At 40.1% G+C, this 144,179-nt stretch overlaps 1 protein-coding gene across 1 annotated transcript; it reads right to left on the minus strand.

Moving 5' to 3' along the window:
- Nucleotides 1–2,399: 2,399 nt before the first annotated feature.
- On the minus strand, nucleotides 2,400–96,871 carry LOC126100494 (retinoblastoma-binding protein 5 homolog). The gene is made up of 11 exons (XM_049911103.1): nucleotides 96,758–96,871; nucleotides 96,648–96,673; nucleotides 96,285–96,457; nucleotides 63,982–64,099; nucleotides 51,430–51,540; nucleotides 47,487–47,668; nucleotides 35,792–35,911; nucleotides 26,439–26,592; nucleotides 16,629–16,841; nucleotides 7,127–7,421; nucleotides 2,400–3,086 (listed from the first exon to the last, which is right to left on the minus strand). The coding sequence occupies exons 1-11, from the start codon at nucleotides 96,774–96,776 to the stop codon at nucleotides 2,983–2,985; spliced, it is 1,515 nt and encodes a 504-aa protein (XP_049767060.1). The 5' UTR covers nucleotides 96,777–96,871; the 3' UTR covers nucleotides 2,400–2,982.
- Between the last annotated feature and the right edge of the window lie 47,308 nt (nucleotides 96,872–144,179).

Here is a 144,179-nt window from a genome sequence, read left to right on the forward strand (position 1 = left end):
TATTTCCATTGCATGTGAGAGCTGTCAAGACAGTTTTAGAAAACGAGGTCAAAACTGCTTCACATGTCTGCTTGTCTGTACCACCTGCAATGAATCTGTAGGCACACCAGTCTATGCTCGATAGGTTAAAGTAACTAATTTGCATGTTATGGGTATTTCTATGCTACTGAGTCTCAACTTTCTTTGAATGATTCTAAAACTGACACAGTGGAATCAGGTGCCTGGTAAAAACATCTGATAATTAATTTGAGTTCACCTAGACCTGGTTCAAGTGTATGCTAGTGTAATTAGCAAACATTACACTTTTTGAACAATTTTAAAGTCATTGGGGGGGGGGTCATGTCAGTAGGGTAAAACTTGTAGGAATTCATGTTTTATGTTTCCCTATTTTGAGTTTAGTTCAATTAGTCTATAGTGGTTTATCAGTTTCACCTTCTGTTTCCCGTAATGAAGACATGACTTCATCAATGTAAGAGGTGTGCTATATAACATTTTAGTTTTCGAAGTAAAATTTTATGGTCCTCAAAACTTGCAAAGTGGGAGAAGACAGGCACAAACAATATAAACATCAAAAGCTATTTTAGGACCCCAGAGATACTTTCGAAAAACGAGACAGGAAATTATGCACACAAATGAGACTATCCAGAGATCTAGTCAAAAGGAAGTCTAACATTGTAGTCTGAGAAAGGTACAAAAGAACATGGAATCAATAAATCAGTAAGACCAATTGTGATGATAAAACTTTTTACAAAATAAAAACTGACAACTGAATTTTAGAACATTAATTTTCATCCTACATACATTACTTTTTTTCAGTCCTAAGGTACTGTCACAGAAACATATCACAATATTAATTTGTGCTGTAAAGGTGACATGACAGGCCTATTAGTCATCTGACAGAAAAACTGCAACTGATAAATGACATGTGCTTCATTCTTCAACTACTTTAGAACTATTCTTCTTTGAGGCACATATAATAAATGATCACATGAAACAAATTAATACTTACTTACACTATGTGATCAAAAGTATCCAGACACCCCCAAAAACATACTTTTTCATATTAGATGCATTGTGCTGCCACCTACTGCCAGGTACGCCATATCAGCGACCTCAGTAGTCATTACACATCGTGAGAGAGCAGAATGGGGCACTCCACAGGGCTCACAGACTTTGAATGTGGTCAGGTGATTGAGTGTCACTTGTGTCATATGTCTGTATGCACGATTTCCACACTCCTAAATATCCCTAGGTCAACTGTTTCCAATGTCATAGTGAAGTGGAAACATGAAGGGACACGTAGCACAAAAGTGTACAGGTCGACCTCATTTGCTGACTGACAGTGAGCACTGACAGTTGAAGAGGGTCGTAATGTGTAATAGGCAGACATTGACCCACAACATCACACAGGAATTCCAAACTGCATCAGGATCCACTGCAAGTACTGTGTCAGTTAGGCGGGAGGTGAGAAAACTTGGATTTCATGATCAAGGCTCATAAGCCACACATCACGCTGGTAAATGCCAAATGATGCCTTGCTTGGTGTAAGGAGCTTAAACAGTGGGCGATTGAACAGTGGAGAAATGTTGTGTGGAGTGACGAATCGTGGTACACAATGGGGTGATCCGATGGCAGGGTGTGGGTACGGCGAACCCGGTGAACATCGTCTGCCAGCGTGTGTAGTGCCAACATAAAATTCAGCGGTGGTGATGTTATGGTCGGGTCGTGTTTTTCGTGGAGGAGGCTTGCACCCCTTGTTATTTTGTGTGGCACTATCACAGCTCAGGCCTTCCTTGATATTTTAAACACCTTCTTGCTTCCCACTGTTGAAGAGCAATTCGGGGATGGTGACTTCATCTTTCAACAGGATCGAGCACCTATTCATAATGCACAGCCTGTGGCAGAGTGGTTACATGACAATAACATCCCTGTAATGGACTGGCCTTTACACCTTTGGGTTGTTTTGGAACGCCGACTTCATGCCAGGCCTCACTGACCAACATCGATACCTCTCTACAGTGCAGCATTCCATGAAGAATGTGCTGCCATTCTCCATGAAATCTTCCAGCACCTGATTGAACGTATGCCTGTGAGAGTAAAGGCTGTCATCTAGGCTAAGGGTGGACCAACACCATACTGAATTCTAGCATTACCAATGGAGGGGTGCCACGAACTTGTAAGTCATTTTTAGCCAGGTGTCCAGATATTTTTGATCACATTGTGTATTACAACTAACAAAGGAATTATGGTAAAAAGGTGTTTACTTACCAACAAGCAGGCATCATGTGCACTACTATTGACAGACGATACAAATATTAGCTTTTGGAACTCTTAATTCCAAAAACTTTAGGTCTTGTAACTTTCATTTATAATCTATCTATTTCTGTCTAGTAAGCAGATACTTTTCTATCTTCACTTTATTGTAGTTTACGATGGAGACATCTTTTTTATATATACAGCAATAAAGTTAATGGAATATACATTATATATACATCAAGATTGTTGCTGTTGAAGTTTTCATATGCTGATACCTTTCTCTTTGTTACCTGTTACACAAAGCAACAAAACCTACAACTGTAAAAACACAGTAGATGCACTGATAGTCCTGACAGAAGGGTCTAGTATGATCGAGCAGGTTTTAGTAACTGAAATGCACCTGTAACTACAAACACATATTTATACATTGAGTGTGATGAAAAGTGACATATAAAAATTTGAATATTTAATATAATAAACATATACAAATGATAATACTATGATGTTAACTTATGTGGGGCACAATTCAACACACTGATCTCACTTGGCATCTATCTTCTCCAGATTCTAAGACTGCCCTTTTCACTGAATGTTTCCCTGGAAGACCACAATGCAACTGTTACAGACATCTGTTCTTGACAGACAGCTTGGCCACAGGGCAAAAATTTGGTTGACAATGGCTTGGAAGTTCATGGTAACAATGTTCACTCTCCTTACACCACAATTTCATTTCGCTCTTTTCCTGTCTTCAAGTCTCGCTCGACCAATTCCTTTCTTCCCAACAGATTGCTGCTTGTCCTTGACACGATTACTAAGAAGTGGATGAATTTCTGTAACAGAGCATCAACATTGTGCAAGTGTAATTCTCAAGATTTAAATTCAGACAGGGTAAAATGCTTGCATGCACTTGCACGTGCCCACGAAACACACACACACACACACACACACACACACACACACACACCTACTAAAATTTGTGTCTTTTATGTACAAAGCCAAGGCAAAGAACTGATTGTGGAGTGGATCAGCAACTTCTAGTGTACAGTGAAGATCAAGATGAGAAAGCATGTATCACATGACAAATCAGCATATCATATGAACACAGACTTCCAACTTAAAATGGTGTAGCTACACTACATAGTGTATTCTACATGAGATGGAATAGGGAAGTGATAAGAACACAGCCTGACAGTGACACTGATATGCCTATTTTAGATAAAATTGCTGTTATTATTTTTTGATTTAGTTTCCTCTTAGTTCAATGATGTTCATTTAATGTTTATCCAGTAAGTAGATTTCATCCCTGAATTGCCATTCTGGAAGGCTTACAAAATATCCTTGGTTGCTATAACCCCTTCACTGAACTCTAACCATTCTTCAGCACAAATTTCTTTAAATGTGGGAACTGGTGGAAGCCACTGGATGCCAAATCTAGTGGATACAGTATACTTCTTAGAATTTAGGTTTAAAATCCTTCAATTTTCCCACTGGCCTGATAGAAGGTAATCAGTAAAAAGAACACCTTGTGTAATCCAGCAATTTCTTGCCCAATGAGTGCTAAGAAATTCATTTCACATTTGTTTCTGGCTAGCATTCAACAAATGCTGTGCCCAATCTTGCACAAATTTGCTCATAATAGTTCCTCATGTAAAATGTATCATAACTTTTTTTGTTATACCTATGGTATAAATTTTAATATACGAATCTCCTAATATCATATTGTACACTATATTTATGTTTTCATATGTAGTCAATTTTCTGGGGTGTTCATGAGATGGATCATCTAAATGAGAAGCAGAGCTTGGTTGTTATTCAGCTACCCTTTCTTAATCATTGAAAATGAAGGATCATACTTCTTACAAACCATCAATAACATTCCGTAAGTGATGAATGGTTCGAAAAGATAATTTGATGATGGTACAGCATCCAAGTTTTTTCATTTCAATGACACGAGACACAAATTTTATTTTAAAAAGCTATATAATGAAAAATCCACAGATCAAGTGAGCATGTTGAATTTTGTTGTTATGCAACCTTACTCCAATAAAAATAAACAAATATCATTGATATCAATGATGTCTTTGTAGTTGGCTGGCTAAGGACATTTAATCTTGCCATAGTGTGGGATAAAGTGGAGATTGTAGTGTTGGTGGGAAGATATATACGGATTACACCATACTTTGCAATCTGACTAACTTTAAAAGTGAATGTCAATAATTAAGTGACTGGTTGGAGATATTTCTGTATGTCAACTGCAGATGACTCAGTTCAGACATGTAACATATGGAGTATAGGGTAGTGGCTAACATAGTGGTGGTTTACAGAATACAGACTGTCCCTGACCTGCAACAAGACAATATGAATACAATTTTTCATATAGTATTCTGACAAAAGTGAAATATTATTGTTACATGGTAATTAATAATCAAGGAAGTCAAACATTTTAAACATGAAGGACTTAAGACAGATAAAGAGTTTCCTTGGAAGTAATATATGCAATCTCTTATGCAGAAACTGAATGCTGCTACCTATGCTGTAAGATTAATCACCACTGACACAGATATTGAACTATGAAAGCTTGTTTACCTTGCTTACTTTCAATCTATTATATCTGGTTGTTGTTGTTGTTGTTGTTGTTGTTGTTGTTGTCTTCAGTCCTGAGACTGGTTTGATGCAGCTCTCCATGCTACTCTATCCTGTGCAAGCTTCTTCATCTCCCAGTACCTACTGCAGCCTACATCCTTTTGAATCTGCTTAGTGTATTCATCTCTTGGTCTCCCTCTACGATTTTTACCCTCCACACTGCCCTCCAGAACTAAATTGGTGATCTCATGATGCCTCAGAACATGTCCTACCAACCGATCCCTTCTTCTGGTCAAGTTGTGCCACAAACTCATCTTCTCCCCAATTCTATTCAATACCTCCTCATTAGTTATGTGATCTACCCACCTAATCTTCAGCATTCTTCTGTAGCCCTACATTTCCAAAGCTTCTATTCTCTTCTTGTCCAAACTATTTATCGTCCATGTTTCACTTCCATACATGGCTACAGTCCATACAAATACTTTCAGAAACGACTTCCTGACACTTAAATCTATACTCGATGTTAACAAATTTCTCTTCTTCAGAAACGCTTTCCATGCCATTGCCAGTCTACATTTTATATCCTCTCTACTTTGACCATCATCAGTTATTTTGCTCCCCAAATAGCAAAACTCATCTAAGTGTCTCATTTCCTAATCTAATTCCATCAGCATCACCTGATGTAATTCAACTACATTCCATTATCCTCGTTTTGCTTTTGTTGACGTTCATGTTATACCCTCCTTTCAAGACACTGTCCATGCCGTTGAACTGCTCTTCCAAGTCCTTTGCCGTCTCTGATAGAATTACAATGTCATTGGCGAACCTCAAAGTTTTTATTTCTTCTCCATGGATTTTAATACCTACTCCGAACTTTTCTTTTGTTTCCTTTATTGCTTGCTCAATATACAGATTAAATAGCATCGGGGAGAGGCTACAACCCTGTCTCACTCCCTTCCCAACCACTGCTTCTCTTTCATGTCCCTCGACTCTTATAACTTCCATCTGGTTTCTGTACAAATTGTAAATGGCCTTTCGCTCCCTGTATTTAACCCCTCTCACCTTCAGAATTTGAAAGAGAGTATTCCAGTCAACATTGCCAAAAGCTTTCTCTAAGTCTACAAATGCTAGAAAAGTAGGTTTGCCTTTCCTTAATATTTCTTCTAAGATAAGTCGTAGGGTCAGTACTGCCTCACGTGTTCCAACATTTCTACGGAATCCAAACTGATCTTCCCTGAGGTCTGATTTTACCAGTTTTTCCATTCGTCTGTAAAGAATTCGCATTAGTATTTCTGTGACTTATTAAACTGATAGTTCGGTAATTTTCACATCTGTCAAAACCTGCTTTCTTTGGGATTGTAATTATTATATTCTTCTTGAAGTTTGAGAGAATTTCGCCTGTCTCATACATCTTATGCTATCAAAATATGGGCAACTCCACATATTCACAATGAAGATATTTAGCCCAAAAAGGGTGGCCAGAAGGAGCTCTAGCTTCAGTCTGTGAACACAGTGTAAGCTGTGGTTCTAGCTCCTCCGCCATGGCTGAAATATTCTCCCTCAAAGGATCTATAGTTATTAACATGGACCTATTCACTTGGTGAATAGTTAGCACAAAAATAATTTGAACCTGGGTAACATTTCCTACAAAATTGTATAGAAGCGTGTGCACAATTTTGTATGTTTTTGTTTTAATAGGCTTACAGCAGAAATGAGTAAGAAACCTTACATGTCAAATCTTAAGCTGAAAGGCTTCCTGAAAGTACACAATTTTTTTTCCTGTAAAAGACTTCTTGCAGTAGTTTAGAGCCTTTTGCTTTACTTAGTTTCAAAGTATTAATATTTTTATCTTTATTTGGTGAATTACATAGTGACTTGTTCCGTGACCAAATAACTGACTCATGATTTTGTGAGGAGGGCCAAAGGTGGGTGGAAAATTGAGCAATCTTTCTTATACGATGAAACCATGCTCTGGCATCAAGAACAGAATAAGATCTTTAGTGAAACAACAAATTCAGTGAACTGTACTTTGATGACTATTGCGCCACTTATTGATTTTAATAATAGTGAATGTTACGTAATTTCTGATACTGGGATACTTCAGATACAAATTAATGGCTGTGTATCACCGTGATTGTGCAATAGTGTGCCTTTCACAACAGGTAACCATGGTGCTTTTTCTCAAGCACACAAAGTCTGTTATAATTAAATTGCCTCTGTGGTTAGGTGGCAACTTTCCACAGAATTCTCTTCGTTAACATCAAAATTGTGTCTAAGACATACATACCTTCACATGGCGCACCTTCCAACTGTATGTCAAACGATCTATATTTTCGTCGTTTTGGTTGTGGTGATGTATTCTCTTTGCTTCCATCTGTAGCACCATTTCCATCTCCTAATGGTGTGTTAGTATTAGCAGGTGGCTGATTAGGAGCTCCAGAAGGTGGAGGGGGTGCTCCCCAGCCATCCTCAGGTTCCTCAACTTCAGGTGCAATGGGAAGGAACTGCAAGGCTTCAGTGTCTTCAGTTTCCTCATCTGAGCTGCAAAATGCAGCTACAGGCTCTATGGTAGAAACATCTACCTGTGTAAGAAACATAGTTTCAGGTGACATAGCAGTTTTGGGATAAATAATTACAGAAAGATGGGCTTCCCCAAGCATGAGTGGTGACTAAAATAATACCCAAACAGATACCTATGTAAAATTTTACCTACTTACTATTGTACTATTCTTACATTGATGAGCCAAAATATTATGATCACCTACTTAATAGTGTGTTGGTCCACCTTTGGCATGTAATACAGCAACAATTCTGGGTGGTATGGATTCCAGAAGTTTTTGGACATAAGTGTACCCGATGTTTATGCATAGGTCATGCAGTTTCAGTAAATTACAGGCTGACAGTTTGTGAGTGCGGAGTTGCCAGCCAATAGCATCCCGGATATGTTCCATCAGATTCAGATCATGTCAGTTTGGTGGCAAAAATATCAATGTGAGTTCACTGTTGTGCTCCATAAACTACTGTAGAACAATCCTAGTCCTGTGATGCTGTATTCTTGGCTGTTGTCTATGGCTCAACCGCCATCTACTCAGCGGGATGGCTCTGCCATCTCCCTTGAAGGGAAGAAGAATGTAGCTGTAGCCTTAGGAACCAGCCAAATACCTAACACCAGAGTGTTGCAGATTGCCGCCCAATCAAGATGCCTGCACCTCAACCGCAGCTCATGTAGCTTGTGACAGCTGCTGCTGCTGTATGCGAGTGTGCCACTTCTGCCAGATGCAGCCAACACTAGCTCACTTCCATGAGCTGTGTAATACTAGACAACTCCATGGTATTCCTCAGCCGGGCGGTCTCTGTAAAACACTGCCCAGCAACTTACCATTCAGTGCGAGTTCCAACCTCAATGCTCAAGTCTGGAAGTCTGTGAGTATATTCGCCAGAGGACAGCACTGCCAGTCAGGGGCTAAAACATCACTCATGCAGCCTCTAGAGACTTTGTATACAGCAATGTTTATTTATGGCAATCAACAGGCTGTCTACTCAGCTTGTACCTTCAAGAAATGTATGTGTGAGTTAGTAACAAACTCTCATCAGACCAGGATGATCTTTCAGTTGCTTTAATTCAAAATTGTTTCAATTGCTATTCAAAACCAAATGTTATTGGATACTCTCTGTGTTAGTAATAAAGATCTATGATTCTTGGTTACCAGGGCACATTCTCTCTTATTGTAGCACGCATCACTCACAACTGGATACTAAAGTCACAACAAGGTAAATGCTTCTTTTTTTCTGTACAGCTCTCATCTTAATGGTGGTTATTTTACTTGTTGGACATCATCTCCAGTGTCTTGAGCACAAGTATGTAGTTTTGCTCTCTCATGATCTGTGATGTTCTGTCTGTCTATCTGTCTGTCTCTGTCTTCTTCTTCCTGTTTTGCCTTGTTTGTGTCTTACAGCAGCAAAGCTTCCTTCCTTGTTCCGGTTCACTGCATCCGTCTGCTGCTCTTGCTTCCTGTTGACACTGGACCCTCTTTCATGTTTTCACCTCTGGTCTTGCTTGCCGTTTTGCCTTTACTTCTACCAAGCCAGAACTATCACTCCTGCTGCTTGGCCACTTACAAGGTCAGCATTTGCACTGTTTGACCAAGGACATTGCTCGCTTCACCATGCACTGTTTGGTGGTGATGGCCCTACGGGCTATGGATGAGACAGCACAGCTTCTGCATTGCACATGGCATTTCCTGCACACCACCAAACTCCTAAGACGGCACCTCACCTACCCCGACACTACCTCCTGCCCAGGACTCCACTCTGCTACATCCTTTACAATGCTTTGGAACATGACCCACTTTCCTTACTGTACTAACCAGCCTCCTTCAGTTTTCTGCTGTTTCTCTCCTGCCCAGGCTCTGCTAGCTCTAGTGCCACCCACTCCAGCACTACCTGCTGCTCCAGTGTTGCCTCTTTGGATTTCAGTGTTCTCCTTGCTGCCAACCTACTCAATGCTCTTCTCCACTGGCTCCCATTGTGCTTTCTTGTCCTTTGATTTCTGTCCTCAAGGTAACCTCTCCTTCTCAGTACAATACTGACAACACTTGATCCTCCTCTTCTGTCTATTGTTGTGCTGAAATTAGGCCCCCAACCATGGAGCACAGTACCCTCTCCAGAGCCTCCTTCCTTCCTTGTGTGCAAGTCTTGCCTGTCTGATGTTCTCGCCTTCTTCTAGTGTACATTCCACTTTCTGTGGGAATTTGCCTGGCGCCAGGCCAATCTGTCCCCAGACAATCCTTCATCGCGATCATCTCCTGTGGCCTCAGTGCACCTGCTGTTTTCCAGCTGTGGAAGTTTAGCTGCAATGCCCGGCCATGTCGGGTCTTGCCGCCTTTTTGACCAGGTTGTCCTCTGTTGACGACAGCCCTGCACGTCTCTGGTCTTCCATGTCTACTCCTCACACCTTGTTCACTCCCTGTCTGCCTGGCAGCTGCTCCCCAACAGCTGTGCCCAATAGTGCTTGCAACTTCTGCCAGTAGCCTGCCATGGTTGGCCTTCCTTCTAAGAGTTCCTCAACGCCCTGGCCTGGTCCTATGGCTGGCAACGAGACGACCAGTGACCTGCTGTAACACTCAACTAGCACTGCAATGTATGGGTCTGGCTGCAGCCATGTCCTTTCCAGCCATTGAAATCTGGGCAGCCCCATTAGCACCCTCATATCCCAGCAGCCACTGTTGGTTCAAGCATCTGTGTCCCTTTGGCCACTGGTGCTTTGCAGATCCACCACACGGCACGCCTTGAGGCCCCTGTATTGGTTGCCAGCTGCGCCCCTGCCTGGTATTTTTCCGGATGCTAGTTACACCCTTGCTGGGCTTTCAGTTGGACTTCACCAGTGCTCCTATTCTTTGGTCCTGCAAGGTTCGCCGCAAGCCTTGCTATGCCCGGTCACACCACCTTCAGTGGCCCGGTAATTTCTTTCAATGATGAATTCAGCAGATTCCTGTGTTTTTTCACGCCCACATCCCCCAAATGGCTGCTCCATCTCCTCCACGGGGAAGAGCGTCGTGCTGTATCTTCAACTGTTATCTCTGCCATAGCCACTGCCTACACAGAAAAGTTGCTCCACCATCCTCTGTGGGGAAGAGGCCTGCAATATTCTTCAGCTGTCATCTACAGCACAGCAGTTGTCTACACCGGGTTCCACCATCTCCCAGAAGTGAAGAAGAATGTGCTTGTTTAAAACTGCACTGGAACATGTGTGGTGCACACAACTGTCACTGTGCATGCATTGCTAGAGTGCACGTGTGTCTGGTGCAACTCTGTGCTCTGCTGAGTGCCCTCCATGGTGAAAGCTCACGTCATCGATATCACATTAACCGTATTCACATAGTAAAATTGCAGAACAGCACTGGCCACACAGAGCATAAAGTTTTTCTATAACAGGATTACATGTGTTACCTAACTGGAAACCAAATGTGTAAACTGATAAGGACCTCAGACAGTTAAGTTTCACAGATTCAGAGACAACAGTGTTCCAACAAAATTTTTAAATCACTGAATGATCCGTAAAACCACAGTGTTCTGCAACAGCAGCTTTCAGGGATAGGCACGATGAGGTCACTGCGATCTACTATTCCATATCAAAATGTATTTCTTTTAAAGATTCAATAATTGCTACATTTTTAATCTCTCAATACAGTAAAACAACTATTTAAAAGTTTTACCTCTACCATTTGTTCAAAACATAAATATTTTATTTCATAATATTGTACTTGTGTAATCTTGTACTCATAACACAAGAATCATCTTATTTTTAATACGTATAAAACTTTAGACCAAGACCAATGTCTTTGATATCTGGTGTGCAACTTGTTGTACTTAGTCAAATACAAGAATCCAGCTGTTCACCTGTAAGCCTTGTTCTGTGCTTATTTTTAATTAAATTCAGATTTGAAAGTATTAATTCACATTGGTAAATTACAAGCAAACAAGGCTTTTGTCCTAAGAGCTACATTAACTAATATAGAGTATTTTCCCTGAGCGATTAACCCTTTGACTGCTGGGGATGTGTTAACTTGTCATGCCTTGCCATTCCCCTGGCACGCCTGACATGTTTAAGCATGGTCCTTGGACATGTTGATACGTACCGTGCCACCGGCCTTTTCACTGCTAGGGACAAGTTTAGGCATGCTGAGTCATAGCTACCTGCGCGTGACAGATGTGTAAATACACAGAGCTGTCTTTCCGCCTGCTCTTCCAGTAGCTGTTCAGTGGCCTGACTGTATAGTTCAAGAGCGCGTTATGTTTGTTGCTATGTTCCCTCGTTGCAGAAACCATTACTTTGATGACTCGCGTTTAGGACCCATATGTGAACTAGATACTGACCCAAGCATTCTTTCATTTTTTGTGATATTAAGTCTGAAGAACTGTTGATATTTATTACAGACGAAACAAATCATTTTTACTTTTACACCAGAGAAAATACTACAGAATCTGTGAATTCTCAACTGTCAAAGTGGAAAGACACTGGATTTGAGGATATGTTTTGTTACTATTTGCCTTCTAATGGTGCAAGTTAAGAAGTTGAAATTAAGTGATTGTTGGTTCAGAGATACACTTTTGAACACACCAGTTTTAAGCAAAATTATGTCCCAAGACTGTTTTTGTATACTTCTGAGAATGCTGCACTTCAGTGACAACTCTGCGAGTACTTGAGGCGGCAGTCTGTTTAAAATTAGGATGATTGCTGACAAAGTTCGTAAGATGTTTCGTTATTCATTTCATTCACATCACAAGCTTTGTACAGATGAAAGTCTCTTACTGTTCAAAGGCCAATTATCTTTTAAGTAATTTATTCCAAACAAGTGTAGTAGATTCGGAATAAAGACATTTCTATTGTGTGTCTGTCAGATGGGCATATTATGGATTTTATTGTATACCGTATTTACCCGAATCTAAGCTGCACCTGAAAAATGAGACTCGAAACAAAGGAAAAAAAGATTTCCCGAATCTAAGCCGCACCTGAAATTTGAGACTCGAAATTCAAGGGGAGAGAAAAGTTTTAGGCCGCACCTCCAAATCGAAACAAAATTGGTCCATTGTAATATGAGACACAATTTAGGTCGAATGAATGACGATACAGCTACAGTAGTTTGGTTCGAATCTTAAGCTTTACCAGGTAGCCATTGCTATGCGTAAGGCGCTCCGTCCGTATTTATACGGGTACCCTTCCTTTTTCACGTGCTTCGTCTGGTTTGAATCGATTGCTTATTTTGTTTGATCTGATAAGTGCAGTTTTCTCTGTTATAGGTGTTTACGTCACTCTAAGCTGAAAATGCATCACTGTACTGTGTCATGCATTGTTTGACGCATTCTGATAGTGCGTGTTTACGACCTGTCGCCGTTCGCGGCATGGCTTGCTTTTGTGCGCGCTACCGCCGCTTACAACTAAAAAGAGGCGAATCATCTCATTAGCGAAGCAATGTCAAGAGACTGCTATTTGTTGTTACTTACACTGCTGCTTTCTTTGAGAATGATCAACAAGAACCAAATAATAGGCTGCGTATGATAGAACATGTTCTGAACGAGAGTTAGGCGAAAATTTTTCTCCGTTTGAAAATCTTTGCGGCCGCTTCTTTAATACATCAAATTCTGCACAGAAATTAGAGTCATCTTAGATTTAAAATCTAGTCAGTTGCCGTGGTTCGTTTCTGACTGTATCACTATTAGGCTAAGAATAATATGAATATAAACATGACACGATAAGTGTATTCTTCCGCGTTTGCTGTTGTCTCACTCTAGTTTTGTAGTTTATTAGGCAGACAGGATTTAAATGAGATAGCAACAAACACGGAAGAACACATGGCAAAATGTTTATATTCATATTATTCTTATTGTGAATGGTGAAGAGAATACTGCTTGTGATTCACATTTCATCAGGTTACTATTAGCAACCATCTCTTCTCACAGGTATGAAAAAATTCAGAACGTAGAGTTGGCCATATTGAAAAACATCCCAAATAGTCTTGCCAGTCGGATTTTCGTAGTACACTGAAATTCTAATACATTCGAAGATGAACAATATGGAATTTGTATTTACTTCGTTGGATAATGTATGAAAATGCAGTGGTTGAAACTCGGGGCGGAGAAAAAAAAGCTCGTCTTCCACCTTTTTTTAAATTTATTTACTGACGCAGAGGTTTTGGCGCCAGAGTTTGTGCCTACAAAGCATGTCTGTGTAGCGCTACATATATTCGACGGTAGAAGTTAGTTGTGGCGGCACCTACCAACATTTTTAAGAACTTCCGCTTGCTTTGCACTCGATTCTAAGCCGCAGGCGGTTTTTTGGATTACAAAAACAGGAAAAAAAGTGCGGCTTAGATTCGAGTAAATACAGTATACACGTGCAACAACAGAAACTGGGTTCCACAATTTGGGGCAACATAGTGGCAACTCTTTTGGGACCGTATTTGGAAAAAGTCACATTCTATTTGTCGATAATTGTTACTCTGGCTCGGACTTGTTCCTTTGGCTTCACAACCACGGAATAGCCGCCTGTGGCACTGTTTGTAAGAATAGGTGCAACATGCCAGACTGCAGAAGAAATTAAAACAAGGAGAAACTGAGTTTAAGTGCACTGACTAGATCCTTACTATCAGCTGGTGTGATAAGAGACAGGTGTGCACGTTGACCACAAGTCACACAACACAAATGATTGCAACAGAGAAGACCGACAGAAATACTTGCAAAAAAATAAAGAAACTGCAATGTACTGTATATTACAATTCGAGTATGGGTGCAGTTGACTGTTGTGACATGTTACTGAGCTCAGTCGGATCAGTGAAATGGTACAAGAAATATTTTTTTCACATTTTGGATTTGTGCATTCTAAATGCTCATGCTCTCTACAGGGCGAAAAATGGCACTCACAGAGTTTCACCTTTCTCTCATAAGGGAGATTTTAGAAAAATATGCTACAGAACAGAAGAAAGCTGGTAAGGGAAGGTGCTAAGATGATGAGAATCCTCTGCAATTCAGAGGGGGGGGGGGGGGGGGGGGCATTTTCCGGCTCTGTTATTGTGAGTGAACATTTGCAGAAAAGTATGCTAATGTGCAGATGTGTGGTTTGCACGAAACAGAAAGTGTGATAGGAAACTAGACACCAATACAAAACTTGCAACGTTCCACTGTGTGTTGTACCCTGCTTTGAGACTTACCACCAAAAAAATCTATTTTTAACTTCGCCAGTGCCAGTCCAAACCCTAGATCGAAAAGAAAGATGGAAAATAGATGCAAAAGGTGTAAAATTATTCAAACAACGCCTGACTTCCTCATATGTAGCACTTTGCTGGCAAATGAATGGACTTGGTGACTGAGATGGTGAAATATCTGTACTTTGGCAAATGTAATTACGTCAAGTACATTGCGCCAGTATAACAAAACCCATATATTAATCTATTTATGATACATTTAAATTATTAACGCATAACAGGCAGTTATATTATTTTATCCCTAGTAGTACAAATACAGATCACATTCGGTCTACTTGTACAAAACCTGTTTTCCATAACTGAGTTCAAACGTCTTTGATCAACGAGAAATAACATGCAAAAGTTAAAACCCTGTTCTGAGTGTTTTTGTTACTTTACCTCTGTTGTTAGCCAATACTGGTAATTAAACTCACTGTTCTGGGGAGGATGGGGGGCTTAAAATTGGTTGTTCGAATGAGGTTGGCTTTGAAGCATTAATAGAAAACAGTATTTATAAAAAGAAGGTATATACTCATGTTACAGGCTGTTTAAATGATGGGTTTGCCACACGCAATGGTCCAACCTAAGAGGCTACATAAATAGGCAGTGAAGAAGAAGAGAGGAAAGATACATTAGAACTCAAGAGATAAATTAAGAAGCCAGTGGGCCACAGCAGTTGGATAAGTGAGCTGCCAGTTACGGAATTCCAGAGGTGTGCAGTGTGATACTGCTAATTCAGCATCCTGCACTCTACCGGCTGCCTTCAGATGAGCTGGGTAGCCCCACACCAATGCCTGTGGCACTTCTGGGCATATGTGACAGCAAGAAGGTCTTTCTGACCCAACACTGTCTGGAAACGTATACCTGCGCTTCCAGCCCAGTCAAAGATCACTTACGCTGAGGATTTGTCTCTCATCACCCAATGTTAAATCTGTCCCACCCTAACACCAGACTGGGCTTCTGACAGTCTACTGTCAGTGTGCCATGAAGTCACAGGCATGTTAGTGTCAGCTAACCCAGTGAGGATGTTTAGTTTGTGCCAGTGCCAACAAGCACTCCATCAATTCCAGGGATACTGGATTCGACACAGACCATGCCGAGCCCTGCTAGCAGAGTCGTGGACTACCGGCAACACTCGCCGTGTGTGCCCCTCGCTGCAGGGTTGTGTTGTCATCGTCTAACTCAGGAAGGCCACCCCACCAGTTGCTGCCAGCAATGGATTCGACATTCCACTGCCTCAATGGTTCTCTGCCAAGCGCACTGACCGACTCTACTGTATAGAATCTACACCAATAAAAGCTATTTACCTTATCAGAGCATTGTCTAGCTTTGCTGTCACCATGGACCCGTCATCACCCATCTCTGATATCACCTATACTCAACACTCAAGAATCTGATGACCAGGCAGTATTGCTACTCTTGGGTGAATACGCAGAGGTCAGCACCCAGGGACTGCGACGGTACAGACATTCGAACTAGTGTTATCACTTCTCATAATTAAAACTGAAATTCGATTAAGATATTTCAGCAGAAATAAAGAGGACAAAGACTTTCATAAACTGTGCAGAAAACAAGTGTGTAACTTCTGCTCCAGTTGGCATTGCCGTGACAGATTATTTTTGAAACTAAGAAACCAAAGAAAAGATGCCTAAAAGCAGTTTGATGTTTATTGCACCTCTATTGTCTTTAATTTAGCAAAATCAACTGTTGATACAAGCCTGCTGAAATGAAGTATGTAATAGGTTTTGGAACTCACTTGGTTACCAAAGATGATGCAACTGGCTGCCAACACACCTATATACACAATCGTCGCACAGCAGTAAGTAAAATATTTCTTGTATATTTGCTTGGATTATTGTATGTGTTGGACATTACGTAAATTGGAAAAAAAACCATGGAAGGTTCATAGGATTATATCATACATAATCTGTTCAATAAATTATCTGTATTATCAGAAACTCAATAATCATTTAAGATGATGTTCCACAGTTACTAACAAATGTGCACTTCACATTTCTGTAAGAATAGCAAAATATATATTTTACTAACCTCAAGATCGTCTTCTTGTTTCTCTGGACCAAGTTCAACAGATTTATCTTCATCACTGAGATCAAATTCGGATTCACGTTCTTCATATTCAACATTTTCATCTAGTTCCTTGAAATCTGGAGCAAATGCTGACCAGTTTTCTACTTGGTTCTGAGCCCAAACAGAGACAACACCACTTGATATCGAAGCAATGATTGGACGCACTGGATGCCACTACAGAAAAGGATCAATAAGTTAATACTAATAAAATAAGAAATCTAGAAAGACTAAAGTGTCCACTCTTAAAACAATATCAAAACTACAGAAGAGGAGGAGGAGGAGGATGATTTGAATTTAACATCTCCTCCTGTATCCTGGTTGTTAGAAAAGAAATGCAACTATGAAATAGAACAACAATATTATCAAAATATACTGGCATTTGACTGAAATGACCTACGAAAACCACAGAAAACTAAAATTATTATGGCTGGATGAGGGCCTGAACACCACTCTCTGCAAATTCACTGACCTAACGAGTGCACTGCCTTGTTCACTTAAAGAGCTATAAGTTTTATGCTATTCAAACAGAAACTGACACAACAATGTGACCTGGCTGTATAGTAAATACAAGCAGTTTCTTAATTGGGGGTAGGGGATAGGTGGGAACCACTAACAACCAAGCAACCTTTCCTTATGCTTCTCCCTCCTCTATTAAATTTATCAGGGAAATACCATAACTAGTTTTCAGATCAGGGAGTGCACTTTCAGCCTGTTTGCAAAACATACTCTATCAAATGTGCCCACAAGCATGGAGGGGGCACTTGCTCTCCCTGAAATTAAGAAAATAGACTTTTCATTCGTTGTAGAATTCTCATGCATCTCCAAAACTGGTTGCCTGTGTGAGTCCACTAAGCACTGCCAACAGACAAAAACAGGGAAAAAAAATTATGACATTAATCCAGTTATCAGAAATGCAAGTTCCTTCCTCAGGGAGGAGATAGAGTGGCAAAGATTAAAAAATAAACACAGGTCACTCAGATCCCAGGATGAAAGGGACCTATCTATATAGTGAGATTGACAGTTGTCCTCACTACAGGTGGGTACACTCATCTGGCGTATGGGTGACCACTTTTCGTAATTAACCTTCTCGACTACCAATGTCTCCTCACTACGGGAGGGACCAATAGTTCGGAAAGCTAGAATAATGTTGTAACTTTTACTTTTACATGTTATCTGTCAAAAGTACTACAGTAAGTACTGGTCAGCAATACTGTCTCATACTGAGTCCACTAAATTGTAGGTTTAACTTATTCTGGTATTAAGTTGCAGAGAGTCATCCTAAACACTTCAGTTTCAACAATCGCTACATAATTTCTGTTTATCTGTGGCACCCTTCGTGGTAAATATGCCATTTCCTATGGCTTGGTAGCATTTTGGTGACATCCTACACTGAAGGTGGATGATCATTACAGAACAATGCCAAATTCTAATCTCCAAAATTTTCTGTTATACTGTGCACAATGATTGGTCAATCTGCACAAAAGTACTGGTATAACACCCTGACAAGGACATTCCAACAGTGTCCCATGGAGCATGGGCACTGCAAGTGCCCTTCAACTCACCTTCTTTCAGGCATAGGTAGTACAGGCTACCCCTCTACGTAATCCTATTGCTCCATAATCCAGGACATACAAGCTAATTGGCCGCTCCTGCCTGTGGGAACTCACCAAGGGCAATTCAGTTGCACTGTCTATCGCTTGGCTCCCAGAGGCTGCTTGCCTACCCGTGCCCCCCCCCCCCCCCCCCCCTTCTGTGCTCAAAGGCTGCCAGGTGCCCACACATACCCAACTGCCTGAAATCAACACTAAAGTTGGAACAGCCTGCTCTAAGGCCAACCCCTGGACACACTGTTCCCTATTCATCACAACAACATAAATATGGCTGCAGTACACCTAGCTGACACCCATCACGAAACCCCAGAAGAACTTCACCCCCTTGCACAGTCTAGATCTGTTCCAGCTTTCTGAGTCTACATTCTCTTATATGGTAGAGGAACTGTAGTACAGCCTGCAGAACCCAGACGTGTTATAGGTATGTCATTCTATGCTTCACGTATGAAAGCATCAGCCACGAAGAACATCTTTTATTATGTGAGAAGAGAAAACAGAAAAACACAATATTAAAATTTTGTCAAATCTAAAATGTTTCATCTCCTTCTCGATTTTAACGTGTGGCTACACTGCTTATAACTCTTCCATTACCATTCACATGAAATGAATATTGTGTCATGGTTAAATGGGATGCTTATCAACATCAGTACAACTACTAACTGAAAATCTCACAATAGACTAATCTCAAATGTACACAAATTTCAAATACAAAAGAGTTTTCATAGCAGCAGTGTCATCAAGTATACAATGAGTGCACCAGTGTATTCACCTGTATCTATTTTATCTGATTATCTCATGAGTATTAATGATTGGTTAAAAGCTATTAATATTATCTGCAAATCAATTTTTATACTTTATTACAACAAGAATGCATAACTTTTATTGATCAAACAATGGAAAGTCCACAATGGAATATCAACAGTTATGAAAATGATAGACTGCTACTCACCATAAAGATGACATGTTGAGTTGCAGACAGGCTAGAGCGGCCAGAGAGCAGTCACATGTTTGTGAGGTGTGCCTGCTTGAGCGAATGTGTGTGTTTTCCTTTCTTTTCTAAAGAAGGCTTTGGCTGAAAGCTTAGTGTGTACCAGGACTTTTCACTGTGCTTGTCTGCTGCTCAGTGTGTCATCTTTATAGCCGCATTGCCTGAGGCCCCTTGCCATGGTTCACGCAGCTGCCCCCATCGGAGGTTCGAGTCTTTCCTTGTGTGTGTGTGTGTGTGTGTGTGTGTGTGTGTGTGTGTGTGTGTGTGTGTGTGTGTTGTTCCTAGTGTAAGTTAGTTTAAGTTACTTCCTGGCAGACTAAAATGTGTGCTGGACTGAAACTCGAACTCGGGACCTTTGCCTTTCGCAGGCAAGTGCTCTGCCATCAGAGCTACCCAAGCACAGCTCACGCCCCGTCCTCACAACTTTACTTCCGCCAGTACCTCTTCTCCTACCTCCCAAACTTCACATAAGCTCTCCTGCGATGCACTTGCCCGCAAAAGACAAAGGTCCTGAGTTCGAGTCTCGGACTGGCACACAGTTTTAATGCCAGGAAGTTTCATATCAGCGCACACTCTGCTGCAGAGTGAAAATTTCGTTCTAGTTTAAGTTAGATTAAGTAGCGTGTAAGTCTAGCTACTGATGACCTCAGCTGTTTGGTCCCATAGGGACTTACCTCCACCTCCACCTCCACCTCTATAGTGAGTAACAATCTGTCATTTCCATAATTATTAATTTTTATTTCATATCTTTTTTCAACATAATCACCCTGTTTTGTAATGCACTTGGTTCACCATTGCACAAGCTTTCTGATTCCTCCTGGGAAAAAGATTTTTTGTTGCACAGCAGGCCATGTATGCACCACTCCCTTTACTCGTTGATCGGAGCTGAATCGATGGCTTTTACAGCATCTTTAAGTGGACCAAACAGATGGCAACACCAAAGGGCGAGAATGCAACTACGCAGGATGCTCTAAAACCTCAGAATGCACTGGCTGAAGACATTGAGCACTGTGAGCGCCAATATATGGATGCGCATTGTCATGAGACAAAAGAAAGCCTTCGGACAATCGACCTCTGCATTTATTGTGAACTGCTGGCTCCAACTTGTTTACCGCCATATCACTGTAACGTTTACTGTTCACTGTTGACCCCTTTTCGACATTAAGGTTGACTCTTGAATTTCTTTTAAACTGGAGATTTGGGGCAATTCCATTCTATGCACTAGTGTTTATTCTCTGGCTCAAAAAGATGAATCTATGGTCATCTACAGTGATGATTCATTCCAGAAACATTCTGCCTTTGTTAGTATGACGGTCCAGTGGGTGCTCATAAATTTTCACACAGTTACGCTTGTTCTCTTCATCGGCTTGTTTTGGAACCCATTTCACACAGACTTTGCAAAATTGAGCCTGTTATACATGACTTCATATACAGAACCATGGCTAGTCCGCAAATGGTTTGTCGCATCAACAGTCACTTGCCTGCTATTCAGAATTAAGGCATGGATTTGTTCAATTCTGGCATCAGTTGTGGCTGTACTTGAACACCCTGTTCTTTCCTCATCCTTCACGCTCATTGGACCACTTTTGAACTTTCAGTCCGTAGGTAAAAACTTCACTGTGGCAAAATGTTGTCCCCGTATTGTGCTGAAAGTTTTCTACGAGTTGTTGCTCTTGGTATGCATTCAGATCACCAAGGAGGATTATGGAATCCCATTGTTCTATGGTGCAGCTAGAGAATCACATGGCCATTTTTAGGTCATAACAGTGCAATGTTGTATGATGTTATAATGCTGTAACCTACCACAGGTGAAGAGAACGGTGCCATCTAGCAGGTGGTGAGCCTTACGCAGCTAACCTAAAGAAAATTAGACAAAATTGCAAATACTTATTTGACTTATTCTTGTGCTCAGGTGGAATTGGAACTTAAAATATCCCCACTCTGTAAGCAACATGTAGTGATCTTATTATTTACCTGATCTACTGAACGTGATGGAAATGGTTAATTGTCACAGCTTCAGTTATAGTGTGAAAGTGCAGAGAGTGTTCTCTGAGTTATTCTTTGAATGAAAGGGTGTGTATAGTTGTAGCTTATATTCATACCGGTTAATTTAAGAAGTGCTCTTAACAAAGTTCCCGAATTTACTGTCCTCCATTAATCTTCTCATGCTCAGATTATTCTTGGGACTGAGAGCTGGCTGAAACCCAAAGTGAGAGCTCCAAGACATTAGTGAGTCATGGAACGAATGTCAGAAAGACAGATTAGAGGCTGCGGGAGGTGTGTGTGTGTGTGTGTGTGTGTGTGTGTGTGTGTGTGTGTGTTCATTGCAGCAGACAAAAATATTGTCTCTATTGAGGAAGAAGTTGAGTGTGACAGTGACGTTATCTGGTCGCTTATAAGAGGTCTATGTGAAACCAAGTTAATTGCTGGATGTTTTTACCACCCACCTAATTCTGCTGCGACCATTCTAGAGTCATTCAAAGAAAGTCTGCAGTGAGTAGAGCATAAATACCCTGATCGTGCAATACTAACCAGAGGTGACTTTAACCTTGCAGGGGGTACAGACAGACAGTCATGTGAAGTACTTCTGAATGTGCTTTCTGGAAACTGTCTTAAGCAGCTAGTTTGGCAACCCACATGCATTGGAAATATCCTGGACTTTGCAGCTACAAACAGACCAGACTTTATTGACAATGTTAGTATAGAAACCGGGATTACTGATCATGTCATTATAGCAACTATGGTTACAAAAGTTAATAAATCAGATAAGAAGGCTGTGTGAGTGTTTCTGCTGGAAAGAGCAAATAAGCAGTTGTTAGCCTCTCACTTAGACAATGAACTGACATAACTTAGTTCCAATAAGATGGACAAGAGGAATTATGGGCAAAGTTTAAGCAGATTGTAAATTGTAGTCTGAGAATTATGTGCCTAGTAAGTAGTAGTAAGGATGGAAAAGACCCACCGTGGTTTAATAACAAGATTCAGAAAATGCTGAGGAAGCAGAGGCTGTCTGACAAGCTAAGGTTAATAGAGATTCATGCATATGTGAAAACATCTTTGTGTGAAACATATGACGACTACCACCATCATAGCTTAGCAAAATATCTGGCAGACAGCCCGAGAAAATTCCAGTTTTATGTAAAATCGCTAAGTGGGTCTAAGCCTTCTATCCAGTCACTTGTTGATCAGACTGGTGTGGCAATTGAAGACAGCAAAATAAAAGCCAAAGTTCTAAGTTTCAATTTAGTTATTGTTCATGAAAGAGAACCATATAAACATACAGACCCCTGTATAGACGACCTAGTAATAAGCATCCCTGGCATAGAGAAACAAATGAAAGAGCTGAAAACATGTAAGTCACCAGGTCCAACCCAATTTGGTTTTTCAACGAGTACTCTACAGTATTGGCCCCTTACCTAGCTTGCATTTATCACAAATCTTTAGCCCAGCGCAAAAAGTCCCAATTGACTGGAAAAGAAGTGCACCTGACTTCCGTATATATAAGAAGGGCAAAATAATACACTCCCAAAATTACACACCAGTATCCCTAATGTCAGTCTACTGCAGAATTCTTGAACAGATTCTCAGTTTGAATTTAATACATTTTCTTGTGAATGAGAATATGATGACCATGAATCAGCATGGTTTTAGAAAGCATCGCTCTTGCAAAACTCAGCTTGCCATTTTCTCGCATGACATACTGTGAACTATGGATGAAGGGCAATAGACAGATTCCATATTTTTAGATTTGCAGAAAGTGTTTGACACGGTACCCACTGCAGGCTGTTAAAGAAGGTACAGGCATATGGAATAGGTTCACAGATGTGCGAGTTGCTCAAAGATTTATTCAGTTATAGAACCTAGTATGTTGTCCTCAACAGCAAGAAAAGGGTATCATCAGGAGTGCCTCAGTGTGGTAGGATTGTTGTTATTTTCTATGTACATAAATGATTTGGTGGAAAGGATGGGGAACAATTTGCAGTTGTTTGCTGGTGATGCTGTGGTGTACAATATAAGGTGTCAAAGTTGAGTGACAGCAGGAGAGTACAAAGTCACTTGGACAAAATTTCTATTTAATGTGATGAATGGCAGCTAACTCTGAATGTAAAATAATGTAAGTTAATGTGGATAGGTCCAAAAACAAACCTGTAGTGTTCAGATACAGCATTAGCTGTGTCCTGCTAAACACAGTCACGTCGTTTAAACATCTGTGCATAACGTTGCAAAGCGATATGAAATGTAATGAGCAATTGAGTACTGTGGTAAGGATGGCAAATGGTTGACTTCGGTTTATTGGGAGAATTCTAGGAAAGTGTGGTTCATCTGTAATGGAGACCGCATGTAGGATGCTAGTATGACCTATTCTTGAATGCTGATCGAGTCTTTAGGATCCATACCAGGTCGGATTGAAGGAAGATATTGAAGCAATTCAGAGGCGGGCTGCTAGATTTATTTCTGGTAGATTTGAACAACAGGCAAGTGTTATACAGCCGAGCTCCAGGAGATCAAATGGGAGTTTCTGAAGGGAAGGCGACTTCTTTTCGAGGAACACTACTGAGAAAATTTTGAGAACTGGCATTTGAAGCTAGCTGCAGAATGATTCTACTGCCTCAAACATACATTGCGCGTAAGGACCACAAAGATAAGATATGAGAAATCAGGGCTCATAGTTGTTTTTCCCTTGCTCTATTTGTGAGGGGGAACAGGAAAGGAAATGACTAGTAGTGGTACAGGGTACCCTCCACAACATGTCTGATGGTGGATTGCAGAGTATCTATGTAGATGTAGATATTTCCATGAACAATTCTCAAATTTTAGTGTTGCTGCATGTTCAGATTTTGATGATAACGTAGCAGTCCAGTGGTGATATCTTTAATTCTAAGTGTGGTTTCTACATGCAAAAAATCTGAGGTTACTATTAATAATGTTTATAAAGTCATTAATGTACATCATCCATGTTAACCCTAAGAAATCCTACATCCAATTACAAATTAGGTTTCATATGCCATATGGTAATACTTTCGTTAATAAGCACTGATGTAGAACTGAGTCACAAGCTTTCCAAAAGACAAATACAATATCCACTTGATTCCCTTGATCCATCAATTTATGGATGGCATGAGAGAAATGTACGAGATGTTTTTTGCACAATTGTTGCTTTTGGAATTCATGCTGTATGACACAGAGGTCATTCTGATTGAGGCACCACATCACGCTTGAGATCAGAATATGTTCTAAAATTCTGCAACAGATGGATGTCAATGAAACTGGATTGTGGTTTTGTTGACCACTTCTATACCCTTCTTGTATACAAAGTGTAGTTAGTTTGTGCTTTATTAAAAATACAGGCCATAGTTTTTTATTCAAGGGGGGCTACTCAGTCAGCGTATGTTTGTGCTTGCATAACTGAAAAAGTAATTAGATGATTGACTTGAAATTCTGACACAAGAATGAATGCAAATACACACTGATATATTCATAATATTTCAACCTTCTCTTTCTAAAAGTTACTGTTTCTATATATTTGTCATCTCTCTTTATGGCCTCTTAATCCAAATTTCTACACGAAAAACTGGTCTGAATATTTTCCTTGCCTGATTTTGAATTTCTCTTATTTTTGTTTAACTACAAATCACTGTAGTTTCTATTCTATTGTAGTGATTGCAAGTGAACTTATATGCTTTTTGTAATTTGCAGATTCTTTCTTGATTAGCCATTTGTGTTCAGTTCTGATGGTTGGATGATCTCTCCTAGTTATTTGAAGTGTGTAACTTGTGTCACTTTCCCATACTAAATTGTTTTGGGGAGATTATCTGTAGGCTTGCTTTTCATGTATAAGTTCTCGAAGGAGATTTGTAGGCCAGTTTCCTGCAAAATTTTGTGAAGCTTCTCCAGGGCGAGTTTGACTTCTTCTCTACTGTTAGTTAGAATGGCAAGACTGTCCACAAAAGCCAGACCTTTCGCATTTATTCTCAGCTCTTTTTTAATCCCGAGTTCAATTACCAATGCTGTTAGCAAAAGTCTCGAAAGATTCTTGAATAATTTACTTCAAATTTTAAACAATACTCTATAGAATCATCCAGATGGACATATCCTACATTTTTTTTAATGCACAAGTTTTCTGTTAAAACTGACTGCTAGAAAGAAAATGCTCTGCTGCATGCATTCGCTGTTTTGTTTCCTGCATCATAAGACAGTTTTAATAACAATAGTGGAGTATTTTAGCCATTAGACAAACTGTTTCTCCCATATATATTGTTACTCATTATAGACATATTTAAACATAAATTAATGCACAACAATACGGTGTTTTGTTTTCATCTTTGAGGATGGATTTCACAGAAAAAAAAGGTTCTATTTCTAGTTTATCAGGTTATGATTAGGATACTACTCCAGAATCTGAATTTGAACAACAGTCAACCACACTCAAAACTGGGGTGGATGGGTTGTGTGTGTGTGTGTTGTTGTTGTTGTTGTTGTGGTGGTGGTGGTGGTGGAGGGGGGGGGGAGGGAGATGGGCATAGGGATGGGAGGATGAAGTGATAGAATGAGAGACGGGGAAGGAGGAGGAGATGGACAGAGAGGGGGAAGAAGGAGATTAGGATGTATACCCAGTTCCCACACACATTAGAAATGATCAGACTGAGTGCCAGCAATGAGTGGCTGGGTACACCTGGTTCTGTATGATATCCGATTGGGATTTCATTGGGACCTGGGCCTTTATCAATTTTAGTGATTTCAGCTTTTTCTCAAGCCTGCAAACACTCATTTTTGCAATGGTGCAAGAATTGAACTAGAGCAGTACTCCTGTGTCTTCCTTCATAAAAGTACATTTGAAAACAGAGTTCAGAAGTTCTGTTTTTGTTTTGTTACTCTTAATTTCATTTCCTGTGTCACACAAGTGTGTTCAGACACTAATGTTGGTATTACTGACAACATTTACATACCTGAATATCTTTGAGTGGTGTGAGATGTCTTTTACAATTCTGCTTTGAGAGTCCTTGAAGGCTTCTCACACTGCCTTTCTGAGAGCCATCCACATTTCATTCAATATATCTCTATATATTTGCGGACAATGTTGCAAAATCAAACCATTACAACAGGAGCACAGTCTGAGTATGGAGCTTAATGACATACTTAAAACAGTTTTGATTCCAATTTAATAGTACACACCACAACATCCAGCAGCAATTCTCCCTTAGTACCATGAAGTATCTTCACAAGGTTTCCTATGCTTTTCTCCCATACATACAATGCATGTTGACGAGCAGAACCAGCGCAGATGTACTCCCCATCACCAGAGAAACAACATTTTTTCCACATGGTTCTGTAAAAGCAGAAATGCACAGCATCATTTTATGTCACGGTAAAACAACTTATGTTTATGTAAGAACCACATACTTTTTTCTTGGGCAATAATAAATGGGGGTGAGCAGAGGAAGCGAGCTCTGACTCCACAGATTACTGTGGGATGAATAAGGAGCTCCACCTCCTTCAAACAAAGCTGTCACAAGATTTGGGATTTATTCTTTTTAGCTCATACTGAACGATTTGAAATAAAACTGGGATGCAGAGGTAATATATGCTTAAATATTTTACATAAGATTTACATCACGGATCTACAAGAACACTGGCAGCCTCAAAAATGCCATATATTGTTACAATACAGGTATGAGTTGTACTGAATTACTGTATTTTTCGACCTCATATATTAGCATCCATCAAAGAAAACATTAACTTATGTACAACTTTCATCAACAATTTCCAATTTGAAATAAATAACAACATGAGCTTTGATGAAATGATCTGATTCTTAAAAGAAGCTAAACTGACATTATGCTGTTTGAAAAAAAAGGCGCGCACACACACACACACACACACACACACACACACACAGTGAAATAGACTAAAGAATGAAGATTAGTGTCCAACAATTTGACAATGTTGATGTGAGAGGCAGAGCACATGCTTGGTTAAATAACGATTTGACGATGCCTTGTTTAAGGAAGAATCTTGACAACTATCTCAACTGATCTAAGACACCCCAAAAAACCTAAATCAAGGTCATATGCAATCTGAATTCCACATCTTTGGAAAATAGGTCCACTATTTCAATCACTGCCCTATCCTGCTCAGCGAAAACAGAAAATGTGTGAGTGTACAACTCCTTCAATGAATATTTCACTGTTGTTGGAAATTCCAGTTACAAACTTCTAGAACTTGTAGAGGGAATTGTGTACATAATATTTTGAGCAGGAACCCGTGACTGGAAACATGCCTTTTCCATTCTACTGTGGTTTCAATTCAGATGCTTAATTCATCCACTTCTGCTGGACGAATTGAATTAGGTGTGGTACAGTAAAATTATTAGGTAACAATTCAAAAGGAAACATAAAGAAACATCTTTTTATAACTTAAGCACATTTATTTGTATTAACACTTAAAATATTACATTCTGTACGTACAGAAGGCTGGGTTCTTTTTGTTTTGGAATAATGTAAACACATAATGTTTAAGTGTTAATACAAACAATGTGCTAAAGTGATAAATTGATGTTTCATTATGTTTCCTTTCGAATTGTTGCCTAATAATTGGGCACTTGACTGTTTTCTGGAAATTGTCTTAAATGATTGATTATGTCATTTCATGTACCTAACACATTTTCTTTCCTCTAGAATTTCACTATTCTTTTATAAAAACGGAAATAAAATCCAAATAATATGAAAGACAACATGCTCCATTCGAGTCATATGATGCCTGTGGCGTCACTAGCTAGCTCATTGCTCCTACTGCAATAATTTAAGTCACAGTGACATCTTGTTTTGGAATTAGTGTTTCGGAAAATTTGTTACAAATGGTCTGTAGTATCATACCGTACAAATACATCTATAAAAACTCCTGAAAAGTGAAGATGCGTAAACTGATGCTACACTGTATCAGCAAATTGCTACAAAGTCGACGCGCCAATTCACTAACTTAATCAAAAATGCACTGCATTTTGAAGTTAACTTTAACTTAACTCTGAGATATGCTCTCCCACTGTTACAATGAATTATTTGGTAGCTCAGTTGTTATGCGGTAGACTGTTGAATTTTATAAGATTACGTGCACAGATTGCTGGTTCGAATCTAACTGGAATCACATTTTAACTTATTTTTAAAATGAGTTGACAATCCTCTCACATGGAAACCAAATCACAATTACAAAACTTCACCACACCAATCAGAAACAGAATATTATTGTGTTTTCCTTGCTGTTTACATGCGCTTACATTTGCAATTGCTGTTCACACGTAACATTCAAAAAGATATTTTCTAGTTAATGTAACCACACACTTTTTACTTTATTAGAAACAATGTTTTTATCTGTGTACTGTCCAGCTAGGAACCTTACTGTTTGAACTTTTGCACCTTTATCATCCTGCATAAAGCTGAAATAAGACTGCTTCAGATGCTAATGTTACTTTGCACTCAAAACATCACAGCCCTTATACATTTGTGCCACCTGCATGTTGTATACGATTTATATCTCTCCGTATAACCTCATCGTCCTACACCTCATAGTACCATGGGTGTATGGTGATATCTTTACTACTAGCAATACTTTCCAAAAAAGTGAACTGCGTGTTTTCAAAGTAAATGCATTCATTCACTGTTGTCCATTTCTCAGACTATGACTAATGTGAAGCTACATATAATACATCCCACAATCGAAACACCTGCTTCAATCAGTTCTTGCTAACACTGATTTTGTACTTCATGTCAAACTTTTAAAAATACGTAACCCTTCCAGGATTCGAACCTGTGACCTCTTTGTTTACAATACGTTGCCCCACAAAACGTCTGCTAGATCTGAGTGTCTTATCGAAAGGAAACCTGTTCTTAAGTTTTACCAAGAATAGTTTTATTGTGTTGTGGGTTCCATCTCGTGACAGACAGTCGACAATCTAGATATAATATAGAAACCCATTTGCGAAAGTTCTGCAGTTCCTTAGTTTTGAGTAAATTTAATGATGTTGCAGGGAGCATGGAAAAGAATGTCAATCATTACACTTATTGCCACTCTAAATGGGTGGAGCATAATTGCATTAACTTTGGCAAGGTTTTCACTATCACTGTTCACAAAATTTCTTTCTATTGCTACTTAAAAGTAGTCATTGTGTTTTACATCACTCAATAGCCAAAGTGTTTGCAAAAGAAGTACGTAAAAACCTCGTACCTTCGGCTAGCGCTCCTATAACACACATATATCTTTGTCCTACTCCCAGTCTTTGATGTCACCAGAGCATCAGCCAATAACAGCGTGTTTTCAAAAAAAATGGTTCAAATGGCTCTGAGCACTATGCGACTTAACTTCTAAGGTCATCAGTCGCCTAGAACTTAGAACTAATTAAACCTAACTAACCTAAGGACATCACACACATCCGTGCCCGAGGCAGGATTCGAACCTGCGACCGTAGCGGTCGCGCGGTTCCAGACTGTAGCGCCTTTAACCGCTTGGCCACGTGTTTTCAAACACGTGACTAAAAATAATTAAAAATAACATATTTCATGAGACTATTGACCACAAATGCTTTTTAAATGTTTTAATCAATCAGAATAACAACAATCTGAACCATACTTTTGACACAGAAAAATAGCCTTTTGTACTGAGTCACTCCTAATTCAATTCCTCAAACTGATGTGGCTGAGTTAAAACATCCAAATTGAAAAGTCACACAACAGAAATGGTACATTTCCAGACATGGGTTCCTATTCAAAATATTATGTACTCACTCCGAACTACAAGTCTCAGAAGTTTGTAATGTGAGTTTCGAAACACACTGCACATAATCCTTAAACAGAACTTAAATTTCATATTTTTGTGGTATGCAGATTTAATCTAACGTTGTATCACAATTAAAGATATGATAGAAAGAAAAACATAATAAAAAACAACTACAGACATTTACTTATACATAACGCTATACAAAATATATAACTTTATACTAAACACAAAAGATTAATATGTTACTTGCAAAGCTATAATTAAAAACGACAAAGAACAGGTTACACGTTCACAGTGCATGAAATCAATAACAAGGTAACCCAACTTAAAAATATGACTACTGCAGATCAGTATACTCAAGCACAGCTGACTAACAAGGGAATGGTCAGACTTGTCATGTCGAAACCTGTGTTGCTTTTTTTACTACTATGAGTTAACATTGCAAGAAGTCGGTATGCAGAATTTTAGCTGCTGACATGACCTGGAAGTCTGTAAACAATTTTATGAAGTACGGCATTATTGTCGCATGGTTTCCGCGCTTATAACTGCCTCTTGCACAACCCTGACCTCTCTTGCTACGTTATACCAACGCCATCTAGGGACAAGGTGGCGTTAGCTACGCACCGCTCTCTTGCCACAACAGTGAGAGAGCTGATTCCCCCAGTGAAAGCAATCGTATGATAATTAAACATTCATTGACAAATATGGCTGATATGTTATCTACAACATTCTTTCCAAATAGCTATGAAATAGACACAAATAAATATACAGATTAGAACACGTCCAAATTTTATTTCTTTTAATTACCACAAAAATGCGAAATATTGATACTATGTTCAAAACATAGGTGTTTTGTGCACCAAGAACATACAAGCAAAGACGACATATGAGAGCCCTGCGAATCACAGACGTTGTTAGATGTCCGCAGAAAAATCTGGGCTGGTGTTAGGAATGAATCAGGCCTAGTATCAGTATATTTTGAGTAGTGCCACACACATTTAATTAAATTCTGAAACCATGGGGAGGAAAACTGATAATGTACTACTGATTGCAGCTTGAGAATATTGCCACGGTGATAGACAGGAAACTGCAGTGATCTGCGCACAATAATTTTCTCTGTTAGTTTTCTGTAAAATGCCTTCCACTGACGGAAAAATTCTCTGTCTAAAGGTTGAATTACATTCGTTGTGCTGGGTGGAATCTGAAGTATCTCTACTTCTTTGTCAGAGTGGGCTCGAAATACAGCTTTTAATGAATCAGACCTTTTATGACCTGACCACGAATCTAGAAAGAGAAGAGATTTGTTCCTGCAGAACGGAAGAAAAGCATGATGCATGAAAAGTGTATCATTTTCATTTCCCATTTTTCCAGACTTTGATGCGTTTACCACAAGATTGTTTGCGTAGAACATTGTACTTTTGACACATGGTCCAAAACATCCAGTTGGTTCTTGAAGACACACATAATTTAGGCAGCAATGAACCATCCAGACTAATTATGGGCATTATAGTGTATGAATGGGTGAGTGCAGTCGTGGACTGCGCAATCGCCTCATATGTTTTTCCCCTTTGAATGACAGTGTTCTTTTCGCACGCATTTCTTTTTGAAAACCTGACTGATCTGCATTGTACATGTACGATTCACTAAAACTAGCGATCTTATTTTTTGCATCCATAAGAAAAGCTTCTATCATTTCGATTTGTGTCACTTCATTTTCCGACCTGTTTCTCGATACAAATTTTGTTATTTTTCTTGCCACAATTTTATGTGATCTTTTGAAGCGACTAATCCAACTTTGAGAAGCTGTAAATTCTTTAGCGCCTATTGCGTTGGCAATCTCTAATGCCTAATCACACAAAACTGTATCGCTGACACTAAATGACTGTTGTCTGGCATCGGAAAATAGCTCAAAGTCGTGCATTTATCTCCGTCGCAATTTCCAGTCGACTCTTACATCATCCAGCGACTTCCTTTTTCCATCTATACAATTCACGTTCAGAACGGACAAAGCGATACTTATTTTGAACAGTACTGACACGTAGGCGTTTCTTACCACTTTCGTTCAACCAATATGTCACCGCTTCTTTGTCTGATAAGGTAATTGTAGATGCTGGTGTTACTTTCTGAGATAATTGATGATGGTACGTGACACTATCACTCTAAGAGTCTTCATGAGTGCAACTTTCGTTGGTGTCTTCGCCGTCTGTAGATTCACAGTCTGCAATATCGAGTGTTTCAGTTGTTTCTAGCCACATTTCTGCGCCATTTACATGCTCGTCTAGAAGTTTAACAACCATGTCGCACAACACGTAGTCTTCATGCGTGTTTTCTGTTGATTGCTTCATTTGGCGTTTGTGGTATATCTCCATGGCAAGCAGCAAAACATTTACAGGGTTCGCCATCACCTGTGAGGGGAGATTGAATGTTCACCGTTTAGTGGCTTGTGGAGTATAGATGAACATGTACAGAACATCTTTCACATCTCTAACCAGTTTCAGTACGGTATGTTTCGAAATACGTACCAGAAATTAAAAGGACGTGCATGCCACAGAAACGAATATTCGTTTCCCCTTTCCACCAAAACCGTGCAGCAATATTCCTCTTTAGTGAACGCCACGATAAGACGCCTCTTTAGTGAACGCCACGATAAGACGGTCACACTTCCCGACCATGCGCACAATGCTCGTGACTCGCCATTTCCAGGGGTGGCCAGCCGTCACTGCAAGCGCCAAGCAGGAAACAAAGCCATGTTCGTGATTTTTTTTTAGGTGACTTCCAGTTCATGTCAGCAGCTACAATTTTGCATATGGACCTTTTGCACAGTTAAATAACAGTGCTAAAAAAAGCAATACATGTTTCGGCATGACAAGTCTGACCATTCCCTTGTAAGGCAAGGAACACAGAGAAGAGCTTTGAAGTTTGGAAAATAAAAAAAAAAGAGGAATTTGCAAAGTTAGCTGTGAGGGTGTTGACAACAAGAATGCCTGTGAAAACTATAGTTCCAGGTTTGACTACCAGTCTTACACATCATTTTAATCTGCCAAGAAGTTTCAAAAAGTGCACACTCTGTTGGAGAGTGAACAATACATTGTGGAAATTTACTCACGTTTGTCTTTCCACATACATCATTTCATTAGGGTCTACCATTGCCTGTGTAATTAGTTGTCAAACATTCCAGTGAATTCCTGTCACTGCTATATGCAAATGCAACATACTTCCAACACTCTACACTCTATGGTTATTATAAGACATATTACATGCCTTTACCACCCTAAACCATTCTGAAACAACTGGTGTGTACTACAGAAAGTAACAATGAATAATCTGCACAATTATATGTACAGAACATGCCAATGATTATAATTAAAATTCCAGTTTCTAAATACTGTAAACAAAAGGAACGTTGTACAAAATGGCATCAAATTTGAATGAAATATTATCAAAGGGGAAAACGTAATGGAATATATATGCACGAAAATTTTCCCACTAGATGACATTGTAAGCATCTTAACGTAAGTGAATTCAATTACAAATGACAGTTTTACATAACATAAAATAATAATTCATTATATATACTGGATGTTAAGTTTTGTTTCTAAAGGTATATGCAGTCACTGTTTTGTCATTTACTGCTATACCAGTGATTTTATGCTAGGGATTGCAGTAAGAAAGTTGAAGTGTTATTCTCGTTCAGATTAAATATTATGAAACATATTTGTCTTAGTGATGGTGAAAGGAAAAGAGTTACTCATCAAATGAGAATAAATAAAAAAATCTATAGAATGGAAAAAGATGCTGATACAAGTTTTGACATTTTAAGTTCAATATTAAACATAACAAAATCAGTATGAAGGTGCAGACTCTGGGGCAGTGGAACTAAGAAGTCATAAGGGCATCTGAATAATAATAATAATACTATAATCAAACAATGGAAAATAATAATAAGAGACAGAGATTTCAATTGAAGCTATTGCAATCCATTTTTAAATGGGCTGGGAAAACACCAAGGCAATGTGTCTTCACAAAATCATGTAATGGGTGCAAAAAAGAAACAATGCCTCAATTGATGCAGCAATGATGAGAGTTGAACCCACTTTAAGTACTGGAGGGAGGTGTACAACAACAACAACAACAACAACAACAACAATGCCTCATATGCCGGTTGGAGTCCTGGCAAAGAACATACAACAGTTACACATAACAGCTGAAAAAGAGAACTAGGTCTGTTGCAAAAACAGAATAAAAACTGATCCAAAAATCCAGAAACATATTATCAATCATCACAAAGCAAAAAGTTTTTAGAGGAGAACATTATTCCGAACTGGATTTTTGAAAAATCTTTGGAACAGCCAGTGTGGAATAATGACTTCGTTTTATAAATTTGTATCAACTGAGGGCCCAGCAGTATCTAAGTTAATAAACAATGAGAAAAACTTTGATATCACAACCACAAGGTGTGTTCAAAAAGAAACTGAACTTTTGCTGTATCAGCTATATTGCTTATTGTACAACATTTTAAGCACTGTTCCCTTCAAAATAGTCCCCTCTAGTGGCAATACACCATTCCCTTTATTTCTTCCAGTTTTGGAACACCTCCTGGAACACATTTTGTGGGACAGCATGCAGGTTTCTCATCACATTGTCCTATATCTCCTCTATGGCTTGGAAGTGATGTCCTTTCAATGTGTTTTTCAGTTTGGGAAACAGGAAAAAGTCTACCGAGGCTAGATCTGGAGAATAAGGTGGATGGAGCACAACAAGAATGTGGTGTTTTGCTACACAGCTGCAGACAAGCAGTGATGTGTGAGCTGGTGCATTGTTATGATGCAACATCCAACTCTCATTATCCCACAATTCAGGCCTCTTCTTGCACACAGCATCCCTCATGCGCACTAGGATTCCCTGGTAGACTTTCTTGTTTACAATCTGACAATATGGCACAAATTCATGTTGGATAATGCCTTTGTAAAAAAAACAACCAACATCGCCTTGATCTTTGACCAACTTATGCATGCTTTTTTTGGATGAGGTGACCCTTCACCCGCCCGCTGCAATGACTGCCGTCGCAGCATCTTACCAGCACACTCACGTCTCATCACCTATTACGATGTTCTTAAGAAAGTTTCCATTGTCATTAACAGCGGCAAGCAGTTCCTTGCACATTTCAACACGGGTCTGTTTCTGATCTACAGTCATCAAACACGGTACACATTTTGCACTGGCACGACACATATCAAGTTTTCACTCAAAATTTGATGACATGATCCTACGCTGATGCCCACCTCCTCAACAACTTCCCTAACAGTTAAATGATGATTTCTGTGAATCACAACACAAACGCAACTCACATGGCCATCATCTGTTGATATGGAAGGATGTCCAGACTTGGAATAATCACAGACTGACATTCAGCCTTGTTGAAAATGCTTAAAGAACTCGTAGCAGTGCCGTGCTACTCATACAGTCCTCCCCATATGCTTGGCTAAAGTTTGTAGCAGAATTTCACACACACACACACACACACACACACACACACACACACACACACACACACACAGGTCTTTTACAAGAATTATCTCTGTCGAAGATGAAACCGTGACTGACCATTATGTCCTTGTTCTGAGACAACGCAGAAATTTCAGAGTCACTTCACACACACACACACACACACACACACACACACACACACAAATGCAGTAGTTTATAAGATAGAAATGAAAATTGCATAAAATCACCACAGAATGTAGGTAGGTACAAACTTGTTGACCAGGTCCTGTAATTTCTGGATGGGTTCTGGTTCACCATCTTTCCCACATGCTAAAACTTCCTTGCTGTCATAAACTCTGATTACGCGATCAGCAGTGTTCACCAGGAAACAGCTGTCGACAAAAATTAATTATATCTATGAAAAACATTTAATAAACTATACAAAAAAGCCTTCAAAATAAACAGGTGGGTAACACAGTTAGCAACAAAAACATAAGGAAAATACTTGCTACAGAGATCATGGATATGGTAAATATTGTACATATAACAAATGGTTTAAATAATCTGAGTCAAACTAATATTCCTGTACCTTACAACAATCACAAAATCAAATTATTCTGTAATTTTTTCCACACCCACCATCTCACAGGAAGCACATTAACAAATTCTATTGTTACACAAAAAAGTGTAACAGGTGCCAATAATGAAATATGGGCAACAGGTATTTACTTTCGAAGGCAACTGCAGAAGAATCAGAGTCTTATAGCTAACTTTCCTCCCAAAAACTGTTTTTCAACCTTTTCAGCAACACCTAGAAAACCTTGTTTCAGTCCCACAACAGGTATATCCTATCTTTTACCAGAGCTTGAACTACTTACCATCAGGCCAAAAGCTGAGGACCAACCAACCCACAATCCTTCCCACCCCTCCCAAAAGCAGTAATACACTGCCCATCCCCTCTATGAAATAATCCTATAGTCCATCCTTTCTCCACAACTACTCCCAACCCTTCGCTACATTGACCATACCTCTATAAAAGACTGAGGCACAAGATCTGTGTAATACACCCACACAGCACATCCCGTTCCAATCCCATCATAGGCTTACTCTATCATATCAGACACAGGGCTATCTGTGAAAGTAATCACATTATATACCAGCACAGCTGTAGCTTGTGCACAGTCTTTTATACAGGTAGAACCAAACCCAGCCCCCACCCGAAATAATGGCTAACATCAAACTGTGATCATGAGCAAAGCTGACAACCTAATGGCAGAGCACACGCCTGGACACAGTATTAACTATAACAGCTGCTCTACAATCTGTCACCTAGATCATTCCTTGCAGTACCAGCTTTTGTGTATACTGTAGACTAGAACTATCATTGCAACACATTGTTTGGTCCCACTCCTCCAGGTCTCGATATCCACTAACCAATGTCCCACACTCATCTTCACCCATGCTACACTCACAGCCCCTCCTCTCTGCAGCCTCCCTACCTCTGTTCTCTCTCTTGTTTCATGACAACTCCTGTTCATTACAGAACAACTGTAACTCGAGTTAATTATGAAAAGGGGGGGGGGGGGGTTATAATTCACTGATATAAATGGAATAGCAGATAATATTGTTTATTTCGGGTGATGAATTACCAAATTAATATAATGCTGATCAGCAAGTGAGCTGTATGGACATTTTAATGCCTAAGTACTTAAAATTTCCATAAGGGTAAATAATGGAAGTCCCTGTTTTAGTCACAAAACTGCCATCATAAAATTAGAGAGAGATGTAACCCTTGAAACAAAACTTGTTGAAAAAGAGCTGGCATTGTAAAACGTGGAAAAGAATCCCTATCCCCCCCCCCCCCCCCCCCCCCCCCACCACCCCAAATGGGCTTAACCCTAGGATGCATGGTGCCGAAAAAACACATGAATGCATATGCAGGGCCTCCAAGGCCCTGCCCTAAATTAAAATTTTCCTCTTTTCATATAATCATTCTTTGGAGTTAAATTTATTTCTGTCAAGTTTATTGTCATATTGAAAGATTCCTAAGATACAGTAACAGGATCTGGTGGGCCTGATTAACATTTTATTAATATTTTTAAAAAAACTCTAAGAGTGAATTTTTATTAGTTACATCCATTTACATACAACATATACAAATAATTTTATTAATTCACTTATAAGTTGGAGTTTACATTTTATAACATTTATTACAACCCATTTCTTCAATTAAAACATACTCATTATTCACAATATTATGTATATAGGCAATATTTTGACAAAAAGTTGTTATTCATTGTTCACATAAATTGCATTTTTCTTAGTTTCAACATGTGACAAACAAGAAGCACAAAGAACGCCACTATGTTCCTTACAAATGTTGGTTTTACACTTAATGCATGTCATAGCACTTTTACTGTGTTTATTATATGGACAATAATTGCATCTTATTCTTTTTCCTGAAACAGGTAGTTAGTTCGGCAATATGACATCTTTTTGAACACCACATCTTTGCATGGCATCAACGATTTTCTTTGGAAGATTAGGGATCTGAATACGAAGTTCCATTAGTGGCCTTACCATTTTCTCTGCTAAATCTCTTAGGAACAAACGCCTTTTATCACTTCTTCCGCTATGGTATGTCAGATGTTGGGCGGAAAATAAAATTTCACTGTTCATTGCTGCGACGTCCATCATATTCATCCATATGCCAATGGCCATCTTCTTGTTTGTCTCTTGCAAGTGTAATAACGAATTTTCTGGTCCATTTGATCTACTCCACCCTTCGTATAATTATAGAACTTTATTATATCTGGTTTTTTTTTTTGCATGAGTTTCTTCAATGTTTCTGTCGTGATGCATTGTGCTAATGAGAACTACAGAATTTTTCTTTTGGGGAACATAACTCACCATTGTAATGTCACATCTAAATGCAAACAAAGAGGAATGAAACACTCTTGAGGCAGATGGTTTCATCTCATTAGGAATTTCTGGTTTATTTTGTTTGATTGTTCCCAGCACTGTAATTTGCTTCTGAAGCATCTCTTCTGCCAGCTGCACACTAGTAAAGAAGTTGTCAACAGTAATGTTTTTTGATGATCCTACAATGCTTTTAGCAAGATCTTCCACCACATTCAATCCAAGATCTTTCTGAGTAGGTTCATGGGGCTTCCTTCCCGTGTAAACAATTCCGTCTAGAGCATATTCAGATGTAGCATCACACAACCAAAATATTTTTATGCCATACTTGGCTGGTTTAGAGGGTGAGGGTGAAGCTGCATCTTCCACAGAATGGGACTATCTGTTCATCAACTGTGAGCGAATCATTGGGAATCATTCTATTTCTACACTTGTCAAGAAATAGTTCCCATACATAGCGAAAAGCTGCAAGTTTGTCATCTTCAGATCGAGCTTCATGTGTACGCCTGTTATCAAATCTAATCATTCTCCTTATATCCTCGAATCTATTTACTCACTCACATGGTGGCCTTATACGTAGGATTTGCCTTTTCATCCAAGAATAATTCTCTAATAGGGACATCCCAACTCTTCTCAACACCAGAAAGCAGTAAAAGACCATGAAAACCCTCCACTTCAGCAAGCGAAACGTTTTTCCACGTTTTACCACGTAATGCAGTCACTCTTCTGCCTTCAACATTTGTACATTTGATGATTTCCTCTAGTATTTCCTTGGAGATGAAATAGTCCCAGGCATCCTTAGGTTTACATGTTTTCAAACCACGGGCTGGACTAGGTGACTTCTTTTTGATATTATGGGCAGGCATACGAAAAGTTGCAGGAGGATCTAATTTCCAAATCGTTCCCTTCCGACTAATGTATGTGTGGTCTTCCATACCTTTTTGTCATGGTTCTTCATTTTCAGACTGATGAAGTAATATTATCGGAAGGACTGTCATCTGCCTCAATATTCACATCTGCAGGTTCATTGGCTGATTCTTCACTACTTGCACCTACAGAAATATTTCCTTCCTTGCAAGAATCATCTTCTTCAAACCACTGAGCCACAACACTTTCAAAATTAGCTGCAGTTGCACGTACTGACTCTCTTGCTTTGCGTGTCGAAGCCATAGCAAAAGGCGTGTCTCTCGAACAGCAGCTTGTGCAGCACTAAACGACTCATACTTGTAACAATATGGGCCTTGCAGCAATAAACAAACTACAGTAACAATGAGGCTGAAAAGAGCAGTGCAGGATAACAATACTATGCAATAATAAAACATTTGATAGCAAAAAGATCAATAATACACCAACATCGCCAATATGTGAAAGTAGTGTGTACTATTTTTTAGTTATACTATTACTACTACAGCTACTGCTGCTGTTGGCACTCCTGTTGCTGGAAATACCACTACAGTTATTGTTGAATTAATAACTGCTCCCAAACAAATGTTGAAGACAATATAGGCTAAAGAACATTTATAAATGTGTGTGGGCTTCTGAAGCCCTACTTATGCATTCACGGTGTATGGGTAAACGTATTGAATTATACAAAAAATTTAAAAAGGTATCTCGTTCAGACTTGATGGGAGGAATATCACAGTGTTAGTGAAAGAGTACTGGAAAGCAAATTTGAAATCAAACAAAAAATTATAGAATTTTTTTAGAAATGAAGACATACAAGGGCCTCGGGGGCCCTGTATATGCATCCTAGGGTTAATGGCCATATGTGATATTTCTTCTCAGGAACAGCGACAAACACCACTAGTACAACACAGACTTAATAAGTAGGTCCTTATTACGAAGAACAAACAGCACTACATGTACAGAACCAGACAGAACCAGGGAAACCAACATAGCAGACAAGAGGACAAACAAACGCACAATGCAATGGCAATGCACACTAAAACAATGTGTAAATGCCAGAAAGCAATGTAAGACAGAGGAACCTCTTTATACAACAAACAATTGGGATAGCATGCGTTATCAGCATTACAATCAAAAAGATGATATTACAGTAACATAACACAGTATCACAATAACATGCAAAATGTTAATCCACAGAAGAAGGGTGGAAACAATGCCACAAAAAACATAAGAAGAGGGTAACTTACTTACTTACTTATTTATTTATTTATTATGTGTCACACTCCCCTCCTCCTTTTTCACTAACACTCGTGTGTTTGTGGAGCCAATGATAAGTTTCCAAAAGGGAAAGGTAACGTAATTCTACCTGTCTGTTAAAAGTAAACTCAAGAATAATAATAATAATAATAATAATAATAATAATAATTATTATTATTATTATTATTATTATTATTGTTATTATTATTATTACTAACTCTATTTAATTTGTGCATTCTTGAACCTCTGTTAATTATCTACAGTATCCAAACTCCAGAATGAGATTTTCACTCTGCAGCGGAGTGTGCGCTGATATGAAACTTCCTGGCAGATTAAAACTGTGTGCCCGACCAAGACTCGAACTCGGGACCTTTGCCTTTCGCGGGCAAGCGCTCTACCATCTGAGCTACCGAAGCACGACTCACGCCCGGTACTCACAGCTTTACTTCTGCCAGTATCTCGTCTCCTACCTTCCAAACTTAACAGAAGCTCTCCTGCGAGTCTCGGTCGGGCACACAGTTTTAATCTGCCAGGAAGTTTCAGTATCCAAACTTTCTGCACATCTAGGGACAGAGAATCTGCCTATTAGCCTGTATACATGATTCACCAGATAGTATGTGTGAAAAGGAGAAGCTTTTTCTCAAATGAATCATGCTTCCTACATCCAAGAACTTCTTACTAGAAGCTTTTCTCTCTCAAGGAAACTCACTGTATTTGAGTGCAAAACATGAAAAGGTATCTTGCATCAAGCAGACATTAAAGTGCGGCAGTGAAACGGATGATTTGGGAACCCTGTGAATATAATGCTACATTAGGAATTGAATATAGAAGTGGTGCTGTCTGAACAATAAGCACTTTCCATTGACTGCTGAAATTTATTCCTGAAATTCAACTTAAATATAACTGGTATAGTTGTTCCACCCAAAGTGACATTTGAAACTTTGTGCCATACCAGGACTTGAACCCAGATTTCCTGCTCATCTTGAGCAGTCGCCTTACAACTTAGGCTATCCAAAACATTCCCCAGACCGACCAAAACTTCCATATGTCACACACCTATCTATTTATTCTCACAGATTTGCCACTGACCCTGATACCGATATCCCGTCAAAAATGGCACTATGGACCAGTAAAAAACATGCTACTGCTTAAAGGCGTATTACAAAAATGATAGCCCCATATCACTAATGTCACCAAGCTTCAGTAGGATACTGGAACACATATTCAACATTATGAATTACCTCAAAAACAATAAACAGGGTGTCTACGTGGACAAGAAAAAAAAAAAAATCCCGGATTTCCCGGTTAAAAACACAATTTCTCCCGGATGAAATTACGTATAAAGCGGGTGAACATACATCCGTGTTAAGTAACAGTATACTTTCCCTCGGAGCTGTAAAACCTATCAGTCCTTTGAATCTTAAAGGTCTTATACCGGCGGAGGACGTCCAAGCACTTTAGGAAACGAAATCCAGGAAAACAATGTGTTTGGAAAGTTGTTTGATGCGAGACAATATGCACAGAGTTTATTTTCGTATTGCTAAAGTATATACACAAATTCCACAAATTACAGCACGGTAGCTTCCGAAACTCTAAAATAGAGATTGCGTTGAGCGATGCACTTTTGTCAGCCAGTCATAGCTCATGTCACGTGACCTCGCTAGCGAATGACGGCAGTTATTCAGAGCACGAGGCCTACGAGAAAGACAGGCCGCGGCGCGTACGTTACGAAGGTAGGCCGAGCTCGCTCAATTCAGCAAAGTGCGTTTCTACACCGGTTAACTCGTAAGCAGATGTGTATGTACGAACGAGAATTGCATCCTCTATTGGCATCCACTGTTATTAGTCCTACAATGATAGGAAGTCCGTAGGCCTACTAACAGGCTCTAATTTTGCAATTAAAATCGTGTCAAAATGATTATCAGTTGCTTAGAAAAGTCGAAGTGTTCTGGCATGAAGGGACTTGTGACATTGCTCAGTAACACATTATGCACATTTTTTTGAAGGTCAATGGAACTTTTTGCCATCGATTGCATAATTTTTTATCTATGAAAGTACAACATTAAATATGAAAACTAACTTGAAGCACGGTCTTTTTTTAGCGTGTGTTACACGTTAAGTCATATCAAAAACAAATGTGCCGGTAAAATTTTAAATAGTGGCATAAATGACTTATCTTCTGGGCCCGACATTTTTCAAATGGCTGATCCTCAAAGTGTTACATTTTGAATGAGAGTTATAACGTCCTGTGATTTAAGAAATGCACTGCACATTCTCACACGTAACATAAATCATCTTGCGTGGAAATTTACTTCGAAAGTAACGCATCTCAAGCCACTATTCGTAATATTTTCTGGTGATCTGTTAGAAATGTAAACAATTGTGACGTCACACACATCGAATGCATATTAGTTGTTACGGACGTACTGCATAATCTTCGACCTAAATCCTTTGACACTATTTACCCATTTTCTACGCAACTAAACTTTTATTTTGGTGTTATTCTCTGATTTGTGTTTCATTGCTGCAATATTATTTAGCAGTAGTGGACTAAAGTTCTTTGTCAGCGTATCAGATCTTACACGTCACACCTACAAAACTAACTGCAATCTAAAACAACGAAAAATCCCGGAATTCTAAAAAATTCCCGGGTTTTTCCCAGATTTGTCCCGGATGAAAAAATTCCCGGGTTTTTCCCGGAATTCCCGGATGTCCCGGGCCGTATACACCCTGAATAAAACAATTTATTGACAAATAGTCAGTACGGAGTCAGAAAAAATCATTATTGTCAAACACAACTGGCACTTTATTCTCATGAAGAAATGAGTGCTATTGACAGATGTCAAACTGATTCCATAGTTTTAGAGTGCCAGAAGGCTTCCGAAACCATTCCTCACAAGTGTCTTCTAATCAAACTGTGTGCCTATGGAGTATCACCTCAGTTGTGTGTGGATTCATGATTTCCAGTCAGAAAGGTCACAGTTCATAGTAACAGATGGAAAGTCACTGAGTAGAACAGAAGTAATATCTGGCATTCTTCAAGGAAGTGTTCTAGATCCTCTGCTGTCCCTGCTCTACATAAACGACATAGAAGTCGATCTGAGCAGCCCTTTCCGATTGTTTACAGATGATGCAGTTGTTTGCCATCTTCTAAAGCCATCAGATGATCAAAACCAATTGGAAAATGATTTAGACAAGATATCTACATGGTGTGAAAAGTGGCAGTTAACTCTAAATAATGAAAAGTGTGAAGTCATCCACGTGATTACTAAAAGAAATCCACTAAATTTCAGTTACACAATAAATCCCACAAATCTATTGGCTGTAAATTCAACTAAATACTTAGGGATTACAACCATGAATAACTTAAATTGGAATTACCACATACATAATACGGGTAAAGCGAAACAAAGACTGTGATTTATTGGCAAAACACTTAGAAAGTGAAGCAGGTCTATTAAAGAGACTGCTTACACCACACTTGTCTGACCTCTTCTGGCGTATTGCAGTGCGGTGTGGGATCCAAATCAGATGGGACTGATGGAGGACACTGAAAAACTTCGAAGAATGGCAGCTCATTACGTATTATCACGAAATATGCCATGGACACAACACACAAGTGATGTGGCAATCATCAAAACAAAGGCTTTTTTGTTGTAGCAAGATCTTCTTGTGAAATTTCAATAATCAAGTTTCTCCTTTGAGTGGGAAAATATTATGTTGGCACCTACCTACATATGGAGAAATGATCATCATGACAAAATAAATCAGAGTATGGTATTTACTCGAATCTAAGCCGCTGTCGAATCTAAGCCGCACTCGAATCTAAGCCGCACCTGAAAAATGAGACTCGAAATCAAGGGAAAAAAAATTACCCGAATCTAAGCCGCACCTGAAATTTGAGACTCGAAATTCAAGGGGAGATAAAAGTTTTAGGCCGCATCTCCAAATCGAAACAAAGTTGGCCCATTGTAATATGAGAACCAATTTAGGTCGAATGAACGACGATGCAGCTACAGTAGTTTGGTTAGAGTTGTAAGCTTAGCAGTTAAGCTTTACAGGTAGCCATTGCTATGCGTCAGGCGCTCCGTCCGTATTTATACGGGTACCCTTCCTTTTTCACGTGCTTCGTCTGGTTTGAATTGATTGCTTATTTTTCTTTGATCTGATAAGCGCCGTTTTCTTTGTTATAGGTGTTTACGTCACTCTAAGCTGAAAATGCATTATTGTACTGTGTCGCATTGTTTGTCGCATTCTGATAGTGCGTGTTTACAGCCTGTCGCCGCTCGCAGCATGGCTTGCTTTCGTGCGCGCTACCGCCGCTTACAATTAAAAAAAAAAAGAGAGAGTAATCGTCTCATTAGCGAAACAATGGCAAGAGACTGCTATTTGTTGTTACTTACACTGCTGCTTTCTTTGATAATGATCAACAAGAACCAAATAATAGACTGCGTATGATAGAACATGTTCTGAACGAGAGTTAGGCGAAAATGTTTCTCCGTTTGAAAATGTTTGCGGCCGCTTCTTTAGTACATCAAATTCTGCACAGAAATTAGAGTAATATTAGAATTAAAAATCTAGTCAGTTGCCGTGCTTCATTTCTGACTGTATCACTATTAGGCATAAGAATAATACGAATATAAACATGACATGAGACGTATATTCTTCCGCGTTTGCTGTTGTCTCACTCTAGTTTCGTAGTTTATTAGGCAGGCAGGATTTAAATGAGATAGCACCAAACACGTAAGAATACATGACAAATGTTGATATTCGTATTATTCTTATGGTGAAGAGAATACTGCATGATTCACATTTCATCAGGTTCCTATTAGCAACCATCTCTTCTCACAGGTAGGAAAAAATTCAGAAAGTAGAGTTGCCCATATTGACAAACATCCCAAACAGTCTTGCATGTTGGATTTTCGTAGTACATTGAAATTCTGCTACATTCGAAGATGAACAATAGGGAATTTGTATTTACTTCGTCGGATAATGTATGAAAATGCAGTGGTCGAAACTCGGGGCGGAGAAAAAAAGCTTGTCTTCCACCTTTTTTTGAAAATTTATTTACTGACGCGGAGGTTTTGGCGCCAGTATTTATCTTTGTGCCTACAAAGCATGGCTGTGTAACGCTACATATATTCGACGGCAGAAGTTAGTTGTGGCGGCACCTACCAACATTTTTCAGAACTTACACTTGCTTTGCACTCGATTCTAAGCCGCAGGCGGCTTTTTGGGTTACAAAAACTGGAAAAAAAGTGCGGCTTAGATTCGAGTACATACGGTACGCACAAAAAGATATAAGGACACACTTTCCCAAGCTCCGTTTGAGAGAGAAACAGTAGAGAAATAGTTTGAAGGTGGTTTGATGAACCCATTGCTAGGTATTTAATTGTGAATTGCAGAGTAATTATGTAGACATAAATGGCTGTGCAGCACGCATTTCGGGCTCATTACAATATTGCTAGTCAAGCCAAAGTCCTGCCAGCACATGGTATCAAAGTGTGGGTACAGAACTATCAGGAAATGGGTGATACAGAGTGGCAGATGGGTGGAAGTGCAAAACACTTGTGCACATCAGAGGATGTTGCAAGAGTGGAAGAAACCCTCAGCTGAAGTCCAAGTGGTTCTGCACACAAGCATGTGCTGCAGCTTGATATATCAGATCACAGTGTAAGGCTAACACTGCACAAGAAACTGCAACACCAACCAAACAAAATTCAGCCGAACCTATGTGACAATCTGATCATGAATGATGAGGTCCATTTTTGTGTGTCATGCTTTGTTAATAAGCGAAACTTTAGATGCTGGTCACATGAAAACCTTGAAATGCTTCATGAAACACAGCTTCCCAGTCAGAAAATGGTAGTGTGGTGCAACATAATTTTTTATACTCATACAGCCTTACTTTTTGAAGACTATTACAGAAATGCTGTTACTGTATACACATATGATATGTTCACATGTTGAACCATTTCCTCATGTGATAGCTGTCTGACCTTCTTGCAACTGCTAACACATTCTTCCAACAAGACGGAGCCTCATGCCATAGCTTGTGGCATTCAATTAATGCACTACAGAACATCTTTCCTGGTCATCTTGTCTTCAAGAACTGGGACAATTTCATGGCCTCCAAGATCCCCTGACCTTTCAGTGCATGATTTATTCCTCTGGAGTCATTTGAAATATCAGATCATCTGGTGTGACCCTCTATACACTATGTAGGAAATGAAAACTCAAATTCAGTAAGAAGTTAATTGAATTCCAGTGCCAACCCTGCAAGATGTGATGTCTAAAGACTTGAAATGTGTGTGAAGGGAAAAGGCAGACACCTATGTGATGTCATTTTCAAGTGACAAGTATTTTAAATTGCAAGCATCTGTTGTATTATTCTTCCCCTTTATCTCTGCCTCCAAAATGAGTAACACTGAACTTTAAAACAAGCAGTTCCTTAACCTCTATTAATTTCCACAAACAAAACCAGTTCTGCCATATTCCTCCGCACAATTAAGAAATCTGGACATTTTATTTCAATCAAGACTCAAACACTCAATGTTAATGCAGAGGCAACAGTCCTCCACAAATGCCAAGCAATAACTCACACAATAACTATAAAAACAAATATGTCAAGCTTTATGAAAACAAGATGAAAAAGGATGCAATATTGGGGGGTTGGAGAGGAGATGGAAAGGGGGGGGGAGGAAGGAAGGAGGGGGGAGGGGGAGGGGGGGAAAGGTGAGGGGGGGGGGAAAGGGTGAGGGGGGAGAGGGAGAGAGAGGGGGGAGGGAGAGAGAGGGGGGGGAGGGAGAGAGGGAGAGGGAGAGGGAGAGAGAGAGAGAGAGAGGGAGGGAGAGAGAGAGAGAGAGAGGAAAAATTGTTACTTACTCTCCACGTCGAGCAAATTCAATACTTTTAACAGCAGTTGCACTGGTCGTACCCTGAGTGACTTTGAATGAAGCTTTGAGTTCCAGTCCTGGTGTTGAAAGAACCAGGACCTTTCCACGTGCGTTGCCGGTATACACATGTTGACCACGACGATCAAAAGATGCCACTATATTTAAATCAGACTGTAATAAAAACAAAATAACTATATTTTTAAAATCTGTATGTATTAGGAGTTTTCTAGAGACTTAGATATTGTACTACTGCAAATCTTGACACGTTAAAACCACATAAATTGTAGGATCCACAATCTTCATCACATTCAGCTTTACACCAATCAACAGATCTTGTAAGGCAGCAAAACAGACAATGCTTAGTTATTAAAGGTTGTGTGTTCAAATAAAATAAAATAAAATATGAGAAAGAGTGTGAATTCCACTTTTTATTTATATGCCAAGCTCACTGGTTTCCTCCACAGGTCAAAAAAACTTCATTTCATGTTAAAACTACAAGTACAAAACTGGAGGGGGATATTACATTATTTTTAAAAACGATCCCTCACTCACAGTAGGATAACAACTTCAAACACATTTACCAAAATTCTGTAAAGAAATTGTCTTGAAACCGTCTTGAGACACAAACTACAGTTCCAATGTACAATATAAATTTGACTTAACACATGCAACCAATAGAACACAAATTGTAACAGAAGTAAAATAGTTCCGTGTCAACTACACAGTAACTATTTTACAGAACATGAAATGTAAGAATATCACTTGTAACCTAGCTGTGCATTTATTTGTCAATTCTTATTATTTTTTTATTTATTATATTCTGGTACAGTATATCCAGCTCCATTGTGAAGTCAACTGAGTGTTGGCTACCATGATGAACGAATGCCAATGTGAGCAATCTCAAACGTAAGTTTAATATTGTGGTCAAAATGGAATATTGTGCAAAGACAAAATAATCATAAATAAAAACTATGATAACCGTACTAGGAAAGTTGACTTTGTAATAATTAACAATTGCTGTTTAATAAGGATTTGTGTTGGTAGGTGAAGGCCAATGTAAAACTCGATTTAATGTCAGTTCCTTGCAACAACCTATCATGTAATGACAGGAAGCTGAAGAAAGTGTTCTGCCAGCATCAGACACCTGTCACAAGCAAAATACACTCCTGGAAATGGAAAAAAGAACACATTGACACCGGTGTGTCAGACCCACCATACTTGCTCCGGACACTGCGAGAGGGCTGTACAAGCAATGATCACACGCACGGCACAGCGGACACACCAGGAACCGCGGTGTTGGCCGTCGAATGGCGCTAGCTGCGCAGCATTTGTGCACCGCCGCCGTCAGTGTCAGCCAGTTTGCCGTGGCATACGGAGCTCCATCGCAGTCTTTAACACTGGTAGCATGCCGCGACAGCATGGACGTGAACCGTATGTGCAGTTGACGGACTTTGAGCGAGGGCGTATAGTGGGCATGCGGGAGGCCGGGTGGACGTACCGCCGAATTGCTCAACACGTGGGGCGTGAGGTCTCCACAGTACATTGATGTTGTCGCCAGTGGTCGGCGGAAGGTGCACGTGCCCGTCGACCTGGGACCGGACCGTAGCGACGCACGGATGCACGCCAAGACCGTAGGATCCTACGCAGTGCCGTAGGGGACCGCACCGCCACTTCCCAGCAAATTAGGGACACTGTTGCTCCTGGGGTATCGGCGAGGACCATTCGCAACCGTCTCCATGAAGCTGGGCTACGGTCCCGCACACCGTTAGGCCGTCTTCCGCTCACGCCCCAACATTGTGCAGCCCGCCTCCAGTGGTGTCGCGACAGGCGTGAATGGAGGGACGAATGGAGACGTGTCGTCTTCAGCAATGAGAGTCGCTTCTGCCTTGGTGCCAATGATGTTCGTATGCGTGTTTGGCGCCGTGCAGGTGAGCGCCACAATCAGGACTGCATACGACCGAGGCACACAGGGCCAACACCCGGCATCATGGTGTGGGGAGCGATCTCCTACACTGGCCGTACACCACTGGTGATCGTCGAGGGGACACTGAATAGTGCACGGTACATCCAAACCGTCATCGAACCCATCGTTCTACCATTCCTAGACCGGCAAGGGAACTTGCTGTTCCAACAGGACAATGCACGTCCGCATGTATCCCGTGCCACCCAACGTGCTCTAGAAGGTGTAAGTCAACTACCCTGGCCAGCAAGATCTCCGGATCTGTCCCCCATTGAGCATGTTTGGGACTGGATGAAGCGTCGTCTCACGCGGTCTGCACGAACGCTGGTCCAACTGAGGCGCCAGGTGGAAATGGCATGGCAAGCCGTTCCACAGGACTACATCCAGCATCTCTACGATCGTCTCCATGGGAGAATAGCAGCCTGCATTGCTGCGAAAGGTGGATATACACTGTACTAGTGCCGACATTGTGCATGCTCTGTTGCCTGTGTCTATGTGCCTGTGGTTCTGTCAGTGTGATCATGTGGTGTATCTGACCCCAGGAATGTGTCAATAAAGTTTCCCCTTCCTGGGACAATGAATTCACGGTGTTCTTATTTCAATTTCCAGGAGTGTATTATATGACTGCAAAATTGTGAAACATCCAACTTACTATTCAAATTTGGCCTTGAGCAGTTATAACAAATTCATATACTAAAATGCAGGACAAGCACATACAAACAGAGAACAAAAGAAAGAATGATTACTGTGATAATGATTTAAAGGAACTATTTTCTGATAGACCAGGATAAGTCTGTGTGTGAGAATGACCAGTGTTGGTCAGGGCATTTCTCACTTCCTGATACAAAAGAGCTGCAATTATCACCTATTAAATTACTTAAAAAATTATTCTGATTGCTTTAAATTAAAATATGCCGGAACATCATTGCCATCAGTCCTGAAAGTTTTGAGACTGGATTAATAAAATATAGAGCAAAGTTAAGAGGTTGACTTTAATGCTTCAGGTGTCCTACATATAGTCTCCCCCATTTGAGTACAACATACAGAACATTCATACAGCCTTGTGAAACTGTCAGAAAGTCCTTCTTTGGGATGCTGTTCAATACACTTAATCACATTCACACCACCTTCAATCCAGATAAATCATCAGAGACCAATTCTGCACTTTGTGAATTTGTGTTAACTTTATACTGATAACACCAACTCACATCACCCGTGATGATTTTTTATTGAAAAGAATTTGCAGTTAGTCAAGTGGTGGCAGGTGTTCACACATTACTGTTTCTTTTCACGAGTCAAGACGTATGGGACAAACTTTGCACACATTTTCTCTACTTCAAAACATTCTAGAGAATGTCTGTTGTTTACAACTGACAATATTATGAAACGAATGGATTGCTACTAACCAAATAGGGGAGATGATGAGCTGCTAACAGGCACAATGAAAAGACTGCTAAACAAGTAAGCTTTTGGCCAAAAGACCTCCTTCTGAATTACACAACATGCACAGACACATTCACTCAAATGCAACTCTCTCTCTCTCTCTCTCTCTCTCTCACACACACACACACACACACACAGACACACACACACACACACACACACACACACACACACACACACACACACACACAACCACTGTCTCTGGCTGCTGAGGCTATATGGGGAGTAGTAATCTATTCTTTTCATAATACTGCCATTATTCCATCCCAAATTTTCCAATATTTGTTGTTCACAATTGTTAGTTCAAGCTGCTACAATAGTGTGAATAAAATAAGTCTCGGTATCTTTTGAGCGGACAGCATAGTGTAAAAGTCTGATGTTTCAGCCATTTTGCAGGTTACCTTAGTCAGAATTAGGGTTATAAATTTATGTCACGGCACAGTAATAAGCTCAACAGAATTACTGAAACTGATAATGGCCATGGAAGCCAATGGTCATGTGTTTTTGAGTGCAGGATATTTTAACTTACATCTTCATCTAAAGGCACTATCTGATGTGAGCCATCTGTAGTAACAAGCACTGCTGCATGTCTCATGGGGCACACAAGGAACATTTTGTCATTACGTGGGTTGAACTGCACCTGAAAAACAAAAAAGATAATTACATTGTTTTAAATAGAGGGTTTGCTAAAATGACTGCAACAAGTTCCCTGAAATACACAGTTATATAACACAAGGAATGTGCTAATCATATGGCAATGTCTTATGCCTGAGGCATTAGGCATAAAAGACATGGTTACACATTACCGGTTAAAAGCTGCTTTGCCCCCTAACAAAGTGTGAGATCTGAAGTTTGCTGGACTGAAAACATACAACGTAAGAGGTCCCTTGATTTGTGACTACTCTCATCACCTTTCAACAGAAAACCACAGTTGTACTCAGCAAGTGTGTAAGTTGCAGTTGATTTGCACCTCTATTGTTTTACACCTTTTTGTATGCTGAATATGAGTTCTCTACAAGTTTTCAGCACTACAAAAAAATTTTATAGAGTTAGATTTTTATGAGTGAACAAGGTTGTAATTTGTTGCCAAGGTTGTTCCTAGTTAAAAAAAAAAAAGTGGCCAGTGACTAAAATAGTATTTTGTCACAAGTGTGTATCACATGGATGTATGCAATATTGTGAAATATTTATTGACATTTATTTAATATATTCCACATGCGCAATGACTGAATACTGCACATTAATAAGACAAAGAGAAGAAAAGCCTCACTATGGAGCTTACATCTCAGTCAGACAAAGAATATACACTGCAGCAGAGAAACATGTGGAACGGACGAGCATGCCAGAAGCAGAACTTCAAATAAGACATTATTTTTACATTGCAAATGTTTCTCACTGATCTTAAAATCGTACATCTTTGTGTGTATGGGTGTTGATCAGTAGGGGAAAGGTCAGTTATGATGGTTTCTCCAACAATGAACACATCGCATCGAGAGAATTTTTAATATTACTGTGAGTACATTATGAAATGAAAGTCCATCAGAACAATGATAAACATGTTGTGATTGCTCTGTGAATTTTAAGTTGATGCCTACTGAAACTGAAATTACAAATTTTGCAAAATTGCAATCAAGAGAATCTACAAAAGCACAAATTGCCATGATCAATTACAGTGTTTCAGTGTAGTATAGACAAGGGTATACTGGAGTCTTTCACAAACAAATTTCTTTCTCCATAGTGACTGCTATCTTAGTCACCAGGTACAGTCTGAACAATGTCTGATTTTTGAAGTTGTCTGTGGTGACATCAAGCTGGAGATATCCAGCCTTGGCTCTGTTTGGAGATTTCATGTGCAACTCAAACCCGAGGTCCTCCAGCTCTTCTTTAAAGTGATCAGGTTGCATCACGGGGGCGCAGAAAGCTATGCGCAGAAAGCAACGTGTTTTCTCAGTTGTGCGCATGACGTCACTGTGGAAGCAGCTGTGCCAAACAGTACACAGTTCGAATTGTGATTGTTTTTCTTGTGTTGTTTTGTTTTTGAAGGAGTATTTTGATTGAGTTCTTTCTTTTGAGGTACTCAGTCAACAGCGGAAACATTCGGAATTCGGGAGTATTAACGGTTTTTGCTGTAATTGATATTTGATTCGGAACTGAAATAGTTAGCGATAGTGGACAGCGGAATCAACATTCTGTTCGCCAGCTCTATAGTTTATGGTTCGTCCTGTGAAATTATTATTGGAGAATCTACAAGTGAGTGAGAAAATTGATTTTTACAATGCCAGGCTGTGCTGTAACGGGCTGTTTTTCCTACAACTGGAGCACAAAGGGAACTGACGTAATGTATCACAGTTTCCCGCGTAATGAAACATTACAAAAACTATGGTTGTCGAAATGTTGTAGGAAAGACAGTGTAAATGTTGTGCATGCAAGAATATGTTCTCGCCATTTCGCAGAAACAGATTACTTAAGGGATTTACAGTCTTAATTGCTTAATTTGTCCCGAAAAAGAATGCTCAAGCCAGATGCAGTTCCTTCGCGCAATTCGCCGTGCAGTAGTGCGACTGTCAATGTGTCACCCGCAACAGAAGTCACAACCAAACGGTATAAGAAACGATAACTACATAAGAAATCTCAGGAAACTCTGTCACCAAATAAGAAACATCATAATAAGAGCACATGCACAGATGACAGTTTTTTTTTCAGACACAAAGTTACTTTGATGAATACTATAGCGGCTTTAGAAAGAAGGAATGCTGTTCTTACAAACAAGTGTGTACAACTTCGAGCTCTTAAGTAAATTCATTTCAATGCGATTAAATGAATAGTTTCTGATTTATTTGAGCCGAGGTTTCGAATTTCAAGTGTGTGTCAGTGTGGTTGTGATCTGACATTTTACCGATGTGTGAGGCATAAGCTGCGAAAGAATATAACTCATCAGTTTTAACTGTAATATTTTAGCAGCAGAAAAGCAGTTTAGACATCTCATTTCTGGTATAAACAAAATCTTCCGCCAAAAACGACGTAAACGCGCATGCCGTGTCGTCTGCTTGTGAGCGCTTGCTTCCACGCTGACGTCACTAGGCCAGCCAATGGCAGAGAAGAGCGCTTACTGCCCAACCTTATTATTTAGTAACCTTGGGTTGCATTGTCAGTGTCAGGTTGCAAAGTACAGCCTTGATTACCATTCTATGTGCATGCCATAATCATAAAATGGCCACTGGTTGCAACCGCTTCACCTGTCATGTGGCTTTAGTCATCGTCATCACAGTTATGGATGTTGATCCACCCAGTCTTTCCCAGCAGATTTCACAGGAAAGGCTTCCTTGACCTATTGTGAGACCGTCTCCAGAAATCTTTGGTACTTGTCTACCTGAATACCTGTGGTGGACTCTGCTCCTTCCGCATGGCAGGTTGTTGGCTGTGCGAATTACATCACCTGCAGTAACTAATGCATCGTCTTTGTCAAGGACTGCAAAAGCATCACCTGGGCCATAGCGTTGCGACTCAACACTACTCTCCGTCCTCGATGTGCAGTCAATTTTTGCATGCTTGGCCACTAAAGCTGACTAGCCTCTCTGGTCCATAACTTTCAATTTGTGTCCCCTGCTGGTGTGTGGAATGCTTGTGGCAGATTTCTTCCTCCTGTCACCATCTGCATTCACCTGGCATTTGCAATGTTTTTGATGTTCCTTGCCGAAGAGAAACTCTTCAGTCTGCTTCATCCTGCCCTCCTGTAGCCTCACCTTCTGGTGGCTCTGTGTGCTCCAGATGTTTGTGGCATTTCTTCCCACATTGCTTGCTATCAAAAAACTGCTCAGTCCACCATTCTCTGACAGTTTCTATCATTGGCAAGCATCCTCCAACTCCACCATGATGGCAGCAGTTGTCGCTTGAATAAGCTGGAGCTTTTTAGTGCCCTCTGGTGTGCTAGAGTTGAATGGATCTGTCACCTCCATCTCTTCTTGTTTAGCCAAAATCTTCTCCTCTGCTGTTATCATCATAGTTGGAGGATTGGATGGGCTGTCGATGGAGTCAGCTCTAACAGATTGCAATCCACTATGGTCACTGCTCTGTTAAGAGCATCGCTAAACTCAGGCTGGGCCCATAATATCTTGGGCCTGAGGCTAAGGGATGACTGAGCCATGGGCGACTTGTTCTGTTATTTTACTCTGGGACTCTACACTATGTGTATGTATTTCTAAGTGGATAAGAGTACTGAGTTTGGTTTCTCTTCTGCTCTCATATTATTTTTCAAAATGTTATCTGTTTCACTCTTCTGCCTGCCTCCTCCCCCCTTACAATATATTCAACTATTAAAAATTTGATTTTTTCCAATTTCTAATTTACAAATTCCAATTTGTGATATATGAATGACAAGCCATTCTATCCATTTCTACAAACCATGAAACAAAAAAATTTTACTGCAGCAGCAATACAAATGAAAAATATAGCACCGTTCTCTTAGATGGAACGTAAGCCATGACAAAGAGGTCAGAAACCATATATGTTAAAGATGAAATGGTGAGTGGTCAATACATGTATAAAAAGCAGACTCTACAATGCAACAATAGATTGTTTATATAAACAGACTTCCTGCACTGAAAAATAATAGGAAGTTGAAAGCCTTGAAGTCTTCTCAACTTTTAATGTGCCACATCACTCAATAAGTTTGTTTTAAAGGTGTGTAATACTCTGTCCTCTCAATCGCACTTTAGAAACCAAGCTAAGATGCATATCTGCTCCATTTTTTGCATCAGATACATCTTTTGCAACTCGCTATTGAACAAGGCCATTCCTAGAAACAGGAGTGTCATGCAGAAGTTTATTAAGTCAGTGTGTAGACAGGTGAGCAATCATGTGGAATGCGATATGCCCATGAAGAATTATAATTTTGTTTGGTTAGATATTCTCCAACTTCTGCACAGAGTTCAGAAGTAGAGCAAATCATAAATGACCACAGAACCACACTAATTTCCACATGGTGTGATACTTCACCATGTTAAGTACTTCAGTCAAGCAGGGCAATGTACAGTTTGTGGACCCTCCTAGTTTGGATTTTGGTAATCTACTACGTATATGACCTCCAGCTATTAATTCCTCTTTACTCTGTGTAGAGAGAACCTATTCTCCAAAGGCTGTGGGAGTTGCAACTACTACATGTAAGTAAGGTCTATTGCACATCCTTTATGTCTCTTTGTGAATGGAGTAGATTTGTTACAGAAACATCTTTCTGGACAAATGGCTAATTATGTCTGTCACAACACAAACAACAGCACTATTCACTAGACATTTAATAAAACTTGGAACTGTGCCTGATAAATACATAAACAGTCAAGAAATTTAAGGTTGATTGGAATCCACATTTTATCAAAATCACTATTACAAGCAATGAGAGAGGGTGCTACCAATATGATCCAGAGACCAAGCATCAGTCAATAGCATGGTGATCACTGTCTTCCCCCCCCCTTCCAAAATTGGTAATTAAGACAATGTTGATTGCTTTTCTTGACAGCAAAGGGCTTGATCCATCAGAAATGTACCCAGCAGTCAAACTATCAATGTAAGAGTTTACAAGGGAGTTTTGAAAAGGCTGCTGCGACACATCCATTGGTTCAGCTAGAACTGTACCGAAGTGAACAGTTGAAATTCTTCCTCAAAAACACCTGCCCGCAATCCGCGTGTACAACTTTTTTGCTCAATGTACAGACACTGTATTTCAGCACCCTCCTTACTTTTTAGATTTGGTGCCAACAGACATCTTGTTGTTTCCTCGGCTTAAAAAAAAACCCTGAAGTGCTTACACTTCGCAGACGTTAGGGATATACAACAACAGCAGGCACACGGGGGAAGGGGTTTATTAGTTATTGGAAGCTCCAATGTTAGGCGGGTGATGGAGCCCCTTAGGGAAATAGCGGGAAGGTCAGGGAAGAAGGCCAGTGCTCACTCTGTCTGCTTGCTGGGGGGTCTCATCTGAGATGTGGAGGAGGCCCTACCGGCGGCGATAGAGAGCACTGGGTGCACCCGACTGCAAATTGTTGCTCATGTTGGCACCAATGACTCCTGCCGTCTGGGTTCAGAGGTCATCCTCAGTTCGTACAGGCGGTTGGCGGAATTGGTGAAGGCGGAAAGCCTCGCTTGTGGGGTGGAATCAGAGCTAACTATTTGTAATATCGTTCCCAGAACTGATCGCGGTCCTCTGGTTTGGAGCCGAGTGGAAGGCTTAAACCAGAGGCTCAGACGATTCTGCGGAGATCTGGGGTGCAAATTTCTCGACCTCCGCTATCGGGTGGAGAAATGTAGGGTCCCCCTGAATAGGTCAGGCGTGCACTACACGCCGGAAGCGGCTACAAGGGTAGCGGAGTACGTGTGGAGTGCACATGGGGGTTTTTTAGGTTAGAGAATCCCCTCCCTAGGCCCGACAAGACGCCTCCTGAGACGCGGCAAGGTAGGAGTAGGCAAAATGCAACAGGGAATAACAATATTAATGTGCTAATAGTAAACTGCAGGAGCGTCTATAGAAAGGTCCCAGAACTGCTCTCATTAATAAACGGTCACAACGCCCATGTAGTACTAGGGACAGAAAGTTGGCTGAAACCAGACGTAAACAGTAATGAAATCCTAAACTCAGATTGGAATGTATACCGCAGAGACAGGCTGGACAGTGAAGGGGGAGGCGTGTTTATAGCGATAAGAAGTGCAATAGTATCGAAGGAAATTGACGGAGATCCGAAATGTGAAATGATTTGAGTGAAGGTCACGGTTAAAGCAGGCTCAGACATGGTAATTGGATGTCTCTATAGGCCCCCTGGCTCAGCAGCTGTTGTGGCTGAGCACCTGAAGGATAATTTGGAAAATATTTCGAGATTTCCCCACCATGTTATAGTTCTGGGTGGAGATTTTAATTTGCCGGATATAGACTGGGAGACTCAAACGTTCATAATGGGTGGCAGGGACAAAGAATCCAGTGAACTATTCAGGGACAAAGAATCCAGTGAACTATTTGGAAAAGTTAACACAGAACAGGGAATCAGCGATCATAAAGTGGTTACGGCATCAATGATTTCAGCCGTAAATAGAAATATTAAAAAGGGTAGGAAGATTTTTCTGCTTAGAAAAAGTGACAAAAAGCAGATTTCAGAGTACCTGTTGGCTCAACACAAAAGTTTTGTCTCAAGTACAGATAGTGTTGAGGATCAGTGGACAAAGTTCAAAACCATCGTACATTATGCGTTAGATGAGTATGTGCCAAGCAAGATCGTAAGAGATGGAAAAGAGCCACTGTGGTACAATAACTGAGTTAGAAAACTGCTGCGGAAGCAAAGGGAACTTCACAGCAAACATAAACATAGCCAAAGCCTTGCAGACAAACAAAAATTACGCGAAGCGAAATGTAGTGTGAGGAGGGCTATGCGAGAGGCATTCAATGAATTCGAAAATAAAGTTCTATGTACTGACTTGGCAGAAAATCCTAAGAAATTTTGGTCTTATGTCAAAGCGGTAGGAGGATCAAAACAAAATGTCCAGACACTCTGTGACCAAAATGGTACTGAAACAGAGGATGTCAGACTAAAGGCCGAAATACTAAATGTCTTTTTCCCAAGTTGTTTCACAGAGGAAGACTGCACTGTAGTTCCTTCTCTAGATTGTCGCACAGATGACAAAATGGTAGATATCGAAATAGACGACAGAGGGATAGAGAAACAATTAAAATCGCTCAAAAGAGGAAAGGCATCTGGACCTGATGGGATACCAGTTCGATTTTAGACAGATTACGCGAAGGAACTTGCCCCCCTTCTTGCAGCGGTGTACCGTAGGTCTCTAGAAGAGCGTAGCGTTCCAAAGGATTGGAAAAGGCACAGGTCATCCCCGTTTTCAAGAAGGGACATCGAACAGATGTGCAGAACTATAGACCTATATCTTTAATGTCCATCAGTTGTAGAATTTTGGAACACGTATTGTGTTCGAGTATAATGACTTTTCTGGAGACTAGAAATCTACTCTGTAGGAATCAGCATGGTTTTCGATAAAGACGGTCATGTGAAACCCAGCTCACGCTATTCGTCCACGAGACTCAGAGGGCCATAGACACGGGTTCACAGGTAGATGCCGTGTTTCTTGACTTCTGCAAGGCGTTCGATACAGTTCCCCACAGTCGTTTAATGAACAAAGTAAGAGCATATGGACTATCAGACCAATTGTGTGATTGGATTGAGGAGTTCCTAGATAACAGGACGCAGCATGTCATTCTCAATGGAGAGAAGTCTTCCGAAGTAAGAGTGATTTCAGGTGTGCCGCAGGGGAGTGTCATAGGACCGTTGCTATTCACAATATACATAAATGACCTGGTGGATGACACCGGAAGTTCACTGAGGCTTTTTGCGGATGATGCTGTAGTATATCGAGAGGTTGTAACAATGGAAAATTGTACTGAAATGCAGGAGGATCTGCAGCGAATTGACGCATGGCGCAGGGAATGGCAATTGAATCTCAATGTAGACAAGTGTAATGTGCTGCGAATACACAGAAAGATAGATCCTTTATCATTTAGCTACAAAATAGCAGTTCAGCAACTGGAAGCAGTTAATACCATAAATTATCTGGGAGTACGCATTAGGAGTGATTTAAAATGGAATGATCATATAATGTTGATTGTCGGTAAAGCAGATGCCAGACTGAGATTCATTGGAAGAATCCTAAGGAAATGCAATCCAAAAACAAAGGAAGTAGGTTACAGTACGCTTGTTCGCCCACTGCTTGAATACTGCTCAGCAGTGTGGGATCCGTACCAGATAGGGTTGATAGAAGATATAGACAAGATCCAACGGAGAGCAGCGCGCTTCGTTACAGGATCATTTAGTAATCGCGAAAGCGTTACGGAGATGATAGATAAACTCCAGTGGAAGACTCTGCAGGAGAGACGCTCAGTAGCTTGGTACGGGCTTTTGTCTAAGTTTCGAGAACATACCTTCACCGAAGAGTCAAGCAGTATATTGCTCCCTCCAAAGTATATCTCGCAAAGAGACCATGAGGATAAAATCAGAGAGATTAGAGCCCACACAGAGGCATACCGACAATCCTTCTTTCCACGAACAATACGAGACTGGAATAGAAGGGAGAACCGATAGAGGTACTCAAGGTACCCTCCGCCACACACCGTCAGGTGGCTTGCGGAGTATGGATGTAGATGTAGATGTGATCATGGTGCTTTGAGTGATTCCACAAGAAGCATTTGCTGACTGTTTCCACCAGCTTTACGACTGATGACAAGAGAGTGTTGTAGCTAATGGTGATTACCTTGCAAGCCTTTAAAGGTATCATTTTCTGAGACCATTCACCAAACTTTTCAGATGCACCTTGCACGAGCTGTTATTGGTGAACAATAAAAAGGTGTTGCCACAGCATCAACTGGAAGTGTAGTCACAAGTTACCTTAGCGTACAACAGTTCTAGCAATTCAAATAATCAGGTAGCAGTCACTCCATAGCATTTTTTAATGTCTTCCTGAGTTGACAGACAAAAGAAATGAAGAGTGGCTTTGATGATAGGTGCGGGAAGAAGCAAATGTGTATGAATTCAAAGGAAAAAGAAACTGAAAATCACCAAGGAAGGAAGATGGACATAAGAGATGAGAAAGTAAAAGCAGAGGAGGATAAATGCAAAATGAATAAGAAGTGAGGTGGAGAATAAGGGAAGCAAAGCCAAAAGGTATATAAGAAAAGAGGAAGAACAAAAACACAAGAAGCATTTAAAAGACCCCACCACCACCAAATGTTTTGTCTACCCAGTACAACCACCGCAGACCATCACTTCCATTAGATGTGTCGTATGGGGGACAACAGTCAGGTTAATGTCCCACTGCAGTCCAGAATGTTTCCAGACATGTCTTCGGCCTGGAATCTCATTGACTGGAGTAGAATTGTCTTCAGTGATTGCTTCGAATTGAGCCCCGATGACCAGTAAAGACATGTCTAGAGATGCTACAGATACCAACCTGACTATTGCCCAACATACGGACCAACAACCAAGAGTGATGGTTTGGGGTGAAATTTTACTTCATACCAGGACCCCTTTGGTTGTCATCCGTAGCACTCTTACAGCACAATGGTATGTGAACGACATTCTACACTCCATTTTGCTGTCTTTCTTGGCAAGCCGTCCTAGGCTTACATTTCAGCAAGATAAAGCCCACCCGCACACAGCAAGACGTTCAACAGCTTGTCTTCTACAGCTGTTTTTCTACAGCTTGGCAAACCCTACCTTGACCATCAAGGTCGCCTGATCTCTCTCCAATAGAGAATGTTCAGACAGGGTGTATATGTGGAAAAAAAAAAATTCCGGATTTCCTAATTAAAGATTCACTTTTTCCAGGTGAAAATATACTTTTTCCGTGTTAAGTGACAGTATGCTTTCCCGTGGAACTGCAAAACTTATTAATTCTTTGAAAGGTTATGGTTTCATACACCGGTGTAGAACTTCCAGCACTTTACAAAACAAAATGCAAACAAAAAAACATGTTTTGGAAAGATCTTTGACATGCAGGAAAATGTATGCTGCATATTTTCGTATTATGAAAGTATGAATTTGAATTCCACCTGACACAGCATGTTAAGTTTCCAAAGCACTGAAATCAAGATTGTGATGCACTTTTGTAAACTTGTTATAGCTCATGTAACGTGATCTCGCCAGCTGATGACAGCAGATATTCAGGGCATAGGACATGTGATGTCATCAGCCAATAGCAGCATCACAGTTAAGTAACGTGAACACACAAATAGGAAAAATTAATGGTTTAAATTCATATATGTAGTTTAGCTGCAAGAAAAGCAAAGCTTTTACATATAATAGTGGTCTTTTTTTGCACGTGTTCCACTGTACGATACAGTGCACAACTGTGCCAGTAAAATTTTAAATAAAGACATACATGTCTGATCTTCTGGGCTTGAAATTCTCCTAAATGTTTCATCCTCAATGTGTGTATTTTTAAATGAGAGTCTAACACTCTGTGATTTAAGAAATTCATTGCACATTCTCGCACATAACTTAATTCCTATTGCGTAAAAGGAAATTTACTTTGAAAGTAATGCTTTACAAATCACCATTCACAATATCTTCCAGCGATCTGCCAGAAATAGTTCATTTCAGCAGTTGCCAGAGAGTGCCAGAAAACAGGCTTTATTGTGTGTGTACAGCTACAATGACATAGGAAGCCCATATATATTCGTACATGTAAAACATTAAAGAGATCTTACATTATGTCATAAAAGAAACAAGAGTATCCTCTAGGATACTCCAAGAGCATCAGAATTCCGTAAACCATACTAAAATGCATAATTTGGTTTAAAATACAGATTCGTGTGTCCAGATACAAAATGAAGTACGCCTCAACCTGATATTGGGCTTTTCAGTGTGGTTTTCGAGATTTAAATTTTCGTAGAGTACCAGTACTGTATCTGATGTTTGCATCTTTATTATGTCCTAATGCCAAACGTACCAGAAAATGAAAACATGCAGTTGAAATTCAGTGAACAGTTGAAACTAGCCAATAGTGAGGAATGAAACACTTTTTTTCAAGTAAATTGACTGCCTCAGCAGAAAAGATGATTAAAAGCCAAATTTCTTTCAACTTTGAAAATTTACTGGCTGTGATCCAGCAACCATATGCTATTTAATTACAGAACCGTAGTGGCTGTATATACATTCTGTAACCAAATTTCTTTAGCAAACTGACAAAAAAATTTTCATTGTTCCGCAAGGCGATTAATGCTCGACTGTTAAAAAGGTGGAAATAAAATAAAATCTGAAAACTGAAACTAATAATGTATTTTAGCCTTCCGTAATCATGTGGATGTATTTTAATTCACTTGATAGCTCCAAGCCACAGAATAAATTTTGTTTTCATTTGACGTGAGAGCTGTAATCAGAGAGAAATCAGCAAAATCACTAAATGTAAATATGGGTCACGTGAGACTATCCCCCTTAGCACTACAACTCAAGACTGCTCTGCAGATTCTGGTAGCTCGGGCACAACAGAAAAGATTTTCCGGGTAGCATCTGGCTGCTTGCTGCTATTGCCTATATAGCTAACAGCCACACTTCATATAGCTAGAAATGAGAGAAGGCACTGCTCATATGCATCTCAACTGCACATGCGCATGAGCCTGCTGGCAACTACTCAAATAAATCTGATGTAAAAAGTTGTGATGTCAAGCTCATCAGAAGCATTTTGTTTTATGAAGCATTGCATAGCCTTTGACACATTTTGCTGTTGGCAGCCACTTGTGTGAACATTGTGTCCTGTTGTTGTATATGGTGCATTTCCCTTGTAACGTAAGTTTTACTTTCATTATTTTCTCTTTTTTATGTTTCATTGCTGCAGTAGTATTCCCCAGCAGCAGGTTACAGTAAGTCTTTGTTAGATTATTGGTTATTACCAGTCAAAGTTAAAACAATTAACTGAAAAACAAAACAATGAAAACCTCCTGGATTTCTAAAAAATTCCCAGGTTTGTCCCAGATGAAACAAATCCCCAGGTTTTTCCTGGATTTCTCGGCACGTATACACCCTGTTAGAGCAGCATGAGCAGGGTCCTCCAACCACCTTGGATTTTGACGATCTAACATGGCAAGTGGACAGAATTGGGCACGACATTCCTCAAGAGGACATCCAACAACTGTCAATTAATGCTACGCCGAATTAGTACCTGCATAAGGGCAACAGATGGACCAATACATTAATGACTTATTACTCAATTTCTGAAGCTCTTCCTCTCATCCAATTTTTCTCAAATTTTAATCATTTGTTTGTCTGTAAATGTACATATCACATCTACTGGTTTCCGTCTCATTCCGATAGTTCCTCCATCGTGCATAGTTTTTGTCGTCTTAGAGTGAACATTCTTTCCTTTTTCTGTTCTCTTTTCATCCTGCTGAAAAAATTCCTAAAATTTAGGTCCAGATTCAACAGTGTTTTCAAACACATGCGTATATCAGCCAGGCTCTAGCTATTTTTGCACCAGGAGCAGCTGAGAAGACGGCACTCTCCATCAGTCATTAAAAAATGAGAGTACTCTTTGTTTTCCTTACCTTGAGGATTGGTGATGGAAAACGATACTTCTGGTCACATTCTCCAGACAGAACATCCCAGGTGCAAACATTATTGTCTGTTGAAGCACTAAGCAGCTTATGTCCATTCCTTGACCAACTGAAATGTGCAAAAATAAAAACAGGCCATAACATTATAAGGGGATTTAAAAGATAAACTTTTATGATCTACATTTATGTAGAAAAAATGTAATCCGTTAAACAGTGTATCCCAATAGCGCACTAAGTGATCATATTTGGTTGCATCCATTCATATACTGCTATGAACTACACAGTTGAAGGTATAATAAGATTCTATTTCTGAAGAGACTAGATTGTCTTAACTCCAAAAAACACCTTAAACGCACTAAAATATGAGGCTGAAACAGGGTAGTTAAAAACATAAAAATGTAAAAGTCTGCTTGTGTGAGAAATCTGTACATGTAACATGGATTTAGAGGTCTGTCATTGTGGTTATCATATAAATATCCAGACATCTCATAAAAGTCTAGTTATCATGTAAAGTGTAGATATCATATAAAAGTCTACATCAGGGCCGGTGTCGTACTTATGTGTTCTGTGCAGCAATGTTGCCAATGCTCACAATGAGGTATGATGGGAAGGAAATGGGTCTGTTTGCTACTGTGTCTATGCAGCCAATGGGAGAGCAAGAGACACAATCTTTCGAAGGAATACTGTGGCGTCCTCCCATCATTATCTTATCCTCCCATCATTATCTCACAACCTCTGAAACCTTTACACATTCACAAGAAACAGGCAAATATTTTATTAACTTAATTTAAGCTGTACTGTTAGATCACTACCTAACCATAACCATGAAATATTCAGAAGAAACAAATATATGTGACAATGAAGAGTATAAATTTAATGATTGCAAGTAAAACTGATGTACTGCACTGAACCTAGGTGTCGAGCTAAGCCAGTGATCAGACTGTTGCCACAACCAAGTTTTTTTTTAGATTTCTCATTTGTTGGCTTTGCCAACTCACAACCAAACAGTTAGGCCTACATTCCAACCTAGTCCAAAACTTGAGCTAATGTACAGTTAAGTTTGTCACCACCTTTCAGCTCCCAAATTCCTTGACTTTGCCAACTCACAACCGAACATTCCAATGTAAGGGTCATTACCACAAAAAGAAATCTTTCTTGTCCCAGCACAATACATGAAGCAGAAATCTTTACAGGCTATTAAATCTATATAAAAATTATTAAGATATATATTGTAACATACTATACTGACAAAAATTTTATGATGTAATTTTAAAAACTGACCACAGAATGGACTACCCCAGCTCCAGTATGCTCAGTTGTAACGAGTTCAAAATAAATTTCTTAACTAAATATTCAAATATTATTTTCTAAAATACATACTTTAACTTAAAAAGAAATTGCAAAAGGGACTACGATTTACAGTATTCTAAACTCATGTCCCAAATTTTATGTAGTGTTCACAGACACAAATGGTAATTGCTATAGTCACACCAGAAGGCAGCAGTAGAATTTTTATAATATTGACAAAGACTAGCAAGCAGCCATTTTGTCAAAAGACATTACTGTATGTAGTTGATGACTTGCTTGGGAGAGGAAAGGTTGCTATTAAGGTAAATTTTTGTCCATGGTTATATTCACTGTGTCACATCTGCACCCATGACCACTTTACATTTAGATGTAAAATAACATGTAATCAACATTTTAGAAAATCTTTCATGCCTGTAGACATCACATCCATGGATATGGTGTGTCCACAGGTATGACATTCATGTTGATGAATGTAACAAACATTAAGTCAGGCTACAAAACTTTGCATTTTTTCTTACTTTATAATCAATAATTTCTGAGTGTAATACATTACCTTATACTATAACTAAATATGCTTAATTGTAATAAGTCATTGTAAGAGCTAATTTTTTCACTACACTTTATTTACTTTGCATATGATGTAGGACTGCATTATTTTATTACATATTATCAAATAAAAACCATCATATTGCAAATATTTAAGTGGAACCTATGCATGTGTACATTTTAGACAGGTATCTCACAAAACAAGAAAGGGAATGCTGCTGTGATTGTTACATTTGATGTTATTAATAGGGGTAAAAAGATACTTATAATTCATAAACTTTCAAATTTTAGTCTTTAGGGTATTCAGTAAAAGCATTGTTTTCATAGGATGTGAGACTTCTGAATGCAAAAATAGTTTAGCTTAAAAGTTTAAAATACAATTAATCAAATTTCTGGAATAAATACAAGTCATACCCATAAAAGAAACAAGCGTAAGTGCCTCAGTATGAGGAGTGAAGGGGAAAGGATTAAAAATTACCCACAAAAACACGTGATACAGAAGACGACAGAAAGGAAAAACCCACAAAAACAAAATATCTGACATAGAAAATAGAGAGAGAAGAAAGATCAGAAGAGAATGGAGAAACATGACTAGAAAACACCCCGAAAACAAGGAAAAAAGACCTGGAGATGCAGAAGAATATACAAATCTCACCTTACAGTCCAGAACCACATGAACATGATCTTTCTGGACGAAGAGTAAACAAGATTTTTGTGGACCAAGTACAGAAGGAATGTTTGTAAGGAGAGATGTGAGAAAGAAAATAAGGAGAAGAAAAGTACATGGTCCAAAAAGTAGAATTATGAAATCAGAGAAAGAGAAAAATAAATATAAAAAGAAAATGGAGAAGTACAAGAAGTATTAAAGGCTTCTCAAGGAGACAGAAGGTACTCCACAGAAAATGGTGAACAAAATTGTACAAGGGAAAAAGTCTTTACCACAAGTTACAAGAGCAATATTATTAGGTTAAGCTATAACAATGGAATGGAAAATACACTCCTGGAAATTGAAATAAGAACACCGTGAATTCATTGTCCCAGGAAGGGGAAACTTTATTGACACATTCCTGGGGTCAGATACATCACATGATCACACTGACAGAACCACAGGCACATAGACACAGGCAACAGAGCATGCACAATGTCGGCACTAGTACAGTGTATATCCACCTTTCGCAGCAATGCAGGCTGCTATTCTCCCATGGAGACGATCGTAGAGATGCTGGATGTAGTCCTGTGGAACGGCTTGCCATGCCATTTCCACCTGGCGCCTCAGTTGGACCAGCGTTCGTGCAGACCGCGTGAGACGACGCTTCATCCAGTCCCAAACATGCTCAATGGGGGACAGATCCGGAGATCTTGCTGGCCAGGGTAGTTGACTTACACCTTCTAGAGCACGTTGGGTGGCACGGGATACATGCGGACGTGCATTGTCCTGTTGGAACAGCAAGTTCCCTTGCCGGTCTAGGAATGGTAGAACGATGGGTTCGATGACGGTTTGGATGTACCGTGCACTATTCAGTGTCCCCTCGACGATCACCAGTGGTGTACGGCCAGTGCAGGAGATCGCTCCCCACACCATGATGCCGGGTGTTGGCCCTGTGTGCCTCGGTCGTATGCAGTCCTGATTGTGGCGCTCACCTGCACGGCGCCAAACACGCATACGACCATCATTGGCACCAAGGCAGAAGCGACTCTCATCGCTGAAGACGACACGTCTCCATTCGTCCCTCCATTCACGCCTGTCGCGACACCACTGGAGGCGGGCTGCACGATGTTGGGGTGTGAGCGGAAGACGGCCTAACGGTGTGCGGGACCGTAGCCCAGCTTCATGGAGACGGTTGCGAATGGTCCTCGCCGATACGCCAGGAGCAACAGTGTCCCTAATTTGCTGGGAAGTGGCGGTGCGGTCCCCTACGGCACTGCGTAGGATCCTACTGTCTTGGCGTGCATCCGTGCATCGCTGCGGTCCGGTCCCAGGTCGACGGGCACGTGCACCTTCCGCCGACCACTGGCGACAACATCGATGTACTGTGGAGACCTCACGCCCCACGTGTTGAGCAATTCGGCGGTACGTCCACCCGGCCTCCCGCATGCCCACTATACGCCCTCGCTCAAAGTCCGTCAACTGCACATACGGTTCACGTCCACGCTGTCGCGGCATGCTACCAGTGTTAAAGACTGCGATGGAGCTCCGTATGCCACGGCAAACTGGCTGACACTGACGGCGGCGGTGCATATATGCTGCGCAGCTAGCGCCATTTGACGGCCAACACCGCGGTTCCTGGTGTGTCCGCTGTGCCGTGCGTGTGATCATTGCTTGTACAGCCCTCTCGCAGTGTCTGGAGCAAGTATGGTGGGTCTGACACACCGGTGTCAATGTGTTCTTTTTTCCATTTCCAGGAGTGTAATTTATTGCTTTAATAGTGCTTAAATCTAAACTCAACTGTGGTTACAAATAGACTAATAAGTTTGCAACTGAATTTTAAGCTCATTTTTATTTACCAAAGAAAGTACAAGCAATTATCTAATTTATAATCATGTCAGTGTACCAAAATTTCATGTCCATGGACCTATACTGTCACATCTGTGGACATGGACAATCTTTACAATTTTTTCTGCCACAATATGTTTTATTGTACTGGGAAAATTACGCAGTTTCATAACAAGTATTATTGTAGCATTTTTAAGAAAATAAACATGTTTAATACATTTCATTTTTTAAAAATTGTTTTGCCAAAAGATTGCTTTTTGTGGGAACAACCGATACTCACCACCTTGAGACATAATTGCAAAAAACAGAGAAATATTTGTGACAGTGAAAATAATACATTTAGTTGCTGCCCATTTCACTTGCAGCAATTTAATCTGTGGTATTTGGTCCCAACCTAACCACAACATCGCAATTAATGACATGTTAAGGAAAAAACAATCAAATATTTATGACAACAGCTAAGAAGAAAATTGTTTCTACTTCGGAACTAGAAATTTGTTTTCTCCTCTTTCATTGGTTACTTGAAAATATCATCCTATTGGCTACAGGAAACATGTTTTACCTACCTTTGAGCAGCAGACAAACACTGCCATGACTATAACTGGCCCTGACTTGAACTGTTACAGTAGGCTTTCATTTCTTTTTCTGCATCTGGTACAGCCCAGAACCTGCATGCATGTGCAGGCAACCTAACGTTTCTCTACCATGTGTAGTGGTTCATGTCACACGAGAGTAAAAGATGCGTGGCCGAACAAGATATTATTTGTAGCGTATGCGTGCAACTGACTGCGAGAAAGCAGCACTATCGCTGACACTCTCTCTATTCCTTGAACTAAGATAGCTTTGGTTTGATGTTAATTATTGTGAAAAGATATAGTCTAGCTTCTGATTTTAATGAATATGGACAAATGTATTACTACTTAAGACAGAAGGCAGTGTTGCGAGACTGCCATCTTTAATTGAAAGGCGTTTTATGATTTCAGGTGAGAATAATAAGCCAATATACTAATTCTCAGCAGCATAAACAAGGAGTGCATTACATAAATTATTCTCCATCTTATGGTTTCACATTTTAAAATATTTGTGGATGCTTACGAGACATTTCTTTGGACTCTAGAAGCTCCAACTTGCAAGCTCTATACAATCATTAACTTTTAAACAAATCCTCTTTGACAGACAGGCTTCCATAGAAAGGAGAATTGGTTGATTGACTGATTAATTGAGAGGGGTTATGGGACCAAATGGCGAGGTCATCAGTCCCGCAATTCTGAAGTTAGTCACAGAAGAAAGAGGGTCCACTAACAGTGAACATATCCAGTCAGGGGAGTCAAATTATAAAATAATAAACATTAAAGACACACAGTAAAGGCATAAAAGGTGAGACCAAATCTAAAAACTGGAAAAGAAGGGGTCACAGACCGAGAAGACTGCAAAAGAAGTTCCAACCACAACCAACCTGCCCCTGCTCCAAGACTAATGTAGAATCTTATATCTGGAAATAAAAACCACTTTCACAGAGGAAACTGAAGACCAGTTCAACCATCCGTGAATTGTCTGCTAATATTAAATTTAAGGGATCTGGAAGATGATACTTAGCATGAAGGGACAAATGAAGGGGACATTCCACCAATATGTAAGATATCGTCAGCCTGGCTCCACAACCACACTGTGCGGGTGGGTTGTTACATAGGAGGAAACAATGGGTGAGCCAGGTATGGTCAATGTGTAAACGGCATAAAACAGTGGACTCCTTCCGAGAGGAGCAGAAGTATGAGTGCCAAACTGCAGTAGACTCCTTGATCGTGTGGAGTTTATTACTATGAGCAGTAGTGCTCTAGATTGCATTCCTCTTTTGGGCAAAGAGGGATTTGACATAGATCTGCATATCAGCATCATGAAAGGAAATGGAGTTAAGTATCTGCTTCTCTAGCCAAATGGTCAGATAGTTCTTTCCCTGGGATGCCTACACAACTAAACAGGCGGCACGCTCAAGGGCAGAGAGGTCATGGATAGCACAGACCAAAGGGTGACGAGAGGAGCATGTCCCTGCTGTGAACACACTACATTATCCCAGCAATAAATGGTGTTCGAAACCAGTCCTAATCCGTGGTCTAGGCACCATCCAATGGGGTCGCAGTACGGGAGGAAAGACATGGGGTGCAGTCCAGTGAGTGGAGATCCGACAGGGGGAAGTGAGACACAGGCCAACCGGCAATCCCACCCATGGGCGGGTGTTAGGAGGGAGACATCCGTGGTTGGCAAAGAGCACAGGGTACACAGGATGGTCAGGGAATTGGCGAATGGTGATTGTGTAAGAAACAAGGAGTTGGCTCCGTCGCATGTGTAGAGGGGAAATCCCCGCTTCGGTGAAGAGACTATCAACAGGACTAATGTGAAACACCAATAGCCAGATGCACCCCACAATGATGGACAGGGTCAAGCAGTTTCAAAGTGGAAGGAGTTGCTGAGCCATAAACCTGACTACCATAATCTAGTCTGGGCTAAATGTAGTCTACAGGTGGCGAATGCGGGGCAGCCCTGTCAGCTTGTTATAAAAAATAAGGCCCAAGAAACAGGACTGTGCTACAACATCTAGGAGGTGATGGCCTAAATAAAGTTCTGGACTGGGGTGTACTGTAGGTCAACGACAAAAATGCATAACCCGCATTCTGGACGGAGAAAGCTGAAATCCATGGGAGGTGGCCCAAGCAGAGGCCCATTGGATGCTGCCTTGGAGCTGGCACTAAGCAGATGCTACTGAGTAGGAGCTGCACCAGATGCAAAAATCGTCAACGTGCAACACCGGGGTAACCAGAGGCCCACAACTGATGACAATGAGGAAGTGTGTGACACTTAGCACAGAACCCTGTGGGATATCGTTCTCCTGAGGGCTGCTGAGGGAAGTGCCAACTTGAACATGGAAGAGCCGGTCCAACTTGAACATGGAAGAGCGTGAGATAAAAACTCGCACAGATAAAAATCGGAAGAGGATCGTGGAAGCACCAGTCATGGAGGGTTACTAAAGTGTGATGGCACCAAGCCATGTTGTACGCCTTAAGTACGTCAAAGAAGAGCTAGACAAGGTGCTGGCAGTGTGTAAAGGCCTGTCAGATGGCTGATTCCAATCTGAGTAAATGGTCAGTTGGAGAGGGTCCTGTCCAGAAGCCACACTGATACGAGGACAAAAGGCTCCAAGATTTGACTACCCAACATAATCTGAAGCTGACTATCCTCTCAAGCAGTTTACAAAGTACATTCGTCGGGCTAATTGGGTGGTAGTTATCAAGAGACTTTGGGTTCTTCCTGGTGTTAAGGATGGGGATAACTACACTGTCTTGCCATTGTGATGGAAAAGCACCCCAGAGCCAAAAGTGGTTGAAGACCCAGAGGAGATGCTGCCCTGGGGTACGCCCAGGTGTTGGAACATCTGGTTGTGGATGGAATACGGGCTTGGGGCCGTGTCTTTGGAAGAGGTAAGAGCCTGCAACAATTCCCATTCAGTGAAGGACACATTATAGGGCTCAGGGTAGTGCAGAACGAAGCAGAGTGGGGTCTGTTCAACTCTGTGTTTCTGCCAGAGAAAGGTAGTAGGATAGGGAAAGGACGCCGATGCTGTCGCAAAGTGTGTTGCAAGGTGTTCCGTGAGGACCAATGGATCAGTGCACAGAGCAACCTGGAGGTTAAGACCCTGGACAATTGACTGTCGCTGACGACCCAGAAGGCCATGGAGCTTGGACCAAACTTGCGATGAAGAGGCATACGTCCCCAGGGAGAAAACATGGTGCTCCCAGCATTCCTATTTACTCCGTTTAATAAGGTTATGAGCCTTAGCATGGAGACGCTTAAAAGTGGGGTGGTTGGTCTGTGAAGGATTTTGCTTAAATTGTTGCAGAACCCATTGGCAGTCCTGGACAGCAACAGGACAGCAGTGCCGGCAGCATGAAGAATAGTGGCAGACACCTTGTATGACTACATCAATGGATTTTGAGAAGGAGCTGTTGAAGTGCACAGCAGACAATTACAAAAGGCCAACTGGCCCTGTGGGATGCCCATAGGGACCTGTCTGCCTGGCGACAGCAGGGGAATGATAGAATGACCGGAAAGTGGCCACTGCCACAAAGGTCATCATGGGTTGACCAATGCAGGGAAGCCATGAGGGCAGGGGAGTCATGAGATCGATAGCAGAGAAGGTGCCATGAGCGGCACTGAAGTGGGTAGGGGAACCATCATTGAGGAGACACGAGGTCCGTGATAAGTTGGTCAATTAGGAGACCCCTATCCATTGAAGTGACACTCCCCCACAGTGCGTAGTGGGCATTGAAGCCCCCAAGGAAAAGACATGGGGGCAGGAGTTGCTGGATTAAGGTAGACAGTTCAGCGTAAGGAAGTGGCCTACCTGGAGGGAGGTAGACAGTGCAAATGGTGATTGCCAGATTCGTTTGCTTCCAAGTTGATGCACAGGGGGATCCATTCACTATGACATTGGAACCAACCAAAGTGCAGACCCCACCAGATGCTACCCTGAGTCTGGCACGGTTCCGAACAGAATGCCCGATAACCACAAAATACTGAAGAGTGGTCATCACAGAAATGCGTTTCTTGAAGAGCAAGACAGAACGCAGAATAAGAGAAGACAAGACGTTGCATTTCTGGTGGCTGACGATACTATCCATTGCAATTCCACTGGATGATTGTGTGGCGAGAGTCCAAGTTAGACATAAAGAAGCCAAGGAGGAGGTTATGTCCCTCGATCAGTAGTTGTTGCTAACATGGATGGGATGACTTCCATAAATAAAATGTCAATGTCAGAATGCGACGGGGACATGCTACCTCCAGGGGCACCTAGTCTTGGGACTTATGTTTCTTCTTTTTCTTCTTCTCTTTCGGAGGTGGAGGGGGGCAAGGCACAGAGGGAGTACAGGTGTCTGCAAGATCTGGAACCGAAAGAGAGCGGGTGACCTTGAGGCGCACAGACGGTGTGTCTTGTGGCCGAGTGGTGGAAGGAGTCTTCCGGCCTGAGAGACACTGGGGAGAGGGGTCCCAAGAGCAAGCCCAATCACCGGCAGGTGCTGAAGAAGGAGGGCACTTCTTTAGCCAGGGAGGGCAGTGGCGGATTCATATGAGGGGGTGTGTGGGACACGCCCACCCCCCTTGCAAGGCCACCTGCATTGTCACCTGCACTGCCCCCGCCAGTCAGCCCGCACGCTATTCGTTTGTTTCTTTTGGCAGTAGACTTCGAGTGAATAGAGTTATCAAGTAGTTATACTTTCCTATGTAGCATGCACGTCCATGTCATCGTATTTTATACATTTCTGTCTGGCACACTCACCCTGACACTGATTGATTGTGTGTGTGTGCCTTTTTTTTTTTTAAATCAGTCCTCTGACTGGTTTGATGGGGCCTGCCACGAATTCCTCTCCTGTGCTAACTTCATCTCAGAGTAGCACTTGCAAACCTCTACATCCTCAATTATTTGCTGGATGTATTCCAGTCTCTGTCTCCCTCTACAGTTTTTGCCCTCTACAGCTCACTCTAGTATCATGGAAGTCATTCTCTGATGTCTTAACAGATGACTTACCATCCTGTCCCTTCTCCTTAACAGTGTTTTCCACATATTCCTTTCCTCTCCAATTCTGCACAGAGCCTCCTCATTCCTTACCTTATCAGTCCACCTAATTTTCAATATTCGTCTGTAGCACCACACCTCAAATGCTTCGAATTCTCTTCTGTTCCAGTTTTCCCACAGTCCATGTTTCACTACTAAACAATGCTGTACTCCAGATGTACATTCTCAGAAATTTCTTCCTCAAATTAAGGCCGATATTTATTATTAGTAGACTTCTCTTGGCCAGGAATGCCCTTTTTGCCATTGCTAGTCTGCTTTTGATGTCCTCCTTGCTCCACCTGTCATTTCTTATTTTGTTCCCTAGGTAGCAGAATTCCTTAACTTCATCTACTTCGTGACCATCAACCCTGATGTTAAGTTTCTCACTGTTCTCATTTCTACTACTTCTCATTACCTTTGCTTTTCTTTGATTTACTCCCAATCCATATTCTGTACTCATTAGACTGTTCATTCTGTTCAGCAGATCATGTAATTCTTCTTCACTTTAATTCAGGATAGCAATGTCATCAGCAAATCATATTATTGATATCCTTTCACCTTGAATTTTAATTCCTTTCCTGAACCTTTCTTTTATTTCCATCATTGCTTCCTTGACATACAGAGTGAACAGTAGGGGCAAAAGGCTACATTCTTGTCTTACACCCTTTTTAATACGAGCACTTCGTTCTTGGTTGTCGACTCTTACTATTCCCTCTTGGCTGTTGTACATATTGTATATGACCCATATCTCCCTATAGCTTACCCTTACTGTTTTCAGAATTTCGAACATCTTGCACCATTTTATGTTGTCGAATGCTTTTCCCAGGTCAACAAATCCTATGAACATGTCTTTATTTTTCTTTAGTCTTGCTTCCATTATTACCCGTAACATCAGAATTGCCTCTCTCGTGCCTTTACCTCTCCTAAAGCCAAACTGATCATCATCTAGTGAATCCTCAATTTTCTTTTCCATTCTTCTGTATATTATCCTTGCAAGCAACTAGGATGCATGAGCTGTTAAGCTGATTGTGCGATAATTCTTGCACTTGTCAGCTCTTGCCATCTTCGGAATTGTGTGGATGATACTTTTACAAAAGTCAGACGGTATGTCGCCAGACTCATACATTCTACACACCAAAGGGAATAGTTGTTTTGTTGACACTTCCCCCAATGGTTTTATAAATTCTGATAGAATGTTATCTATCCCTTCTGCCTTATTTGATCTGAAGTCCTCCAAAGATCTTTTAAATTCTGATTCTAATACTGGATCCCCTATCTCTTCTAAATTGACTCCTGTTTCTTCTTCTTCACATCAGACAAATCTTCCTCCATATAGAGGCTTTCAATGTATTCTTTCCACCTATCCACTCTCTCCTCTGCATTTAACAGTGGAATTCTCATTGCACTCTCAATGTTATCACCCTTGCTTTTAATGTCACTGAAGGTTGTTTTGACTTTGCTGAATACTAAGTCTGTCCTCCCGACAATCATTTCTTTCTCAATGTCTTCACATTTTTCCTGCAACCATTTCGTCTTTGCTTCCCTCCACTTCCTATTTATTTCATTCCTCAGAGATTTGTATTTCTCTATTCCTGAGTTTTATGGAATTTTTTTGTATTTCCTCCTTTCATCAGTCAGCTGAAGTATTTCTTCTGTTACACTTTTTTTTTTGAGATGTCCATTCCTCTTCAACTGTACTGCCTACTGAGATATTCATTATTGCTGTATCTATAGCCGTAGAGAAGTTCAACCATACCTCATCATTCCTTAGCACTCGTGTATCCCACTTCTTTGCGTACTGATTCTTTCCGACTAATGTCTTAAATTTCAGCCTACTCTTCATCACTACTATACTGTGATCTGAGTCTATATCTGCTCCTGGGTATGCCTTACAATCCAGTATCTGATTTCGGAATCTCTGTCTGACCAGGATATAATTTAAGTGAAATATTCCCGTATCACCCGGCTGTTTCCAAATATACCTCCTTCTCTTGTGATTCTTGAACAGAGTGTTCGCTATTACTAGCTGAAACTTGTTACAGAACTCAATTAGTCTTTCTCCTCTCTCATACCTTGTCCCAAGCCCTTATTCTACTGTAACCTTTTCTTCGACTCCTTCTGCAACAATGCATTCCAGTCCCCCATGATTATTAGATTTTCATCCCCCTTTACATACTGTATTACCCTTTCAATATCCTCATACACTTTCTCTATCTCTTCAAATTCAGCTTGCGACATCGGCATGTATACCTGAACTATCGCTGTAGGTGTTGGTTTGCTGTCAATTCTGATAAGAACAACCCTGTTACTGGTAACACACACTTTGCCCTACCTTCCTATTCATAACAAATCCTACTCCAGCTATACCATTTTGTGCAGCTGTTGATGTTACCCTATACTCATCTGACCAGAAATCCTTCTCTTCTTCCCACTTCACTTCACTGACCCCTACTAAATGTAGATTGAGCCTTTGCATTCCCTTTTTCAGATTTTCTAGTTTCCCTACCACATTCAAGCTTCTGACATTCCATGACCCAACTCTTTTACTCATGGTAACCAACCCCCTTGGTAGTCCCCTCCCAGAGATCCAAATGGGGGACCATTCCGGAATCCTTTGCCAATGGAGAGATCATCATGACACTTCTTCAATTACAGACCACATGTCCTGTGGACACATGTTACATGTCTTTAATGCAGTGGTTTCCATTGCCTTCTGTATCCTCATGCCGTTAATCATTGCTGATTCTTCCGCCTTTAGGGGCAGTTTCCCATCCCTAAGACAAGAGAGTGCCCTGAACCTCTGTCTGCTCCTCCGCCCTCTTTGACAAGACCGTTGGCATAATGAGGGTGACTCCTTATGACAGAAGTCTTGTCCTATTGGCAATGTAATTAACCAATTTGGCAGGAAGAATAGGCACATAGAATTCATCTTTTAAGGAAGAGAAACGCAACTGCTACTTTTTTATATCATAAGATGGTATTTGACTTTGTACATGTGTATAAGCAGTTTAAATAAAACTTTCTTAAACTTTGCAAGTGACTTGATTATTTTTTATTACGGTAAAAGAAAAGGTAGCTCAAGATATCTTTAGTGTCCCCTACATTTATACTACACAAGCCACCCAACGGTGTGTGGCGGAGGGCACTCTACGTGCCACTGTCATTACCTCCCTTTCCTGTTCCAGCCGCGTATGGTTTGCGGGAAGAACGACTGCCAGAAAATCTCCATGCGTGTTCGAATCTCTCTAATTTTACATTTGTGATCTCCTTGGGAGGTATAAGTAGGGGGAAGCAATATATTCGATACTTCCAGAAATGCACCCTCTCGAAACCTGGACAGCAAGCTACACCGCGATGCAGAGCGCCTCTCTTGCAGAGTCTGCCACTTGAGTTTGCTAAACATCTCCATAACGCTATCACGCTTACCAAATAACCCTGTGACGAAACGTGCCGCTCTTCTTTGGATCTTCTCTATCTCCTCTGTCAGCCCGACCTGGTATGGATCCCACACTGATGAGCAATACTCAAGTATAGGTCGAAAGAGTGTTTTGTAAGCCACCTCCTTTGTTGATGGACTACATTTTCTAAGGACTCTCCCAATGAATCTCAACCTAGCACCTGCCTAACCAACAATTAATTTTATATGATCATTCCACTTCAAATCGTTCCGTACGCACACTCCCACATATTTTACAGAAGTAACTGCTACCAGTGTTTGTTCTGCTATCATATAATCATACAATAAAGGATCCTTCTTTCTATGTATTCGCACTACATTACATTTGTCTATGTTAAGGGTCAGTTGCCACTCCTTGCACCAAGTGCCTATCCGCTGCAGATCTTCCTGCATTTTGCTGCAATATTCTAATGCTGCAACTTCTCTGTATACTACAGCAATATCCGCAAAAAGCCGCATGGAACTTCCGACACTATCTACTAGGTCATTTACATATTTTGTGAAAAGCAATGGTCCCATAACACTCCCTTGTGGCACGCCAGAGGTTACTTTAACGTCTGTAGACGTCTCTCCATTGAGAACAACATGCTGTGTTCTGTTTGCTAAAAACTCTTCAATCCAGCCACACAGCTGGTCTGATATTCTGTAGGCTCTTACTTTGTTTATCAGGCGACAGTGCGGAACCGTATCGAACGCCTTCCGGAAGTCAAGGAAAATAGCATCTACCTGGGAGTCTGTATTGAATATTTTCTGGGTCTCATGAACAAATAAAGTGAGTTGGGTCTTACACGATCGCTGTTTTTTGGAATCTGTGTTGATTCCTACAGAGTAGATTCTGGGTTTCCAGAAATGACATGATACGCAAGCAAAAAACATGTTCTAAAATTCTACAACAGATCGATTTCAGAGATATAGGTCTATAGTTTTGCGCATCTGCTTGATGACCCTTCTTGAAGGCTGGGACTACCTGTGCTCTTTTCCAATCATTTGGAACCTTCTGTTCCTCTACAGACTTGCGGTACATGGCTGTTAGAAGGGAGGCAAGTTCTTTCGCATACTCTGTGTAGAATCGAATTGGTATCCTGTCAGGTCCAGTAGACTTTCATCTTGAGTGATTTCAGTTGCTTTTCTATTCCTTGGACACTTATTTCGATGTCAGCCATTTTTTCGTTTGTGCGAGGATTTAGAGAAGGAACTGCAGTGCAGTCTTCCTCTGTGAAACAGCTTCGGAAAAAGGTGTTTAGTATTTCAGCTTTACACGGGTCATCCTCTGTTTCAATGCCATCATCATCCCAGAGTGTCTGGATATGCTGTTACTGATTTAACGTAAGACCAGAACTTCCTAGGATTTTCTGTCAAGTCGGTACATAGAATTTTACTTTTGAATTCACTGAACGCTTCATGCAGAGCCCTCCTTACGCTAACTTTGACATTGTTTAGCTTCTGTTTGTCTGAGAGGTTTTGGCTGCGTTTAAACTTGCAGTGAACCTCTCTTTGCTTTCGCAGTAGTTTCCTAACTTTGTTGCTGAACCACAGTGGGTTTTTCCCGTCCCTCACAGTTTTACTTGGCACGTACCTGTCTAAAATGCATTTTACGATCACCTTGAACTTTTTCCATAAACACTCAACATTGTCAGTGTCGGAACAGAAATTTTCGTTTTGATCTGTTAGGTAGTCTGAAATCTGCCTTCTATTACTCTTGCTAAACAGATAAACCTTCCTCCCTTTTTTATATTCCTATTTACTTCCATATTCAGGGATGCTGCAACGGCCTTATGATCACTGATTCCCTGTTCTGCACTTACAGAGTCGAAAAGTTTGGGTCTGTTTGTTATCAGTAGGTCCAAGATGTTATCTCCACGAGTCAGTTCTCTGTTTAATTGCTAGAGGTAATTTTCGGATAGTGCACTCAGTATAATGTCACTCGATGCTCTGTCCCTACCACCCGTCCTAAACATCTGCGTGTCCCAGTTTATATCTGGTAAATTGAAATCTCCACCCAAGACTATAGCATGCTGAGAAAATTTATGTGAAATATATTCCAGATTTCCTCTCAGTTGTTCTGCCACTAATGCTGCTGAGTCAGGGGGTCGGTAAAAGGAGCCAATTATTAACCTAGCACGGTTGTCGAGTGTAACCTCGACCCATACTAATTCACAGGAACTATCCACTTCTATTTCACTACAGGATAAACTACTACTAACAGCGACAAACATGCCACCAATGATTGCATGCAATCTATACTTTCTAAACACCGTCTGTGTCTTTGTAAAAATTTCAGCAGAATTTATCTCTGGCTTCAGCCAGCTTTCCGTACCTATAACGATTTCAGCTTCAGTGCTTTCTATCAGTTCCGGTACTTTACCAATGCAGTTTCGACAGTTTACAATTACAGTACCGATTGCTGCTTGGTCCCCACAAGTCCTGACTTTGCCCTGCACCCTTTGAGGCTGTTGCCCTTTCTGTACTTTCCCGAGACCATCTAACCTCCTTGAGGTTTTTCTATATCCGCCACTGAGGGAGGGGGAGCATCTCCCGGATGGGATGCCATGGGAACTGCAGGGGGAGGGGGGAGGGGAGAGGTGGACGGGGCTGGGGTAAGGTAGAGGCAGGAGGAGGAAATGAAGTAACATAGGCAAAAGTTGAAGATAGTGACACTGGATGCAGTCTCTCATACGTTTGGCGAGCCTCAGCATAAGACAGGTGATCTAGGAACTTGTATTCTTGGATCTTCTTTTCTCTCTTGTAAGCTGGGCAATCTGGCAAGCGAGGGGAGTGGCAATCAGCACTACTGACACACACAGGTGGCAGAACACAGGGGCTTCTCTCATGGAGAGGGTCTCCACAGTCACCACATAGAAGGTCCGCCGTACAGTAGGAAGACATATGCCCAAAACGCAAGCACCGAAAGCACCACATGGGTGGAGGGATGTACGGCTTCACGTCGCGTCTGTAGCACATACCCTTGACCTTCTCTGGGAGGGTACCCCCTCAAAAGCCAGAATGAAGGCGCCAGTATGGGTGGGTTGTCTTTGCAACCTTTCTGCACACATCAAACAAAATGAACGTCACTCCACGCCAGATTAGCCTGGAGTTAATCATCAGTTTGCAGGATGAGGTCCCAATGAAAAATCACTCCCTGCACCATATTCAGAGATTGGTGAGGAGTAACAGACACCAGGAAATTGCCAAGATGATCACAGACATGAAGAGCTGTGGACTGGGTGGCACAAGAAGCCTTGATTAACAGTGAGCCCAACCGCATATTACTAAGAGGCTCCACTTCACCAAACTTGTCCTCAATATTTCCACGAGAAACAATGGCTTTGTGGTGGTATAACAAAAGCAGTTCATGAAGGTTACTTTTTGTCTCTGAAAGGAAATTTTCAACACAGATCTCCATACGATAAATGGGTTCAGGGCGAAATAATGACTCCTCCCATGAATCATTACATGTCAGTAAAATTACCTTTAACGTGAGAGGTGGTTACAATGGCGCCCTATGTGACAGGACATCTAGAAGTGGTACAAGAATTGAATAATTACTGAATTTTGACTTGTGGTAACTTCCTTTTCCTGAGTGACAATAAGTAATCAAGACAGAGATAAACTTGAAAGTTAAATGAAAAAGGATTAAATGAACAAGTATTAATATTTGTGTCTTAGGTTAAGTTTTTGTCATTTGTGTATGCATTACTATTATAATAGACTTACCACTGTGAAAAAGGACTTCTCACACATGCCAGATGAGTTGAAGGAGATGCGTGAAGTGTCATCTATGAATAACATACAGGAAAATGTATTGAATAATCCTTGGGAAAATGTCACCACCAGCTCAGAAAGTAACAGCAGATCTGCTTACATTCAACAAGTTGGCAGAAAATGAGCACATAATTTGGGACAAACATAGAGAGAGTAAACATAGTGAAGAAAAGCTACTAAAATATGATCAATTCCAAGCAATTTGTCCGGAAAAGAAGACAATACATCTGGTGGTGTTCATAAGGAGTTTTACTCACATTTTTACCAAGTGGTTGGAGTGAGTACTGAAAGATGCAGCATGTAGCAGAATATATGCACGGAGAAAGCAAAATGTGGTTTCTTGATGCCATAAAAATGTGCACTACGTATGAAGAGTTCACACGAGCATTCCTGTCAAAGAATTGGTCGCAGGGTGCACAAGGGAGGCTAAAAAAGGAGTATTAAACCCAGAACCATTTACAGCAACATCTGGAGGATTGCATAAATATTTCCAAAAATACCTCAACAAAGCAAAATACTAAAATACCTCAACAAAGCAAAATACTAGGATAATGTGATGAGCGAAGAAGATATCATCCAGATATTAAAATCAAAATTTACCTCTGCCATCAGAAAAAAGCTCATGGCAATCCCGGAACATGACACTGAAGAATTTTTGCCAACATTGGACACATATGACATAAACCAAGAGGACGACAAAAAGCATGCAGAGAATAATGGACAGATAACACGCAAAAAATATCAGCAGTTTTAGACAAATGATCGGCGCACAGCACGCGGCAACAAATGAGGTGGGAGTGCAGCCACGTGATTATGAATGGAAATAATCAAAGATAATACAGTTACGGGCCAAATTATTGGAAGAAGCAGGGTAGAAAGGGAAGACCTGACAGGAGATATCACCCAGGTTATGTAAGGTACGACAGTGGACATCAAACTTGGAACAATAACCAAGCAAACGTACAAGAACGAAGTACGAGAGTACCACTGAATGCGAATGCGACAGACTGGCATCAGAACACACTTGTAATAACAGAAATACGCAAAGATATAAACAGGAATACCAACAAAAATCAGAAAAATGCTTAAGGGCCTGCACCAGCTCGTGTTAGGGTCAAAAAGAATTGGAGGGGCAGTGATAGTAACTTGGCTATGCTACAATACAACAACAGGCATTTATTAAGAGATGAATTACTCTCAGAGGAGACAAGGTGTAAAGTTGAGGAGAGGCTGACTTCAGTATAAGCAATTAAGCGTGGAATTGGAAATAATGAAGTAAAGATCATTCTGGACACAAGTGAAACAGTAAAGACGGTTACAGCCAATTTGTTTGAAAAACTGAGCCAGGAATCAAAGTTTCCAGTATATCCAGTTAGTAACTGCAAACTCCAAGTCCAAGCTTATTAGGAGGTAGGCACACTTCTAACTGCCGAGGGATTAATTGTGGATTGCATCCTAAGGCTGGAGTTTTTTGGGGAAACACATGCAAACATAGCTTTTGCATGTGGTATTTTGAGAATGGAGAGTGAAGCACAAGATATTGACATACCACTTCTGTAGACAAGAAATATTCATGGGAACTATTGCGAGGGAGCTCGCATACAGCTGGTAACAAGCTACAGATCGAGCATGTGTCCAGAAGAGGAAAAGTAGCAGATGTGAATGAGTTATTTAACCAATCACAACAAAAATTAACAAATTGTCCGAGTTGAGTACTGAACAGACAGACCAACTGAACAGATTGTTGTCTAGATTTATCAATGTATTTAATGAAAGACCTGATGTGGCTATGTATGTAAATCAGACACCACAGTCATCTGTGTGTGAGCTGAGTGTGTGTGTGTGTGTGTGTGTGCGTGTGTGTGTGTGTGTGTGTGTGCTGTCTAATTCTGACGAAGGTCTTACAGGCCTAAAGCTATTATTTGTGACACGCTTATTGTTGTGCCTATCTGTGACACAGAATCTCCACTATATGGTGAGTAGCAATTTGCCTTTTCACAATACTGTTACATTCCATCCTGGATTTTCCATTGTATGAACATTGGTTTGGGTGCATGCCTATTCTAGGTCAGGAAAATTGAAGGGCACACAACATTCTGTACAATAGCATTTGCTAGGAGGGCCTTGAGCAACTGCGAAAGAGCTCATACCACCACTGAAAAAGAAGTGCTGGCAATAATACGGGCACTTAGAAAATGTCACTATTATATATACCAATCTCAGAATAAAGTATTCTGTGATTATCAGGCATTAAGTTTCCTACAAACATGCAAGTTGCTACACATGAGATTGAGTCGTTGGACAATATTTCTCCAAGAGTGCAATTTTTCCATTGAATACAGTAATGACAAAGATAACCTGATTGCAGATGCATTATCAAGGATGCCGGAAGGTTTAGAAGAGGATGTATGTGAAGGGGAAGCAGAAGACGAACTTTAGATTTTGTTAATAAAGAATACAGCACGCCGAAGATATTATTTAGATTTATGTAAGAACATGGCGGAATTACAAGAGCAGGATCTGCGTTTGAGTAAGGTCAAACCGTCAAACGGCTGCTGGAACAAAAGAGCAATGCCAATCTGGCAGAATATTTCAAGCTAGTAGATGGTGTATTGTTCACAGGGGGACTGAAAAGTCTAAAAACTGGCATGTGTGTGTGTGTGTGTGTGTGTGTGTGTGTGTGTGTGTGTGTACCCGACAATAGAGTAGAAGATCTGGTAAGGTGTACGCATTTACCAAGGGGCCACTTCAGTGCCTCTAAGTGAGCGTCGAAGAGTAAGCAATATTGCTAAATACCTAACGGTAAATGGAGAATAGCCACGATATTGAAGTCATGTGATTTATGCCACAGATCAAAGGATAATCATCAAGGTAGAAAAGGGTTGTTGAGCTCGATTATACCAGACAGGCCACTTTCTTTGGTATCAGTTGTTTGTGGCCCTCTTCCGAAATCGAGGGGTGGCTGCAAATATGTTGTTGCTTTTCTAGATGTATCCACAAAGGACGTGAAATTTTACCCAGCAAAGGCCGCAATGAGTTCAACCATAGTGAGAAAGTTACTATGGAAATACATTCTAAGTGTAAGAAAACCGTAGGCGGTGATATCTGACAATGCTTCTACCTTCGCAAGTTTTACCTGGCGGAGAGCATTGTTAGAAGCTAACATTACACTAGTCCTTACCTTGTGCTACAATCCAGAAGAGAGTCCAGTGGAGAGAATATTTAAAGAATTAAATCATATCATGCGGACATACTGTCCAGAAAAACAGTCAAGACGGATTGATTATTTGGATGTATTTGAGAGTATTGTAAGCAACTTACCGCACATGACAGCAGAATTTACACTGGCTGAATTAATGTTCAATAAGCTAGAGAAGAATGAATGGGTAACCTGTTTGTCAAGACATGCTGGAGAGAACCAAGAACTGCAATCAGAACTGTGAGATGCAATAGTGAACACTACTGAAAAGGCAAGGAAAAGGAAAATGAACTTTGACAAGAATTTAAAGAGAGTATCTGAATACAAGATCGGAAACAAAGTTTTATTGAGGACCTATCCCCAGTCTTCATTATTAAAGAAGAAAATCAGGAAGTGGCAGAGACTGTAAACAGGACCATATATAATTAGCAAAGTACCAAACCCTGGCATGTATGTATCACAGTACATAGGGTCAGAGAAAGTGAAGGAGGTGTTCCCCCACCAATATCTAAAATGCTATCATGAGTACAACTGATCAAACAACACATGAAAAAAAGGGGACACTGATGACAATATCAGTGTGAAATCTAGGTAATTAATAATAAGATAATTATTCAAAGTTAAGAATGGAGATGTTTTTTGACTGTGTCAATGAATGTGTGATTTTTCAATGAAATTTATTTAGTAGTAAGTTATTACTGGTAGTATGTATTTGAGTCTTTTCATGCGTATGGGGTCAAAGAATTAGCTAGTGATAGAGAGGTTTACTTTGAATTTTTCACTTTTCATGTTGTTATTAACAGTAATTGTTAGTTGACATTAAAATAAATTAACCTGTTGTACAGTCATGATTCAAACTAGATGGTCAGGTACTCTGACGATTTGGTTAAAAACAATAAGGTACAGATTGAGACTGCCCAAGCTTTTCCTTGGGAGTCAGGAGCTTTAATGTATACAGTATAATTACAATTACTGGAAGGGAGGAGAGCAGTAATGTGCAGGTGAGCAGTCTTGAGTCAGTATGGGTATAGCTCACTGGACATTATGCGTTAATGAAGAACAAAGGTTAGTATGTGAACATAAAACTGAAGACAATATACAAGATAGTGATCATGTGAGTAAACACTAGTGACTCAATCTGGAGCCTTAGTGTGATAATATAAATCCATTCAAGTGAACACAAGAAACTTCAATTTGAAGTATTGTGCATTCTTGGTGGATGAAACCACAATGGCAGTGAACATCATGCATTGAAGGATACAAGGAACTTCAGATGGAAGTCTTGCCAATGCTCTTAGAATAACAGAACTTTTGGAGCTACAAAAGAGTGATGGTGATTTGTTTCTTTTACTTTTTCAATAATACCATCATGGACAACAGATGCTGATGTGGCGTATTATTGTGTTCAATTCTGACGAAGATGTGATTCTGTGAATAACCAATAATATCATCATGGATGACAGTTGTTGACGTGGTGAATTATTGAGTTACTGTGAACCAAAATATGACCTTTTTGGTAGTAGCAATAACAATAGTTGATTTGGTGTGTAATGGATTGCATATAAACCCGAAGCTGCCACTGGAATCTTTCTAATTGAAAGCATTTGGATGTAAGCCATACCATATCAAAATTGCTGCACCATTACTACAGGTGTGATTAATCCTTCTTTCTGGGAAGTATAGCTTTGGTAAAAAATTAATGCCCGTGGAATTACGTTTCATGTAATCGTGATGAGGGCAGTACCTTAAGTGAACATAACTGTTTTGAGAAAAGTCTACTGTTACCCTCACATTCTATTCTCCTGCTGAGGGTTCGTACATCTTCTTGCCTCTCCAACAACCTCCCGCTCCTGTAACATCATAACTCCACCACGAAGAACCACATCTCCAACCATCTCTTCTCTAACAAGATTGTGGGGAAAAAAGGTTTCTCTTTTGTGCATTCACAAAATGAATCTCCAATTTTCAATAGTAACATTCAGATATCAAAAGTTAATTACAATCAATTAATCGTAAAATCAAAACACATCTCAGTTTTTGTACAACTGATGTATCTAAATTTTGTACAGTTCTATGAGACTTTTTAAACCTTAGAAATGTGGGCAAGGTTAAATAAATGGCTGCATAAAGTGCTTCAACATACAGAGGCAATTTATGATAGACTAAGCTTGTTCCCCAGTAGCATGCCCGCTAAGCTACTGGTCTTAAGATCATATAGTAACTGCAGACTCCCTTACAAAATAACATCTAATAGATGACAATTGTCCGATTGAGAAAATTTTCGCGTAGGAAGGGCATGGTAACAGTTCATGTCATGCGAGAGTAAAAGATACGTGGCCGAACAAGATATTATTTGAAGCGCCCTCGTGCGCAACTGACTGCGAGAGAGCAGCATTATCGCTGACGATCCCTCTATTCCTTGAAATAGGAGAGCTTTGGTTCGATGTCAACTACTGTGAAAAGATGCAGTCTAGCTTCTGATTTTAATGAGTATGGACAAATGTATTATGGCTTAAGAGAGAAAGCATTGTTGTGAAACCACCATCTTTAACTGAAAGGCATTTTCTGATTTTATGTGAGAATAAGAAGCCAATAATCCAATTTCTCAGCAGCATAAACAAGGTGTGTATTGTGTAAATTATTTTCCATCTTACGGTTTCACACTTACAATATTCGTGCATGCCTACGAGACATTTCTTTGGATTGTGGAAGCTTGAACCTGCAAACTCTATATGCTCATTAATTTAAAGACTTTCAAACAAATCCACTTCAACAAACATTTTCCCATAGAAAGGACAATTGGACCATAGTTGACATACACTAAGATTCCTACAGATTCAGCACGCAGTTTGACAGCTGGCAGAGACATCGAACACAGCTTACAGTCAGCGTGCAGTGGCAGATCTCTATTCTACCATAAACAACGCCTGAACATAAACATTGTCTAGTGAGATCTGTTTGGTTATTTATTCATTTCTGACAACTAAACTCTTTTCTTAGAGAGACTGAATACTAAAGAACTAATTCCTTGAATCCTTAATGATAATAATAATAATAATAATAATAATAATAATAATAAGACTCAAAGCAGTAATTGAATGAATAAAAATAATAAAATCAGTTCATCGAAGCTACTTTTTGTCTCTGTTAAAAGAAAAGAAAAAATTCCTTGACATCTATATTTATGTGCTGCTCCATGACTCTACTGTCAATATCTTTATTCTTGGCTTGTGTGTAACTTCTGTGTTTTTTTTCTTACAGTAAATGTGTTGTTTTTTTTCCGTATCCAGGGTGTAATTACAAAGCTAATAAAATGTTTTCTTGCCTTTAAATAATATTTTTCATCAGGTTATGGGCCCAGTACACGTGTAAAGGCAAACAACACAGTTTAATTAAAACAATATTTGAAATGAGCGTATGTCTGTAAAGAAACATGACTGCTAGCGGCGATTATAAGGTCAGCATTGATAAGCTTGAAGGACCTGATGACTGGGCCAAATGGAAATGGCATATTTCTATGGTGCTACGTTCATATGGACTAGAAGATATTATTAACGGTACACGTGAACGTGTAGAGTTGCCACAAGATGCGACAAGTGAACAAAAAGAAGCGTATGTGGAATGGCTCAAGGACGACGCAAAGGCAGCAAGTCTTATAGCAAGTGCGCTAAGTAAACCTGTTGCAGAACTCGTCTTAACATGCAAGAATGCTAAAGAAATCTGGGACAAATTACGCGCCCGATTTGAACGTAGCAGTACTCAGCGTTTGAATATGTTGATTGAAACATTTTTCTGTGTTAAACGTGATGAATCGGAAGATATTAGTGCGCATGTGGCCAAACTGCAAAAGTTATTTGTGGACCTGAATGATGAATTAGCAAAACATGAAGAAAATACGCTATCTGAAAGAATCTTAAATGGTCGAATTTTGTCTACACTGGGAAAAGACTACGACAATTTTAAGGATCTCTGGGATACGATACCGACAGAAAAGCAAAGCTTGAATTTATTGATTGAAAAACTCTGTACTATCGAACTGCGTGAACAAGATGTTAATGGAAGTGCAGCTTTTGTCGTTTCTAAAACAAGAAAACGGCAAACAAGTAATCAGCAAGTAAAGATGACGAAGTCACAATTAAAACAGAAGTTTCCGTGTAATAGATGCAAATAATTAGGTCACTGGGCAGCAGAGTGTCCACAGAACACTCGTGACACCAATAAAAGAAAAGAGAAGAAGCAAGACAGTGAACACGCTGCATTTGCTTCATACGCTATGGGTGTGTGTACCAGTAATCACAGTGACCCAAATAAATGGTATTGCGACAGTGGCGCTACAAATCATATAACTCCCAACAAACAGTATTTTGTTTCGTATAGTGAATTTGATGTTCCTCAAGTAATTTCATTGGGAAAACAAGATGTCAAAATGTGTGCGTACGGTCAAGGAACAGTTTACATCCAAATCCGACGAAACAATAAATGGTACAATGCTAGAATGGACAATGTTTTGTACGTCCCTGATGCAAGTGCTAATCTGTTCTCTGTGAGAGCCATTGCCTGCAGAGGCTACAGTACTAATTTTAGTTATAATAATGTCTGTGTTCGAAAACAAGTCAGTGGCAATATTGTTATGACAGGTTATGTGAAAAATGGACTTTATGTGTTGAACATGCGTGTTGTTAGAAATGCAAAAATGAATCGTATGAGCTTGATGACTTCATCCGAAACATTGCAAGTGTACCATGAAAGGTTTGGTCATCGGAATAAACAACATGTGAAGAATATTTTAAAAGGAATGAACATTAATGTGGAAGATGCCAAGAGTGAATTTTGTGACGGCTGTGCGGTTGGAAAGATGCATAGGCTGCCATTCAAAACACGAACAATACGCGCTACCAGTACTGGTGAATTAATCCACGCGGATGTAAATGGACCAATGAGCACGAAATCTTTTGGAGGCAAGCATTATTATGTATGTTTCAAAGACGATTTTAGTAAATTTCGTCGAATTTTCTTTTTAAGACACAAAAGTAAAGTGTGTACTGTGCTTAAGCAGTTTTTAAATGAAGCACGAACTAATGGACATGTTGTCAAACAATTTAGATGTGATGGTGGCAAAGAATTTAACAATGAGAATGTCAGTGAACTGCTTGCAGACAGGGGAATAGAGCTACTGATTCCTCCTCCTTACACTCCTGAACAAAATGGTGTGGCTAAACGGGAAAATAGGACCATTGTTGAAGCTGCCCGGTCAATGCTAAATCCGAGTAAATTACCTAAAGGCTTGTGGGCAGAGGCATGTAACACAGCAGTCTACCTAATAAATCGTACTGGAAAATCATCAGTTGAAAATAAAACCCCTTATGAACTATGGTTTAATCGACCAGTAGGACGACTTGATCATCTCAGAATTTTTGGCACAGGCTGCTATGTTCACATTAACAAACAATTCCGTTCCAAGTTTGATGATAAGGCAGTTTTTGGACGACTTGTTGGATATGTTAATGACAAAGATGGGTTCAGAGTTTGGATTCCATCTAAAAGAAAAGTGGTGTTGTCACGATGTAAAATTTAAGCCAGAAATTGTTTGTGATTTACATAGTGATCATGTTGAATTTGAAGTCCCTCGGGAAGAATTTAATGATCCGAATTCATCTAAAGATGACCAATGTAAATCTCCTAGGCTGTACACTTCTGGAGGAAGCCAAACTCAAGAAAAAATTGGCACTCTCGATTCTAGAGAAGGTCAAGAGTCGAGTGAATCTGAAGAAAATAAAGAATTAACAGAATTTCTAAAAGCAGAAGCTGCTGAATCTTCTAATGAAGAGAAACAGAAGAATAAAAGACAACGAAGAAAACCAACCTGGATGGAAAGTGGTGAATTTTGTATGACAACAAAAGTTGATGCACTTGGATACAAAGATCCAAACTGTTTTTCAGAAATATTGCAGTCAAACGAGGAGGAAGAATGGATGCAAGCTATTAGTGAAGAACTTCAATCACTTAAGGAAAACAATACCTGGGTGCTGGTTGACCATCCGAAGAATGCCAAAGTATTGCAAAACCGCTGGATTCTACGGCGAAAGGTCGCAGTCACTGGAGGTACTCGCTTTAAAGCCAGATTGGTTGCAAAAGGCTGTATTCAGAAAGCAGGAATTGATTATGACGACGCCTTTAGCCCTGTGGCATGTTGTGACACCATACGAACTCTGTTGGCTGTAGCTGCTTCAAAGAAAATGCTGCTAGAACAATTCGATGTAAAGACAGCTTTTTTGAATGGAATACTTGAAGATGAAGTATATATGGAACAACCAGAAGGTTTCGAAGATGGTACAGGCCGAGTATGTTTCTTAAAAAAAGGTCTTTATGGGTTGAAGCAAGCGCCACGTTGCTGGAACAAACGTTTTGTTGAGTTCATGAAGAAAGCTGGTTTTTCAAACAGTGATGCAGACCCATGCCTATTTTATCGTAGACAAAATGGAAATAGCCTTTATGTGGCAATCTACGTTGATGATAGCGTGATTGTCGGCAGTAACAAGAAAGAAATTGCTGTTTTTATGGATGTTTTACAACATGAATTCGAAATAACAACTGGCAGTCTTAACAATTTTCTTGGCATAAAAATAAAGCAATAAGATGGAGCAATAATGATAAGTCAAGAGAAATACACAGAAGAAATTCTGCAAAGATTTCGAATGGCAGAATGCAATACAATCTCAACTCCTATTGGACGTAATCAAAACGAAGAAGTTTCGTCATCTGTACCCTACCGTGAAGCAATTGGTTGTCTCATGTACCTCCCCCCAAGGAACCATGGACCTTGCCGTTGGTGGGGAGGCTTGCGTGCCTCAGCGATACAGATGGCCGTACCGTAGGTGCAACCACAACGGAGGGGTATCTGTTGAGAGGCCAGACAAACATGTGGTTCCTGAAGAGGGGCAGCAGCCTTTTCAGTAGTTGCAGGGGCAACAGTCTGGATGATTGACTGATCTGGCCTTGTAACATTAACCAAAACGGCCTTGCTGTGCTGGTACTGCGAACGGCTGAAAGCAAGGGGAAACTACAGCCATAATTTTTCCCGAGGACATGCAGCTCTACTGTATGATTAAATGATGATGGCGTCCTCTTGGGTAAAATATTCCGGAGGTAAAATAGTCCCCCATTCGGATCTCCGGGCGGGGACTACTCAAGAGGACGTCGTTATCAGGAGAAAGAAAACTGGCGTTCTACGGATCGGAGCGTGGAATGTCAGATCACTTAATCGGGCAGGTAGGTTAGAAAATTTAAAAAGGGAGATGGATAGGTTAAAGTTAGATATAGTGGGAATTAGTGAAGTTCGGTGGCAGGAGGAACAAGACTTTTGGTCAGGTGATTACAGGGTTATAAATACAAAATCAAATAGGGGTAATGCAGGAGTAGGTTTAATAATGAATAAAAAAATAGGAGTGCGTGTTAGCTACTACAAACAGCATAGTGAACGCATTATTGTGGCCAAGATAGACACAAAGCCCATGCCTACTACAGTAGTACAAGTTTATATGCCAACTAGCTCTGCAGATGATGAAGAAATAGATGAAATGTTTGACGAGATAAAAGAAATTATTCAGGTAGTGAAGGGAGACGAAAATTTAATAGTGATGGGTGACTGGAATTCGTCAATAGGAAAAGGGAGAGAAGGAAACATAGTAGGTGAATATGGATTGGGGGGAAGGAATGAAAGAGGAAGCCGCCTTGTAGAATTTTGCACAGAGCATAACTTAATCATAGCTAACACTTGGTTCAAGAATCATGAAAGGAGGCTGTATACATGGAAGAAGCCTGGAGATACTGACAGGTTTCAGATAGATTATATAATGGTAAGACAGAGATTTAGGAACCAGGTTTTAAATTGTAAGACATTTCCTGGGGCAGATGTAGATTCTGACCACAATCTATTGGTTATGAACTGCAGATTGAAACTGAAGAAACTGCAAAAAGGTGGGAATTTAAGGAGATGGGACCTGGATAAACTGAAAGAACCAGAGGTTGTAGAGAGTTTCAGGGAGAGCATAAGGGAACAATTGACAGGAATGGGGGAAAGAAATACAGTAGAAGAAGAATGGGTAGCTCTGAGGGATGAAGTGGTGAAGGCAGCAGACGATCAAGTAGGTAAAAAGACGCAGGCTAATAGAAATCCTTGGGTAACAGAAGAAATATTGAATTTAATTGATGAAAGGAGAAAATATAAAAATGCAGTAAATGAAGCAGGCAAAAAGGAATACAAACGTCTCAAAAATGAAATCGACAGGAAGTGCAAAATGGCTAAGCAGGGATGGCTAGAGGACAAATGTAAGGATGTAGAGGCTTGTCTCACTAGGGGTAAGATAGATACTGCCTACAGGAAAATTAAAGAGACCTTTGGAGAGAAGAGAACCACTTGTATGAACATCAAGAGCTCAGATGGCAACCCAGTTCTAAGCAAAGAAGGGAAAGCAGAAAGGTGGAAGGAGTATATAGAGGGTTTATACAAGGGCGATGTACTTGAGGACAATATTATGGAAATGGAAGAGGATGTAGATGAAGATGAAATGGGAGATAAGATACTGCGTGAAGAGTTTGACAGAGCACTGAAAGACCTGAGTCAAAACAAGGCCCCGGGAGTAGACAACATTCCATTAGAACTACTGATGGCCTCAGGAGAGCCAGTCATGACAAAACTCTACCATCTGGTGAGCACGATGTATGAGACAGGTGAAATACCCTCAGACTTTAAGAAGAATATAATAATTCCAATCCCAAAGAAAGCAGGTGTTGACAGATGTGAAAGTTACCGAACTATCAGTTTAATAAGTCACAGCTGCAAAATACTAACGCGAATTCTTTACAGACGAATGGAAAAACTGGTAGAAGCCGACCTCGGGGAAGATCAGTTTGGATTCCGTAGAAATGTTGGAACACGTGAGGCAATACTGACCTTACGACTTATCTTGGAAGAAAGATTAAGAAAAGGCAAACCTACGTTTTTAGCATTTGTAGACTTAGAGAAAGCTTTTGACAATGTTGACTGGAATACTCTCTTTCAAATTCTGAAGGTGGCAGGGGTAAAATACAGGGAGCGAAAGGCTATTTACAATTTGTACAGAAACCAGATGGCAGTTATAAGAGTCGAGGGGCATGAAAGGGAAGCAGTGATTGGGAAAGGAGTGAGACAGGGTTGTAGCCTCTCCCCGATGTTATTCAATCTGTATATTGAGCAAGCAGTAAAGGAAACAAAAGAAAAAATTCGGAGTAGGTATTAAAATTCATGGAGAAGAAGTAAAAACTTTGAGGTTCGCCGATGACATTGTAATTCTGTCAGAGACAGCAAAGGACTTGGAAGAGCAGTTGAACGGAATGGACAGTGTCTTGAAAGGAGGACATAAGATGAACATCAACAAAAGCAAAACGAGGATAATGGAATGTAGTCAAATTAAGTCGGGTGATGCTGAGGGAATTAGATTAGGAAATGAGACACTTAAAGTAGTAAAGGAGTTTTGCTATTTAGGGAGTAAAATAACCGATGATGGTCGAAGTAGAGAGGATATAAAATGTAGACTGGCAATGGCAAGGGAAGCGTTTCTCAAGAAGAGAAATTTGTTAACATCGAATATAGATTTAGGTGTCAGGAAGTCGTTTCTGAAAGTATTTGTATGGAGTGTAGCCATGTATGGAAGTGAGACATGGACGATAACTAGTTTGGACAAGAAGAGAATAGAAGCTTTCGAAATGTGGTGCTACAGAAGAATGCTGAAGATAAGGTGGGTAGATCACGTAACTAATGAGGAGGTATTGAATAGGATTGGGGAGAAGAGAAGTTTGTGGCACAACTTGACTAGAAGAAGGGATCGGTTGGTAGGACATGTTCTGAGGCATCGAGGGATCACAAATTTAGCATTGGAGGGCAGCGTGGAGGGTAAAAATCGTAGAGGGAGACCAAGAGATCAATACACTAAGCAGATTCAGAAGGATGTAGGTTGCAGTAGGTACTGGGAGATGATGAAGCTTGCACAGGATAGAGTAGCATGGAGAGCTGCATCAAACCAGTCTCAGGACTGAAGACCACAACAACAACATGTACCTTTCAACAGTAACTCGTCCAGACATCACTTTTGCAGTCAACAAAGCTGCTCGAGCTATGGACAAACCAACCACTGACGACTGGAATAGAGTAAAGCACATTTTCCGGTATTTGAAAGGGACCTTAAATTTTGGAATTGTATATAATAAAAAAGAAGAGTTAAAGATTTACGCTGATGCAGATTTCGCAGGTGATAACTGGACAAGGCGCTCAACAACTGGAATTCTTGCAAAGTACTCAGGTGGTGCAGTGTCATGGACAAGTCAGTCGCAGAAAGTAGTGGCCACATCCACAACCGAGGCGGAAATAATTGCAGCTAGTGAAGGAGCAAAAGAGTTAGTTTGGTTACGTCGTCTGCTATCAGAATTAGTGGAAATGTCAGGGCAGCCTCCAGTTCTTTACATTGACAATGCTAGTGCATTGAAGTTGGCAAAAAATCCAGAATATCATCGACGTTCTAAACATATAGAGGTCCGACATTTCTATGTTCGTGAAAGATATCTGAACGGTGAGATTTTCTTGGAACACATTGATGGACACAACCAGTTGGCAGATATTTTGACGAAACCTCTTGAACGAGTTCGATTTAATTTTCTGTGTTCAGAAATTGGCATGCAAGAGACAAAGCAATAATTTCATGATTTTTTTCTTTTGGAGGAAGTGTTAAAAAAAAGGAAAAATTCCTTGACGTCTATATTTATGTGCTGCTCCATGACTGCTGTCAATATCTATATTCTTGGCTTGTGTGTAACTTCTGTGTTTTTTTTCTTAAGGTAAATGTGTTTTTTTTCCGTATCCAGGGTGTAATTACAAAGCTAATAAAATGTTTTCTTGCCTTTAAATAATATTTTTCATCAGTCTCTGAAGAGAAATTTTCAACACAGATCTCCACACAATAACTGGGTTCAGGGTGAAATAATGACCCCTATCATGAGTCACTGCATTTCAGAAAAATTATAACAATTTACCTTTCTCACGAGAGGGAGTTACACATCATAAGGAACTGCACTTTGAACTACAGAAAAAAAATTAAAAGAGCTGTTGTGATTGATCATAACACAGTTCATCTGAAACTGACAACAGAAGGCATACAACCATACTGCCCAGCAAACACATTTACATTTATTATACAAATGCTACAGGAATGTTACTAAACTTCCTACAAAAAAGAAAGAGATTATTACACAGTGATCTGCAAGAAGTAATTATAAAGAAGAAAAAGCGGATAAGGTACAATAGTAAGAACATTCAGCATTACATATTTCCGACAACTGTATTTTTAGTTGTTTTCGAACTTAAATATACTGCTAATAACAAATCTCATCAGTGAACAATAACAAATCTCATCAGTGAACAATAATTCTGATGGACAGAGCTGTCTATCACTTCATTTTTATTTCAATGCATTACGCAGTAACGTTTAAACACTAGCATCTGATGTATATATGATTACGACGCGCTTCAAGAATTAAAAACATCTCTAGAGTAATAAAATTTAACAAGGCAGTTGCAGAGAGTGCCGAAAGATACACCATAATGATAATTCTGTAGTTCATACATGAAATAAAGTAAAGATCAGTCCTAAGTGAATGAGGAAAGTTTTTATACCATAAAATAGTGGTCTGTACACTTTTAAACTTTAAAATGTCATACCGTAGAAACATGTTTACCCAAAGGACTTTAAAATACCATACCGCAGAAACATGTATACCCAACTCAATAAACTGTCGCCATACAACGATAAATGCAAAACTGAACTCCATTTAAAGGAATACAGATGACAGAATGGAATAAACAAACTTTAAATTTTTATCTTTCAAAGCTTACCTTAAGGAACATACTGGATGGACATGGGCACTTATTATTTTCGCAATTCCTCGAGTCAAAAAGTCCCATATTACAATGCGGCCGTCGTTGCATCCTACGGCTAACAACGTCCCTCGTTTGTTGAAGGCGCAAGTGACGGCCAGCGATATGCAGTCCAATGCACCGTCGAACTCCTGGATACAGAAACTGCATTTATATTCAATTTTGGTACGAAATAAGCATAACAACATGTGTATTCACACCTACACGTTTACAGTTACCACACTTTAAAGAAGCATTTCGGCAGATCCATGACATCACTCATGGTAGCAATTTCATGCTGTGCATGTCTAATACTTATTAATGACTACTCTCTTCACTTACCTCCGGGTAGTTTTGTCCGAAAGATTCTGGAAAAGCAAAAAAACACCGTCAGAGTGACTCAAAATTAATTAACAATACATTTTTATTAACTCATTTACGTTCCTACTTACCTAGTAATTCCAGATTCATTATCACTCACTTAAAAAGTCGATGCTTCTCCTTTAACCGCACTTGGTTAGTAAACAAAATACCGCCTGAACCTGACATTGAGCAAAGCTCTCAACCAAAATAAAAGATAAACCATTTCCTGACCCGCACACCAACAAAAGTCAGCGTTTCTATCCATACCTCCTTGATCGATACAAAAAGGCAAGATATACGACTGCAAAGTCACTGCATCCAACAAGCAAATCATAGGCCGGTCCGAACGCAACGATCTGTTTGTTCAAATGTCTGCGCCCATCATATCTGCTCTGAAAACTCGTGGCGTGTGGATAGGAGATTTAGAATGCTCGAAAACCTGGAAGTCTGAGCAAAGTTGGTCAGATCTGTGGGCGCAGAATACATCCCTGCAAACAAATCATGCACAGGAGATCAGCGAAAATCTCACACGTCCCGTGCTTGAGTCAGTTGTTAGGTCCTTCTTGTCCTTGTGTACAAAGTAAATTCTAAAATGGTTGATACTTGTTAGTACTTTAGGGAGCTCATTGCTGAATTTACTGAAACACGTATGAGTCGAACATGTTTGTGGAAGATTATGACAAAGGATTCCAACGATGAAGATAAGAAGGCTGCTTATTATGCTTAAATAGGGAAAACAATAGCATTTAACAGTGTGGCGAAGCGAGAAACTGCACTTGTAGCTCTAGAATACAAATCGTGGCGGACTTAATCAAAATTATTAGTTGTGGCTCCTTTGCAGTTAGAAATGAGGGTAATTCACACTGGCCATCACATCACGTCAAAACATTCCACAATGCATTTCAAATGGTGGTATTCTCATAAGCTATCAACGGATGGATCATCCTGTCACGTCAAGATTTCTTGAGAAGAATGTTTTGATGGTGTCGTCGTGACACTGGTGTCGTGGTGACACCGGCAGTTAAGCTATTTTCGTCAACCTCAGTAATATTAAAATGGTGTCTTTCGTTCGTTTTTTTCTTCTTAATATTAATTTTATTATAGTGCTTTTTTGTGGCAAATTGCAAAGTTCTGTGATGACTTGAATATTTTTTTTCCATTGAGTGTTCTTCCAAAAGTGATGTTACTTATCTGAAAGCGTAAAATTATGTAAGTTTTACGATAACAGATCAGAGACGCCCCCCCCCCCCCCCACACTGTGGTTGATGAACCAATTTTTATGAAATAACATTTTAAGTGAAAGTATCAGCTCTGATGAAAGACAAAATAACAGTTGTTTACAACATTATTAGGTACGCAAGGAAAAAAAAAACATAATGAATAAGGTAAATAGGCTCTATTCATTCCCTTATAGTCTGATGTATCTGTGTGTATATATTTCTGATAGCAAATGAATGCCGATATTTTGAAATGTTTCACTTCTCAATATTTTACCGTACAAAATTGATCAAGAGCATATACTCGGCCATTAATAAACTTCATCGTTAGTTCCTCAGTTCTGGTATTATACTCAGACTTTTTGTATCACAGATGGTAACTCATAACATCAGTTTCTCTATAGGTACTTCGCTAAGTGAATTGATGTGATGTGATGTATAGTTTGAATACATGTTGACATGATGGTGCCATGACATGAAATGACAGCTAATGTGAATTGGCCTGCATCTCTCATTTTGACCATAATATGTGATTGCTACCACACTCATTGCTATGCCATAATCATTTGTGGCAGTGTAGATAACACAAAAATAAAGGTATTTATTCTACAAAAGAGTGCAGTCTGAACTTTGTGATAAGAGACACGAAAGAAAATATGGGGAATCTTCTCTAGGAAGATACATTGGAAGTGACAGCGGATTTTAAAAAGATGGGTATATTAAGAAGGGGATATGGTTGTGATGTACTGAAGCCCTTATTGAGTTACTGTGGTCCTGTGGTCAAGAGAAGAAGAAGGATCTTGTCGATTTGCTACCTTTGATTCCTTATGTTTTCCACTCATAATATCGTAATCTAGTGTCAACAGATAGTGGCAAGAATGCTCTCCCAGACTACCCATCAGATGACTATGAAGAAGACCATCACACCAAGTGTATTCGAGAATGAAAGTTTGAATAACCTCTTGAGAAGACTGTTACGATCTTAACCTGTGTGAAAATTTGCAGATCAGGTGATTCTAAAGTATCCTTAATTTGTGGTTTTTGAATTGAGGTTCACATAGATACTAGAATTCCCAGAACAAAGTACTACAAAACAAACTTAAAAATGTTTTTCCACCTAGTGTCGCATAAAATGTAAATTATTTGTCATTCTTAAAGACTAGCAGTAGCGCAAAGATTGTCCATTCCTTCCCACAAAGCTTCCCAAAGTGTAAAAATATTACACCTCTCCAATCTTGGACAAAAGATTATACGTCGGCACAGATTTGTTCCAAAAGGTACAAGTCACAACTGAAGGGATTCAACCATTAGCAAGTATCTGTTATTATACTTTCAAGAAGGCTTATGATATGCTAAGCAATGCGAAGGGGATTAATAAAACTACACAACAGTACTTAGAAGCTGAAAACTCTGAATCTCAAATTTAGTTAGATGTCATTTCAACTTTGCTTTTGGTGTCCTGTAAAATTGTGGCAACTGTATCTATACCCTACTGTCCAGAGAAGAGTGATATTGATATTTTAAAATGATAAATTAAAATTAGACATTAATCACATTTGATATATTGGTTAAAAGACATGTTGCTGTACACCATGAGCTGCATGTAAATTGTTTCTGAGACCAGTATTCAACCATTGTGCTCATTGTCAGTGTCTTCTGATACAGAGGACATTCATAAAAATGTGTACATATTTTTACTTTCTACCACAGAGTAACAGTTGCTTACCTTAAATAACAGTAGAAACATGAAGTTACTTATGTATTATGGACACCGAAATCAAATGACTTGAGTGTTAACTAGGGAATTCATTGCTGAGTTTATTAAAGTACATAGATGTCACATATGTTTGTGGTAAGTAAAGAACAAGGATTCCAGTGCTCAAGACAAGAAAGCAGTTGCTTACAGTTCTTTAATAGAGGAAACAAGATTAGTTGACCATACAGCAAATATTATGATACCAAATGATTTGGGCACAAGTAACATGTAAGTAACCTTATGTTTCTACTGTTATGTGTATCAATGTTATTATGTGATAGACACCAATTTGTAGCTACACATTTGTTTGTTTGTCCTCAATATTAGGTGCCACTATGACAGGTTCCACACCTTAATACTGGTGAGGCAATTAAATAGTTTACATGCAGCTAATGGCATACAACAAGATGTCTTTCAATAAATACTTTAAAACTGCACAACAAGCACGAAAGATTTTATCAATTGACATTTTACACACTCGAGATACTTCACTTGCCTTCATGAAATCTTTCTTTAGGACAGTCATACAGCTTCGGATATGCCAGGTATTCCTTCACTTAATGTTGAAAACTGCTGTTGCTTAAAGGGACATAGACATTGTGGTCCATATTTTTTACTAGTATTTTAAATATAACAACACAAAACATTAATAAATTTGTAAAACAATGAATACATTGTGACTGCTGTGTGAGAAAAATTTAAATATACTGGAATTCATAATATAGTGAAAATTGATTTTTATTTTACATACTAAATTACAAGTAACTTTTATTTTAGGTACATTGTACTTTCACACTATCCAAAATAAAAGGTCAAGGCTAATTTCTTTATTAATTATTAAAATGTTAAAAGAAAGAGCAGGAGTATTTACCAATTTCCTATTCAGTACATTTAAAAATATTTTTGAGAACTCAATCTTCCCTCCTGACAATCTGAGAACATAAGACACTCTCCATCTTAAAATATTTGATACATTGTTGAATTATCTGGTTTACTATTTAGGCAAGCATAGTATTATTATTCATGCAAAATTTTGTTTTTGTAGGTTTAATATTGGATGAAATAAACATACATAACTACTACTGAGGGTGACTGAAATTTTTTTGGCCTAACCAATAAAACAAATGTTTTAGAGCCACACACTTTTGCCACCTATGCTGCAGGACCATTATACCATCCTTGTAGAAGTTACTTCAAACATGGCAAAAAAGTTCTCCACCACAGCCATGAAGTTATCATCTGATCCAGAATGGGCTCAGGCTAGATGTCTCTTGAGCTCAGGGGAAATATGGAAACCAGAGGATGCCAAATTGGGTGAATATGGTGAGTGCTGAAACAATTTGAAGTGACAGGAATCAATAGTAGACATCACAGTGATGGATGTTTGTGGGGGAACATAGTCTTCATGTAAGAGTACTCGTTTCATGAACATATTGATTCGTTTCACTTTGATGGCCTCCTTTGAGCGCATTAGTTAGGCAGCATAATGTTCTCTGTTCACTGTTTCACCTTTTCTGAGGTAATCAGCTGGGATAACACCCCTCGAAGCTCAAAGAACAGAGACCATCACTAGTCAGCTGGCGTGACTGACATGAACTTCTTGAGGGTGAGTGAGAAGCTGTGTTTCCACTTTTTGCATGGAACTATAGATATGGGTTGAAAGTGATTCACTCATGCTACATCCATTGTCACAAGACGTTTGAGAACTGTCACAGAATCTGCCTCAAAATGGTTCAAGTTTTCAGTGGACATGATGTATGTCTGGCGTTTGTTTCCTGCTACCAGCATCCTTAGGACTCATCAACATGAGACCTTGTGCATATCCAGTACAGCTCTTATGATATTTCACCCGCTGGCCTGCCACAATGATATCGTGGATTGCAGTGACGTTTTCCTCTGTGCCGGACGTTATACATTTCACTAGGGACAGCTTGGCCTGAAATGTTAATAACCAATAGCATTTCAGAGTAGTGAGAGCCAATAGAGCCTGTGTATGGTTTGGCGGACTTTGGTGTTCTGTTGGCACTGTGGCAGACTCGGATTTAATGGAAGCTGAATGTTTACACGTGCAGCATTGTGGGAACAATTTGTCGCAAACGATTCATGGAATAATGCAGTTCTTTTTGTGAAAGACGAGAGAGAAATAAAAGTTGGTCCACATTTTCAATACACGAGTGCTTGTGTTGTTGGATTCTGCCTTTGAAATATTCTTGTATTTTAAAAATTCACTGAAAACGTTTTTTGTAATATGTAACAGTCACTGAATTTAATAGCTGTCTTGGCGAATAGTGGTTCTTGCTACAATTTGTATATTTTTTCTTCCAGTGATCATTTAGTGAGACATAAAACGTAAAGTATGGGAATTATGGTACACACCACAGTCAGACACAGTAACATTTATGTCCATTCTCCATTTTGCACACAGTTCATTATGATTCTTAGTGTTGTGGAATCTAAATCTTGACCACTGAAATCACGAAGGTGTTGTTAACGATTTGATCACAGTCAAATATTTGCGATAAGCAAGGCTATAAATAGCATTGCTACTTATTTCACTCACAGTAATTAAAGCTGTGTTTCTAAGTTCCTGTCTAACCACACTGTCGGAGATCACGCCATATTTGCAAGAAACAGCAAAGTATTTGAAGCAACTTGCAGCTACCTACCATGCATGCAGGCGCGCATGCGCAAACTCGAGAATGGGAAAAAGTATTTCGAAGTAACAGGACACAAACCCTCTTCTTCCAATACCATACTCACCTATTCCTACCCACAACACCACACTACACACATACTAATGTTAGCTTTTGTATTGTTTATCTAGAATCTCCTACTTGCTTTTTATCGCTGATGTGTCATTAAATCCGAGGAAACACCCTGCATTGCTATCATACACCGTCTATGTTCAGAAGTTGCCATACATAAAAATATCTGCTCTGGAAATTCTCGCTCAGATGGAAGTGGTCAATGAATAGCCATGGAACATTCTGTGGACAGAGAAAGCCCATTTCCACCTTCAAGGACCTGTTGATACCCAGAATTGCAGTACATGGGCAACAGAAAATATGCCTGCACATCAACTGTACCACTTCATTCTTCAAAGGTCTCTGTGTGGCGCTGATTGATAGCATCTTTGTTGTAGGGCTGTATTTTTTTCTAAGAGATGAGTCCTGCTGGTCCTGTTACCTGTACCGTCACAGGTAAACATTAAGAGGATCATTTGTGCGCCAACACCAATCCAACCCTTCAACAGTGAGGATGTGTGGGTAGGACCATTTTTATGCAAGACGGTGTTCGTCTGCACACTGCACAGTCTGTGAAGCAGCTGCTGCAGAGGCATGTTGGAAATGCTAGAAGTATCAGCCATCATATCCCTACAGTCTGACCATCCAAATCACCTGATCTGAACCTTTGTGACTTCTGCTTGAGAGGTTATCTAAAGGTTTTGTGTTTGGTGCTGCATTTATGAATGTAGCTGAACTGAAGGCACGCATTGCACAGCACATTCTGAATGTGGTCCCCAACACACTCTTTGTTTTGCGATTTCAACTTGTGGCAGAAAACGGTGGACAACAAATTGAACATGTCTTGTGCTAGTCTCATGACAATTAGAAACCGATGTCATTTTACCTTCTTATGCGGGTTTTGTCCTCAGGACGATTAAAAACCGATTTTTTCCATCCAATATGGTGCGACCTTGCCATAGCGGATGGTCTTATCAAACCAACAGTGTCACAATCGTTGATTGCCGAACTTGTACAGTACGAATAACGTAATGCGCAACTCAAACCACAGCTGTCATATTGTGATTCATCTGTCATTTGTGGCTGACCCCATTTACATTAAGAGGTTTACAGCGTCATCTATCGGTAAAATTTTTTGTTCCTTAATGTTTCCCTTTCCATCAATAATATGCTGTTCAAGTTTTACACCATTCCAAACAGTGGCTCTCTTCCTACAGCGTTTTGAAACTAGAACTTTTATTATGGGCACCCTGGTCTTAAACATTTACTTGTGTAGATAAGACTGCTGACTGGTGCATAGTATAAGCAATCTTTGTCACAATATTTACACATGTCAGATGAACTGAATACTGGGCAGAGCCTTAACCTTATCTCACAGTGTCTAAGGGTATACCTGTAAATATCAGCTAGCGGAAAAATAAAGCAAAACGACATTCTAAGAGGTGGTGTATATCCTGCATGGACTATAAACTATAGCACTGAAGACTACCTGCTATAGTACTCAACAAGGTCAATGTACAGAGCTGTGAACTGAATAAAGAATTTCCGCTAACTTTGGTAGTTTATCAGAATTACTTTGATGCTATCTGATTTAAAATTACTATACATGTTTTCTCAAAAAAGGGAGACATTTTTATATTAACCTGTATCTTTCACTATTTAGATGATTTCTCCTATCTCCTTTCACAATACTAAGTATTTAGCTGTAAGACGTATTTATTTGTCTGGCTCTCCTTGTCTTTGAACTGAATGAAATCAGAGCTTGGTACGTGAAGGAAATGCCTTCATTACTAGTCAGTTTGTACATATTTAACATAATTTATTACTATAATATGAGGATGAAATTTTGGTTAATTGCCTTCAAAGTACTAAGGATAATAGTACTGCCAAATGTATGTGGGCTTTGAAGATTACATTTCGACTTCACACTTCACAAGTTCTATATGAATAGTTCGCTCTCATTTGACCTAACACATTCGCCTATTATGTGTTCTAAATGAAATTAAATGCATATATTTGATTTGAATACAAAATATATAAAGGCCAATTTTGCTATGACTAGATAAATAATGTTTTCCTGGACTCCATGAATATTGAGACACTAAAGAATGTCAATGTTTTTCTAGCTCAGGCTAGAGTAACTGTGCTATGTCATGGAAACCTATTTCTTGGTTTGGTTTGCATGTACCTTTCACACAGAAATATGTATACAGGGTGTTACAAAAAGGTAGGGCCAAACTTTCAGGAAACATTCCTCACACACAAATAAAGAAAAGACGTTATGTGGACATGTGTCCGGAAACGCTTAATTTCCATGTTAGAGCTCATTTTAGTTTCTTCAGTATGTGCTGTATTTCCTCTATTCACCGCCACTTGGCCCAATTGAAGGAAGGTAATGTTGACTTCGGTGCTTGTGTTGACATACGACTCATTGTTCTACAGTTCTAGCATCAAGCACATCAGTACGTAGCATCAACAGGTTAGTGTTAATCACGAACGTGGTTTTGCAGTCAGTGCAATGTTTACAAATGCGGAGTTGGCAGATGCCCATTTGATGCATGGATTAGCACGGGGGAATAGCTGTGGCGCGGTACGTTTGTATCGAGACAGATTTCCAGAACGAAGGTGTCCCGACAGGAAGACGTTCGAAGCAATTGATCGGCGTCTTAGGGAGCACGGAACATTCCAGCCTATGACTCGCGACTGGGGAAGACCTAGAACGACGAGGACACCTGCAATGGGCGAGGCAATTCTTCGTGCAGTTGACGATAACCCTAATGTCAGCGTCAGAGAAGTTGCTGCTGTACAAGGTAACGTTGACCACGTCACTGTATGGAAAGTGCTACGGGAGAACCAGTTGTTTCCGTACCATGTACAGCGTGTGCAGGCACTATCAGCAGCTGATTGGCCTTCACGGGTACACTTCTGCGAATGGTTCATCCAGCAATGTGTCAATCCTCATTTCAGTGCAAATGTTCTCTTTACAGATGAGGTTTCATTCCAACGTGATCAAATTGAAAATTTTCACAATCAACATGTGTGGGCTGACGAGAATCCGCACGCAATTGTGCAATCACGTCATCAACACAGATTTTCTGTGAACGTTTTGGCAGGCATTGTTGGTGATGTCTTGATTGGGCCCCATGTTCTTCCAGCTACGCTCAATGGAGCACTTTATCATGATTTCATACGGCATACTCTACCTGTGCTGCTAGAACATTTGCCTTTACAAGTACGACACAACATGTGGTTCATGCATGATGGATCTCCTGCACATTTCAGTCGAAGTGTTCGTACGCTTCTCAACAACAGATTCGGTGACCGATGGATTGGTAGAGGCGGACCAATTCCATTGCCTCCACGCTCTTCTGACCTCAACCCTCTTGACTTTCATTTATGGGGACATTTGAAAGGTCTTGTCTACGCAACCCCAGTACCAAATGTAGAGACTCTTCCTGCTCGTATTGTGGACGGCTGTGATACAACACGCCATTCTCCAGGGCTGCATCAGCGCATCAGGGATTCCATGCGACGGAGGGTGGATGCATGTATCCTCGCTATGGAGGACATTTTGAATATTTCCTGTAACAAAGCGTTTGAAGTCACACTGGTACGTTCTTTTGCTGTGTGTTTCCATTCCATGATTAATGTGATTTGAAGAGAAGTAATAAAATGAGCTCTAACATGGACAGTAAGCGTTTCTAGACGCTTGTCCACATAACATATTTTCTTTCTTTGTGTGTGAGGAATGTTTCCTGAAAGTTTGGCCGTACCCTTTTGTAACACCCTGTATATCTATCCTGTAAATATCTTACTTGTATTCTATTACACTGGATATTGCCATTCATGGGGGCGACATTAATGTAAGTATTTGTAAGAAATAAGTACTGAAAGACTACAACCAGTGAACTTGACTCTAAAAATGTTTTTGCATTTGTGAGTGCATGGTGAAACTGTTAGACACTGGTAAACAAAGTATGGTGCTAATGCGTGTTGGAATGGACGACCAGACAATCGAACAAAAACAGTGTTAGTTATTTTGCTCTTACATGAGTCGAGATCTCCAAACTGCTTTCACACTCGTGGTGTTGTGTGGAAGATAGATTCCTCTCGAATGTCCTAACATACTCAATATTTATTATGCAATAATACTGTGTCAGTACATTGTGCGAAAGTGCGAGACCAAGAACGGCATAATGGTTTTGCAAAATATTTGCACATGGTTCCCGTCACTGCGTTCGTAGTGGAAATGTCGGTGCTCGATATATAGCACTCGCATGTGTTCCGGTTGCTATCGCTACAAGCAGGAGAAAGTAAAGCAAGGGGGTGCGGCGATGGGCGAAAAAGTGTCTTGGAAGGCGTTATATACACGACCATACTAAATGAAGTTGCAGCAAAGCTAGATGACAATCGGAGTTTCCTAAGGATGGACAAGGAATCATTCAACGAATTGGTGAACTTCGTTACACCTAATGTACACAAAAAAGTTACTCTTCATATACTCGGCGGATTTCACTTTCCACAAAGCTCGACGTGATGTATACAACTGGAAATAGTAAGCTACATTATTGCAAAGGATCGATAGGTAGTGCTGTTATGTACTCCCACAACATACAATTAAAACTTCTGCAACGAAGAGATAAGCATTTGTAGTGTTATATCTGTGCACTTAAACACTGTTGTTGAATGTTTCTATATCTAATTACTGAATAAGTATTAATATGCGATCAAACTACTCCCCTGAATGCAATTCAACGGATGATTCCTTTCATCTGTGTTTCCTGATGTATTCATATTCGTACGGCGTTGCTGTATTAGTTGTTTGCATGTCCGCATGATCTGCTGCGTATTGCACAATATCATCGTTTCAAAAATACAATATATTGCGCAATATATTGAGCGAATGTAATATTTTTAAAGTTCTATAGACTTCTTCAATATATGTGCACACCGTCAACTCCGCAATCGGATGATCAATATTATTGTGCAATACTCCATATCGTACAATAAACGTTGAGTGTGTGAGGGCCCCTAAGGTCGTGTACAATGAGTTAAATTTTAGTTGGCAGACTGCTCCCTAGTCCTAAAACTAAACTCCTTCTGACCAGGCCATGGAGGCCCTACGGTACCGACCGGCCACCTTGTCATCGTCAGCCCATAGTCGTCAGTGGATGCAGATATGGAGAGGCATGTGGTCAATACACCGCTCTACCGGCCATATATTAGTTTCCGAGACTGCTCCCTAGTCCTGAATCACTAGAAGTCGGTAGCGGTCGGATGGTATTAGTGGTAGTCTTTTTTTTTTTGCTGCAGCGGACATTAGGTAGCTGACCGTATTGTGTGAGGTAGCCACTGTTGCCTGCTTTGTTATTATTTTACCCTTTACCGTTTTGAGAATTTTTTATTGTTAAATACGTTATCAGAATGAGTGATGAGGCAGTTCCTGACCCATCTTGGGCCTACGACGCCTACCCATAGACCTAGTGTTAGAAGAAAATCAGTGCTCCGTAGCGATGCTCCCAAAATTATATTTCGCGCAACTGAATGTTGCAGAATGGAAAGGAAGCAGAAAGTATTAATCCACTCCACTACAAATATTCCACGAGAGCTGCTACATGCGCAGCACAAAGCATGTGTACAGTTCATGCAGGATATGATGGTCGATGTGCACTGACCAGTTTTTGTCCAAAACGCAGGGCAAGTTCATTCGTTTGTTCGGAAGAGGAGGTTGATTAGGGGTTTTCCACCTTTCGGCAGGTCAGCGATGACGGAATCGAGTCGTGGGTCCTGCAGTGTTTCTCAAACGATTTTACAAAAACTGTGTGTGGTGGCCTTCAGTCCAGAGACTGGTTTGATGCAGCCCTCCATGCTACTCTATCCTGAGCAAGCTTCTTCATCTCCAAGTAACTACTGCAACCTACATCCTTCTGAATCTGCTTAGTGTACTGACGTTTTGGTCTCCCTCTACGATTTTTACTCCCTGGAATATTTTACCCAAGAGGACGCCATTATCATTTAACCATACAGTAGCTGCATGCCCACAGGAAAAATTACAGCTGTAGATTCCTCGTGCTTTCACCCTTTTGCAGTAACAGCACAGCAAGACGGTTTCGGTCAATGTTACAAAGCCAAATCAGTCAATCGTCCAGACTGTTGAACCTGCAACTACTGAAAAGTCTGCTGTCCCTCTTCAGGAACCACACGTTTATCTGGCCTCTCAACAGATACCCTTCCATTGTGTTTGCACCTATGGTACGGCTATCTGTATCGCTGAGGCACGCAAGCCTCCCCACCAGCGGCAAAGTCCATGGTTCATTTTTGCTTTACTTGTAACTTTATATGTCAGGCTCATGATGATGTGCCCATCATTTCGTGAATGGTCATAGTTATTGTGTCATTCATGTGAAAGTAAGACACTGCACGAAATTCGGAAAAGTGTACGATGAAAAATAGAGGTCGCTATAATTTTGCGTTTGGTGCATATTACATAATATGTTGTTGCGTATGAAATTTAGCTAACATATTGAATTTTTCTTTAGACTTGGGTAGAGATATCTATCTGTCACCAATCTCGAGAAAACTGATCTGATGTAATATACTCATTTGCGATCGTACCGCACCAGTGATAAAGTCAGATTGAAATATCCACAACATTCCTTATACTTCATATACGGTTTCAGGTATCGAAAAGGGATTTTGGCAAATGACGGCACGCAAAGGGGAGAGTATTTTGCTATATCGTTTTCATGTAAAACTTCATTATCCACCGTGTTATTCCAATAACTACAGACATTTCGGTGAAAGAATGTGATTTTTAAGGGCCATTGAAAGCTGGTGAAACGAGAACTGCTGTGGGTTTTGGAAGAAATTACACGTTTTTTTGTACCGATGATATTCTTTTTCATAAGCTATTGACTTTACTCTTACTGAGTTGTTGAGTTAATAAACTTAATAAACCAATGTTTCAGAATTATCTCGCAACTGTTCCTGCACAACATGCTAGCGGGGTGAAAAAGAGAAAACTCTGCTGTGTTTTGGCAAAAGAATTATTCAAAATTTGCCACTCTTGACGCTTCTGTGACAGTTACAAGTGGTTAACAAGCCAGGTGAAAACAAATCGCTGCTTTTTGGGTGGAATTCTTTTTGGATACTAACGAAAGCAGAGGTGACAGTACATCTTTTTGAATGGTCACTATGCAAGTGTGGGCATGGTGAGGCCCCGGTTAATATTTACAAAAAATGTGAGTGTAGGCTTCAGTTTCGAACAGTACTTCCCCTCCAGCACTTGGCATTTCCCCTACAACACTTGCCTGTAACCCCCATCACTACCACTCTCCCCACATGTGCCCTGCTATCTACACATCTACATGATATTCTCCATGGACTATAGAACTGGGAGTTCTGTTTCCAATAATCTTCCTGACGAATCATTGAAAACACCTGGGAAGAAAAGATGTGTGTCCACTTCAGATATTTTGTTCAAAGTCACTTTAAAGGAGCCCACGATTTTGCACGAACTACTTTATGTTGTATCTATCATTACTACCATACAGCTCTGTATGCAAACACCGCAGGTTATTGTATTATTTAGAATCACATCCACAATGCAGTACAGTCCCACTGTCGTTGAAATTAATTATTAATACAGCCACATCAGATATAAGTGAGGAAGAATCAGCTATGTAAGTGGACGATAATGACAGTGAAAACGAATGGTCATATGGCTAGAAGTGTTTTTATGGAAGTATGAAAGCTTCAAGAAATGCGAAACAATCAGTAATTCATTGAGTTTTAAATTTCATTTCTATTACATATTGTTTCCTTCCCTTGCGACAGGTATACTTAATCGCTGCAGTTAGGGTCTTTACTAACCACATTAATGGATACAAAGGTTTCAGTTTCATTTACAAATAACATTTAAAGCTGTTTGTACTTCCTTGCATGACTTTTGACTTCGTGGAAGCATAATGTATTGTTTATGGTACCAGCACTGTAGGGGCTGGGTGGCTACGTGTCCCTCACACGGCTCTCCATCCCTGTGCCAAATGACATGCTGGCCGGGCTTGTTTCCTCCGCTCCTCGCTGGTCCTCCAGAACTTAGCAGTCTTATAGTTAATACATTGTACTCCATCTCTGCCGTGTAGGTAGCAACTAATGAATATTGATGGGGAGCTATGTTATTGCCAAAGTGAAGGTGCTGCCTTGTAGGTAGCAACTAATGAATATTTATGGGGAGCTAATTACACATTGTTACTGCCGAAGCAACAGTGAAGTTGCAAAGTCCTTCCTAGTGCCAGTATTCAGGATATCAGGGAACGGTTGCAACAGTTGTGAGCCAGTTTGCCTCAGGAGAGGATGTGATGCGTTTATGACACCCTTCTCAGCCAAATAAATGGATGCATCCAGGCCAGAGAGGGAGAAGACTCTTACTGTTAAATGGGCTCAAACTACGAAGTTCTTTGTAATTTGATTCGATGATGTAATCACTGAAATATTATGACACATCCTCTCAACTCATGAAGTTCCGTTTTGTTTCCTACTCCTCTTCTGGGAAGCCTATTTGTTGTAAAGAATGAAAACTGATAAACCGACTAAATACTATGATTCTCTCCAAAACAGAAGAGGTAGTATTTTATTTCTCATACACAACAGAGACAAAAAGTATATTTTATCTCATAAGCAATGAAAGTTCAAGAAACGAGTAGTGTTATAAAAAATGTTATTAAAATGCACATCAAGAAGTGACGTCATGCTAGCCATTTCCAGTATGTCACTGGTCACAGCTAACTGCTAGTACCAAGTGCAGATAGTGCAGTGGTTATCAAACTGGACTCACATTCAGGAAGACAATGGTTCAAACCCATGTGCAGCCATCCTGATTTAGGGTTTTCGTGATTTCCCTAAATTGCTTAAGGTAAATGCTAGGATGATGGTTCCTTCTTCATCCTTCCATAATCCGAGTTTGTGCTCCATATCTAATGACGTAAAACACCAATTTCCTCCTTCTCCTCCTCCTTCTCCCCCTCCAACTGCTAGTATCACAACTTTCTGTTGACCCCACAATTATTAACGGTGTGATACGTCACTTTACATGTTGCATTGTTCCTCAAGGCCATCACATTGAGACCTGACTGAATGTGAAATTAACTTAGCTTTCTGAGTCATATTCAACCCAAATGGAATATTTCTTAAGGTAGTAGAGCGTTCTAGCAATTAAACTATGATAATCCCTGTACAAATGTTCTGATAGCCAAAAGGACCCTTTAATGTGAAACTATCAGGAACTAAATTAAGATCAAACTATAAGAACTCGAGAAAATAGGTAGAGACTCCGCCCGTCACTCACAATCAGTTTGATTAAGCTAATTTTGTTATTTTGGGTCCTCTCTTTCTTAGTCATACCGCAAACAGAAAATCTCATTCATAAGGCACGTTTCCCTTTCCTTGACAAAGCATCAGCAGCGATCATATTGTAGTTATTGCAAGTAGGTGATAGGAGTAGCTGTATTTGATCAGAATTGTATGGGTACTCAGTAATCGTGGTGGTGTTGCATTTTCCAGCTTTTTGAATGATGTTAGTGGAGGTGCACTTAATCAAGTGTTGCCTGGCTAAGTATAGATAGCAGTGGTGTCATTGCTTCTTATAAGCAACAATACTGATTATGCTCTACCTATTTCATCCTGCTCCACAAGATAGCCTACACTATGCACACATGTACTGGTAGTAGCACTTACCTTACTGCACTGTCTCACATTTCCCTTGTAAACAACCAGGAATGGAACAAAAAGCCATAACATTTGAAGGAAAATGCCCAACAATCTGGTCCTTCAAATACCTGAAGCACATATCTCATTAGCATTGACTAGGCACATATACTGCGGAAGACTTTAAGTTACACTGAACTTCTTTGGATGAATATATAACGACTGAGTACAGTTGCAGATAAATTTTTGTCTAATATGAACCATGTTGTGAGCTGAATATAATCTATGAATAACCATGCCGTATTCCTTTTTAGATGAAGTTGTCATTTATTTGTTTTACATTTAGTGACTGCAGTGTAATATTGAATGATAGTTAGTCATACTCACCACCAATATTAATGATTTTACCTCCATTGCCAATAGGTGATAATTTTGATATTGTTAATGGAATGTGTCTACTACTGCTATGAATAATTAAATGCAAGCTTCTCTTACAAGAACACAGTTAAATTTTTGGCAATCGTCCTGTGCTGGGTACTGCTTCTGGTAACCTGACTTAACCTTCTATTGGTGTACACATTTAACTGTAACAAACACAGAACAATAATAGGTAACAAGTTGTTCTACAGCTTCAGCTGGCCGACAAATGAAAAATTAAAGATCTGCATATCATGTCTGTAATGATGTAAACTCTTGTGTGCTACTTGCTGAGAAATTGGAAGTAAAGTTCCATCACACCTTTACAGTGAAGTACTTGTAGTAAATAAAGTTAGATTCATTCTGTGTTGAAAGCTTTGATCTGAGAATATTGATCGAAGGGTATTCAAAAGTTAAAGGGTAGTCAGAAGTTAAACTCATTCTGTGTTGAAAGCTTTCCTCTGACAAATAGATCGAAGGGTACTACGATGGTACCTAGTAGTTACTGCTGAGTAGTTCCTCTTCTAAACAACATCCATGCATGCAAACCAGTTGCTTCTTCTATGTAGACACTGTTTAACAAGAATGTCTCGATGTTGTCATATTGTAGAGCCATGCACATGTGCTTTCATGAACTGCAGCTAATTTGGTGCAAATAATAACCTGTAGATGTGATAGTGCAGTCAAATAGTCTATGCATTGACTAGAACTGCAAGTTAATAAAATACACAGAAATTGAAAAGTTACACGAATAATTTAATAACAATGGTTCTATTCTAATGTCTGTAATTGAAATAGAAAACAGAGAATTATGTTGAATAATGTTTATTCAAGATACGGAATCTCAAATAAAAGGGAAGTGGTTCAACAATATCCAATTAAAATACAGACAGAAATTATCCTTATCAAATGCAGTAAAGTTACATTGAAAGCTTTCTGAGAATGGTAGCAGAACTCCTGACTGAATGGTCATTGAAGATATGTGAAAACTAAGTCCATTTTGTAATTACAATGCACTAAATATTCATGAGCTCAAAACAGTTCAGAGTTCAACATGATGATTCATAAATTAACATACATGATGCAAAGAATAGTAACTCAGACTCTGCCTGTTCTCAGTTCCATAAATAAACTGTCAAAAGGTAGAGTCCTGCTCTGGAGCACATCCAAACCTTTCGAAATATAAGTCCATTCGGAAGTTAAAGTATGGTAGCAGCCATTCAACACTCAGAATCAATTACCTAGACAACCAAATCATGCATATTACTGCAGACAGGTCTGACTTATACTCAAAGTCGCGTAAAAGTGCCAGAATCGCTCCCTTGAGCTCTTAACTCGAAAGGTCCCAAACTCCCATAGTGTTCTGTTACTGTCTGCTTTTCGATTGGGTGAAGGCCATCCCCATCAAAAACATATCGTCTTGACTCAACATGACCACTCCCTGGATTAAACTAAAATATTACAATATTTAAATAAAGAAATGTTATAAACATTTGGTCACAAATAGATCATTTACAGTAAATATAAGTAAAAGTTGGTTCATAAATAAATAATTCAAGATTTTTGCACAAGTTTGCTGATGATAAATGACAACAGATTGTTGTTAAATATCTTTTAAACAATTATTTGTGCCTTCTTGATAGAAACATCTTTTGGTTCCCTTTTCAACTGTCGTGTCTGTTAACACACATGACTGACCACTTTTAAATTAGCACAGTTTTTAATAACACTTGCAATCAACATTTAAATAAAGTTACTGGCAAAATAGTAAATTGTTCATTAACTAACTACACAAGTTTGACAATACGTGAAGTATTCATACAGTATTCATTTGCTGTGTAATTGAGGAGAATACGATGTTCTGACAAACATTTGCATAGTTAAAAAGATATAAAAAGCACTGCAAACCAATACATAAAATAGATACAGATACATAACTTTCAATGGTGATAGCTATAGTGTAGTGCTATCATCTGAGGTATCGTTTGTTGAAATCGCATGAAGCGATTAAAAGTTGTTAATTCAGAGGTTTATTGTGCAAATGTTTATTCACTGTCAAATATTAACTCTGTAGTTCTAAAGGTTTTTAATCATTGGTGTGTCATTGTATTTCCACATTTTCCTGGGATCGCCATTGCATTAAGATTTGCTTTAATACACAATGTGAATTATTATAGACTTTAATGAGCAGTAAGAAGCTCTCTTTCAGCTTGTCTGACACTCCACCATGACATGGAGCACTGTCTGCTGCACAAAGGCCATGCAAGTGACAGCCGTCAAAATCCCCCATACTGGGATTTTCCCTATTTCTGGCGACATTGCTAGTCTTTGTACCTGGACTCGTTCATACCAGTCATCTAGCCAGAAGCTGGAACTGCTGTTGCACACACTGAGACCTGGGCCCACTAACATTCAACCATACATCAAATTCACCTTACTTCATAGCAAATCTGGGTGGCCAAATTGCTCACCTACATATCCATAACGTTGCAGTATTCAATAGAGACTGTGAAATTAAGTGATGAACCCTGAACCTTCCGACATTCAAAATAGAGACCTTCATCGATTCTTTGAGAAATACTTAAACAAACCCAAGTATTGGGATCAAGAATTTTATCAGGCTGATATTTTGCCAATATTAAAAAGATGACAAAGAAAAATTCCTGATCTACACATCATCTCTATAATGATGCAAACTCTTTGTGTTACATTATGAGAAATTGTGGGTAAAAGTGGAATATTGGTAGTAAGTAAAGTTAAATTCAGCCTGTGGTGCAACCTTTCCTCTAAGAATGTTGCTCGAAGGGTATTCAAAAGTTAAAGGGTCGAAAGTTAAACTTGTGCTATGTTAAAAGCTTTCCTCTGAGAATATTGGTCCATGGGTATTGAAGAGAGACTGTAAAAGAAAGTGATGAATCCAGAACCTTTCAACATCCAAATTGGATATATTTAAGGATTCTTTGAGAAATACTTAAAAAAAAACAAGTACTGAGATCAAGAGCTTCATCAGGCCGATATTTTGCCAATATTAAATAACAAATTATCTATCAATGTGATAAACTAATCACTGTCCCTAAAGATGACATAAAAACTTTTCTATCGTTTGTTGACTCACTGGAGATGCTCAAAGATGACAGGAGAGCTACTGAAGCAAATAATGGTCAAGTGACATTCAGGAACCCGTGTGACATAATAGACAGGCATGATGCAATGGAGGAACGCGATAGCCACTGTGCACCCTGCAAGCAACTCAACGCTGAAAAGTACTGATGCAGGATAATGATGCTTATATATTTAAATATGCAGTGTTGGTCGAAATTTCACCCAGTGTGTCTACCACAAAGAAAGGCTGGTAGCATGCCCTCAACTAGCCTCCTTCTAACCAACACATGGCCATTACTGGCACTGGTGCAGAACCATTTTCCATAAAAAAAACACAGCAGACCTCCATCCTGCCCTACAATGAGCTCTCGCTTGACAGCACTGAAGCTGCAAATGGCAATGATTTGGCGTCAGTGGAATCCACACACTAAGGGGTGACTGGCTCAGATTTGTTGCACACTACATGGTGTCTGCCACAGAGCTGTTCCCGAAAAAACCGATTTGCAATATCTTGTTGTGTCAGTGTGGTGCCAACTGCAGGTTAAGATGCTACTACTGATGAAATATAATACGCCATAGCCATACACTGAACCCTCTCTTGTTGTGCCATGTGGCCAGTCTTCTTACAATTGTACATTCTCTGAACACCAATGCCAGAAATCATTAACAGTGCCTACATTCCTGCCAAGTCTTTCTGCAGTATCGCAGAAGGTATATCCAGCTTCTTGCAGCACTATTATATGACCTTGTTCAAACCTAGTGGGGTGATGATACTGATGTATTTGTTGCTTTAAATACATTCTTGAATAATATTAACTCTCCATGTCCAGTCTCAAAGGTAACTAATGCTCATGAACGTTACATAGTACATTTGAAGCAAATTTCATTTGGATCCTCATAGTGGCACTGCTAGTGCCATTTTTATGCGACTGGCGTGAAATTTGAATAAACATCATCTTTCAGATGTGGAAACATGCCTACCAACTTTCGATTATGCCGCACAACACCTTGTTGGTGTTGCGATTTTTTTTCGCCAATGTAGATCTGGACCAGATTGTATGAATGTGGACTCGTCCATATGTGCCCAAGGTTATCCTGAGTATGCTGCAGAAGTTTCACTGGGAAGCCATTGCACATTCTCCACAAAGTTCAGATCTTTCCCCATTAGATTTCCATATTTTTTAAGCCTTGAAGGAATACATTCATCGCCACTGATTTGCTTTGGATGAAGCAATGCAATCCTAGGTACAATCATCGTTGCATAAGCAATTGCAAACATTTTTCTATGAAGGCATTGACTGTCTTGCCCTACGGTGGGATAAATATGTTAAAATTTACAGTGATTACTTTTGAAATAATAAATAGTTTACTTACTTTTTTGGCAGCTGTCTTATTTTCATTTGAATGCCCTTTATATATGCATTGAAAAGAGCGATGAGTGGCCCAGTAATCAAGTAGATACATGGAAACTACTTCAATGGCATTGGCAAAGCTGCAACTATATTCTCAGTGGCACTCATATCGTGTCTGGTAAATGGAAAACCTTTTTTGAAAGCAAACAATATCCGACAGATTCTTTCAAAACTCCATCCAGAGGCTAATTCTGTAGCACATTTATTTACGGTACTGAACTGATTCATTGAAACATGTATGTTGCACCAAAATAGTCAATCATTATAATAACATTTGAGGAAATTGTGGCTCAGGTTCAGCATTCATCTAGATATTTCACACCACAAGAGCAGATATTCAGGGAAACCAGTGAAACTTAATGGTCAAAACCTATCCCAAACTACCATAGGCAAGCATACACACACGAGAAAATACAATGAGTTCTTGCAAACTTACAAGAAAAAGTCATGCAGTGAAAAAATAATTTTCACTGTACTATAGTGCAGTTACATCAATTACAAGTTTGAGATTATATTTTAATATAGAATTACCCAAAGTCTTCCTCATTTAGCCACCTAATTAAGAAATAGGAGCCACTTGATAATGGTCCTTAATTAATTACAAGGATTCTGAATCCTGGAGGGTTTCTGTTACCTTATCCCAGATCACGCAAGATCAAAGAACTCTAGTGTTATCATAATCTAAAGAAGTGTTATGTATAATGTGACAGCTTTTTCTTCACTTAACAAACATGACACAAACAGTCTGAAAGTTATTTTCAACTAGACTAACACCATTGTTAAAAAATGTGAAAAAGTGACTATGTTTATTGGAAAACTGGCAGAAGCATCATGCACTGTATATACAGTAGTAGGAATATTATATTATGTGTATATTAGGTAAAGAATATGTGTATAGTTTAATGTATGCATATGTAGATTTTCTATGTGACTTGTCCAAAACATGGCCTATTCATAACAACAGCAGTTACCTATTTCTGACACTGAAAAGTAAGAGTAAATAAATAAAGGTGACCAGATTTTGTATACACAACATATAATGTATCATACTTTGTGTGACTGACTTTGTCAAGTGAGCTAACGTAAGTTTGACAGACAGTTTTGAAGAGATATAATCTCAGTGATTACTGGTGACCATTCCTGTATACAGGGAGTGTATGATCCATGTAATTGGTTTTGTGAGTATTGTATGCTTGTATTTTATATAATTGGTTCGACTTAGGTTAGTTATGAACTGAGTTGACCAGTAGTTTTAATAGACTTATGCTGAGTTTGGCATCTTAAAAACTTTTTTACTGGCTAAGCTATCTGGTCAGACAGCAGATAACAGAAATAAAAAAATAACAACACGTGGATGCTAGATTCCAACTAGGCAGAGTATAATATTTTGCAACAAAACAAGGAATGAATGTAAATCACTCTTAAAGAATTCTGAAACTATAAATATAATCCAACATTCATTCACTATTACAATAATAACAACAATTTACTTATTTCTAGCATTATTAGCATTTACCTGTGTGTAGAGACTAATGTAAGAAGAACAGGTGCAAAGAACGTTTTGTGGTAAAGCACTGTACCAAATCTGTGCTGAAAACTCGATTAATGTATCTCTACACTCGTTAAAACACTATGGTCAATTTGAACAAGAATGTTAAACTGACATTAGGTCTGATCCATTAATGGCACAGCTAGTATGTGCGAATAGTGTAGAAATCTCGATTCTGTGTAGGCCAGAGTACCATATCAACACAAGTGTTATTGTCATGGCAAAAAAATAAAACAACTAAGCAAGACAATATCACAATATCACAGTATAGATACATGTATGTACATACTAATTGTTTTGCTTTCCGTTCCTGCTGGAGAAATGTATATTGTCAATAACATACAAGAATGTCATTTCTGTGTTTGTAACCACACATGATAACAGAAGCAAACCTGTTTCATTACAGGACACGCATAGTAAGATGTCGAGAAACAGTAGAGCACACACAGATGCTGTAAACAGTAATGTGATAACCAAAGCAAATGTGTTTCATTCCAGGGCACCCATAGTAAGATGTCGAATATTCATCTGCTTTTCATTATATGTTTCATATATGCTCAAACAACATCCACACAGATGACTACATGATACGAGAGGTCCTGTTCCAGACACAGCATTCATCATTGTAGTCATTGTATCAGATCCAGCCTCAATGATGCCATCCCACCTTAGGTGTTGGACCTGTTTTCATATGGCTAAAAGGAGAATTGAGGCAAAAAAAGTCGTTGGACCAAATACTGTCCAGCTGAATTCTGCTTGATGGCCTCTGAGCACATTGTACTCACTAAACTTTCTTAACGTCATGTTAATTTTGTTTCTAATGATGTTACAGAATTTTCTGTTGACTGTACTTGCAACTAATGGACAATTACCAGTTGATCACATGAACCACACAAATTGCTCTGAAAATGTATATGTGCTAGTTTAAGAACACTTGATGTTTACTCATACTATTCAATGTGGCAATGTGCTAAATAATCAGGAAAACATCACATATAGTTATAATTGTTACTGCAGATGTAATGTATACATTAATTTTCACCAATACTGGGGGCAGTGTAACTTCTCATCTTTTCTCTTTGCACCATTTCTAATATGATCTTCGTGTATGCTGGCACACTTGTGTATAATGTGCTCATTAGATACGTTGAAATTAATTAGGTTGTGTTTAGGAATATTTATCTCTGCAAGATGCCTTCATTTGTATGTCATGCAAAATTATGACAAAAACGCTTCACTTGTTTGATTATTAAAGAATTCGACATCTTGTGGTGTGTAAAGCTACTCATTTGGCCCTACTGAAAATAAAACGTAAGTTTGTCTAACTTCGCAACTATAGATCTCATGGTATAATTAAATTCAGACCCTGAGATCAACTGTAAGAATTTTCAGCGCCAGTTTCCAGGGACCAGCAGCATTACTTCCCAACCATAGAGGAGGTCACGAACAAACAGTATCTGAATACATTACGTTTTTTTTTTTTTACTTTTAGCTCAACAGATGGCTCTAGAGATTATAATGGAAGACAGTTGTCATCCTGTGGATGATGTCACAGTATGAAATTACCTCTGATACTATTGTCAACTGGAAAACTTCTCCACAATCAGAGAGCATCATACAGGATTCTCAATGCTTCAAAATGATGTCTTTAGAAGGAACTGTACAATTTCTGGAGTTTTGGCAGTTGGCACAGGTTGGTGGCAGCATATCATGTGAGGTACAGAGTACAGAATATTATCCATAGGTCTCTATTTGTCGAATTCCGAATCTCCACAAGAGGTCGATTCAGATTCAGTGGAATGGCGCAGATCCAGGTGAGATTGAAACCAGATCTCCTGGTGGTTACTGCATTATATCCTTCCATCGTTGGCATTCCTCAGAGTGGCTTACATAGTTTCTAATGGATCGCCAAAAACCTGGTCAGTGATATCTGCATCTGATTGTGCCTGGAGTCTTCATGAATCACAGGTGATCAGATGCTGGAGTGTTGTGGAAATACTTTACGATAGCTGGCTGCAGATGATCTGGGAGGACAAGCATCCATTTCTGCTACAATGCTCTCTTTATGATTGGGATTCTATTTTGATGGGTTCCTCGTCCTTCAAAGCTTCTGCAGTTTTCTGCAAGGTTGGATCTACCTTCTGTTTAGCAGCAATGTGATTTAATGCAGCAATGAATGAGGTTTCATCAACATGTTGTGTCCCACAAAAGATTCCTTGAAAGGCATTCGGTGTCCTTGTGTTTTGTCCACTTCTATATACCACTGTGACGTTGTACTTCTGAAGCCACTGTTTCCATCTCACCAGTACATCCAAAGGATCCTTCAGATTAGTCAGACAACATAGAGAATGGCTGTCTATCACAGAGATGAATGCTTTGCTAAATAAATATAGTCAGAAATTGCTGATCGGCTGAACAGCTGTAGGGCATTCTTTCTCGTCTTTAGAGTAGCTCATTTCGGAGTTGGGGAGCACTCTGAAAGCATAAGCTATTATCTTTTCAGCACCTTCCTGAATTTACACTAGAATTGCACCTAGCCTATACCCCCTAGTGTCAGTGAGAATTTCAGTTTTGGCACTCTTGCTGTACACGCCTCAAGATTTTTATCTCTTGGGCCGCGAAGATTCAGTGGAGGTCTTCAGTCTGAACACATTTCAACATAGTTTCTTCAAATGTATTTGAAGAAACGTTAATTTTGTCCAGATAGCAAGGACACGTTGTCCATGTAAGGCGTTGAAACAGGTTGTCCTTCAAACGTTCAAAGGTGTCCTGGGTGTTATCTACCAGCATGTTCTTAGTTGAGAAATATGGTACTTTGTTCCTTTCAAGCAGTCACGATGCCATCATCATAAGACTTAAAGATCACTTTAAATGGCGGTAATGTAGAGTTTGCCTATTACAGAAAAGAGTCTACCAATGATTTAGTTCTGAATCACCCTTTTAAAAATAAAATGATGGAGCTGTGACTGTTTCGAAACTGATCGTGTGGATAGTGGATTAAGCAACTGTCTGTGGTTTTCTTCATTTTTCAAAATAAATATGGTGAACGATGGATAGGCTGATGTGGTCCAACTGCGTGGCAGCCGCGATCGCCAGATCTTGTGGGGCCGTACTGAAATTCTAATTTACGAGATTCCTGGACGATCTACTGGCACAAGTTCTGGCTGCTGCACTAGATAGACACCAGGTGGCATGGAGAGTGTGTACCAGAACATGATTCGTAGATACAGTGTTTGTGATTACATTGGTGGTCAACTTATTGAGCCGCTGTTGTAATGAACCAGTACTATTTTGTACTTACAGTATCTTTCTTGTTTTGGAATAATGTAAACACATAATGTTTAAATGTTAATATAAATAAATGTGCTTAAGTGATAAATGGTTGTTTTGTTATGTATCCTTCATGCGTAATTCAACTCCTTAGGTAGAAGCGCATGAATTAATCATCTGTAATGAAACCGCGTTAGAATGGAAACGGTACGTGTCTGGACATTAGTCCCAATTTGAAACATCGCGTATTCACTCCATTCTACAAGTCCTAGAAGTTTGTAAGGGGATTTCCGAACCCTACATGTTTCACGTGAGCTCAGGCCACTACCCCACATGATACAAAAGGTCCCGTTTCCAGAGAACCACTTGTATTGAGACAACATTCACCATTGTAATCATTGTATCTGATACTGCATCAAGTGATACGACACCACCATAGGTGTTAGACCTGATTTCCAAAGGGTAAAAGGGGAATACAGTACAAAGAATATCGTTGGGCCACATACCATTCAGCTGGTTTCTGCCTGATGGTCTTCTGAGGACATTGTACTCAGTGAACTTTCTTAACGCCATGTTACTTTTGTTTCTAATCATGTCATAAAATTCCCTGTTGACTGTGTGTGCAACAAATAGGTAACTGTCAACTGATCACATGTACCACACCCATTCCTCTGAAAACATATGTATGCGATTTTAAGAACACTTAGTGTCATTCATACTATTCAACGTAGCAATGTGATACATAATCAGAAAAACATAGCATATGATCTTAAGCATTGCTACAAACGTAATGCATACAGTTACTGTTCTCGAATACTGGGGAAAGTGTAAGTCTCATACTTTATCTTTGCTTGATTTGCAATATGATTTTCATGTATGACGCTGCACTTGTGCATAATGTGCTTCTTCACAGAAATTAATTAGGTTGTGTTTGGAAATATTCATCTCCAAGGCAAAACTAAGAAAAGAGACTTCACTTGTTTGATTACAAACAAATTCGACATCTTGCAGTATGTAAACTTCTTATGTGGCTCTACCGAAAATAAGATGTAAGTTCATCTAACTTCACAACTTTCGTTGATCTCATGATCTAAGCAAGATTAGATCCTGAGACCAATTATTGTAAGAATTTTCAGCGCTAGTTTCCAGGGAAAAGCAGAATTACTTACCGACTGCAAGTGAGGCCACGAACAAACAGTATCTGAATACTACAGATTATTTTTTTTCTATCAGTTCAACAGACAGCTCCAGAGATTACAATGGTAGACAGTTGCCAACCTGTAGCTGAAGTTGCAACATGAAATTGTCTCTGGTACTATTCTCTTCCAGAAAACTTTTTCACAATCAGAGATCATCACATTGGGTTCTCCATGTTTCATAATGAAGTCTTATAGAAGGAATTTTGCAATTTCTGGAGTTTCGGCATTTGGCACAGGTTGATGACAGCATAGTCAGTACAGATTCCCATTTGACATCCTGGCGGTAACTGCATCGTATCCTTCCATCGTTGGCATCCCTTACGTTGGCTCAAGTAGCCTGTAACGGATCAGCAAAAATCTTGTCAGTAATGCCTGCGTCTGATTCTATCTGGAGTATTCATGAATTACAGGTGACCACATGTTGGAGGTTTGTGAAATACTTCAGGATAGCTGATCATAGATGAGCTGAGATGTTAGTTGGTTCCTCGTGCTTCAAAGCTTCTATGATTTTCAGTGGGGTAGGATCTACCCTCTATTCACCCACAATGCGTTTTAATGCAGCTATGACTGAGATTTCCCCCAGAGTATTACTAAGGTAGTCGATGTTCTTGTGTTGTGTTCACTTCTCTATGTGATGTTGTACTTCTGAGGCCTCTGTGTCCATCTCACCAAACGATCCTAAAGGGTCCTTCAAGTTAGTCAGCTAACATAGAGAATGCTTGTCCATCACAATGATGAATGTTTTGCCAAATAAATATGGTTGACAACTTGCTGATGGCCCGAAGAACTGTAAGACATTCTTTCTCTATTGTATGGTGGTTCATCTTGGAGCGTATTCTGGAAACATAAGCTGCACTTATCCCACACTCCCTGGCAATGGTGTGAAGTTCTGGTTCGGCATTCTTATTATATATGCCCCAAGAATTTTATTTCTTGGGCAGAGCAAATGCACATGTCTTTTAAGAAACGTTAACGTCGTCCAAATAGCAAAGGCATGTCATCGATTTAAGGTGTCTAAGCAGATTGTCTTTCATACGTTCGAAGGTGGCTGGGGCGTTATCTACCTGCATATTCATCGTTGAGAAAGATGATACTTTGCTCGTTTGGAGCAGTATACGATGTCATTAATGCACGGAACTGGTTAGACATCTTTCTTCTTGATTTTATTCAGTCATTGGTATTTTACGCAAACCCAATGGACCATAGAGAAGACGAAGGGCTTTCTGAAAGTTCAATGCTGTCATCTCCACACACTCCCAGATTATCCATTGCTCAACTGGCGACCCTCTATAAGAACGCTGACTAATTGGTGGATGATCCCCATTGTTGATACAGTGTCCTATCATGGACTGCTTGGCCTGCCATTTCGCAACTCCAGGTTTGAAAGTATTTGGAAATTGATACAGAATGGTTATCAGACACTGATGTTGTTTTTCAAGCAGACTAGAACCTACGTGTAGTTCGATAGTAGCTTCCTCACCTGGGTTGTCTGTAGTGGTGGCAGAGCACATATCTGTCCCTATGCTCACACCTTTTTGACTAAGTTGTAGCCGCTCAAGATAGAGAGTGATCTAAAAGTTCTCCTTGACCACCTACAACGCTTATGATCATTGGTGGTTTCAGTATCCCTGCCTAGTATTTATTATTGCATGGTTTTCCTGTTTGTGTTCCTGGTCGCGCACCACAGGGGAACGGCTGTTTTCGAATGTTTGTAAGTCAATTCCACGCTATTTGTGTTTTCTACCCCACCCCACTTATATTATATTTTGGATGTTTCATTATTTTGGTAACTTTGGTGTTCGATCGTGATATGTTTTTCAGTCCGTTTTAGGTATGTTTTACTCGTTTGACACGGAACCTCTGGAACACTGGAGTGAGGATAACCTCACGCTATTAAAGTGATTTAATTTGTAAGTAACGCCGTGTTCTCTCTCTTTTAATTTATTTTAATTTTGAAATTGTAGCTGCTTAGTTCTTTATCTGATATTGCAAACTAGAGGGTCCCCTTCCTTTCGCGTGTAACAGAATATTGCAGTTTACACCAGATGATAGAACTGTGACAGTTTCGAAACCGGTCGTGTGGACTGTGGATTAAGCAACTGTCTGTGGTTTTCTTCATTTTTCAGAATAAATATGGTGAACGATGGATAGGCCGATGTGGTCCAGCTGCGTGGCAGCCGCGATCGCCGGATATTGTGGGGTCGTATGCAAAGTCTAATTTACGAGATTCCTGTAGTTACAGAGGACGATCTACTGGCGCAAGTTCTGGCTGCTGCACTAGAGAGACACCAGGTGGCATGGAGAGTGTGTACCAGAACATGATTCGTAGATACAGTGTTTGTGATAACATTGGTGGTCACCTTATCTAGCCGCTGTTGTAATGAACCAGTACTATTCTGTACGTACAGTATCTTTCTTGTTTTGAAATAATGTAAACACATAACGTTTGAATGTTAATATAAATAAATGTACTTAAGTGATAAATGGATGTTTTGTTATGTTTCCTTCATGTGTAATTCAACTCCTTAGGCAGAAGTGCATGAATTAAATGTCTGAATTGAAACCGCGTTAGAATGGAAACGGTACGTGTCTGGGCATTAGGCCCTATTCGAAACATTGTGTATTCACTCCATTCTACAAGACCTAGAAGTTTGTAACGCGAATTTCCGAACCCTACATGTGTCACGTGAGCTCGGGCCACTACCCCACATGATACAAGAGGTCCCGTTTCCAGAGAGCCACTTGTATTGCGACAACATTCACCACTTTAGTCATTATATCTGATACTGCATCAAGTGATGCGACACCACCATAGGTGTTGGACCTGTTTTCCTATGGGTAAAAGGGGAATACAGGACAAAGAATTTCGTTGGGCCACATACTATTCAGCTGGTTTCCGCCTGATGGTCTTCTGAGGACATTGTACTCAGTGAACTTTCTTAACGCCATGTTACTTTTGTTTCTAATCATGTCGCAGAATTCGCTGTTGACTGTGCGTGCAACAAATAGATAACTGTCAACTGATCACGTGTACCACACCCATTCCTCTGAAAACACAAGTGTGTGCTTTTAAGCACACTTAGTGTGATTCATACTATTCAACGTAGTAATGTGATAAATAATCAGAGGAACATGGCATATGATCGTAACCATTCCTGCAAACATAATGTATACAGTTACTGTTTTCCAATACTGGGGAAAGTGTAAGATCTCATATTTTATCTTTGCTTGATTTTTAATATGATTTTCATGTATGACACTGCACTTGTGCATAATGTGCTCGTTCACAGAAATTAATTAGGTTGTATTTGGGAATATTCATCTGCAAGGCACCTACGTTCGTCTGAACATAATAGACTTATTTTTACTTTCAGTTCAACGGATGGTTCGAGAGATCGTAATAGAAGTCAGTTGTCATCCTGTGACTGATCTCGCAAGGTGAAATTGTCTCTGATACTATTCTCACCTGGAAAGCTTTTCCACAATTACAGATATTCAAATGGGGTTCTCCATGCTTTATAATGATGTCTTCTAGAAGGAAATTTGCAATTTCTGAAGTTTCGGCAGTTGGCACAGATTGATGACAGCATAGTTAGTGCAGGCAGTTACCCACAGATTCCCATTTATCGAATTCGGTAAACTCCCAAGAGATCGATTGCGATGGTACTAGATATCCTGGTGGTAACTGCGTTGTATCCTTCCATCGTTGGCATTCCTTACAGTGGATGAATAGCTTCTAACGGATCAGCAAAGACCTAGTCAGTGATGCCTGTGTCTGATTCTGTCTACAGTCTTCATGAATTACTGGTGCCCAGATGTTGGAATGTTGTGGAAATACTTCAGGTCAGCTGGTTGTAGATGAGCTGGGATGTTGGTGGGTTCATCGTCCTTTTTCAGCGGCGTTGGATCTACCCTCTGTTCAGGAGCAATGTGATTTAATGCAGCTCTAACTGAGATTTCATCTACACTGCTATGTCCCCAGAGGGTTTCTTGAAAGGCAGTAGGTGTCCTTGCGTTGTTTCCACTTCTGTGTACCACTGTGACATCGTTCATCTGAAGCCTTTGTGTCCATCTCAACAAACGGTCCAAAGGATTCTTCAAGTTAGTCAGCTAACATAGAGAATGGTTGTCCATCACAATGATGATCTTTTGCCAAATAAATGAGGTTTGAACTTGTTGATGGCCCAAATAACTGTAAGACTCTTTCTCGGTTGTATAGTAGCTAATCTTGGAGTTGGAGTGTGTTCTAGAAGCATGAGCTATCACCTTTTCAGCACTTTCCTGAATTTACGCCATAACTGCACCTGCCCCATACCCCCTAGCATTGGTGTGAAATTCTGTCTCGACATTCTCGTCGTACATGCTGAAATATTTTTGTTTCTTCTACAGAGAAGATGCAGTTTTATGGATTGAGGTGGAGGTCTTCAGTCTGAACACATTTCAACATAGTGTTCTTCAAATATCTTTGAAGAAAAGTCAGTGTCACCCAAACTGCGAAGACACGTCGTCCATTTAAGGTGTCGAAGCAGATTATCTTTCATATGTTCGAAGGTGACTGGGGCATTATCTACTTACAAGTCTATAGTTGAGAAATATGACACTTTGCTCCTTTCAAACAGTCTATGATCTCATCAATGAACCGAATTGGATAGACATCTTTCTTCATGATTTTATCCAGTCATTGACATTTTATGCAAAGCTGCCATGTGTTGTCCTTCACCAGGACCACAGCAGAGGACGAAGAACTCTCTGAAAGTTCAATGATGCCATCTTGCAGCATCATCTCCACCTACTTCCAGATTATCGGTTGCTCAGCTGGCGACCCTCTATAACAGCGCTGACTAATTGGTGGGTGATTCCCATAGATGATACAGTCTCTTATCATGGACAGGTTGGTCTGTCTTTTCTCCAGTCCAGATGTGAAAGCATTTGTAAATTGATGCAGAATGGCTCTCAGTCGCTAACATTGTTTCTCAAGCAGACTAGCACCTACTTCCAGTTCGATAGTAGCTTCCTCATCTGCGTTGTCTGTGGTAGTATCACAGCACATATCTTTGTTCATATTAGGGTGTCCCTATGCTCATACCATTGTGAATGAGTTGTAGCTGCTCATGATAGTTAGTGATCTGAGGTTGTCCTCGACCACATGCAATTCTTATAATGACTGCTGGCATGTGGATTTCTTTTCTGAGCTTGTGTAACTTTTTGCAATCGACAAAAGCTTCACATTTTAATTGAGCATATCGATTGATGCCTGGAACCCTTCTTTTTGGTGTCCGCCTCGGTAGCGCAGCGGTAGCGCTACCGCCTATCACGCAAGGGAGCCCGGGTTCGATTCCCGGCAGGGGACTGGGTGTTGTATGTCCTTCATAATCATTTTCATTATCATTGACACGCAAGTCGCCGAAGTGGCGTCAACTATAAAGACTTGCAATACGGCGGCCGAATCCCCAAAAATGCGTCCCAGTAGCGGTGGCGAACATCCCTTACAGTATGTCTTTGTACGAAAATATACCCATAATAGAAGTTATGTCCTCCGCATAGCCACGGATCCACACAGGACAGCACGGCAACTCTATATCGAATTGACGGGACAACCTCAGGTTGATAAATTGGAAGTTCGCCTGCTTACTGTAAACTGGAAGCAAGTGTGGTCAAATATCAATAACAGTGTTTTGCTGTCCGATGTGTCTGCGCTGTGGTACAAAGTTGTCAATAACACACTGCCCACCAATCAGCGTTATCCGATATCCAGCTTCTCGCTTCCCCCAACTGTGGCAGGTGTGGCGTGCCTGACACCAGAGAACACCACCTGCAATGTCATGCTGTTTTCGACGTGTGGAGGTCTTGCCAGTCGATGATGGCTCTCATCACTCGAACTACACCGGCCCACGTCTTTGTCGACACTGTCATTGTACGAGACTTTAAATATTTTCCATGTGCCAAACACAATACTGTTATGTGGTTGTTGGGCCATATTGTCTAGGCCCTCATCGATCGGCAAATTCATGGTGGACTCGTTTATCTGACTTACGCTTGGGAACAATATTTAAAGACGAAAATTAGTGAAAAAGATTATGAACATTTTGAAAATTACTTATCAGCTGCATTGCATCATTCTTATGCGAAACTACTCGAGTTTTAATTTTTCCTGTGGAGGCATGTGCCTACTCCTCTTATTTCCTTCAATTGTCCTTTTAGTCCCGCAATCGATACATTGAGACCGATTCTATTTCACCTACTGACTCTAGCTATATATCGAGAATTATCTTTGCTAGGACAACACGTAGGACGCCAGAGTGAGATCAGAGTGCGAATCATCGAATTTCGATTGCGGGACTAAAAGGACAATTGAAGGAAAGGCATATGCCTCCACAGGAAAAATTAATAACTAAAATAAAATATTATGTAGAGAAAAAAAGAGAGGAAGAGTCAGAGAGAGAGAGTACCTGAGTAATAGGATGCAGTTTCACTTGGAGAGTACCTGACAAAAAAAGAAAAAAAAGAAAACAAAAAAGAAAACGAAAAGAAAACGAAGAAAAGAAAAATAAAGGAAAGAGAAAACAAAACAAAAAAGAAAATGAAAAAAATACGCCGGTACTCGTCCGTTTAAAAAAGGAAACAAGAAAAAACAGGAAAGGGGATATCCCGCCAAAAAATGCCATACCATCATTTCATTTTTTTTTCTTGGCTTATATGGGGATAAAAACGTCATCAATGGTAAATAACCATTCAGAGATATCTTTGTTACGTGTGCTCGTTGGAATAGCTTCATCGATCTGTAGCGTTGATCTTCGACAGTTTATAACTGTTTGTGATGCCTGCAGAAAGTCTCATCCAAGAATAACATTATAACTGCATTCCATTAAAATGACAAATTTGGAAGGCTATGTTCTCTCATTTACAATTATTCTTACAATATTTTCCATTTGCGACTTCCAGCTTAATTACTTTCATATAAGGGAACAAAGTTTTCTTCGACTGATGAGGATAAGTATCTGACATTAGAGGAAATTAAACCTCTTAGCCGAATAGTGGCGGTACAGATTGGCCATCAATGCTGACATCAACGGGCCTTTCTGACGTCTTGGGGAGTGTCATCCACGGAGGACTTGCATCTGTGGCGGCCTCACCACGATAGATGGTCGCCTCGCTGTTTCCCTGAAGTCAGTGGCCAGGTGAGAGACTGGCACCTCTATACGGCGTTGGCAAACGGGTACAGAGTGCTGGGAAACGTCATCGATCACGGTACGGCGATTGGCTTCGTCCCACAGGTTGACTATAATCCTCTACATCTGACTGGCGTGCGTGAATAGAACTGTTGTGATGGTTGACATCTGACGTCGTAGAAGTCGTCTTTCTCTGCAGTAGCATACAAAATGACCAGGGCCAACAGCCGAAACTTCAGAAGTGGCAAAGTTCCTTCTAGAAGACATCATTATGAAGCATGGAGAACCCCATTTGATAATCTATGATTGTGGAAAAGCTTTCTAGGCGAGAATAGTATCGGAGGCAATTTCACCTTGCGAGATCAGCCACAAGATGACAACTGTCTTCCATTACGAGCTCTCGAGCCATCTGTTGATTAGAAATTACCCAGTGAAAAAGAAGTCCTTGATACAGGCTGTGTTAGGTGTACATCTACTGCCATATAGTGACTGATGAAAATTTGTGCCGGCCGTTGTGGTCGAGCGGTTCTAGGCGTTTCAACCTGGAACCGCGCGACCGCTACGGTCGCAGGTTCGAATACTGCCTCGGGCATGGATGTGTGTGATATCCTTAGGTTAGTTAGGTTTAAGTAGTTCTAAGTTTTAGGGAACTGATGACCTCAGATGTTAAGCCCCATAGTGCTCAGAGCCATTCGAACCATTTTGAAAATTTGTGCTGGACCTGGACCCCTACCCGGAATTCCCGCTTATCACGAGCAGTCTCCTTAACCACTTTGGCTATCCGTAGCCGCTCCATGGCCTGACCCAAACTTCCACATGCCACTCTGGCTACATCCTTATACTGCACATCGCCAGATTCATTACCCAATGCTCGCAACATTAGTTGGATTTCCGCCACAGGGAGAATGAGACAAGGATGTTATCGGCATATATCTGCCAAGGCTTGTAACACTTGCATGCATTTGTGAAAGAACAGACACTGTTGACGATCCACAGCTATACGAAATACTTAGGGCTGGAAAAAAAATTTCACGCGTCGCTGTTGTGTAGTGGATCTATACCTAATGCAGCCGACTTCAGGGAATTTGAATTCAGCGAATTAATTTCGAATATTTCCTACAGCTGTGGATCGTCAACAGTATCTGTTCTTTCGGACATATATGTAAGCATTATAAGCCTAGGCAGATAAACGACGATAACATTCGTCTCGATTCCTCACCGTCTCATTCTCCCCTTTGTGGGAAACCACATAATGTTGCGAACATTAGATGATGAATTCAGTGGCCTGTGTACATAGTAATTCGCATTCAGCGTATTAATTTTGAATTGCTCTGCCGTTGTGAGTTCCATTACCAGAAGAGCTTGCACCATGTCTTCTGCAAACTCTTTAAAGGGGGAGAGTTCGTTGGCTTCTGTTATAGTCGGATTCACGATGTGGCTTAGGGCTCAAACATTCTATATGTATGACTGTGCTGTTTCACTGTGTTGTTGGGCAATGTTCTTCAATGGTTTTCCACTTAACAGACTTGCTGGTGGTTGTCGTCATTTGTTTTCTTCATTTCCCACTGGAATTTATCCCATCTCCCATTCGCTATTTCCGAACCACCGCTGAGCTCTCCCAAGTAAAAGTACATATATGCCAAACACATCGTGACATTCTACACGTTGTATTTGGCGACTCGGTCGAATTCTAACAACCATTTCAACGGGTTCTGATCATTGTCTCCGGAGCTGATAAACAGCTGGCTTACTGTTGTTTTGAAATTCATCTATTTTCTGATCATTTGGATCCTAACAACCATTTTGACGGGTTATTTTTTGGCACTTTATTTTACAGGTCTGTCTTGATCACACAAACTTTTACACTTCACTATCACCAGTTTCGGCTACTGCCATCTTCAGATCTGTTACAAACAAAACGGTGTCTATCCAACTACGTTCAGTTTGCTCACGCTAAATCTATAAAAGGCCTGGTGCTACATAAGAAAGATAAAATCTTTACATGATTAACAACCGTGTATACCAGCCATACATACCACAAAATATTCTGATGTAGAATCAACGTGAAACTAAACATGTAGGTACAGAGTAACTGCTGGTGATGATCAGAATGCGTCTGGTATCTGTACACAGAAACTGAGGCCAGCAGAGGGCACTATAGCCAGGGTACATGATTAACTAATATCGCAAATGTAATGGGTAAAATGCGGTACGCGTAGTCATTAATTATAATTACTTCACATGGCAAAACGAGCGTCTAACAATAAAACATGTACTGACATACTATACGTGGAATTAGATCCATACTTAAAATCCTTGTAAAAAGTGCAAATACTAATAATGTGGCCCTCCTAGCCTGGCAAGGTAAAACATACAATTGTAAAAAAGCCAGTATAAAACGTATAAAGTTAAAAACACATCTACAAAATGAAACCTTCCTGCCCGACAGATCAGTTACCATAAATGTAATCGTAAGCTAATTATTGAAACAGTGACTATTAATTAAAAATTGAAAAGTCGATAGTCGATAATACATCCGGAGTGTGGTCTCAATGGCGGCACGTCGTAGCTTCTGTGTATGACGTCTTGTTTTCCTGCGGCGGAACTTTCGGAGGAAGGCCCAGTCTCTTTGTCGCCAGCGGCCAGGGCACACGACCGCACTCCAATCCGCTGGGACGCTAGACGCTGCTCAAACTAGTAGTTTTCTGAATACTTCAGGATAAGCATTTACGTTAAACTCATTCTGTTCATTCAGCAGTAATTCCGGTTGCCATTCCCTGTGCACATAAATCTCCATTTCCTCGAGCAGGTTCAGTAACTGCCCGCTTGGCGCCCTATACAACACTTTCATGTTGTTCTCTATGTTTCCTACCAAATGTTTTTCTTTGTCCAGATGTGTACCGAAAGCGTATGTTCTGTAAAACAAGTCTTGAAATTCCTTCCTGTCTGACCGATATAAAACTTGTCAGTCCTGGCAGCTGATCTTATAGATTCCAAATATTTATTGCTGTTGTTGCCAATTGTGTGGCGTAGCATACAACCAATTGTACTTTTCGTTTGAAATACAATTTTTATTTTGTTTTTCTGAAAGCCTGGACAATTCTGTCGGAAAATACGCCCTTGTTCAGCATAGCATATTGTCTCCTTGTCACATATTTTTGATTTTAGTTTATTGTAAAGTTTAATTACATCACGATCCTTATATCCATTTGCCTTGGCTACTTGTCTAATCACGTTTAATTCTTCCACCTCGTAATTAGGGGTGAGTGGCAGTTTTAGCATCCTGTCGATCATAGCTCTGAAGTATGCCCATTTATGCTTCCTAGGGTGACAGGATTTCACATTTATAATCGTGTCAGTAGCCAACGTCTTCCTAAATATGCTAATCTTATGCCTTCCATTCCCTTTAGTTAATCATCATCATAAATTAAAGGCTATGCCTTGTAGATTTAGCCAAAATCCCTCTCTCTATTGTCATCATCTTCAATTCTTCATAAGATTTTATCCCCATATCTTCTCTGATGTTATTAAAATACGTTGCTCTTGGCCTACCTCTTGGTTTTTTCCCTAAAACTTTTCCTTCAAATACATTCTTTAGGAACTGGTTGTGTCTCATTATGTGCCCTATCATTTTTGATTTTCTTCTCCCTATATAATTTACCAGCGTTCTGTTCTCATTCACTTCTCTTAAGACCTGTTCATTACTTATTCTATCTACCCAGCTTGATTTCGTCATTCTTCTCCATATCCACATTTCCATTGCTTCCAGTCTCTTTTTCTCTGCCTTTCCCAGAGTCCACACTTCACATCCGTATGTTAAGACACTCCAGACAAAAGTTTTGGCACACTTTTTCCTACTTTATAGGCTTATATGATTGTCTGTTAGTAAATTCCTTTTATTTTGGAAAGCTTGCTTGGCTAAGGCTGTTCTTCTCTTTATATCTGTGATACATTTCTTGTCATCAGTGATTGTGCTCCCCAAATAACAAAAGTTCTCAACTTGCTCTAAAACATCATCTTCTAGTTTAATATTAACTTTACCATGTTCTTTTGTCTTCCCTACTACCATAGTTTTTGTTTTCTTCTTATTAATTTTTGGATTAAATTCTTTTAGGAGTTTGGCAAATTTTAGCAACATAAACTCCATTTCCTTTACTGAGTCTGCAAGTTCTACTATATCTTTAGTTAATCTAAGATCCAAAAATCTTATACTTCCTTTTTCTTCCAGTTCCACTGTGAATTTAATTTTTCGTGCATTCCATCCATTTTTTCTGCTACCTCGTGTGTTTCCTTTTTGTCACCTTTGTGCAGTAGTATGATATTGTCTACAAAACGTCTGTAATAGACGATTTTTTCGCAGACGTCAGGATTTTGTTCAAAAAACTTATTTTCTAGCTCATTTACAAGTATCTCAGCTAAAGTACCAGACAAACTGTTGCCCATTGCAAATCCGTCCTTCTGATAAAAAATCTCCAGACAAACTGTTGCCCATTGCGAGTCTGTCCTTCTGATAAAAAATCTCATCGTTAAACTTAAAATAATTAAATGACAAAACAAGTTCTAAAATTTCCAAAAGTTCTACTATTTCGCCCTGACTAATCTTCTTACATGTTAGCAAGTTCTTCTTTATTATCTCCAACGTATCGTTTACTGGGACTTTCGTATACAGGTTAACAATGTCGAAAGAAGCCACTGTAGTTCCAGGTGGGATTGTTACATCCTTAATCTCATTCGCAAATTCATAACTATTCTTGACACTGAATGACTTTTTATAAGTATACGCTGCTTTCAGTTTCTTGTTGCATTCCCAGTTCTACTTGTAATTGGGACATGACATATTATTAATAATTGGACGAATCAGTTCCCCTCTCTTGTGTAATTTAATTTGTGAACGAAGCACAGGAATGGACGGATTCACCATTTTTAATTTACGTTTGTTTTTTGTGGTTCATGGTGTGGGTTCCTGTTGTCATGTTCTAGTTCATGAACCACGGGCACTGTATGAGTGGCCAAGTAAGTGGTCCTGACAGTCGGGACACCAGTTACTTTGGAATAAGGCTGAGCATTTCGGACATATTCTGAGTCGTGGTCACCTGTGTGCTCAGAAGGCAAAGACTACCAAATCCACCGGCTAGTCCCTGAGCCGTTAGGGGTAAAACTCAATGGGACCCAGGGCAAGTAAGGCTAGCAACCTGCTTCCCTGGTACTTTAAATATGATGCTGGCAACAATCAGAGCAAAATCCCTCGGACCTTTGGAGGTGTTGGAGTCCCACCTCTAATTGACAAACCAGGGAGTCCTAAGATACGACTCGGCAAACGAATGGTAACGAGATGGGGAGCTATTAATATCAATGGGGGCTACTCTGGGAAGAAGGTAGAGCTGGCAGAGGCTGCAAGTAAGATGGGGTTGGACGTTTTAGCTGTTAGTGACATTCGGTTAAGGGGTGAGAAAGAAGAGGAAGTGGGAGAATACAAGGTCTACCCGTCAGGAGTCAAAGCAGGAATAGCACAATGGGGTGTAGGGCTTTACATCAGGAAAGAAATGGAACCCAGCGTAGTTGCAATAAGGTATGTAAACGAACGTCAGATGTGGGTAGATTTGACAGTGTCCAACAAGAAAATTAGGATTGCGTCAGTATATTTGGATTGTGAAGGGACAGTTTTTATGACGCACTCAGTGATGTAGTTGTTAGAGTAAAGGACAAGGACAGTGTTCTGCTCAGGGGTGATTTAAACGCCAGGATTGGAAATCGAACAGAAGGGTATGAAAAGGTTATGGGTAAATTTGGAGAGGATATGGAGGCCAACAGGAACGGGAAACAACTCTTGGATTTCTGTGCCAGTATGGGCTTAGTAGTCACAAACTCCTTTTTTAAACATAAGAACATTCACCGGTATACATGGGAAGGCAGGGGAACCAGATCTGTCATTGACTATATAATAACAGATCAGGGGGATTCTCTGATGACACTGATCACTATTTAATCTGCAGTGAAATTGGTATTGTGAGGCCGAACGTGCAGGAGGTCAGGTCCATATGTAGGAGGATAAGAGTGGAGAAACTTCAGGATAAGGAAATCAGGCACAAGTACATAACGGTGCTCTCAGAAAGGTACCAGTTAGTTGAATGTAGTCAATTACAGTCATTGGAAAAGGAATGGACAAGGTACAGGGATACAGTACTAGAAGTGGCTAAAGAATGTCTTGGAACAGTAGTGTGTAAAGGTAGGATGAAGCAAACAGCTTGATGGAATGACACGGTCAAAGCTGCTTGTAAAAGGAAAAAGAAGGCGTATCAAAAATGGCTACATACTAGAACTCAGGTAGACAGAGAAAGTTATGTTGAAGAAAGAAACAAAGCCAAACAGATAATTACAGCATCCAAGAAGAAATCTTGGGAAGACTTTGGAAACAGGTTGGAGACTTTGGGTCAAGCTGCTGGAAAACCATTCCGAAGTGTAATTAGCAGTCTTAGAAAGGGAGGTAAGAAGGATATGACAAGCGTTTTGGACAGGTCAGGAAATGGTTCAAATGGCTCTGAGCACTATGGGACTTAACATCTATGGTCATCAGTCCCCTAGAACTTAGAACTACTTAAACCTAACTAACCTAAGGACAGCACACAACACCCAGCCATCAGGAGGCAGAGAAAATCCCTGGCCCCGCCGGGAATCGAACCCGGGAACCCGGGCGTGGGAAGCGAGAACGCTACCGCACGACCACGAGATGCGGGCGACAGGTCAGGAAAACTGCTGGTGAATCCTGTTAATGCCTTGGGCAGATGGAGGGAATATTTTGAAGAGTTGCTCAATGTAGGTGAAAATACGATCAGTAATGTTTCAGATTTCGATGTACAATGGGATAGGAATGATGATGGAAATAGGATCACATTTGAGGAAGTGGAGAAAATGGTCAATAGATTGCAGTGCAATAAAGCAGCTGGGGTGGATGAAATTAAGTCGGAACTCATCAAATACAGTGGAATGTCAGGTCTTAATTGGCTACACAGGATAATTGAAATGGCGTGGGAGTCGGGATAGGTTCCATCAGACTGGACGAAAGCAGTAATCACACCAATCTTTAAACATGGAAACAGAAAAGATTGTAACAACTACAGAGGTTTCTCTTTAATCAGCGTTGTGGGTAAAATCTTCTCAGGTATTGTTGAAAGGAAAGTGCTAGTATTAGTTGAGGAGAAACTGGATGAAAATCAGTGTGGGTTTAGACCTCTTAGAGGTTGTCAGGACCAGATCTTTAGCTTACGGCAAATAATGGAGAAGTGTTATGAGTGGAACAGGGAATTGTGTCTATGCTTTATAGATCTAGAAAAGGCATATGACCGGGTTCCTAGGAGGAAGTTATTGTCTGTTCTACGAGATTATGGAATAGGAGGCAAACTTTTGCAAGCGATTAAAGGTCTTTACATAGATAGTCAGGCAGCAGTTAGAGTTGACAGTAAATTGAGTTCATGGTTCAGAGTTGTTTCAGGGGTGAGACAAGGCTGCAACCTGTCTCCACTGTTGTTCATATTATTTATGGATCATATGTTGAAAACAATAGACTGGCTGGGTGAGATTTAGATATGTGAACAACAAATAAGCAGTCTCGCATATGTGGATGACTTAGTTGTGATGGCAGATTCGATTGAAAATTTGCAAAGTAATATTTCAGAGCTAGATCAGAAATGTAAGGACTATGGTATGAAGATTAGCATCTCCAAAACGAAAGTAATGTCAGTGGGAAAGAGATATAAATGGATTGAGTGCCAAATAGGAGGAACAAAGTTAGAACAGGTGGACGGTTTCAAGTACTTAGGATGCATATTCTCACAGGATGGCAACATAGTGAAAGAACTGGAAGCGAGGTGTAGCAAAACTAATGCAGTGAGTGCTCAGCTACGATCTACTCTCTTCTGCAAGAAGGAAGTCAGTACCGAGACTAAGTTATCTGTGCACCATTCAATCTTTCGACCAACTTTGTTCTTGTATGGGAGCGAAAGCTGGGTGGATTCAGGTTACCTTATCAATAAGGTTGAGGTTACGGATATGAAAGTAGCTAGGATGACTGCAGGTACTAATAGATGGGAACAATGGCAGGAGGGTGTCCAGACTGAGGAAATCAAAGAAAAACTGGGAATGAACTCTATAGCAGTCAGGGCGAACAGGCTTAGATGGTGGGATCCTGTTACACGCATGGGAGAAGCAAGGTTACCCAAGAGACTCATGGGTTCAGTATTAGAGGGTAGGAGGAGTCTGGGTAGACCAAGGAGAAGGTACCTGGATTCGGTTAAGAATGATTTTGAAGTAATATGCTTAACATCAGAAGATGCAGCAATGTTAGCACTGAATAGGGGATCATGGAGGAATTTTATAAGGGGGACTATGCTCCAGACTGAACGCTGAAAGCCATAATCAGTCTTAAATGATGATGATGATGATGATTTGTTTTTTCATCTGGAAGCAAAAATATACTTTTCTCCATTTATTTCCTCATACCTGACTGGAATTTGTTCACAGATTTCTCTTGACTTCAACTATGTTATCTGCAAGAAATTGTTCAGTTTTTTATGTAATCGCAATCATAAATTACGACAACCGAATTTCTTTTATCAGCTCTCGTAACTAAAGCCCTTTTCATTTCCAATTTTTGATAGGCTTTTAAGTGTTCCCAAATGTTTTGTATTATTGCGTTAGTGAGGACCTACTTTGGATATACATTTGTTGGTTTTTACTGCTATGTCCATTTGATCAAATTTATTGAGTTTAGCCATGTCACAAGCAACTTTAACTTCTGCAATAGTATTCTTGATTACGTCTGGGTTCAAATTCGGAGTAATTGTATAATGTTAACCCTTATTCAGAAGATCCATTTCGTCATTCGTCATTATTATGTTAGTGATATTAACCACCCTTCCGCAAATTGATGTTTGCCTTCCAGCTTTTTGTCTATTCTTTCATTCTATTTCGTCTGTAAATTGGAGGTTTTATTCCTGTCTCAATGCGATCTTTTTCTGTTCATTGTCCACTGCATTAGTAACACCTCTGAAAACACATGAGAATTGCAATGGCGAGAGTAACGTGGCTAAAAGTAACTGAAGTCTGAATGCTATCAAATTACATTTTTCTTTATTCTTCTATGCTTCCCTGATTTCAGTCTTTATCCACAGAATTTCACTTTTGCGTTTCACACGTACTGCACACACATGGACAAAGAAAAATATTTGGTAGGAAACATAGAGAATAATATGAAATTGTTGCATAGGGCGCCAAAGGGACAGTTACTGAACCTACTCGAGGAAATGGAGATTTACGTGCACAGGAAATGGCAACCTGAATTATTGCTGAATGGACAGAATGAGTTGAACCTAAATGATTATTTTGATGTATTCAGAAACCTACCAGTCTGAGGAGCGTCCCAGCAGATTGGCGTGCGGTCGTGTGCGCCGGCCACTGGTGACAAAGAGACCTTCCTCCAGAAGTTCCGCCGCAGGAAAAAAAGGACGTCATACAGATAAGCCATGACGTGACGCCATTGAGACCACACTATGGATGTATCATCGACTATCGACTTTTCAATTTCTTATTAATAGTCACTGTATCGTTAATAACCTTACAATTACGTTTTATAGATGTGTTTTTAATTTTATATTGTTTATACTAACTTTCATGCAATTGTATGTTTTACCTTGACAGACTAGGAGCTCCACATTATTAGTATTTGCACCTTTTACATGGATTTTAAGTATGGATGTAATTCCAGTATAGTATGTCAGTACATGTTTTATTGTTAGACGCTTGTTTTGTCATGTGAAGTAATTATAATCAATGACTAGGCGAACCGCATTTTACCCATTACATTTGCGATATTAGTTAATCATGTACCCTGGCTATAGTGCCCTCTGCTGGCCTCAGTTTCTGTGTACAGATACCAGACGCATTCTGATCATCACCAGTACTTACTATGTACCTATATGTTTAGTTTGACTTTGATTCTACATCAGAATATTTTATGGTATGGTTGGCTGGTATACATGGTTGTTAATCATGTAGACTGATGACCGTAGATGTTAAGTCCCATAGTGCTCAGAGCCATTTGTTAATCATGTAAACACTTTATCTTTCTTATGTAGCACCAGGCATTTTATTGATTCAGAGTCAGCAAACTGAATGTAGTGGTTACGCACTGTTTTTGTTTGTAACAGGTCTGAAGATGGCAGTAGCCGAAACTGGCAATAGTGAACTGTACAAGTCTGTGTGATCAAGACGGACCTGTAAAATAAAGTGCCAAAAAATATGATCATGGACTCATTCAGACTTTATGTCTTCAATTGATATTGTCGAGTTATGATCATTGTCTCCAGAGTGCAGATGGCTGGCTGATGAGCAACTGCCTTACTCCTGTTTTGGAATTCATCTATCTCTTGATCATATGGATCTTGGGAACTACGTACTGCTTCTATTCCTGCACCTGTCTGTGTAGGCAATGGATTTCATGTTGCCCAATTTACGTTTCGAAGTACCCAGTGTCTGCACCGAACAATGCCATGTCGATACCACAATCCAGGAAAGGCACGATCGTCAATAAAATACAACTTTATAACTGAAAGCGCGTTGATTACTGACACGAACGTTCTAGAATGCTGGTGTTTACACAAACATTGAATACTCCAGACTAGATATTTGAAGAACCTTCCAGAATTGGTAAATACTAAATAAAGAATAACTAGAGATGGTCGTGGTTGGATTGGTGAACAGCAGCATGCAGCCAGCGACGCCAATCACTAATCCCCTTTGCCTGAACCACAACTGGCGGCAACACCACATCAGAAATCAGTTCGGTATTGAGACATGCATGGATCAGTAACATTAATGTGATCTCACCCTATGTTCGACGTCAACGTGCAATAACCACTCACAGACGGCAGGTGGCAGCACTAGCAGTGGAGGGTATATGAAGCGTGCTGGGGGCGCGCAGAAAGCAATGAAGTTGTTGTCGTAATATGGAAACAGAACGGCTTTTTCTGACATCCGAAAGAGCATGATCTTTGGCTTTAGGGAAAAGGGTCGAAGCATTTCTGAAATGTCGTACGTTATGGACTGTGGTTAAATTATACCGTGCATGCCAAAATGATGCTATCCAAAACCGATTGTGGTGCGCCATGGGCCATAGTTGGCGGGGATGATTGACGGCTGCGGAGATGTTTAAGGCGAACAGACACACAAATGTTGAGCAACTGACTGCCCAGGTGAATCAAGAAACTACTGACAGCGTCTCCTCAACAACCATTCAGTGACTGTTGCTGCATATGGGCCTCCGTAGCAGGCTCCTGGTTTGTGCATCCGTTCTGACTGCTGTTCATCAACGACGAAGGCTGTAATTTACACGCCATTACCGTAACTGGATGTCCAATGAGTAGCGACAGACGGCCTTTTCAGATTAATAACGTTTTATGCTCCACTGAACAGACAGCCGTTAGTCAGAAGGGCCTAGGCAGGAGAAGGGAGCGTTATCATCTGAGGAATGCTCTCGTGGTATTCCGTGGGTGATCTCGTTATTCTGGAAGGCAAAATGAATCAACACAAATATGCATGTATCCCCGAAGACCATGTCTACCCCTACATACAGTTTGTTTTTCCTCAGCACGATAGCATCTACCACCAGGACAATGCAACGTGTCACACGGCTCGCATTCTATGGGCGTTCATCGAAGAGCATCAAGATGAGTTTACTGTGCTCCTCTGGCCACTAAACTCTCCAGATTTAAACCCAACCGAGAATCTGTGTAACTACCTCAATCGGACTGTTCGCGCCATGGATCCTCAACCAAAAAACTTAAGCCTAGTTTACACGACGACATTGGGTTGTGCTACTCGTTGCGTGGAATGAGTTGCACGCAAGTGTTTTCATATATGATTGTAGACACGACGACACCAGTATGCACTTCAGTTTCGTCGTTTTGTGGGTCCCTGAGCCGTGTCTGAAATGAAAGTTTTGGCAGCTGCACGTCGTACGAGTTGTGATGGAGTTAAAGTTTGTTGCGTGGAATCGCTGTATGACGAGAAAAAAAGAAACGTGTTTTGATTCGTGACTGGATGAAGAAAAGACGTCAACTCAGTTGCTCAGCTTCCTTGCTGAAATAATTTATAACGGAAGATCCAAGAAGTTCTTTTAATTATCTTAGAATGTCACCACAACTTTTCACGTTTATTCTAAGTAGAGATAATTATGCGATAATGGAATGTAGTCGAGTTAACTCGGGTGATGCTGAAGGAATTAGATTAGGGAATGAGACACTTAAAGTAGTATAGGAGTTTTGCTATTTGGGGAGCAAAATAACTGATGATGGTCGAAGCAGCGAGGACATAAAATGTAGGCTGGCAATTGCAAGGAAAGCGTTTCTGAAGAAGAGAAATTTGTTAGCATCGAGTTTAGATTTAAATGTCAGGAAGTCGTTTCTGAAAGTATTTGTATGAAGTGTAGCCATGTATGGAAGTGAAACGTGGACGATAAATAGTTTAGACAAGACGAGAATAGAAGCTTTCGAAATGTGCTGCTACAGAACAATGTTGAAGATTAGGTGGGTAGATAACATAACTAATGAGGAGGTATTGAATAGAATTGGGGAGAAGAGAAATTTGTGGCACAACTTGACTAGAAGAAGGGATCGGTTGGTAGGACATATTCTGAGGCATCAAGGGATCACCAATTTAGTGTTGGAGGGCAGCGGGGATGGAAAAAATTGTAGAGGGAGACCAAGAGATGAATACACTAAGCAGATTCAGAAGGATGTAGGTTGCAGTAGGTACTGGGAGATGAAGAAGCTTGCACAGGATGGAGTAACATGGAGAGCTGCATCAAACTAGTCTCAGGACTGTAGACCACAACAACAACAACAATACGATGAGGAATAAAGGTACTGCAATGCATGAAGCACCATCGCCAGAACAGAAATTACATATCATATTGCATGCATTACAATCGAGAACACTCGGCATGCTATAAGATACGGTTTTAGTTGCTGATGACACTATTTCAGTAACACCAATAATTATTATCATTAACAGTAATCATTAGCAACAATAATTACTAGAAGCAGGTCGCATTAAGAAGAGAATGGTGTGCAAACTACTCTCTTGAAGAGAGATCTTTACAGTGGAAATATTCAAAATTCTAACATATGTGAATGGGGACCACTGCAGCGACATTTTAAATAGATGAATACTGAATGAAGAATGCAGCTTCTTGAATTTGTATAGCCTTCCTTCCTGTCAACAATATTCCTTAACAAAGAGTTGGCCAGCTCGAATGATAGGATTTTAGTCTTGTAGAAAAGAGCATTACCACAGCTGGAATTACACTTGCTTGTATTTTTCTTAATTCAGTTGTATAGGAGCTCCTAACTCGAATTTTGCCCTGCAGCTCAGATATTGTCAAACCATCTATGTTATGATCGCACAAGACTGTCTCAATGGCAGCAATATGTTGCTTATTTTTGTAATCATCATCACTGAAATCCCACAAACACCTATGCAAAGCATAGATATCCAAAAAGCGAACATTATTCTCCGTTCCCCACTTCATATTTCAGTTTGTCTACACTCTACAAACACACATAACCTCAAAACTCATGCAACTAGTGTCACCAAAGTTGGAACACGCCGGAAGTGTTTAGTTTCACCAACGAGTTGCGCAAAAGCGCCCGGCGCGCGTGCGCAGTGGCCGGTAGCGCAGTTGCCTGTAACCTTGTGTCGTCGTGTAAACTAGGCTTTATGCATGGCTCCATGTCTATGTCCGTACCTTGCAGGCCCACCCTGCTCTGTTCCTGCACGTCTCGTAGCGGTCCACCCTGAGAAAGGTGGTTATTCAGGCTTTTCACAGGTGGGCACGTGGGCACGTTAATAGACTGGACTGTGCATGAGGTTAGCAGCCTTCAGGTTATTCATTCACAGAGTTGCGCTTTGGCAGAAGAG

Source organism: Schistocerca cancellata, chromosome 9, assembly GCF_023864275.1.
Source record: "Schistocerca cancellata isolate TAMUIC-IGC-003103 chromosome 9, iqSchCanc2.1, whole genome shotgun sequence".
NCBI lineage: Eukaryota > Metazoa > Arthropoda > Insecta > Orthoptera > Acrididae > Schistocerca > Schistocerca cancellata.

What these genes read in the sequence shown, in the direction of transcription:
- LOC126100494 (XM_049911103.1), bottom strand. An exon ending in TCGGACAAAACTACCCGGAG is followed by an intron (nt 96,458 to 96,647) that starts GTAAGTGAAGAG and finishes TTCTGTATCCAG; the next exon opens with GAGTTCGACGGTGCATTGGA. An exon ending in TTACAGGACCTGGTCAACAA is followed by an intron (nt 26,593 to 35,791) that starts GTTTGTACCTAC and finishes CTGCTTTTACAG; the next exon opens with AACCATGTGGAAAAAATGTT.